Source organism: Notolepis coatsorum, assembly GCF_963971535.1.
Source record: "Notolepis coatsorum genome assembly, chromosome: 7".
Lineage (NCBI taxonomy): Eukaryota > Metazoa > Chordata > Actinopteri > Aulopiformes > Paralepididae > Notolepis > Notolepis coatsorum.
This window is the reverse complement of record NC_140171.1, coordinates 68992923-69137101: the sequence shown is the minus strand read 5'-3', so window position 1 is coordinate 69137101 and position 144179 is coordinate 68992923.

Here is a 144179-nt window from a genome sequence, read left to right as displayed (position 1 = left end):
CAGGCTAGACGTCTGGAGTGGGGCGCGTTGGCTTGGAGAACGCGCCGGTTCGGAGAGCGCATCTGGCGCGGGGTCTGGAGTGGTGCGCGTCTGCTTGGAGAACGCGCCGGTTCGGAGAGCGCATCTGGCGCGGGGTCTGGAGTGGTGCGCGTCTGCTTGGAGAACGCGCCGGTTGGGAGAGCGCATCTGGCGCGGGGTCTGGAGTGGTGCGCGTCTGCTTGGAGAACGCGCCGGTTCGGAGAGCGCATCTGGCGCGGGGTCTGGAGTGGAACACTGGAATACCTCCCGTAGAGAATTAGAGAGCGCAGTACTGTGTCCCACTCCAGGCAAACGGCGACAGGTGGCGAAGGCTTGCACCTCGTCTCACGCCGGAGATGGAACAGCATACAGACAGATAGGGAATCTCCCGTAGGAGCTTACCGATAGAGAATCTCCCGTAGGAGTTTGCAGAACGACCCAACGAGGACTGGGGGGGAGATCGAGGTATTTAAAGCCCACTGGAGCGCTAATTAGAACACACATCAGGTGCGTGATGGTAATTGATACTTGACTAGAAGTGTGTGTTCGGCACGGACCAATCAAACACATAATGACAGGTAGTCCAAGGGTGTGGGCTGCTGAAGAGCAGACGAGAGTAAACGAACGCGAGGGTGGGGGCTGGTGAGGTGAGGAGACAGGGGATTAAGGTCCAGGGAACAGGAATTAAAGGTCCAGGGAAGAGGCGAACCTCACAGTACTCCCCCCTCCACGGGAGCCACCGGGCGACCCAAAAATACAGACAGAGGGGCAGGGGACATGACAAGGCAACAAACAAAAAATTGGGCCATGCTAGCGGGGAAGCTAGAGCTAACAAAGGACAAACTCAACATACACTGTCTGTGCTGGCTGGGGTCGTCGACTGGTCGGGTCGTACTGTTATGGTTTGTAACCGACCCCAATCGCACAACACTAGACAGGTATGAGAGTAAGCCAAGAACTGGGCATTTATTGAATACAAACAAAAAAGCGGCACTGTCCCTTTAAGGGAGAACACAAAATATACTGGAACAGGGAAAAAGGGCAATGTGCCTTTAAGAGGCGAGCAAGCTAAGGGGCTAAGGCTAAAGGACAGGGCCAGGGCAATGGACAGGGCAGGAACAGGGGCACTGGAGAGGGGAACAGGAACAGAGGCCCGCGGGGGCAGGCTGGAGACAGGGACAGAGAAAACAGGGTTAAGGCCTTGGACAGGGCGAGGGACAGGGGCACTGGAGAGGGGAACCGGGAAGGGGCTAGCAGAGGGAAAGGGTAGCTGCCAGGGCACTGATAGCTACAGGGCCTATGCTAGCTGTACTGCTACATTAACATAGAGGCTGCGCTAGCTGCTGGAGCTGGGCTGGCAGACAGGGCTGGACCAGCATGAGAGAACAAGCTAGCTGGAAGGACAGTCCTAGCTGTGGGGAACTGACCTTGCTAGCTGAAGGGGCAGTCCTAGCAGTGGGGAAAACTGACCTTGCTAGCTGAAGGGGCAGTCCTAGCAGTGGGAGAAAACTGACCTTGCTAGCTGAAGGGGCAGTCCTAGCAGTGGGGAAACTGACCTTGCTAGCTGAAGGGGCAGTCCTAGCAGTGGGGAAAACTGACCTTGCTAGCTGAAGGGGCAGTCCTAGCAGTGGGAGAAAACTGACCTTGCTAGCTGAAGGGGCAGTCCTAGCAGTGGGAGAAAACTGACCTTGCTAGCTGAAGGGGCAGTCCTAGCAGTGGGAGAAAACTGACCTTGCTAGCTGAAGGGGCAGTCCTAGCAGTGGGAGAAAACTGACCTTGCTAGCTGAAGGGGCAGTCCTAGCAGTGGGGAAACTGACCTTGCTAGCTGAAGGGGCAGTCCTAGCAGTGGGAGAAAACTGACCTTGCTAGCTGAAGGGGCAGTCCTAGCAGTGGGAGAAAACTGACCTTGCTAGCTGAAGGGGCAGTCCTAGCAGTGGGAGAAAACTGACCTTGCTAGCTGAAGGGGCAGTCCTAGCAGTGGGGAAAACTACACAAAAAGTGGAGGCCATGCAGAGGGACCGGGTTAGCTGCCTGGGCATGGCTAGCTACAGGGCCTATGCTAGCTGCAAGGGCTGCATTAACATAGAGGCTGTGCTAGCAGCCGGGGCTAAGCTAGAAGACTGGGGCCATGCTGGTAGTAGAGGCCTAGCAAGCTGCAGGGGAGCTAACGAGGCTAACAGGGAAGCTAACAGGGGAGTCAACAGGCTAACAGGGGAGCTAACAGGGGAGCTAACAGGGGAGACTAACAGGCTAACAGGGGAGCTAACAGGGAAGCTAAACAGGGGAGTCAACAGGGGAAACAACAAAGGCTAACAGGGGAGCTAACAGGGGAGACTAACAGGCTAAACAGGGGAGCTAACAGGGAAGCTAACAGGGGAGCTAACAAAGAAGCCAACAGGGGAGACTAGGGCCAGAGCTGCTTACAGGGATGGAGTAGGAGGGCGCAGGCTAGACGTCTGGAGTGGGGCGCGTCGGCTTGGAGAACGCGCCGGTTCGGAGAGCGCATCTGGCGCGGGGTCTGGAGTGGTGCGCGTCTGCTTGGAGAACGCGCCGGTTCGGAGAGCGCATCTGGCGCGGGGTCTGGAGTGGTGCGCGTCTGCTTGGAGAACGCGCCGGTTCGGAGAGCGCATCTGGCGCGGGGTCTGGAGTGGTGCGCGTCTGCTTGGAGAACGCGCCGGTTCGGAGAGCGCATCTGGCGCCGGGTCTGGAGTGGTGCGCGTCTGCTTGGAGAACGCGCCGGTTCGGAGAGCGCATCTGGTGCGGGGTCTGGAGTGGTGCGCGTCTGCTTGGAGAACGCGCCGGTTCGGAGAGCGCATCTGGCGCGGGGTCTGGAGTGGTGCGCGTCTGCTTGGAGAACGCGCCGGTTCGGAGAGCGCATCTGGCGCGGGGTCTGGAGTGGTGCGCGTCTGCTTGGAGAACGCGCCGGTTTGGAGAGCGCATCTGGCGCGGGGTCTGGAGTGGTGCGCGTCTGCTTGGAGAACGCGCCGGTTCGGAGAGCGCATCTGGCGCGGGGTCTGGAGTGGTGCGCGTCTGCTTGGAGAACGCGCCGGTTCGGAGAGCGCATCTGGCGCGGGGTCTGGAGTGGAACACTGGAATACCTCCCGTAGAGAATTAGAGAGCGCAGTACTGTGTCCCACTCCAGGCAAACGGCGACAGGTGGCGAAGGCTTGCACCTCGTCTCACGCCGGAGATGGAACAGCATACAGACAGATAGGGAATCTCCCGTAGGAGCTTACCGATAGAGAATCTCCCGTAGGAGTTTGCAGAACGACCCGACGAGGACTGGGGGGGAGATCGAGGTATTTAAAGCCCACTGGAGCGCTAATTAGAACACACATCAGGTGCGTGATGGTAATTGATACTTGACTAGAAGTGTGTGTTCGGCACGGACCAATCAAACACATAATGACAGGTAGTCCAAGGGTGTGGGCTGCTGAAGAGCAGACGAGAGTAAGCGAACGCGAGGGTGGGGGCTGGTGAGGTGAGGAGACAGGGGATTAAGGTCCAGGGAACAGGAATTAAAGGTCCAGGGAAGAGGCGAACCTCACAGCACTTTTCAAATACAACGGTCATTATCAAATAATGCGGTCAAACACAATATACTTGCTAGCTGAAGGGGCAGTCCTAGCAGTGGGAGAAAACTGACCTTGCTAGCTGAAGGGGCAGTCCTAGCAGTGGGGAAAACTACACAAAAAGTGGAGGCCATGCAGAGGGACTGGGTTAGCTGCCTGGGCATGGCTAGCTACAGGGCCTATGCTAGCTGCAAGGGCTGCATTAACATAGAGGCTGTGCTAGCGGCCGGGGCTAAGCTAGAAGACTGGGGCCATGCTGGTAGTAGAGGCCTAGCAAGCTGCAGGGGAGCTAACGAGGCTAACAGGGAAGCTAACAGGGGAGTCAACAGGCTAACAGGGGAGCTAACAGGGGAGCTAACAGGGGAGACTAACAGGCTAACAGGGGAGCTAACAGGGAAGCTAAACAGGGGAGTCAACAGGGGAAACAACAAAGGCTAACAGGGGAGCTAACAGGGGAGACTAACAGGCTAAACAGGGGAGCTAACAGGGAAGCTAACAGGGGAGCTAACAAAGAAGCCAACAGGGGAGACTAGGGCCAGAGCTGCTTACAGGGATGGAGTAGGAGGGCGCAGGCTAGACGTCTGGAGTGGGGCGCGTTGGCTTGGAGAACGCGCCGGTTCGGAGAGCGCATCTGGCGCGGGGTCTGGAGTGGTGCGCGTCTGCTTGGAGAACGCGCCGGTTCGGAGAGCGCATCTGGCGCGGGGTCTGGAGTGGTGCGCGTCTGCTTGGAGAACGCACCGGTTCGGAGAGCGCATCTGGCGCGGGGTCTGGAGTGGTGCGCGTCTGCTTGGAGAACGCGCCGGTTCGGAGAGCGCATCTGGCACGGGGTCTGGAGTGGTGCGCGTCTGCTTGGAGAACGCGCCGGTTCGGAGAGCGCATCTGGCGCGGGGTCTGGAGTGGTGCGCGTCTGCTTGGAGAACGCGCCGGTTCGGAGAGCGCATCTGGCGCGGGGTCTGGAGTGGTGCGCGTCTGCTTGGAGAACGCGCCGGTTCGGAGAGCGCATCTGGCGCGGGGTCTGGAGTGGTGCGCGTCTGCTTGGAGAACGCGCCGGTTCGGAGAGCGCATCTGGCGCGGGGTCTGGAGTGGAACACTGGAATACCTCCCGTAGAGAATTAGAGAGCGCAGTACTGTGTCCCACTCCAGGCAAACGGCGACAGGTGGCGAAGGCTTGCACCTCGTCTCACGCCGGAGATGGAACAGCATACAGACAGATAGGGAATCTCCCGTAGGAGCTTACCGATAGAGAATCTCCCGTAGGAGTTTGCAGAACGACCCGACGAGGACTGGGGGGGAGATCGAGGTATTTAAAGCCCACTGGAGCGCTAATTAGAACACACATCAGGTGCGTGATGGTAATTGATACTTGACTAGAAGTGTGTGTTCGGCACGGACCAATCAAACACATAATGACAGGTAGTCCAAGGGTGTGGGCTGCTGAAGAGCAGACGAGAGTAAGCGAACGCGAGGGTGGGGGCTGGTGAGGTGAGGAGACAGGGGATTAAGGTCCAGGGAACAGGAATTAAAGGTCCAGGGAAGAGGCGAACCTCACAGCACTTTTCAAATACAACGGTCATTATCAAATAATGCGGTCAAACACAATATACTTGGTAGTTGTTACCAAAATAGACTATGCAATGGTAATTTCCTCATAACCCCTGTGCAGTATAGTGCTTGTGTCTTTATGAAAGACAAACCAAATATACAGTATGATTACAGTATTTGAAGTTTAATCATTACAGTAAAGAAAAATACATACAGTTATGCTCTGTACTGTACAGTAAAACAAAAACAGTTACAGTAAACAAACTATTATAAAGAACAGTAAAATGGTTACTTGGTGCTTTTTCAATGTTCACCCAATAGTCGTGAGGCTGATTGACTGGATATTTTCAAAGACTCCGTTATCAGCTATTACAGTAATACAGAATGCTATACTGCTAATTTTGGGTTCAAAATGTAATACAGCATGCAAAATTACCATAAAATACCAGTGTCAAATCAGAGAATAGATTATGCAAAAGTTTACAGTATCACAGCACCAGAACTGTGGATATGTGCATTGTTGAAGTTTACTTAACAGACCTTGACTACGCGGACGACATCAGCCTGCTCTCTGACCACGTGGAGCAGGCACAGGAACTCCTGTGCAGAGTGGAGACGGAGTGTGCCAAGGTTGGCCTTAGGCTAAATGCCAAGAAAACCGAGGTCATAATGTATAACATCCTCCCGGATCATCCACCTCTAAGGACAACAGGAGGCTCTGCTCTAAAGGAAGTCGGTGATTTCAAATACCTGGGCTCGTGGGTCAACTCGTCCGAGCAAGACCTTAAAGGGAGTGTAGCGACTATCCTGATGTCCTGGTAGACGCTCGGTTGGGTGCGGGGATTCCTCGTCTTTGACGCGCAATTAGAAAATACACAATGTCGAGTCTGTGTCACCTGCCGTTGGGTGAAGTTCCCATTTAATTCAAGTATTTAGCATAATACACGTGATGAGCCAAACAATAATTACTTCATAATGCTGTTAATAATACTTAAACCGAGCGAGGGTACGTGCGTGTGTTCATGCGGTAAAAACCATGAGATCTCTCCGTCACCCATACACACTAAAAACAGATGGGTCAATTCTATAACCCAATTTCTTGGTTAATCGTGTTGGGTTAAAATTATGGGTTAATTCTCAGAGCATAACCATTATTTGGGTTATTGAGATTTAATTTTGACCCAATTTTGACCAAAATGTGTGAGTTATAATAATTATGGGTCAATTTTCTGAGACATAACCCATGTGTTGGGTCAGAGAGCTGGGTGTTTCCGCCGGGATCTGCAAAGCTACACCCCTCCCCCACTGGGAACTATCGTACACCCCTTTTGTTCCAGTCAGTCAGACGGTCATGTTCACAGTCAACACGGTCCCACGTTCACAGTCAACACGGTCCAACAAACCCTCTTCACGATCACGGAAAAGACTTCACTGACTCAAGGTAAGATCTCGTTTCGTTAGCACAGTATTTATATCTCAACCCATCCATTGTACCTATTGCGTCGTGTTAACCATGCACTGTGAACGTTGTGGAACTAAATTAGCTAGCTCTTCACAGCTATCTGTCGCGTCATCAGCTAGCTAGCTAGCTAGCTATCCACCGCAAGTTGCAACTTAGCTACTCATTTCTATAATCGGTTCATCTCTAACCTTGTAAAAATATGTGGTAACCTCTATTAATAAATAAGCCACACGACACGACACATAAATCATTACCGTTCAAGCATGCTACCGAAAGTGACCAAGTCTATGAGTATTACAAAGGTTCTGGCTAGTAGCTAGGCCTAGTTAGCCAGTACTAGTAACGTTACTGTTATTGCTAATTTTACCGTGTTTTGGGTTGTAATGATACCAGATTAACTGGAGACTATCTATAGCTGTGTAACGTTATATGATTGATATCTTTATTAACCATGTGTGTGTAATAAAGCTGTTGTCCTCTCAATGCGGTGACATAGCTGGTTCGCTAGCTAGCTACATACTGAGATTTAGCACCATTTTGCACCATTTTGAGGTCTACATTTACATCATCTCTCTAATGTCCCGCGATTCGGGCATCAATTTACAACATCCTATACTAAATTAAGCAGTAGACTGCGGAAGCCAGACATGTGGTGAGGCTTTTTACACCTGAAATCAGTGCTAAATATTCTAGGCTGCTATGTCAGCAAGTATACTTGGCCTATCGTTCACACGTGGCTGAGTACTTGGGCATGAGGCATTAATTAATTGCAGATGTGTTCATTTCCACATTGCTTTCTCTTTTGTTTCAGGCCAGTCTTGATGGACAGCTTTGTCGCAGAAAAGCTTATTGAGTGGCAATTGCCAGAGCTCACAGACAGTTTTAAAGTTGAGCATTTTTACTTTCTTGACCATGAAAATGTTTCCATGACAAAGCAGTATTGTATAGGGTTTCAACACACATGCAGGCACACACACATTATTCTGTTCTTCATCTTGGTTCTCTGGTCCTGCCAGCCTGGTCCTGTGTTGGAGTTAGCTGCCACTGGATGGCACTGAAATTACTGTAAAAGTATTTTTGTTTTCTGTCTTTGTCTTTCAGATCAAGATATCGATGAGGAGGCGTTTCACCTTTTAGATGGCGAAACAATCCGGAACCTCATCCCCAAAATAGGCCCCAGGCTCAAGTTCTCAAAACTTTACAGAGAATTTGTAAGTGATCACTAAGTGTTCTAACATCAAGGCAGATGGCGTATACATGCTTTAAATGCAAAAGGCTAATTCCTGGTGATGCCAAGTCTCTCTTTTCACATTTATGAGTAGCACACAATATAAACGCTTCATCCACTTATTTCCAATGTTGTGAGGGAGTTTGTAGCAGAACATTTTCTTTCATTCGGTCTTACAGAAAGCACTTGCAAGGAGAACATAACGACAACCAGGCCCTGGCCCAGCCACCTAACGTACCAAATCAGGCTGCTAATACTTTCAATGCTGAAGAGCTAGTACGGCAAGTTGAGGGTGAACAAATGGCGGAAGATGAAGATAATGATGATGAATGGGACGAACTAGAGCAAGAGGGAATCACAGAGAGAGTAGCCCATTTTATAGCTCATCTTAGATCAAAATCTTCCCAGACCAATGTTGTGGTTCAGCAAACCTCAAGTTTAATTGGAGATTTAGTGAGCAGACTACAAACAAAGACCATGTTGCTTTTCAGTCAGTTTGGGCATGATCAAAACCCACAGGTAGAGGAGCTCAGGCAGGACTTTTTAGATGCAGCTAACCCTTTCGAGGGTCTGGAGACAGACTATAAACAGATTAGGTATTTTACTAACTCTGGGAACTTCATCCAGCCAATTGAGGAGTGTTTCTCCGATAACCAAACCTTTGTACAGCGGATAGACTCTGCCACTGGCACCGTTCGACAAGTTGCTCTGACTGATACCTTTCAGCGTATTCCACTAAAGCGTCTTCTGGTCAAGATACTGGAGCTTCCTGGTGTTTTACAGGCCATGATGGAATGGCAACAGAGAGAGAGTGATGCTCTTCAGGATATATTTGATGGAGATTTCTGTAAGAATCATCCACTCTTTTTGAAAGAGGTGTCAATCACATTGCTGTTATACAATGATGATTGTGAAACTGTGAACCCCCTCGGGTCAAAGACTGGGGTTCACAAGTTAGGATTTATATATTTTATCTTGAAGAGTTTGCCACCAGACATCCTATCCAATTTGCAGTCACACTTCTTGTTGGCAGTCTATAAATCAGATGATGCAAAAACCTATGGCATTGATGCAGTGTTGCCCCCTATTGTGGAAGAACTAAAGTGTCTTGAGAGGGATGGCATAACTGTTAACACGCCTAGCTTCCAAGGCGTTGTCAAATTCGCCGTTGTTCAGGTAGTGGGAGACAATTTAGGATTGAACGCAATACTTGGTTACATAGAGTTTTTCGGGGAACCATGTGTGCCGTTTATGCAAAATACACAGAGATGTCTTGAAAGTACAGACACAGGTAGACGATACGCTGTCCCGAGATGTGAATACTCACGCAGAGGATTTACGGACAGACAACCCCTCTCAGACAGGCCTTAAAAGAGACAGTGTCCTCAACAGTCTGTCTTTTTATCATGTTACGGACAATATGGCACTGGACATAATGCATGACATCCTCGAAGGGGTAGGGCCATACAAATTTAAACTTGTGTTAAATGCACTCATAGAACAAAAGCTTATCTCACTAGATAAGCTAAACTATCATATCACCAGCTTTGATTATGGATTTTGTGATGTGGGAAACAAGCCCTCTGTAATAAGTAAGAATGATTTAAAGAACCTTGGAAGCCCTCTGCATCAGTCTGCAGCTCAGATGTGGTGTCTACTAAGGTTACTTCCAGTAATGATCGGTGACCTTATCCCTACAGACAATAAGGAATGGGAACTTCTCCTACTCCTATTAATGTGCATGGAGATCATCTTCTCTCCATCTGTTACTCATGCAGCAACACAGTACCTGAGTAAAATCATTGAAGAGCATCACTCTCTTTTCCTGGATCTATTTGCTTTGCATTTGCGCCCAAAACACCATTTCATGCTTCATTATCCAAAAGCAATTCGAACACTTGGACCATTGATCCATTTGTGGGTAATGCGCTTTGAGGCAAGACATGGATTCTTCAAACTAGTCAGTCATGTCACTTGCAACTTCCGCAACATTAGCAAAACCATGGCTTATCGACATCAGATAATGCAATGCTACAGTTTCATGTGTGGGTCTGTGTTAAGCCACAACACAGAAATTGGTCCAGGGTATACTACCTTTCTGGCTCATTTTGAAGGCTATAATGAAATTCAAAGTGGTCTCACAGGAATCCCCCTTTTCGCTGAATTGTATGTACCGGCCAGGGTCACTGTTAAGGGTACAACATACAGACCAGGCATGACAGTGTTTATGTCCTATGACCAAGATGGAGTGCCTCAGTTTGGGCTTATTAAAGCCATTTTGGTTTTAGAGCCATCTGTAAAGCTAGTTGTTCAGAGGTGGGAGACAATGGGGTTTGAGAAGCATTTCTTTGCTTACAGTGTGATCCAAACCAAAGATTTGTTGGCTATCGATGTGAAAGAGCTGCTTGATCATCACCCACTACATGCAGTCCAGCCATACAGAGATGTTGACACTGTATTCATCTCTCTGCGCTATAGACGTTTTTAGACTGTGAATGGCCATCTGAATGGCCACTGCCACTTGTAAATAGTGAGGAAAAAAATCAGGAAAGAAACACTGCCTTGATTTACTAGAAACACAGTGATAGCCTACAGTATATATTCCGAACATATTTTGAATAGTTAGTCTTTAGTTTCATGCTGTGGACTGCCTTACTCTGCTACAACTCTTCGATGACTGAGATACATTGTTGGACTGTGCTTTATGTTATACCAGGACTGGTGAAATGTTTCGATCTATGTTTACAGGCCAACCATGGACATAAAAGAGGCCCTGGCAGAATCCTTGGTGCGGACATTCCCATCATTAAACGATGGATCAGACCATGGCTATGTAAGTTTTCTTCCTCCAGCCTAGTTCATAGAGAAATGGAACATTTGATGAGTAGTAATATTAGTAGAAAATAAGGAGTAATTTTTCTCTCGCATCACATACAGGACACCCAATGTTAACCCGTTGAGTAACAAGTTTTTCTACAACTCAAGTTCAGACCTATGTTGCTCTATTTCAGTAGCACTAAAAGTGAGTTTTCTTTATTGTATCAGAAACTTCAGAATGTAATCTTTCAAAAGAGACCAGGATCATGCATGTGCTATAAGTATAAAGTATAGTATTTTGTGTTGTGTTTGTAAATAGCTGTAAAAAATGTATGGCATTTTACAATACAAAACTTTCCATTCCTGCACGAAAATCAATCAGATCCAATTCGATTGTACTCCAGGTACAGGGTTGATGCATTTTATCCCCCCCCCCCTCCCTGCTCTTTGTTTCAGGTACAGGACTTTTTCCATAATTTAAAGTGGAGATGAAGCAGTGAGCAATGTGATCCTAGTTTGTTTGTTGTGTACCTTGTGTAAGACAGGGTTCTATAATCAAATGTGAAATCTATCTTATTTGTCTGAAAAATATAATATAATATCCCTGTTTTCAACATGGGCGCCGCCATTTTGTTGCTGACGTCATGGCTGACGTCATACCGGGGGTTGGGTGTATACACTCTGGTTAGCTGCCTATATTGAATGGGTCAGTCAGCAAATAAAATGTTGCCTACAAAACAACGGGACCGCGGTGGTTCTGTTTGTATTGCTCCTGGCTGTTCAAACTAATTTTACCATGTGAGAGAGAGGAAAGTTGGTTAATTTCCACAAACTACCAGTGAAAAAAACAGTGTTGTTGACATGTTGGCTCGGGCTGCCTGCACCCAGACGGCGCGACCAGCCTGTTGGACAGGGAAGGAGGATCTGCAGCGAACACTTCATTGCCTCGGATTATGTTGTTGGGGTGGGATGTTTGTCCAGAAGACCACTAATCAGCTGAAGCCGGACGCGGTTCCCTCGGTCTTCGACAGACAGACCGGCGTTAGCTCTCGGGAGCGATCGCTAGCTAGTTGGCACCAGCCGGGGCCCGGCGTTAGCTCTCGCTAGCTAGCGTTAGCAACCGGAGCGTCGCGGAGCATTCAGCCTGCTGGCTACCTAGACCCACTTCAACCAGCGTCGCGGAGCATTCAGCCTGCTGGCTACCTAGACCCACTTCAACCAGCGTCGCGGAGCATTCAGCCTGCCCATAATGCTAAATGCTTCAGAAATGTACACAACAAATCGTTTTTTCTTAGAAACTGCTTATTTTTATAACGTGACTTCTTAGCTTCGGGCCTTAGCTTCGTTCTCTCCGTTGTCCAGTTGAAAACCTCTGGATTTTCCAATCACTTGTCGTATAATCCTCACACGAATCTCAGAGGAACACAAATTTGCATCAATCTCGCCGTCTGTTCCGGTACGCCGTTGGTCCTCCATAAAACAAACACAATTAGTATCACAGAAGCCTATCATTTCTAACATCCTGGTGAATATTGTTATTCTGGTGTCAAAAATTGGTCTTTCCTTGATGATTTGTCATATAGATTTCATGTTACTTTGAATCTCATCAGCTTAATGACTAAATGTAGATGTAATCTTAACATTCTCTCCTTGTTAGTTTGCTTTCCAAATTCTACTATGGGAAAATCAAACATTTATTTATTCCTATATCACAATTAACATTTACATTTTAACATTTCATCACATGCTTCATACAACATTATATTTATGATTATCAATATCTATCATTCCCCCATTTGACACCAGATAGATCCCTGGTGTCACACATTCCTCCCACCATCCAACGAAGAGAAAACATTTTTAGCGGCTCATACCACTAAATCCCCGTTCTTAATGTAGTGTCCAGCTATCTGTGTTATAAACCACAGAAGCGAACACCACCCCTATCGAAATCCCTACAGACCCTTGATCTATCAAAAGGCCTGCCATCCACAGCCTAAAGCATCACCTCTCAGTAGCGACCTGAAAGAGGACCCCTAGGCTCCTCTTCACAAGGAATTCCAAGATTCACACAAACTGTCACTCATAACCGCATCCAAACAGGGCCGCACGTCTACGGTACCCATACTTACAATAACACACACATCTATTCATAGAAACACACACACCTAGCGAGACTACAGTCTCACCAACCCAAACAAAAACGACTACTACCGCCCAAAATACCAATACCCAAATTGACATGGCATCCCACATTACAGTATGATTGCATGCAACGGATGTAAATTAAATACTGAGCTGAAAATGAGAAGTGTGTTCACCCCGTATTCACACCCCTGCCAAATCAGTGACACACGCCCAACGGACAGTTTGCATGCATGGAGAGTGCACTGATATCCCTAAAGAGAGGTATTCTGCTGCCAAACCAACCATTTCCCACCTAACCTTAAACATATGACCCTCCTTAGCATGTCACCCAGACCAAACCCAGTGGCACAGCATGACTCCTGACACTGTATACTACCAATCAACCAGTGCACTCAAAGCTACAGCGCGACATCAACCCATCTTTAAGTCATATTTAAAGTAAACCACCATTGTCCCCTGTAGTAAGCAAGAGTGAGAGAGAGAGAGCGGGAAGAAGAGGGGGGGAGAGAGTGTGACAGCAACTGAAAGCACTTGTAGAGAGGGTAAGAGGGCATTTAAGGGAGAGAGTTGATGCAGAGGGAGGAGAGAAAGAGAGGAGAGAAAGGGGGAGGGAGAAAGGGAGGAAAGAAGAGAGGGAAGAAGGGAATGTGGGAATGAGAGAGAGGTAGGGAGAGATGATGGAGAGAGGGAGGAAAGGAGAGAGGGAGGAAAGGAACGAGGGAGGTAAGGAGCGAGGGAGGGAGAGAGGGAGGTAGGTAAGGAGAGAGGGATGAAGGGAACGAGGGAGGTAGGGAGAGAGGGAGGGAGAGAGGGAGGTAGGTAAGGAGAAAGGGATGAAGGGAACGAGGGAAGTAGGGGGAGAGGGAGGGAGAGAGGGAGGAAAGGAGAGAGGAAGGAAGGGAACGAGAGAGAGGTAGGGAGAGAGGGAGGGAGAGAGGGAGGAAAGGAGAGAGGGATGAAGGGAACGAGGGAGGTAGGGGGAGAGGGAGGGAGAGAGGGAGGAAAGGAGAGAGGAAGGAAGGGAACGAGGGAGGTAGGGGGAGAGGGAGGGAGAGAGGGAGGAAAGGAGAGAGGAAGGAAGGGAACGAGAGAGAGGTAGGGAGAGAGGGATGAAGGGAACGAGGGAGGTAGGGAGAGTGGGAGGGAGAGAGAAAGTCAGTAACACAGAAAGCATTTGAGCTAGCCTCTTAGCATAGAAAACAACTAAAAGGGGGGTGTGAGTAAGCTAGAGAGAGAGAGCAAGCATCGGAGCACAGCAAACAATTGAAGAAAAGTAAACATTATCTTGCATTGCAGGGAGGGAGATCGGGAGAAAGAGGGAGAGTGCATTTGCAGGGAGGGTGGAGTAGGTAAATAAGGGCATTGAAGGGAGGGAGATGACGGAAAGAGAAGTGAGAAAGTGAGGGCGGGAGACAGAGGGAGAGTGGGAGAGAGAGTAGCGGGAAGGAGGGAGAGTGAGACAGATACACGCAGGCAGGAATAACAGGCTGGGAGGAAGAGCGAGAGAGAGAGAAAGAAAGAGAGAGAGAGAGGAAGAGAGGGAGGGAGAGAAAGGGAGAGAGGGAGACAGAGGGAGAGGGACCATTGGAGGAAGGGAGAGAGAGAGAGGGAGAGTGGGAGGGGGCGAGGGAGATGCGAGAGGGGGGGAGAGAGAAAGAAAGGGAGAGAGAGGGACCATTGGAGGAAGGGAGAGAGAGAGGGGGAGAGTGGGAGGGGGCGAGGGAGATGCGAGAGGGGGAGAGAGAAAGAAAGGGAGAGACCTCCCAACCACACCCAAGAGTTGTCTCTCAGTTACTCAAACATCTTAGCAAACACTGCCCCCAGCGCATTTACTGATGACCACCCCTTGGCAACTTACTAAAACTACAATCCCCAAAACCGCCTCAACACGCAACAACACGAGGTGCGCATGCGCCAACCGGCACCTCCACTATCAACACTCGCTCATACTCTACCGGGGACACGCACACGTCAATAATTCCATCCGTACACACATAATAAACCATTCCTGTCATAATCACAGTACAGGCCTACTTCACTCCCCCTCCTTTTCCCCTCACGTCCTCCACACGCTCCTCTTCATCCCCCTCTCTATCCACTGCGCACTCCTCATCATCCTCTCTTTCTTCAGTCACCCCTTCCTTCACCCTCATTCACCCAGCTGTATTCCATCCCCCTAATTCACACACGGGCAAGCACCCCACTCTCCCCAGCTGCACCCTATCCTCCCCTGATGAGGGGACTATATCTACACCTCGACACTGACCAGAAGCTGTCGTGGTATTAATTACCACTGTCCAGGTACGACGTCTCTGCCGAAAGCTCTACTGCTAGACACCCTCCGTGTATTGGCTTACTCTAACCCGTTTCTCTCCTGTGCCCCAAAGGACCGCCGTCCCTGTCTGGACGTCACCTGTTCCCGAAGAGGAACACCTAATCTCCCGCTGCCACCCAGCAGCTCCAGCGTCCCTGTCTGGACGTCACCTGTTCCCGAAGAGGAACACCTAATCTCCCGCTGCCACCCAGCAGCTCCAGCGTCCCTGTCTGGACGTCACCTGTTCCCGAAGAGGAACACCTATTCACCCGCTGCCACCCAGCAGCTCCCCCGACAAGCACCAGGACCGCTTGCTCGCTCACTGCCGCCGTGGCAGCCACAGGACAGAACATTAACCCCGTTCTATTTCCCCCCAATTCCTGTGTTGCTCAATTTCCATTAAACACCCTTGAAATCGCTCCTTTCTCTTCTTGTGTATTCAGCAATTGGGCTGTGCTCCAGACTCCAGTTCTCACAGTATACCACGACCAAGATATCAGCACCAGCTGTACTCGAGACCGAGGAGGAGGATGCTCGGGTAGACCAACTCGCTCACTCGTTGGATGACATCATTGCTCAGCTTACCGCTCTCGCACACGGCTCTGCGGAGCGAGAAACACAATATCGCCGTATTGAGGCACACCTGGCACAGCAGGTCCTACCAGCCGCTTCCCCCGCTGCACCAAGCCCCCCGCATAGAGAACCCCCTGTCCCCGCACCAGAGCGTTACGATGGAAGCGTCTCCAAATGCCGTGCGTTTTTATTCCAGTGCTCGTTAGTGTTCGAACAACAACCCCACACGTTTCACAGCGATAGGTCTAAAGTAGCTTACCTGTCGGCGCTGCTCACAGGCGCGGCGTTGAGATGGGCCACCGCTCTCCACTTTAATAAGTCCTTCCTCTGTACTTCGTACTCCGAGTACGTCAACGACATGCGTAAAGTGTTTGACCACCCTCCAGATGGCTCAGAGGGGGCCTCCGGCCTGTTTTCGATCCGCCAGGGAAGCCGCAGCGTAAGCGAATACGCTATCGATTTCCACATCCTCGCCGCCGGCTCCGACTGGGGGGACACACCGTTGCGAGGCGCATTCCGCCAGGGCTTGAACGACGCTATTAAAGACGAGCTTGCGTCCAAAGAAAGACCCACCTCCCTGAGCGAGCTAATCCATTTGGCCAGGGAACTGGACCTGCGTCTTCGGGAACGTCGTCGAGAGAAGGCTAGCACCGCTCGTTCGCCTATACCCGATCCGCCTCGTCGCGCCGCCCGCGCTGAAGAAAATAGTTCCTCCGAGCCCATGGATCTCGACCGATCACGTCTTCCCCCCAGCGAGCGCCGACACAGGCTCGCCACAGGAGCATGCCTGTACTGCGGCCAAACAGGACACTCTATTGTCTCATGCCCGCTTCGCCCCAAACGACGGGGCTCGACAGTAGCGCTGGGCGTCTGTTCGAGTCTAGATGTCGCTCCCAGCTCTGGCCCAAACATGTTATTCCACGCCACGCTGTGTCTGAATAACCAAACACTCCCGTTATCTGCCCTGGTTGACTCAGGGGCCGATGAGAACCTCATCGACGCCGGAGTAGTCTCCCGTTACAACATCGCTACTGACGCCCTGCCGATACCCCGCGACGCCCGGGGGTTAAACGGGAAACTACTTACGCAGATTATTCGCCACACCGTACCCCTTCTGCTATCCGGGAATCACAGCGAGAGTATTCGGTTTCACGTTACCAACTCTCCCCACAATCACATTGTCCTTGGCATGCCTTGGCTCAAGTTACACAATCCCGTTATCAATTGGCCTACCGGCCTGGTGACCAGCTGGAGCGCCCACTGTCACGTCGCTTGTCTACAGTCGGCTCGGCCGCCACTAGAGGGCGCCGGTTCGTACCCCCCCAAAGAGAACATAGATCTGTCTGCTATTCCTCCGGCCTACCACGATGAAGGCAGTTTTCAGCAAACAACAGGCTCTCTCCCTGCCTCCCCATCGCCAATACGACTGCGCCATTGATTTACTCCCCGGGGCGCCACTCGAAGACACAAAACCGCAATAACCAAACAGGCATTAACCTGGAACCCACAAGGCAAGCGAGGCAGAGGAAGACCCAAAAACCCCTGGAGAAGAGACACTGAGCAGGAACTCAAGACAAGGGGACTGACGTGGAAACAGCTGGAGAGGATGGCGCAAGACAGACGGGGGTGGACACTTTTCATCAATGGCCTATGTTCCGAAAGGAATAAAAAGGCCTAAGTAAGTAAGTAATTCACACACGGGCAAGCACCCCACTCTCCCCAGCTGCACCCTATCCTCCCCTGATGAGGGGACTATATCTACACCTCGACGCTGACCAGAAGCTGTCGTGGTATTAATTACCACTGTCCAGGTACGACGTCTCTGCTGAAAGCTCTACTGCTAGACACCCTCCGTGTATTGGCTTACTCTAACCCGTTTCTCTCCTGTGCCCCAAAGGACCGCCGTCCCTGTCTGGACGTCACCTGTTCCCGAAGAGGAACACCTAATCTCCCGCTGCCACCCAGCAGCTCCAGCGTCCCTGTCTGGACGTCACCTGTTCCCGAAGAGGAACACCTAATCTCCCGCTGCCACCCAGCAGCTCCAGCGTCCCTGTCTGGACGTCACCTGTTCCCGAAGAGGAACACCTATTCACCCGCTGCCACCCAGCAGCTCCCCCGACAAGCACCAGGACCGCTTGCTCGCTCACTGCCGCCGTGGCAGCCACAGGACAGAACATTAACCCTGTTCTATTTCCCCCCAATTCCTGTGTTGCTCAATTTCCATTAAACACCCTTGAAACCGCTCCTTTCTCTTCTCGTGTATTCAGCAATTGGGCTGTGCTCCAGACTCCAGTTCTCACAATTCCACCAACACCATCCAATCATCCTTTCATCCACTCCTCACAATACAACACAAGTCCACGTTATATGTAGTACATAATAACATACCGCACGTTCTTACAATATAACAAATCCAAAATCCAAAATCTTAGCTTTCACCCGTCTACCCCGCCCCTCTGAATTACATGGCGCCTCTAATCCCCAACCTACGTCATCCGCCGGCGACTCCAGCTTCACAATAACACAATGGCTACTTAATTATCACCGCATTAAATTACAACCTTAATACGGCCATAATTACATCCGCGTATAGCTCGACTAGCTTCATAATATACACACCTCAGATCACCTATTGTCAAATCTTTTGCATCGCCGCCGTAACGTCCATAGATTAACGTGGCTACCTCCACAGCATACACGCTAACCAGAAGCTAACGGCTAACGTCAACGTCGCCTTGATTGATTGATTGATTGACAATTTTATGAACAGATCGCAGACTGGGTACTGTACAGTACAGCTCAATACACACAATTATTAAGGGGATGCAGACCAGAGGAATACTTTCGTCTTGTTTACATCAGGGTCCCCCACTTCCAATTCATCAGGAATAGCTAGATCCCATTTATAGACCAGTGCACCATATTAATTATTGTCCTCTAAACGCTTAAGCCGGCCGGACTCTCACGTTATCTACGTTATTCACATACAACAAACACGTACTGTACAACACTTAACATTGGGCGATTCCTTAACATTCAAGTTCATAGATACTACTTTAAACCGCTGCGTATTGGACCAACCGATGAGCACATAATTATGCTACTTTTGTTCGCCCCTGCCGTCTGTGGCAGGGCTGCCCAACAAAAGTCTCCTCAGTCAGCCCCGTATTCATCCTGAATTAAAACATCTATCTAATCACTTGTCGCACCCGACCTCCAGTATTTATAATATAGACTCCCAATATTCGCTCCCGTTTCCATTTCCCCTACCAACTATGTAGAGCTAAGCCAATGTAAGGGGTCTCCCGTTTCCATCGCCCCTACCAACTATGTAGAGCTAAGCCAATGTAAGGGGTCTCCCGTTTCCATCGCCCCTACCAACTATGTAGAGCTAAGCCAATGTAAGGGGTCTCCCGTTTCCATCGCCCCTACCAACTATGTAGAGCTAAGCCAATGTAAGGGGTCTCTATCTGCCCCCCACAATAACGTGACCAAGGTTCTAGCAGATTTATAAATCTCTCCTAAATTCGTAACATTAATTTGACCACAAAACGAACATCATATTCCAAATCCATATCCCTGTCCCTAACATCCAGCGTGGTTCGTAGCCCAGTCCCTACTCACTTACCCTAACAGCTCCTTTACTGGATTTGCAATGCGCACGGTCGGGCACTTTTTATTCAGCCTATATATTTGTAATTACGTTTCTCACCTGGCTCTACACATGACCAGAGCCGGAGTCTTCATTATATAAGACTGCGACTCAGGCCATTTTACAAGCCAGCCAAAAAACGCATTTCTAATCTACTATTCCACAACCCCTGAGACGTCCTGGTCGCCTTAACCGACTGCCCGTCACAATAATTTCTACTCACCTGAGAACGTCGTTGATGTCTATTCGTCTGAAGGTCGAGGGCCGTCGATGGGTAACGTCGTTGTTTGCAGCCTGTGCAGTCGGTTTCCAGCGAAGTCCAGCCAGGGTCACGGCACCAATTATGGTAACAGGAGTTCTGAGGCCCGTGAGGTATACTATAATTCTAGGAGAGTACTCTGTGTTATTTCTAAGTAATTACTCTTGGTGTGGACCCGGTAAAAAGACGGCGGTTGAATAATCTTCAGACGGACAAAAAGCTCAAATCAGAATATAGCGTTTATTACAAAACAACGCCTATTATACTAATGTTGGATTCTAAACCCGCTCCTAGGACAAAGTCGACTTCAGGATGATCCAAACTAATCAAAAAGATTATCAACAGATACTCGAATTATTTCTAGTCTGGATGCTCTTTTCTGGATTTGTCTCAGGATGCAGGGGTATGGTTTCTCTCGTTTCACCGTGGTCCATTCGTCTCTGGTCCGTTTCATCTGTTCTCCCGTCTCTCGGCGTGTTCGCTGTTTAAAAAACCTAAGCCCCACCTCTCGGATGACGCAGGGGCTAGAAGGCTTGGTTTGCTCTTGGCCAATAGAATTCTAGTCGGCGGCCATTTTGGGTCTCTGGTTTCAAGATAACACCACCTAGGGGTTGATTTGAATGTCCCAGAGGAGGGTTTCGTCCGTTGGAATTTAAGTCATATAAGTTTGACAGGATGCTTTAAATATGGTTTTGTCTATTTTTTGGTATCTTGAAATCTAGATATTACTCTCTAGTTTATCTAAACCTCTTAGGTCAGTCTTTACACAATGTTCCTAGTACGTTTTAAACATATTTTATCCTAATTGAGTCCTTAATTTAATATAAGAAGTATTTGAATATTCCAATCTATTGCTTACTTTATTTGTCCTTTTTCTAGGTATAGGCTAAACTACTTTTGCAGTCTGTTTTAAGTTCTAAACACACTATTTTGTTTAACTTGGTTTTCCCGCTAGTACTAGTCTTAAATATTAGTTCTAAATGAACTAGAATCTTATTTCTTTAACAATGATATGGTTCTCCTATTTTATTAATGTTTTTTAGTGGGTATGCCAGCGTTTGATCCAATATCCACCCTTTCTCTTTGTCTCCCACAAATGGAGGGAAAATCTACATCTACATGTGGCTTTTAGCAGCGAGTCTGTTTCTTGGATTCTCGTTTGAGGCTGGTCATAAACCCCTCTTCCAAGTAGTTCCTATGGCAACCTAACTTATCCATCACACTCTATCGAGGTCAAGCTGACAGAACCTGATTTAAAGTGGTTTCATAATCCGTTTTAGTATCTGCTCTAAGTTACCTTATCAGCTAAAGTGACCAGTGTTCCTGTCTAACTCAACTACAGTTTTGCTCCATTGGTCTCTTGTGCCCACTTCAGTATCCTCCAATATTATATTTTATTCTATTTGATATTATCTAGCATATCCATTTGTAATGATTAGTTACTTTTCCTAAGATAATCTGTTGAATATTTAGCATGCTTTTAACCTTTTGCAATATGTTTTTGGGGAGATATAAAAATACAACTAAAGGCTTCCTTTTTACCACTTACAGCAAACATCGTCCAGTAGTGTAGAATAGGGGAAAATCATGTTTTATTTTAGATAATATACCACACTCGCTTTTCCACTCTCAGTCTTTCCTTCTTTGGGTGGCACACCCAGTGATGAGGGCGATACCACACACTGCCATTTTTGTAGTTCGGCTGGACTTGAGGCACAATTTCTCCGTAGCCACTGTCAATCACATGAGTAAGAAAATCTGTGTACTCATTTTGGTAGCCCTTATTCCATTCAAACTTTATTTTCAGACTCTGAAGGTGCTGTTCCACAATGCACCTGTTGTTTGGCATGGTGATGTCATCCATTTTAAAAGGCAAGTCCATGCAATAATGTCCTTCCTGCATGCAAATAGACTTCTCCAAGATCTCCATAAAACTTGGGTCCTCTCTTGACATCTCCTGCTGCTCCTCCAGTGACTTCTCGTTTAACTCTTGGTTGTACTGAGAGACCAACAGCTCCTCCAGTTTGACAATGGATGTCCTATTGGCATATATGGTCGAGCAGCTTCTCTGACAACCATTATTACCCCTCAAAGGACCGTTGACGACCCACCCCAATAGGGTCTTCACGGCATAAGGTCCATCACCTTGGCTGTTGATAATTTCCCAGGGTTCCATGAGTTTTGATGCATTAGCTCCAATCAAAAGTTCAACATCAGCGTCCAATTCTGGGATCCTGATACCCTTCAGATAATCCCATTTTTCAATATCTTGCTGAGTAGGGATGTTACTCTTTGAAACAGGGATTGTTTCATGTGTGAACGTTTCTGGGAGCTCCATAAAGTGGTTATTATCCAACTTGGACACCTCCAGTCCTGTAAGGATTTGGCTTTCAATTACCTTTTCTTGACCCATAGTGCGCATAAGAATGTTGGTCTTTGTACCCTGTAGATTCAGCTTCTTCATAACATGGTTGGTACAGAAGGTTGCTGTACTTCCTGGGTCTAAGAAGGCGTAGGTCTGCAGCACTCCATTTCCTTTCTTCGATCTCAACTGTACTGGAACAATGGAAAGGGTACAGTCGTGGTATCCGGCCCCAGTACAACCACATGCCTGAAGAGACACAAGTGCACTACTGACTGGTGTTTCTTGTGACTTGGTCAATCTGTCGTTGTTGTGGACATGCAGAATAGTCGGGTGTTTAAGATTGCATTCATCACAGGTCAGACGACTTCTGCATTCCTTACTCATGTGACCAGCCTTTAAGCATCCAAAACAAATTCCTTTTCTTCTCAGAAAATCAATTTTCTCCCTTTGAGAAATCGTATTCAGTTTAAAACACTTAGAAAATGGATGTGACTCTTCACAATAGAGGCAGGCCTCTGAGGACAACTCCTTAGTTACGGTAGGCTGCTTTGGCATCATGTGCACTGTGGGCACAGTTTCAGCTTGGTTGGTTGTGATGGTTATTGCAAAACTGCTTCCTTTAATGCTGCTCCTGGGTAGCGGCGCGCTCTTATCTACAGGCTTTATTGTGATGCTTGGTCGTGCATCTGAAATGTCGCCAAAAATGGGATGAGACAAGATTTTGACTTGTTTCTCCAAAAAGTTTACCATCTCTGGGAAGGTGGCCATGTAGCCTTGCCGTTCTTGTATCTCACAAGCTGTAGACCTCCATCTTTCCCGCAGCTTGTATGGCCATTTCATCATAACATTCCTCATGTTTGACGGAACGTTCATCTCCTCCATGTACTGTATCTCTGTTATAGCGTTGCAGCACCCTCTTAGAAACAGTGTGACATCTGCAGCGCTTCTACATCCTCTGCTTTAATAACAGGCCAGCGAAAGGCTTTTTCCATGTAGGCTGTTGCTATCCTGTGCTCATTACCAAAGTGTTCTTTCAAAAGACCTTTTGCTCTTTGATATCCTTGTTGTGGTGGCATGTGTAAGCAGCTTCGCACCAGCTCTCTGGGCTTCCCCCTGGTGTACTGCTCCAGAAAATACAAACAGTCTTGATAACTGCATGTTACCTCTTCAACACAATGTTCAAATGTCCTAACAAAGGAAATGAAGTGCAATGGATCACCATCAAATACGGTTATATCTCTTTTTGGTAAAGTAGATAACATTTGCTGTTGAATGAGCAATGTGGTGAGTTCATTCTGCCTTTGCATGATTCCACAAATGGCATCCTGGTCCACTGTATTTTGCACTGCAGCGTTCTGTGTAGACTGTCGTTCCTGTGCAGCTACTGACCTACAAGGTGCAGCAGTGGAGGCCGTGAAAGCGTTTTGAGACTGATGCTTTAGAGTAGTGGTGAGAGACGTCCCAATGTTTGGTTGCCACTGTGGCATGAGAGTAGTATCCTTTGCTTGTGGAATTCCATGATGTTGTACTTTCTCCTGAAAGTGTGTGTGCATATTCACCTTTGGTCGCACATCATATGTGGAAAAGATAGGTGGCGCTCTCGAGCCTTGATCCGAAATCAGGGTGTTCTCCTTCGGCACAAATGCAGTTGCCTGTAGGTTGAATTGAGGTCTCAGCTCTTTCATAGATTTGCTCAGGTAGGAATTCATTCCATCTGAAGGGGCCTTTCCTCCAACAGCACTGTCTTCCAGCACAGAAAGTCTTGCAGTAACAACAGCCATTTGTGTATCAAGCTCCAGTTGCTCCTTAACTTTTCTGAGTTTCTCTTGTTCCTGTCTGAGTTTCTCCTCTTGTGCCTCTATTTCATGTTTCCTTTGCAGAGCAGCGGTTTGCTCCATTAAAGCTGCTTTCTCTGCCATGGCATTTAAGCGTGCAGATGCAGTACTAGAACCTGATGCTCTACTGGCATTGCTTCTTGACCTTTTACTAGACACATTAGACGCACTGTCTCCAGATTTAATTTCCTCATGCAAATCAGATTTCATTTTTTCCAATTCAGCATTATCATCATTGACCTGAAAAATCCCATTTTCGCTCAACCATGTTGACACTTCATTTACAAATGTATCATTTGTTTCCTTTGTTGCATAAAACCATTCGTCCTGCTTTCTCTGCGTATCCTCAGTTGTAGGATACTCAGTCATCAATGTATTATGTGCCTCAGAGGCAACTTGACATAGAGCTTTGAACTGTTTTAGATTTTGGTGCACAAGATTTACATTGTCGTTGGAAAACGATGATTTTCCTTTTCAATTTCCTTGCTTGTGTACAATATGCATTTCTGTCCGTTTGGAGCCTTTCAATCATAATTGATAATCCCTTTAAAGAAGGCTTTCTTATTCTTGGCTCACAAACATTTTGCCCTTCAATGGGCTCCACAATATCATGACGTGAATCCATTTTTGATAATACGTACTGTTCCTTTAAGAGACTGGCGCGACAGTTTCTTTCGTGAAAAAAAGTCAATACAATAATAACAAAACTTTCAATGCTGCTGCTCCATTAGCAAGCAACCCATACGGATACACTAACCAGTCCTCCTTTGGTGTGCTATCTCGGGATGATGATCCTTATCCAGAAGCAGCATTCCAAGCCAGGTCCATTGTCCAAGTAAGATCAGGTTTTTACTTGTGTAACGACTATCCTGATGTCCTGGTAGACGCTCGGTTGGGTGCGGGGATTCCTCGTCTTTGACGCGCAATTAGAAAATACACAATGTCGAGTCTGTGTCACCTGCCGTTGGGTGAAGTTCCCATTTAATTCAAGTATTTAGCATAATACATGTGATGAGCCAAACAATAATTACTTCATAATGCTGTTAATAATACTTAAACCGAGCGAGGGTACGTGCGTGTGTTCATGCGGTAAAAACCGTGAGATCTCTCCGTCACCAATACCTAGATACCTTGATTGAACATAAACAAGGAACAATAAAGTGGCAGTCAGGAGAATGAGGCTGGCAGGTCACTGCCAGAGACACCATGAGCTGCCAACCAGCAAACTTGTGCTGTGGGAACCAACACACGGGCATCGATCACGAGGACGTCCCACATTAACCTACGTGGACGTACTCAGGAGAGATGCGGGAACAAAATGCACCGGCGAGCTAGCCAGATGCATGGAGGATCGGGATGACTGGAAGCACCGATGGAGGGCCCGTCCGAGGATGAACTAGATAGATAGATATGGTGCATTTTCAAATACAATGGACATTATCAAATACAGTAATGCGGTCAAACACAGAATACTTGTTACCAAAAGAGACTATGCAATGGTAATTTCCTCATACAGTAACCCCTGTGATAGACTGCAGTATAGTGCTTGTGTTTTTATGAAAGATTATTTGATCATTTGAAGTTTAATCATTAAAGTAAAGAAAAATACATACAGTAAAGCTCTGTATTTTACATTAAAAACCAAAACAGTTACAGTAAACAAACTATTGTAAAAAAAGAAAAATCAGCATTTGGCCAAAGAATTTCATCGACGTCACATTCAAGTGCCCTCTCCTGCTGCACAGAGAGAAGACAGCCACGTCCTCCACTTGGTGGTGCTCGTTCAGTTCTAATGTACAGTAAAGATAACAATTACAAAAATAATTCACACCCACACCTTTAGTATTTATGAAATATACTGTAACAGACAACAATATCAATTTCACAATTACTGTAATTTCAATATACAGTTACTGTACAGTAAATTACACATATTGGGTCTCATTCCCGAATATTTTCCAAAGAGTTCTCTTGGAGGACTTATCTTGGAACCGACTGAGACAGAATCTACGACAAGTTCACTCTGAGTCCCCAACGTGTGTGGAAGATGTAACTGTCTCAGCTGAGATGCCGCAATGAGGAATTTCACCGCTCTCTAACCTGAATGCGAGTCCCCTCCGAAGCTCCTTATAAGGCAGCCAATAGGGAAGTGTGCAGATGAAATCGCAAAAAGTCAATAGTTAGACACACCTGTCCAGCTCATTAGAATGCAACTGACGATGCAGCCGTGTGAAAATGGTTGCCGATATGCGGAAGCGCTTTGCAACCGATCAAAATGAGATTAGGTTAATGTATTGTCATCATATAGTATAGCTCGTGGTGCACCTGCAGCAGCACGCGCGCGCACACACGCACACACACACACGCGCGCGCAGTACTGTATAGCCTACGCGCGTAATGAATGAACGCAGTATAGGCTTATATTATTCTAATCATGACTTGTTTTATTAGGAGAGCAGAACGTTAACTTGGTTAACTACCAAGTTAGTGACCATTGTCTTATTTTTTGCACAAGGAAGATCCCTAGAAATGTTTTTAAGTGTCATAACTCCATCAAGATCAGACCCCTCAAAAGATACTCCAAGGACATTTTTATAGATAATCTTAATGAAGCAGACTGGGCCACTGTTTTGCTATGTGCTGAGGTAGACAACACCTGGGGGCTTTTTAAAACCATGTTCTTGGAGTCTTTAAATAAACTGTCACCAGAGAAAATGGTCGGGATTAAACAAAGAACTGAACCACGGATTAATGATGTAATTTAAAATTCCATCAAGGAGAGAAATGCTAGTTTTAAGACTTTTAGGAAGACCAAGGAAGAGTGTAACCCAGGTTTCAGATTCATAACTATTTAGTCATAGGGACATAAATAGTTAATGCCATTAAATAAGAACATAAATAGTTAATGCTATTATGTAAGAACTAGAGGTGGGCATAGATAATTTTTTTTAATCTAGATTCATCTATCTGCAATCCTGGAGTTAATCTAGATTAAAATGGCTCATTTGAAGTCTGCCGAAGGCATTCAAAATATGTGTGTTCTACCTAGGGATGGGTATCGTTAGGATTTTATCGATACTGCTACTCTTATCAATACTGCTTAACGGTTCGGTACTTTATCGACATTGCTTTATTATTTATAACTTTATAAATAAATATTATTTCTTCAGCAACAGCAGCAGCAATGTTCTTTTATATAACTTTATAAATAAATATAATTTCTTCAGCAACAGCAGCAACAATGTTTTAAATGTGTCTGAATTATAGACTTTTTATAATAAACAACAAATGTAAGATAAAAAAAATATATATATATACACTGAATGATTAGTTGTTACCTAAAGCCCTTGGACTCCACTGTAGAGAAGGAGTGCAGGCCTTTGACAACAAACTGGGTCACAGCCCTGTGACACTAGCCTAGCTAACTCCGTATTATCTTGGCTTACCTGCAGTGGACGTGCATGGAGATGGAACACTGCGAGCAAAGCAGTCGAACGCGGCTAATTTCTGCAGACTAATGTTATGTTTTGACAACAGATGTTTTGACAAATTGCTTGTATTGCCACCCATACTTGCAAATGTTTTATTGCACTTGTGGCAACGTGCGTTGTCGGCATCGACTTTCGTAAAAGTGTACCCAGACTTTAGTTTTGTTCTCTCTGCCATGATAATAATAATAATAATGAGCGCAGAGCTCGGTCTGTGTCCTCAGCGCTTCAACACTGAGCCACAGATAGGCCCCGCCCTGAAGTACCCGTATGTGTATGTGTGAGTGAGCGGCTCGCTTCTCGTGCAGACAGACAGAGAGAGGAGACCCAAGTTTGAGAAATAGATTAACGGCGTCAATTGTATTATCGCGCGATAACAGTCCGGCATTAACGCAGCACGTTAACGCCGTTAACGGCCCAGCTCTAGTAAGAACATAAGTAGTTAATATTGTTGGGTCATATGTATATTCGCATAGTATAGTGCGTTTGACAGGGAACTCCTGGGCCTTTGGTTGGCGGTGCGACACTTCCGTTTCCTGCTGGATGGCCGGGAGTTTACAGCCTTCGTCGACCACAAACCCCTCACATTCTCTATGTCGAAAGTAGCGGAGCCGTGGTCTGCATGACAACAGCGCCAGCTTGCATACATTTCTGAGTACACTATGGACATACAGCACATCACCGAGAAGTCCAACGTGGTCGCAGACTGCCTCTCCAGGGTTGTCATCAGGGTCGTACAGCTAGGCCTTGACTACGTCAGTATGGGCTCAGAACAAGCCTCCGACCACGGGATCCAAGCCCTCAGGACTTCCGATTCCAGTTTACACCTGGAAGACGTCACGGTTGGTGGTTCTGGTGTGACGCTGCTGTGCGACCTCTCCACCGGACAGCCTCGACCGCTGGTCCCCGAAGGCTGGCGACGGCGCACTTTTGAGGCCTGTCCCACCCCGGCAGGAAACCTTGAAGCAGGTTGGTTTCCCCAGAAGTTCGTGTGGCAGGGGCTTAAGAAGGACGTGAGGGACTTCCGGTTTGCGATGTTCTGTTGAGCAGCCACATGAAAGAGCTCCCGGTCAATGAATATAAAAAAAAGGAAGTAAAATATTCAAAACGAAATAAAAAGTGAAGATTCTAGAACAAAAGAAAGAAGGAAGAATGAACACGAAGACAAATGAAAGAAAAGCAACCCCAGATGAAGTAAATACACTGATGGAAAAGACTCAACACGAGGCAATGATGCAACAGGTAGAACAAGCTAGCGGGACGCTGAATGTCAATGCAGAGAAGCTAGAGGCTAACATACAAACTAGCTTACAAGCTAACATAGAGGCTAACCAGGCCACCACGCAGATTGGATTAGGAGCAATGCGGAGCATACAATGTAACACTGAAAAATCCAACAGAGGTGGCAATGAAGCATCGGAGCTATGTAGAAATAAAGAAAATTCAGAAAAAGCGGCGCGGAGAGGATAGAAGGTGCCGGGAGGGGAAGGAGAGAGGCCTACGGCCTAGGCCTACGCTGACGCAGAGGATGGAGAGGGCGCGCAGGTGGACCAGAACCGAGAGACGAGGACGAGGAGAGGAGGATGGGAGGAGGAAAAGAAGGGACCTGAACCGATTCAAAGCAGATCAACTATGAAGAACGACAAAGGGACACGAGATAGGGGCATGAATTTCTATAGTTGCCGAATTTCTATCAGCATGTGACCTGTCCCACCAGAGGCGAGAACATATTAGACCATGTATACTCGCAATTTAAGAATGGGTACAAGTCACAGGCTCTTAGCCCATTCGGTAAGTCCGATCACGCCGCCATTTTTCTTTTGCCAAAGTATAAACAAAGTCTCAAGCGAACGCCGGTGGTCTCGCGAGAGGTTAAGCGTTGGACCGTGACGTCAGAGGAGACACTGCAAGCTGCACTTGAATGCACAGACTGGAGGGTATTCCGTGATAACACAGCCAATATTAACGAATACACTGAAACGGTGCTTGACTTTGTCTGTACTCTGGTAGAAGAAACAATCCCCTCTACCACAATTAGAATCTACCCAAATCAAAAGCCCTGGGTAGATAAATCCGTCCGTGAGGCTCTGAAAGTGCGCACATCAGCCTACAACTCCGGCCTGGTGACAGGCAACATGGAAGAACACAAGACGGCAAGATACAACGTCAGGAGAGCAGTAATAGAGGCAAAACGGCGTTACAGGGATAAAGTTGAACTTCAGTTTGAACAGGCTGACTCTAGAGGCATGTGGCAGGGCCTCAGAACAATGGCAGATTACAAAGGCACCTCCCTCAAGCTGAACAGTGACATATCCTTAGCAAATGATCTCAACTCCTTCTATGCGAGGTTTGAGGCTGTGAATAACAACACCAGCCTACAAACCACGGCAATGGGGGGGGGGGGGGGTCTGCTGATGGAGACTCAGTGTTCAGGGTAACAGAGCATGAGGTGAGACGGATCTTTAAAAAAGTGAATATCAGGAAGGCAGCAGGACCGGACGGCATCCCCGGCCGCGTCCTAAAAGTCTGTGCCGACCAACTGGCCCCGGTATTCACTGACATCTTCAACCTGTCCTTGGAACAGGCTGTCATCCCCACCTGTCTGAAGAAGTCCACCATCATCCCTGTACCCAAAAAATCTACGCCCGCTTGCCTCAACGACTACCGCCCTGTAGCCCTCACCTCCATAGCCATGAAGTGCTTTGAGAAGCTAGTGAAGGGCTACATCTGTTCCTCCCTCCCCATCAACCTGGACCCCCTGCAATTTTCATATCGCCCCAACAGGTCCACGGAGGACGCCATAGCCCGTGTGCTGCACACAGCAGCATCACACCTGGACAAGAGGCAGGGGAACTATGTGAGAATGCTGTTCATCGACTACAGCTCAGCATTCAATACCATAGTCCCCTCCAAACTCATAGCCAAGCTCAGGGACCTGGGCTTGAACTATGACCTCTGCCAGTGGGTCTTGGACTTCCTGACGGGCAGACCCCAGGTGGTAAGAGCAGGCAACTGCACCTCCTCATCCATCACGCTCAACATAGGGGCCCCCCAGGGCTGTGTTCTGAGCCCCCTCCTCTACTCCCTGTACACACATGACTGCGTGGCACAGCGGAACAACAACACAATCATCAAATTTGCTGATGACACAGTAGTGGTGGGCCTGATCTCTGCCAACGACGAGAGGGCCTACCTGGAAGAGGTAGAAAATCTGTCACAGTGGTGTCAGGAGAACTGCCTCTCCCTGAACGTCAGCAAAACAAAAGAGATGATTGTGGACTTCAGGAGGTCGGGGGTCAAGGACTACAGCCCCCTCAGCATCGACGGGGCACCGGTTGAGAGAGTGAACAGTTTCAAGTACCTCGGAGCCCACATATCCGAGGACTTGACATGGACCACACACATTGACAGTGTTGTGAAGAAGGCACGACAGCGCCTCTACTTCCTCAGGCGCCTAAGGAAGTTCCAAGTCAGTCAGAAGATCCTTAGGAACTTCTACTCATGTACAATAGAGAGCATCCTGACTGGCAACATCACCTCCTGGTTTGGGAATAGCACTGCACAAGACCGTAGCAGACTACAAAGAGTGACACGTTCAGCCGAACGCACAATTGGAGGGGGGCTTCCCACCCTCCAGAACATTTACAACAAGCGGTGCAGGGGGAAGGCTAAGAGAATTATTAAGGACTCGAGCCACCCGAACAACCTCTTTGAACTGCTGCGGTCAGGCAAGCGATACCGGAGTCTTAAGGCGAGCACAGAAAGACTCAGAAGAAGCTTCTATCCCCAGGCCATCAGGCTGCTAAACAAACAATAAACACTATGCAACAACCATCAAATGCACACAGCACACACACCCACACACACACACACACACTTAAACAAACAACACACTGCAGCACCCACTCTCCACACTTTAGATCACACAAACACACTTTATATTTATTGATAAATAAATAAATAAATGAAATGGTAGAAAATCTCAATGATGCAATGTCATCTATATTAAATTCTGTCGCCCCATTAAAAACGAAAAAGAAGAAAACTAGAGCCTCGCCCTGGTTAAACTATAATACGGTCAACGAAGAAAAAAGGAAATGTCGTGCAGCGGAGCGAAAATGGAGAAAAACAAAAACCACCATATGCTGTGATATATACAAAGATGCTTTAACTGCTTATAATAAAACCATCCGCTTAGCAAGGAAAGATTACTTCTCTAAAATCATTACAGAAAATGCTGGAAACTCCAGAATCCTCTTTTCCACTATTAATGTACTACTCAACACTGCCCCTACACCTCCTCAGTCATCAACGGTTAAGTGTGAAGAACTTGCACTATTCTTTAACAACAAAATAACCTTGATCAGGGCCAGCATTATTCATGATGGAAATAAAGTTGATTGCGGCAAACCGTGCAATGTAACCATGAGAAGTTTCACATGCATCACATTAGATGTACTCTGCAAAACTGTCTCAGAATGTAACTCCTCCACCTCAGACATTGACCCTATACCTACAGCTTTCTTCAAACGGGTATTTAATAGTGTTTCAAGCCCTGTGCTAGATATCATAAACACTTCCCTTAGGACTGGTATTTTCCCAGATGCCTTTAAAACAGCAGTTGTAAAGCCATTACTAAAAAAACCTAACTTGGATAGTAATGAAATGGCAAATTATCGTCCAATATCCAACCTACCATTCATTAGTAAAGTACTTGAAAAGATAGTTTCAGTTCAAATAAATTCCTTTCTTGAAGAAAACAACATCTTAGAAGAATTTCAGTCAGGATTCAGAAAATATCATAGCACTGAAACTGCCCTCACCAAAATAATCAGTGACCTCAGACTAAACTCTGACGAGAATAAGATCTCCATCCTTATCCTGTTAGATCTCAGTGCAGCATTTGATACAATCGATCACGATATTCTAATCGATCGTCTTGAAAACCATGTCGGTTTCTCAGACCATGTGCTAGGCTGGTTTAAAACATACATCAGAGGGAGGAAATTCTATGTTAAACTAGGAGATCACATGTCTGATATATACGACAACAACTATGGAGTTGCACAAGGGAGTTGCTTAGGTCCTTTACTCTTCTCCCTTTACATGTTACCGCTGGGTGATATCATCAGAGAACATAATGTAGATTTCCATAGCTATGCGGATGATACACAACTGTACATATCTGCTGAACCAAATGATACAGCGATTAGCTCCATTACAGACTGCTTACTGGCAATAAATAAATGGATGAGTAAGAACTTCCTGAAACTAAACGAGAACAAAACTGAAATTCTAATTATCGGCTCCAAAACTAAAAAAGAAACATTAATAAAGAACCTGGGGGGACTAACCCCTTGGATCAAATCTGAGGTCACTAGTCTTGGGGTTGTCATAGATTCAGAACTGAATTTCAATTCTCATATTAGCAAAGTGACGAAAACATCGTTCTTCCATCTCAGAAATATAGCAAAAGTACGACCATTTATTAATCAGAACGATGCTGAGAAGCTAATTCATGCATTCATATCTAGTCGGTTAGACTACTGTAATGCACTTTTCACAGGTCTCCCTAAGAAAACCACAGAGAGGCTTCAGCTAATCCAAAACTCTGCAGCCCGACTGCTAACTAGAACCAAAAGGAGAGAGCACATTAGTCCAGTCTTAGCCGCTTTACACTGGCTTCCTGTAACATTTAGAATTGACTTTAAGGTCCTTCTCCTTACATACAAAGCTCTAAATGGACAGGGACCTAGCTACATCGCCAACACTCTAATAAATTACACACCAGCAAGAACACTGCGATCATCAGCTGCTGGACTACTAGAGGCTCCCAGAAGCAGTCAAAAGAGGATCGGTAATGCAGCCTTTATCAACTATGCCCCAAAACTATGGAACAAACTACCCCAAAACATCAGGGAAGCCAACTCGCTAGACATCTTTAAAAGACAGCTTAAAACCTATCTCTTTGCTCAGGCATTTCACTGATAGATATCTGCTACCACCTAGTGGCAAGAGGAAACATCAGGGATATCCTGACACAACTTGTATTTATTCTTACCCTGCCTACTCTTTTACACTGCCTATCAAATTCATGTGTCGGTTATTGCACTTTTTACTTCTTACTGATGACTATTTTTAAACTGAATCATTTTAAACTATTCTTATTATTTGCTATGCTCGCTCATGCCTGTATTTTTTATGTCCGTCGGTTATTGCACTTTTTAATTACTGAATAGAGAGCCTATTAGGATGCTAGATCCTAATGTGAAACACTATGCTTATGGCAGATCAATCAGCATGGATTGTCTGTAAACTTTAATACATGGCAGTTTGGTTTGTTAGAACAGACTGTAATCTTATGCTTATGGCAGATCAATCAGCATGGATTGTCTGTAAACTTTAATACATGGCAGTTTGGTTTGTTAGAACAGACTGTAATCTTCACTTGCTTATGGCAGATCAATCAGCATGGATTGTCTGTAAACTTTCACTTGCTTATGGCAGATCAATCAGCATGGATTGTCTGTAAACTTTATGCATTGTTGTCACTTGCCATATCTTACTATGCTCGCTCATGCCTGTATTTTTTTATGTCCGTTCTATTTTATAATTTTAATTTTATTTTTATTTTACTATTTTTAAACTGAATCATTTTAAACTATTTTTACTATTTGTGTTACTGAAAACTGTAAGCGGAGAGCCTATTGGGATGCTAGATCCTAATGTGAAACACTGTGATTCTACCTGTCTATCTTTTTATGCTCGCTTATGCCTGTATTTTTTACTGTTGTGAAGCACTTTGAACTGCAACCTCTGTATGAAAAGTGCTATACAAATAAAGTTATTATTATTATAAAGGATTTGCACTACAACTCGTACACCTACTGTAAATTGTACCTAAATTGCACCTCATCCCATTTCTGCCTTGCACTATATAGTATTGTATATTAGTACACTGCATAGTATTGTATATTATATGGTAACTCAGTTACGTCTATTCTGCATCGAACATTGTACATATGTCTATACTGAACACTGTGACCTAATTTTTTTACTTCTAATTTACATACTATACTATGTTTTTATTTCATACTTATCTTATCTTGTCTTGCACAGTCTCTGGAGCGTAACAGTAAGAAGCATTTTATATAAAAGTATTCTGTACTTCTGTATGACAACTATTAAAGAAACTTGAACTTGAAACTTGAAGGGACACAGTGATCCAAGGAATGATACAAGACAAAATCAACGTGGAAGAGTACCCAATACAAACATACACACGGGGGACCTGGGGATGAGAATAGATACAACAGAGGAAAGATAATTGAACAGTTACCCCAAGTAGTATACAACTATAACACCAGAATTTAGAATAATTAACACTATGATTTACAATACACATGTCATAGACAAACTATTTGAATTTTTTTTTAAAAGGGACACGCTGATTAGGAAATATATTGGGGAAGAATACACGATGGACTGGTATGAAGGAACTACAGGATTACACGTGATACACAATACAAATTAACATGTGCAGAAGAAAGACAAATTCAGATCATTGTCCGGGAGCTCTGAGGCCGTCCACAGAACAAATGTTGGACTTATATAGTGTGCACTTCGCCACTAGGGGGAGCCCTCTCAATAGGAGAGCCACTACTCCTCACCCTTCCAACGGGGAACAGAGGGATACGACTAAGATCCTCTATAGGGCTGACCCCTATTAGTCGAATAGTCAACTAATCGATAGAAAGGAGCCGTAGTTGGGGAGCTCCCGTAGCTCACCGCATATCTCGGCGCTATTTCTGCGTCGGGGAAAACCGTGCTCGTCACAGATCTGGGGGACACGAGTTCGATTCCCGGACCCGCCGTCATTTCTCAGAATGTCTTCCCCTGCTCTACATCCCATTTCAACCTGTTTCTGTCGGTCATGCTTGACCAGAAAAGCGATAAACGCTAAAAAATATGGACTGCCAACCTCGAATACAAAAAAATATATATAATAATCATTTATAAAAAATAAAAGATTTAAATAAAAAAAAAATTTATCATTCTTTCCAAAAGAAAAGAGGCCTAGAAGCGTGGCTAACGCTAATGGCACGCATACCAGAGGCTAACTGCTTAAGAAAACAGGCACAGAGGCATGAAAAAAGGATTTCACCCATCTAATGAACACACTAGACTATACAAATATCAAGATGTGTCCATCAGTGGACCAATTGCATGCTTTTGCAGAGAACAAGAAGCTTTCCGTTGACTCCTTCAGACATTAAGCACCCCTCACAGCCCAAATGGAATGATAAAAAATATATAATAATAAATAAATAAATGTATTTCATAGTCGACTAATAGTCGACTATCGGCTCATTTCGGCCAATCATAGTCGACTATCCAAATCCTTAGTCGGGGACAGCCCTAAACCTCTAACACCATGGGAGCGCCAAATATTGTCTTTTTTCTTTGAGTTATGTTAGAATTTGAGTTGATAGAATAGCAGTTGCTTTAAAGGACGACTCCACTTTTTTTGGAAATTAGCTTATTTAACATCTTCCCTGGAGTTAGACAAGAAGATGCATACCTTTTTTGTCTCTGTGCGTGCATTTTAGCTTTGGGAATAGACGCTCCGTTAGCATAGCTTAGCTTCATCACTGGAAGTGAGGCAGGACAGTAGCCTTACAGTGCCTTACAGTGTATTGCAAGGTCTGACATTGACCAAACTTGATATGCATGACCTTGGTGGGCTCTAGGTCAACTCCTGAAAAGGGGGTCAATGTCAGACCTTGCAATCAAAAGTTAGGGGGCGCACTGAAATTATGGCAAGGGTTATTAGCCCCCTAACTTTGATTGCAAAGTCTGACATTGACCCCCTTTTCAGGAGTTGACCTAGAGCCCACCAAGGTCATGCATATCAAGTTTGGTCAATGTCAGACCTTGCAATACACTGTAAGGCACTGTAAGGCTACTGTCCTGCCTCACTTCCAGTGATGAAGCTAAGCTATGCTAACGGAGCGTCTATTCCCAAAGCTAAAATGCACGCACAGAGACAAAAAAGGTATGCATCTTCTTGTCTAACTCCAGGGAACATGTTAAATAAGCTAATTTCCAAAAAAAGTGGAGTCGTCCTTTAAATGTGCACATGGGCATTTGTCAAGGACAAGAATAAAAAAAATTTGGACATGAAGAGAGGCTTGGAGAATCTCCATTGGGGTGTATCTCCGTCACTAGGGGGGGGGGGGCTTCTCCAATAGGAGAGCTGATTCCCCTCCAAACCGCCAACGGGGACAAAAAGTGCTAGAGACACCGCCTCCGACTCCCATCTCTCCACATTAGCATTTAGCTCGGCCTAAATCTGTTAGATATAGGGCATGAAATTAGACATATAACTCAATTAGTATCGACGTGGCATCTGTTAGACCCATGTTTGATATTCTGGAAATTTGGGAATGCTTTCTGTTAATCTGGTAAACTGTTGGTTGTATTGGATTGGTGGAGCTAAATGCTAATGTGGCTAACGAACAGTAAACGTTTGCACATGAAATACAGCCCAAAAACCTTAAACGACCCAGCTGACAAACACACCTTACAAAGTTTGCTTATTAAATCATTTTTTTTAAAGTAATTCAAAAAGAAAAAAGTTACGATAAAGTTGTTTAATTGACGGGAGAAAAGTTGCTAAACTCAATGTGTTGTGATGGGACCGGAAGAAGTCTGCTGGGCTAGAGACGTAACCGGATATGACGTCCCCACATTGTGCAAGTGGTCAATAGCAGCTGGTTATGCGCAGACCCCACTTTGGGTCACGACCCGTAGTTTAAGAACCGCTGTTCTAGGTCCTCCCATTCTCAAGTCTCATTACATTTCTTAAGTAATAGATAAGCTAAATTCATTATCATCCACAGCAATTTAATAAGCCTACTTTGATATATTACAAATATATTTGATAAAACTAAATAATAAAAAAATATACCTTCAATGCCTTCATGTCATGATTCATGACATGAAGGTATATTTTTTATTATTTCGTTTTTGCCATCTGTTTCTGATGCATTATGACAATAATATATCAAAGTAGGCTTATTAAATTGCTGTGGATGATACTGAATTTTGCTTATCTATTACTTAATAAAGGACAATTAGGACAATTAGCCTAAATCTGCTTAGAATGAAAGCTAGAATAGTTTTGGTTCTTGATATTAAATTTTCTTCCCCACCAAAAATATTAGAATCAGAAAAGAGATTCGATAATAACTAGATTAAATAAGCAGAACCCGAATTGGAATTGATCAAATCCAAAACAATACCCAGCCATACTGAAAAAAGTATTGGTATGACATTTTTTCACTGTGCTCCTGAATTTTTGTGTGCTCCTAATTTCTTTAGTTTAGGAGCACATGTGCTCCTTGGGAAAAAGTAAACATCAAGCTTATCATAAACGAATATCATCAACGTTTCTTTCTAAACCACCTAACCTGTTTGACTTGAATTTGACATGAAACATGTAGTCTATAAATGAAGTGTGTGTGTTACGACCCTGGCTCAGAGGGAAGCAACATAAGGGGACACAGACACCAACGGTCTATGTTTAAACCAAAAGACTATACTTATTATGATATCCAGCGCAAACTAAAGATCAATGTGGTGGAAGGGAGGGAGACACTGTTCCAACAGTGTCTTCCAGTAACAGTCAGTGCATGTGTGGGTGGGGGAGGGCCTTTGAGCCCTGCCAGGCAGGTGTCCAATTAGCAGCAATCAGCTGCAACACAGGACACAGGATTAACCAAAAAGCATGGTACATAACACTTCCCCCACCAAAATGGTTGCCCAGGAGGCAACCACTACACATCAAACCACCAAACAGTGAGTCACTACCACAAAGCGGCAATGGGTCGGCCCCTGTCGAACACGACCATCAACGTTGTCGAATGCTCCCCACACAAAAACATTCAACAATGTTGTTTAATACAAACACTCCCGACTCTTGGGTAAATAGAGCCCCCCCCCCAAATGTATCCTGCTGGACCCAGATGGAGTGGATCTGGTGGGAACATCCGATCTGTCTTCACCACCACCTGTTCTACTGAGGCGCCAGGCCTAAAAGCCAATCCACCCATGAACAGATCATCCCAAAACAAAAACTTTATTTGACCAGGCCGCTCCACCGATACCGACCTGTCAAAAAGAGGCATCAAACTGGAAACAGCATGAGAACTAAGCTCACTGCTCCCCGGACAGAAAACAGGAAAACAAAGTAAACCACGGCTCCCTGGCACCGCCACCGAGTCCGTCTCCCCCACCCCTGGCATCACCTGTTCAGGAGATAGTAAGCCATGCCTCTCCAGGGTGGGATGCACCGCTTCAGGCATGTCAGCACCACCGCTGGAACACAGTAATACGTTATCCACAGAAACAGCCATGACATTCTCACGATTCAAAATGGCGGCACATAAACCAACGTCATGACTCAAAATGGTGGCACACACATCAACTACGTCACGATCAAAATGGTTGCCTCTCATTAGACTAGGTCGTGAAGGCTGCCCCTGCTGTACACAGGACACAGGTAACTAGGTTGACTAGCATACCTAGCATACCCAGTGCCTGGCAGAGAGTCAGTGGGGTCACGTGAATCAACATTAGAATCATCAACTGACATACTGGGATCATCCCTGTCTACACGTGAAACATCATGAACAGTAGAGCTACTGTGGGAAGGCTGGCAGCTTAAGTCAGGCCTTGTAGCCTCTTCAACCAGAACGGTGCATGAAACACCAGAAACACTAACAGAAACGGTGCCACCTGAATCAGCAACATTTCTCATAGCCTCCTTCCCACACTCATCCTCCAATTCGTCCGTGGCCTCAGCCACCGTACAGGCTGGGAAGACCTTGAGACCCTGCGCTGCCAGATCGTCTCCTGCCACATGCGTATCCGGCACGCATGTCACCTTCGGTTCCACCACCGGGCCCAACACTAGGGCACAAAGAAGAAAAGCACTATGCAGGTACATTCATAGTGTGCATTCCAAAACCTTCAACAACAACGCCTGCACCTGCATTACTTAAACTACGCCGCGCCATCTCACGGTTAAATGCGGCCACTTCAAAGAGGGACGACAAGGAGACATCTCTATTTTGCTCTAGCGCTAGCTCCTCATGAGACGGTATCACCTTCCCAAATCCCTCAACAGGGTCACTTTCCAATTCAACAAAGAACGTGTCACCAAGTGTAATGTCACAATTTGAGGTATCAACAACATCACTTTTGTCCTTTGACATTGCCCGTGTCACAGCACACACAGGGAACACTCCTGGATGTTTCTGTGCCAGCTCATCAGGGACCTCAGAAACCACAGGGATGTGAATTACAACTGGAGTAGCCAGCACTTTGTCACCAGCCAAATCATTCCCTAGAATGAAGGACACACCTCTTATGGGGATGTGAGAACATACCCCCACAACAACATTGCCTGATACTAAGGGAGAGTTGAGTGTGACCTCAGGCAAAGTTGCATCCACAAATCCACCTCCAAAGCCACGAACAACGGCACCGGAATGCAATGAAGACTTTTCTGAAAACGGCAAAATCCCCTCCAGAATGAGGGACTGAAAAGCTCCGGTATCTCTCCATATTGTTATAGCCTGCTTTGACTCTAGTGCATCAGTCAGGGACACAAATTCATCCATCATAAATGTTGAGGAGCCCTCAAGCTCTTTGTCCACACCTTTGATACCCCCCCATCACCCTCTAACGTCGGCATAGGTGTTCTGCATACGGTTTCTACCAGAGCCACAGTTTTGACATTTTTCTGTTCAAGCACAGGGCACCCAGCAACGATATGACCAGGCTCTTTACAGTAGAAACATACAACCCCCTCTGGGAATGCACTAGCAGAACCACCATGCCTAGGAGGTGAAGTAACCTGACCAGCAGACACAGGTTTTGGGAAACGGCCCCCCTGAAAAGGACGCCTACCCCTGGACTCAACACGGTATTCCTCTACAAAGACGGATTTGTGTGTCAACACAAACTCATCAGCTAAGACAGCAGCGTCGCCTATCTGCAATACCTTACGCTCGCTTAGATGAGTGGAAATGGTATCAGGAACATCGTTTTTAAATTCCTCTAGGAGAATCAACTGTCTAAGCTGCTCTTTCGACTCTGCTTTCTGAGAGGTGCACCATCTATCAAACAGGTTCTCCTTCTCTTTTCCAAATTCAACATACGTCTGTCCCTCCGACCTGCGATAGCCTCTAAAACGCTGACGATAGGCCTCTGGGACTAACTCATAAGCCCTCAATATGGAAGCTTTAACAAGCTCATAGTCAGCACTTTGTTCAAGGGACAGAGAAGTATACGCCTCTTGCGCCTTACAAACGAGGACACACTGCAGCAACAGCGTCCAGGCCGTACTAGGCCACTTCAACGTGGTTGCCATCCGTTCAAAATGGGGAAAGTACCTATCCACATCCTTCTCCAAAAAAGGAGGCACCATTCTAATATTTTTGCTGACATCAAAAGCGGAACGCGACTCTGAATGCAGAGCACCCGCCTGCAAGGCACCATGCTTAAATTCAAGCTCCTTCAGCGCACGTTCGTGCTCCAGCAACGAACGTTCGTGCTCCAGCAATTTAAGCTCACGCTCTTGTTGTAGCTGTTTTTCCTTAAATGCTAACTCTCTAAGCCTCCAATCACCTTCCGCCACCCCAGAGAGTAGCGGAGACACCTCAGAAAAAAGAGGCTCCACCACCTTCACCACAAGCACACGCTCCTCAATGAGTACAGCCCTCAAAGAATCTAAGGCAGTTGTTTTTAAACGTTTCTCACTGGCAGTTGTGGTGTTATGTTAATATGTGTGCGCTATACGAGAGTGTACAGGCCACCGTACCGGGGTCAGGGAGAGTTCGAGAGGAACCTAGAATGGACACCTGTGTAATGTAGCGACGCATAAGCTAATAAAGATACTAACAACCAAAGCAGAGGACTCACGTATTTGTTACCGTGTGAAGTAACACGACATGGTGTCAGAAGTCCTGCAAGAGTTGTGTATGAGTTCGGTCGGACGTTAAAGTGCCATTTGAGAGTCGTTGATGACGAAGAAAAGCAGAAGGAAGAAAAAAAAGATGCTGGCTAATCACGCTGTAGCCCCGGTAGCGGCAGCGGTTTCAAGTGCTACGTTTAGCATCCAGCCTCCCGAGTCCTTCGACTTTTCAAAGCCGCAAGAGTGGGCCAAGTGGATACGCAGGTTCGAAAGACTCCGTCTGGCAAGTAACCTAAATGCTAGCTCTGAAGATAATCAAGTCAACACGCTAATATATTGTATGGGCGATGAGGCGGACGATATTTTACGTGGATTAAATCTGGCTGTTGATCTATGACGTACGTACCAAGGAGTGCGGGATGGATTGCAAGGTTTCTTCGTGGTCAAGAAAAACGTGATCTATGAACGAGCCAAATTTAATATGCGCAAACAGGGAGAATGTGAAACAGTCGACTCCTTTGTGACGGCATTGTATGTGCTGGCGGAGCATTGTACATACGGAGTGTTACATGATGAACTTATACGTGACAGGCTTGTCGTCGGTCTGATGGATAAGCGGCTGTCAGAACGCATGCAGCTGGACCCAGACTTGACCCTGGAGAGGGCAATGAACATGGCGAGGCAGAGTGAGGAGGTGAAACGACAGCAATCCTCTCTGCGAGGGGACGCCAGGGCAGAGGCAAGTGACATTAAATCGGTGGACAGGGTGTTTAAGGGCAGTAGCAAGAATTATGCTAAGAACAGCCCCCAACAGGCTAACAGCTACCCAGCCAAATCACACAGTACCCAGTACTCGAGGGGGAGAAGTGTCCAGTGTCATAAATGTGGCAGTTCTCAGCTCCACCCACAGCGCGATTGCCCTGCTAATGAGGTGAAATGCCAATCATGTGGGAAGATGGGGCATTATAAACGTGTGTGTAAATCTTCCAAAAATGTACATGAGGTTGAAGAAGACTATTCCTGCTCCTGTGATGGGGAGGAGGAGCACATGTTCTTGGGCAGCATCACAACTGATGGTGAGCCATGGATGGTCGACATAGACTGTATTCAGAGAGATCTACAGACACAAGGATCCACCTACCCTACAGAAAGCAACAAAACCACTGATGGGACCTGGGAGGAGTCCACTAGATGTTGTGGGCGTCACCAAGCTGTTGCTGAGGAGAGGAGAGAGAGAGGTGTTGGAGGACGTGTACATCGCTCGACACCTGCACTCAGCGTTGCTGGGGAGACCTGCTATCAACAAGATGGAGCTTGTGGCACGTCTAGACAGTATCACGATGGAGACGCTCAAGACGACCTACCCGAAGATATGCAGTGGTCTCGGTGAGATGAAACAGCCGTATGCAATCAGGCTGAAACCGGGGGCTCAACCATTCTCACTGAAGACGCCCAGAAGGATTCCATTGCCACTGATGGACAAAGTCAAGCAAGAACTGTCCCGCATGGAAAGCCTCGGAGTGATCAGCCGGATCGAGGAGCCAACCGACTGGTGCGCTGGCATGGTAGTAGTCCCTAAGAAGAAGACAGGTGACGTACGCATATGTGTCGATCTCACAAACCTCAATGAGTCAGTGTGCCGGGAGAAATACACCCTGCCAACAGTCGAGGAAACACTGGGAATGCTGGCCGGAGCCAGGATATTCAGCAAGTTAGACGCAAACATGGGATTTTGGCAAATACCCCTGACTGAGGAGTCGTCAAAGTACACAACCTTCATCACGCCGTTTGGTCGTTACCACTTTAATCGCCTACCTTTCGGCATCGCATCCGCCCCAGAACACTTCCAAAACAGAATGGTGACTGAGGTCACAGAGGGGCTGGAGGGTGTCGTCTGCCACATGGATGATGTGCTGGTGTGGGGCCGATCACAAGAGGAGCATGACGCTCGTCTGCATGTCGTGCTGGGGAGGATCGAGAAAGCAGGAATCACCCTGAACACCGACAAGTGCGACCTGTCAAAAGAAGAGGTGACCTTTCTAGGCCATGTGATCTCCAGCAGTGGCATCAACCCTGACCCGAGTAAGACAGATGCCGTGAGGAGGATGGAGGAGCCGACAAATGTCAGTGAGCTGAGAAGCTTTCTTGGCATGGTAAACCAGCTGGGGAAGTTTATCCCGCAGCTGGCGGAGAGAGACAAGCCCCTGCGAGACCTTCTGTCAAAGAAGAACTGCTGGCTGTGGGGCATCGAGCAGGCCAGAGCCTTTCAAGATTTAAAAGATGCACTAATATCTCCACCAGTGTTGGCCATGTACGATAACCACAGGGAGTGCAAAGTCTCAGCGGATGCGTCGTCGTACGGCTTGGGGAGTGTGCTTCTCCAAGAATGGGATGGAGTGTGGAGACCAGTAGCCTATGTGTCGCGGTCTCTCACACAGACTGAGCAGAGATACGCACAGGTTGAGAAGGAGGCCCTGGGCTTGACCTGGGCTTGCGAGAGGTTTAGACATTTTCTCATCGGCAGACACTTCCAGCTGGAGACAGACCACAAGCCTCTCCTGAGTCTCCTGGGGTCTCAGGCGTTGGATGATCTCCCTCCACGTATTCTGCGCTTCCGGATGAGCCTGATGCGCTATTCCTATTCCATTGCACATGTGCCAGGGAAGAGCCTGTGGACTGCTGATACGCTCTCACGTGCTCCTGTGAAGAGGAGAGAGACACCAGAGGAGAAGGAGTTATTTGAGAATACAAATATCTATGTGGACATGGTAATGGAGAACCTGCCAGCGAGCACTGCCTACCTAGACGAGCTGAGAGAGCAGTTGGAGGGGGACAGTGTGTGCGCACAGGTGAAACAGCGGTGTGCAGAGGGATGGCCAGCACACAACAGTGAACCGGCTCTCAGGCTGTACTGGGCAGAACAGGCGTCACTCACAGTAGAGGATGGACTGTTGCTGAGGGGAAGCAGGCTTGTAATCCCTTCAACAATGAGAAACGACGTGCTTGCCAGGCTGCATGAAGGCCACCAGGGGGTGGTAAAGTGCAGGGAGCGCGCACGGCAGTCTGTATGGTGGCCCGGGCTCAGCCAGCAGCTGAATGAGCTGGTCCTCAACTGCCGAACATGCAGCAAAGAGAGAGAGAACCAAAGGGAGCCCCTGATGCCATCTCAATACCCGGGGCGACCGTGGCTGAAGTTGGGAGCAGACCTGTTCATGCTGGAGAGCAAGACTTACCTGCTGGTCGTGGATTATGCATCAAGGTACGTGGAGATCGCTCTGCTGACTCCCACAAAATCAACAGACGTCATCCACCACCTGAAGTCAATCTTTGCACCGCACGGTATCCCGGAGGAACTGGTGACGGATAATGGGCTGCAATTTTCCGGAATGGCCTTTGCAGCGTTTGCGTCATCATATGGGTTTCGCCATGTCACAAGCAGCCCGAGATATCCCCAGAGTAATGGGGAGGCAGAACGTGCTGTCAAGACGATAAAAGGCCTCCTGAAAAAGGCAGCCGACCCATACCGTGCTCTGCTGGCATACAGAGCCACCCCGTTGCATAACGGATACAGTCCAGCCCAGCTTCTTATGGGGAGGAGGCTCCGCACAACGGTACCAACGCTTCCTGCTCTACTGGTCCCTGCTCTTCCCGACAGTAAGGCGGTTGTTCTGAAGGAAGAGGAGAAGAGAATGAGAGATGCACAAAGCTACAACCGGCGTCATCGTGCACAAAGTCTCGACAGGCTCACTCCAGGAAAGGAAGTGTGGGTCACAGAAGTGCAACCGGAGTTGTGGTCAGCAGTCACCCCACTCCACGTTCGTACATCATAGATGGACCCCATGGAACATTAAGGCGAAACCGTCGCCATCTCGTCCCCATAGAGCCCTCACCGGAGCAGAGTGCAGCAGAACCTACGGAGCAGGAGGTCCTGGAACCACCAGCTACTCCCAGAACCAGGTCTGGGAGATGTGTGGTGAAACCAACTAGGTTGGACTTGTAAGAGACAGTAGAGAGAGAGTAAAGAAAAGTGACATTCCTGCAATAGAATGAAAGAGGTTTATGGTTAAGCTAAGACATGTGTTTCATGTTTATATATATATTCATTTAGATATAATGTTCGAAAGAAAACAATTGCTATGTTTAATATAGCCTATGGTTTATATGGCGTTAAAGAAAATGTTTAGATCAGTTCAGATCGGAACAGACCTTTTAGATATAGAGGCAGAATAATCCTCTAAGGTCTGGGGAATCAATGGCAGTCTACCCATTGATTCTAGAAAGGGAGATGTGGTGTTATGTTAATATGTGTGCGCTATACGAGAGTGTACAGGCCACCGTACCGGGGTCAGGGAGAGTTCGAGAGGAACCTAGAATGGACACCCGTGTAATGTAGCGACGCATAAGCTAATAAAGATACTAACAACCAAAGCAGAGGACTCACGTATTTGTTACCGTGTGAAGTAACACGACAGCAGTAAGCTCAATATTATAGTGCACAGCAAGCTTCAGAAGCTGCTCTTTGGTAAACCTCTCCAACAGGTCATCAGAAGGGTCATCAATAAAATCCTCTACGGTAGCCATCCTTACTGTACCAGTCACCACAAACTACTCACTTTACTTTACAGTCACGAAGAACCACTGACGAACCACGAAGAACCACTAAAGAACCACTAAAGAACCACTGAAGAACCACGAAGAACCACTGAAGAACCATGAAGAACCATAAATAACCATAAATAACCACTGAAGAACCACTGAAGAACCACTGAAGCACCGCTGAAGCACCACTGAAGCACCACTGAAGCACAGCTGAAGCACCGCTGAAGCACCGCTGAAGCACCCCTGAAGCACCCCTGAAGCACCCCTGAAGCACAGCAAATGGCACAACATACAAGAGAACCAACGCCCTTCAGTAACACAAACCAAGTGAGGCAAAAACCCCTGTGTTACACTCAAAAAAATAACAAACAAATTCAAACAGGTGCCCCTTATAATCTGATATGACTACCCATAGCTTCTACATCTACACTGCAGTTAATGAAGCACTGCCAGGCCCACCACATGTCTAACTATAAAAAAAAATTACATCAGGCCCTAACACACTACCTGTATTTTCTGGCACCCTAACCTACCTATACTGAAGCTAAAGCACTGTAGACCTAACCATCTTCAACCACACCTGTTACCAGCCAAAGATCATATTGACCACCAACCCGTCAAGTATATGGTATGGTACAAGACAAGTAGATGGTACTAATCCGTTCTATGACTGCCCCAGGGGTAAGTGGTACACAGGAAGCTACAAACAGCCAGAAAATACTGACACTACCTACCTGTGGTGTCCACTAAACTAAATATTTTAACAGCATACAAGTAGTCAAATCAAATCACAAAGTAAGGGCATACTCACCTGTTTGAAGACCGGCTCGAGCCCCCACATTATACAACACCTGATCACTACCCAAGCTACAGCACCAAGACACCCCATGTAAGATAAAAAAAATATCCTTTTCTCTTTTTTTTTTTTTTTTTACCAAAGGCAATTTGCCTAACCAAACAAATCTAGGGGTAATGTTTTCCAAATTCAATCCCGGACGAGCCCCCAATTTGTTACGACCCTGGCTCAGAGGGAAGCAACATAAGGGGACACAGACACCAACGGTCTATGTTTAAACCAAAAGACTATACTTATTATGATATCCAGCGCAAACTAAAGATCAATGTGGTGGAAGGGAGGGAGACACTGTTCTAACAGTGTCTTCCAGTAACAGAGTCAGTGCATGTGTGGGTGGGGGAGGGCCTTTGAGCCCTGCCAGGCAGGTGTCCAATTAGCAGCAATCAGCTGCAACACAGGACACAGGATTAACTAAAAAGCATGGTACATAACAGTGTTTGTGTGTGTGTGTGCGTGCGTGCGTGCGTGCGTGCGTGCGTGCGTGCGTGCGTGCGTGCGTGCGTGCGTGCGTGCGTGCGTGCGTGCGTGCGTGTGTGTGTGTGTGTGTGTGTGTGTGTGTCTTCTGCAGCTACATGGGTTGGAGGAGGTTTCATCCTAGGCGTGGCTGAGGCAGTGTATAACCCTAAAAATGGGGTTCATATGGGCTCTTATGCCTCTGCAGTATGCCATGTCCTTTGTAATACGTAAGACAAGCCTATATACTCTAGCATACATACAAACTCGATGGGAGACTGTATTAAATGATCATACCGGTGTTTTAGCCCTGATTACTAATCAACACACGTGTTTTACATTAGGCCTATGTCTGACCATTTTCCTGAGCATATATATGTAACGGTTGTGACAACCTCACCTCAAACTTCGATGCCCCGAGGGAGTTTCGAACACGGGTCTCCCACGCTGTGTGCAACAGCACAGACCGCTATACCAAGAAGTGAACTCACTGCTTTGTAACGTGTCTATGTGTCTTTTGAGGATGAGAGTGAGTTTAACCCATAGCACCGCTACTCACCCCAGCCCTTTGTAACTGCGCTTCACAATACCATCCGTTACATATATATATTTTATTACTTTTTTTCCCTTTGCTTTGCTTACCTTTTTTAAGAATACTAACATCATTACATTGTATTTGAATTATATGGAATAAACCTTCCCAAAATGATCTCTAGTAGTGCTAATAAATAGGTAGCTCCAATAGAAAACATCTCTCTTTCTCTCTCTTATTCTCTCTCTCTCTCTGCGCATGTACTTTCTTTTACATTCATGAATTCACCGCTTTCTGTATCACAATGCATGATTAAATTTATTTGACAAGAGACAAGAGCCAGCATGATAAGGATAGAAATTATGTAACTGAGGGGTTACAAAACCCTGACTGTATTAAAGATTGTGATAGATTAAACCACTGCTAGGTATGTACTTTAATTACTGGCCAGACAGTACATCGAATAGATATGGTGGACACTCATAATAACACGGCATTGACAAAGAAATAGTATTTGAGGGTATTTTATTATTATGCAACATTAGGTTACAGAATGAGAATTAGGGTCGCGCTTGTATGGCGAAGAATATGCATAAAGTCAGTCAGTAGCATAAGTCACTGGGAATAGCAGGATTCCTACGATGGGTACTAGGCTGACGCCACCTGGCGTATAATAGCAATTATAGAAGGCAACGCTGGTACCGCCTGGAGACACTGGGTTCCTTCCAGAGTTGTAAGGTCTGGAGGGTAGAGGAATGTTCGGATACTCAGTCTGATTCAATTGAAGAAGAAGGGGATTCACGTACAGAAGCCAGTCCTTGTAATCCAACGCTCAGCAACAAAAGCAATAACTGTAATCCAATGCTCGATAGCAAACGATGACAGCCAGCTAGCCTCGGTCCATGAGGCCAGCCCGAATGTAAATCCTCACGAGGTTAAATCCCAAACGACAGTGGGAATTAACGATGCTCTTCTCCGGGTAACACGTTCCACAATCAATATAATCCAACCAGTAATGGTTCTGCAATCGCCGCCGCCGGTTCTCCTGTGCACATGTCCAGCAGGTTCTCCGACTAGGCCTCCTCGTGTGCTGGTACTAAGGTATTAGTCCACACACACTGGCTAAGGTCCACTAGCTAACACGAACGAACCGTGGTTGGCACGATATACAATAAATGAACGACTATTTACTTCACATTAAACTAGGTCGAACTTGACGTTACTGCATTAAACTCTGACACTTTACTATTCAATTCGCACGTGGCTCTCAACGCTCTGTTAGACGCACGGTTGCTCACTTCACTGTTACCGATCACAGACAGACTTTAGACGAACTGCTGCTGTGCGCACCTGCGCCGTATATATACTTAAGTGGTTATCTAGTCCCAAACCTCAGTTCTTGTCTGGAATCAATACGCTGTCTCCGGGCATGTTACGACATGCCTGGGCTTGTCTTTGAACCTGACTTTGGGGGCTTGCGGGCTGGCGCCTAGGGCGCTATCCAATAAGGAGAGCGAATATTACTATGGTTCGAACGCAGGTTTAAAGGGATATACCGTGTATATATAAATAATATACAATGTATATAAAACAATAAATGTAGATTCTCAGCTTTAATCTGGCCCTTCACAACAGCCGCCTCCTAATTAGTCCGCACCTAATTAGTTAAGGGAGACAGATTAATAGTCCAGTCAACTGCTCAATATCTGTTGTGAGGAGTAGGGCAATCTACAAAGTCAGAGGGTCATGATCGTCATCAGGGGAGTCAAGGAGCTTCGGCAACTCTATCAGCCTTGCCACGGGTCGGGTGTAGGTCCGCCCTTGGACAATAACTTCTGCCGCTCTGACCTTCCCGTCGGCACCAGTGATCACTTTGCTTACGCGGCCGGCCGGCCACATAGCTCGGGGTAGTGACTGGTCTATGATCATAACGACTGTGTCCACTTGTAAGTTGTCTCTGTCCTTTACCCACTTCTGACGGGTTTGGAGGGACGGTAGGTAGTGGAGGAGGAAACTGTTCCAAAACTGGTCAGCCAATACTTGACTGTACCTCCACATTCTTCGGCCGTTCGCTTCTTCAGGTCTGTACACCGCCTGTGGAAGGGCAGGGTCCAGCCGCCCCATCAAGAGAGTGTTTGGGGTGACTGGGTCGACGTCTGCTACATCACTTGATACGTACCCGAGGGGCTTTGAGTTCAATACGCCCTCGATCTCCGTGAGGACTGTCGTGAGGACTTCTTCCGCCACGGTCTGGGCCCCAAGCACGGCGTACAGAGCTGTCTTTATGGAACGGACTTCTCTTTCCCAGGTTCCCCCGAAGTGAGGGGCGTTCGGTGGGTTAAACTGGAATTCGACCTGATAGGGAGCGAGGTGGGTCTTAAGTTCTGGGCCCATGGCCTGGAAGCTCTCTCTCAGTTCTCTTTCTCCGCCTTTCAAGTTTGTCCCTTGATCAGACAACAGCGCAGACGGTTTTCCTTTTCTTGATATAAATCTCCGGAAGGACATGAGGAATGAATCCGTACTCATGGTCTGAAGGAGTTCTATATGTACTGCTCGGGTGGTCATGCACTTGTATACAATGCCCCACCTCGTCTCTGTCCCTCTTCCTTTCTTAACGTAGAGCGGGCCGAAGCAGTCCACGCCCGTGGAGTGAAAAGGCTTCTCGCCGAGTCGGAGGCGGCAGGGAGGCAGGTCGGCCATCATGGGTATACTGGGCTGTGCTCGCCACTTGCGACATTCTAGACAGGTCCGCTGGAAACGACGTACTGCTTCTCTTCCTTGCAGTATCCAGTAACGACGTCGGATCTCAGCGAAGACTCTCTCTGCCCCAGCGTGGTGCACATCCTCGTCGTATTTCTTTATGATAAGCTCAGTGACCTTGTGTCGACTGTTGAGGACGATAGGATACTTGACGTCATCCGTTAAGTCCGGGGCCCATCTCAGACGACCACCCACCCTGATGAGGCCATGGGTGTCGCGCTCGAGGGCCAAGTGGAGCAGTCGGCTGTCTGAAGGGATTGGCTTTGTTCCCTGCAGGCAGTCTAGCTCATCTGGAAATGAGTCTCTTTGGGCTCGCTGTAGCAGAAGGAGTTCTGCCTCTGCGTAGTTCGATGCGTCAATGTCTGTAGTGGGGGGAACCTCAGGGTGGTGCCACAAGAATGTTTTTATCTGCGCACTCTCAAAGGTTAGGCAGTCGTCTATGTTAGGGTCAGTGGGGGCTGGGATGTGCGTCAGCCCACAGAACATAGATTTCTTGATCTCTGCCTCCTCTTGACTAGCCTCCCGTGGGGTGGGGGTAGGCCACTCCTCCTCCGGGAGCTTGAGGAACTCAGGACCGTCACTGTAGATATTGGGACGTGTGAGGTCATCTAGGGACATCCCCCGTGTGATGACATCGGCTGGGTTCTGTTTGGTGTCAACGTACCTCCAGCACGCTGATCCTACCAGGTCTTGAATCTCTGTGACTCTGACTCCCACGAAGACCTTGTATCTACAAGAATCGGACTGGATCCATGTGAGTACGGTCATGGAGTCTGACCACAAGATTGTTCTTTGCACCGTTATGGTGAGTTCACGTTGTATCAACGTGGCGAGTTGCGCGCCTACCAGAGCTGCACAGAGCTCTAGACGCGGGATCGATTGTTGCTTGCGGGGGGCTATTCTTGAGCGAGCCAGGATGAAAGCTGTGTGTACTTCTCCTCCCTCCTCTCGGGCTTGCAAGTAAGCCACCGAACCGTAGGCTACTTCCGAGGCGTCACTGAAGACGTGCAGGTCCATCTGGCACGTCTCCAGCCGCACTGTGGGTGGGAAGTAGCTCCGGCGTATGTTCACATTTTGGAGCGAGCTGAGTTCTCTCTCCCACTCTCTCCAGGTGGAAGCTAGGTGGTCGGGTATGGGGTCGTCCCAGCCCTGTTCCTTGTCCCACAGTTCTCGCACAAGCATCTTCGCCCGAGTGGTGTAAGGTAGGATACACCCCAGCGGGTCGTATTGGCTTGCGAGTGTTCTGTATACGCTCCGTCTAGTGGTCGGTAGAGGGGTCGACCTTCCCTGCTCCGGGGTCAGGGGTGTGTGCTTGTAATGGAGCGAGTCTGTTTTGAAGCGCCAGACTAGGCCCAATGTCATTTCCTGTGCTTCACCTGGGGTGGTCGCCATCCAGGTCTCGCTGCTTGCTGCCCTTGTCTCTGGGGAGAGGCTGCGAAGTACTTGAGGGTCACTGCTGGCCCACTGCCTAAGATCGATGCCGCCTTTGATCAGTGAGGCGCGGAGCTTAAGCAGGAGGCGCTCTCGTTCCGCTGCAGAGTGTTCGCGCTCACTAAGCGTCTGTGCTTGAAGACGGTCGCGCTCACCCTGGAGTCGGTCTCTTTCGGTTGAAGCTGTCAGCGTGGCGATCAAGGCTTGCGCCAGTCTCTGGTCCGCCTCGCTGGGGGATGACACTGACGGAGGTGATTGGGCGCTGACAGGGCTTGGTGGAGACCTGTTCTCTTGGCGCGCTCCGAGGTCTATCTCTTGAGCGCGGTACTCTTCTCTTGGTTGCGCACCGAGGTCTGTCTCGGGTACGCGCTCTTGGGTTGGTTGTGCGCCGGGGTCTATCCCTGGGGCGTTCTTTATCCTGGGGCGCTCCGGGGTCTATCCTGGTGGCGCTGTCTTGAGGTATAGTCACGTCATGTCCCGCTTGGTCCCCCCCGTGAGCTAAGTCAGTTTCGTTTGAACCCACTGGGGTCTCTACTGGAAGGGCCGACAAGTCAATAGGATTGGGCATGCTTAAACTATCCGTTTTATCCGTATTTAACATCTGTTTAGATAAGCTAGGGGGTAAAACGAAAGCGAAGTCCTCCCGATATGGAGGTGGCTGCCGTTTGCGCTGCGGGCGCTCTAGTTTGGGGGAGCCGTTTGGAGAGTGTCCACCGCTGGCCATATCAATATTAATATGATATTAAAAGATTACTGATACCCTCCGGCTCGAAGGACCAATTGTAACTGAGGGGTTACAAAACCCTGACTGTATTAAAGATTGTGATAGATTAAACCACTGCTAGGTATGTACTTTAATTACTGGCCAGACAGTACATCGAATAGATATGGTCGACACTCATAATAACACGGCATTGACAAAGAAATAGTATTTGAGGGTATTTTATTATTATGCAACATTAGGTTACAGAATGAGAATTAGGGTCGCGCTTGTATGGCGAAGAATATGCATAAAGTCAGTCAGTAGCATAAGTCACTGGGAATAGCAGGATTCCTACGATGGGTACTAGGCTGACGCCACCTGGCGTATAATAGCAATTATAGAAGGCAACGCTGGTACCGCCTGGAGACACTGGGTTCCTTCCAGAGTTGTAAGGTCTGGAGGGTAGAGGAATGTTCGGATACTCAGTCTGATTCAATTGAAGAAGAAGGGGATTCACGTACAGAAGCCAGTCCTTGTAATCCAACGCTCAGCAACAAAAGCAATAACTGTAATCCAATGCTCGATAGCAAACGATGACAGCCAGCTAGCCTCGGTCCATGAGGCCAGCCCGAATGTAAATCCTCACGAGGTTAAATCCCAAACGACAGTGGGAATTAACGATGCTCTTCTCCGGGTAACACGTTCCACAATCAATATAATCCAACCAGTAATGGTTCTGCAATCGCCGCCGCCGGTTCTCCTGTGCACATGTCCAGCAGGTTCTCCGACTAGGCCTCCTCGTGTGCTGGTACTAAGGTATTAGTCCACACACACTGGCTAAGGTCCACTAGCTAACACGAACGAACCGTGGTTGGCACGATATACAATAAATGAACGACTATTTACTTCACATTAAACTAGGTCGAACTTGACGTTACTGCATTAAACTCTGACACTTTACTATTCAATTCGCACGTGGCTCTCAACGCTCTGTTAGACGCACGGTTGCTCACTTCACTGTTACCGATCACAGACAGACTTTAGACGAACTGCTGCTGTGCGCACCTGCGCCGTATATATACTTAAGTGGTTATCTAGTCCCAAACCTCAGTTCTTGTCTGGAATCAATACGCTGTCTCCGGGCATGTTACGACATGCCTGGGCTTGTCTTTGAACCTGACTTTGGGGGCTTGCGGGCTGGCGCCTAGGGCGCTATCCAATAAGGAGAGCGAATATTACTATGGTTCGAACGCAGGTTTAAAGGGATATACCGTGTATATATAAATAATATACAATGTATATAAAACAATAAATGTAGATTCTCAGCTTTAATCTGGCCCTTCACAACAAATTACGTTAACATAATTCTATCACCATACCAGTATACAGTCCTTTATGTATAGCTGCCCCCATAGACCATATTCACACGGCGGCCATTGTGCTCTTATGTAATTTCTTTCCACCCAAATCCCAACCTGAGCATGACTTAAGAGCAAAATGGCCGCTGTGTCAATATGATCCATGTTTGAAAATTGTCTATCCCACAATACGAAGCATGTAGCATCCTCTTTGGCTGGTAGCTAGCATTACCGCCAACATTAGCTGCTATAATATCAGCTACCAAATGTTACAGCTAACGCTTGCTCCGACATAACAAATGTAAAGCTACCTACTGTTACCTGCTAGATTTGGTTGTTGACATTAGCCAAATTGATTGGTATCTACAGTATGTTTGTTAATTACAATACAAACAACTGTGTGTGTACTGTTACAGTCACTTTCGGTTCTAGTCACATCGATAGGTACCTAGTTGGCTGTCAGTCTGGGTAAGGCGGGCTTTTGGTAACGGGAGGGTTGAAAAAGAGACTCGCAGGTGAGCAAAGGAGGCTCATGTTACTCTTGACTGAGAGAGATTGGAGTGGTGGGAAAGCGTGCCATTAAAAAAAAAAAAGAAGATAGAGGTTATTGTTCTCTCCCTGTGATAAGTTTTTGCGTCGGTAATGCCTTGTGTATACTATGTTCGTCCGTAATTGTCTTTACAATAAATTGATCGCTTGAAGAACCAACCAAAAGAACATAGTGGGCTGGTCGCCTATATTCGAATACCAACCGTTTTGTGCGTTTTGCGAATCTGATTGGCCACTGACGTTTCTGGTCATGTGACATGTGCACCAATCGTGTGACGGTAAGTTCTTTCGCCGGTTAAGCTTAGGCACTCTTTCGAAGTTGGTTAAGGTTAGAGTTTGTCTTAGAGCATGGCGATAGAACGCCAGCCCTGATTCCAAACTCTAACCTTAACCAACTTCGAAAGAGTCGCCTAAGCTTAACCAGTGATAAACTAGGCGTTAGGTAGTTTGCTGCTGGTCGGGGCGGAAATGGGCGCGTCACGCGATTGGGCGCACATGTCACATGACCAGAAACGTCAGTGGCCAATCAGATTCGCAAAACGCACAAAATGGTTGGTATTCGAATAGACGCGGGCTGGTCGCCTACCGAGAGGCGGACCAAGGAGCAGGCCAGGCTCGCTGGACTAACCGGTTACCGGAGCTACAGGTAAGCCCGTAATCAAGCCAAGTCTGACAAGCCAAGCTAAAGTGTGCCTATCCAAACCAAATGATCAGAGGACAACTGGGTTATGGGTGTTCCCTAGACAACGAGAGAGAGAGAGAGAGAGAGAGAGAGAGAGAGAGAGAGAGAGAGAGAGAGAGAGAGAGAGAGAGAGAGAGAGAGAGAGAGAGAGAGATAATTCATTCAAGAGAGCACACATTTATCTTCATTACACTTGCACATTTATCTTCCATCTATTTTCTTTCTATTTTCATTTTATAAATGTATTATTTTGTTGTTGTTGACATTGTTGTTTTGTGTCTTGGGAGAATAATAAATTGAATGGTATTGGTATTGGGTGATATTCTGCATATTCCAAGAGGTATTTTCTTTGCCAAGCCGATGAGGGACAACAAATATATTACCATGATGGACCCATTCCAGCTGAAATATGGAAAGGTTCTGAGTGGTGCACTGGTGCTGCCTGCTCTGCTGGTAGATGTGTTGTGGATAGCCTGCACACTGGTCAGCTTAGGTAAAGGCACAGACACAGCCACACATACACACACACTGATCCAGGGCCCCCTCACCAATCTTTTACCTGGATCCTATCGTTCTGTTTTGAGGTTATGTGATAATTGGACATAAAACGTACCAACATGTTCTGTGTCTACGGAGTGTCTATGGTTCACTAGAGGTCTGCTCTCCAGCAGATGATACGTTTTTCTTGCCAATTATTGTATGGTAAATGTTATGTCCAATTATCACATATACTTCTCACAACAGAATAATAGGATTCAGGTTAAAAATGGGCAAAGTGGCCCTTTATTTGTGTATAATATGTCCTATCCTACTAATGTAATTGGAGAGCAGTTTGTGTTTGTCTGTTTGTTTGTTTGTTTGTTTGTTTGTTTGTTTGTTTGTTTGTTTGTTTGTTTGTTTGTTTGTTTGTTTGTTTGTTTGTTTGTCCGGAGTTGCACCATGCACCATTCCTCCGATCACTTCTGGCATTTGCAAAGGGTGCTTTTCAAGTTCAAGTTTTGTTTTATTTGTCACATATAATGTACATTACAGTGAAATGCTTGGTTCTGTATGAGCCCCCTGAGATTGTGCTTCATACAGTAGAAAGAATATAGGCCAAACAATATACAGAATATACAATATACAAATGAAAGTACAACTTAAAGTACAAAGTGAAGTATAAAATGCAAACAATAAAGTACAAATGCAAGCTTTTTAAAATGCATAAAATGCAAGAATGAGGTAGGGATGTTGTGCATATATTTTTGTAATAAATAGATACAAATATGGTGTCTTGTTGAAAGTGGTTAAAGGGGAACTATTTTGCTATTTCTTTCACTATTTGGGCAATTTTACACGATTCCTGTGAGTCTATGCCTGGAACACATCTGTAAGGTTTTTTTCAATAAAATTCTTAACATTATGTGAGTTAAAGGAACATGCCAACACAGGTGTGTGTGTGTGTGTGTGTGTGTGTGTGTGTGTGTGTGTGTGTGTGTGTGTGTGTGTGTGTGTGTGTGTGTGTGTGTGTGTGTGTGTGTGTGTGTGTGTGTGTGTGTGCGTGCGTGTGTGTGTATGGTCTGTGTTTCAGGGGCAACCATGAGTGTAATCCTATTTACCGTATTCCTACTCCATATGGATCTCTTCAGCAGTAGCCATCATCTACACCCTGCTAGGAGGGCTCTACTGTGGACTACACTGATGTCATCCAGCTGTCTCTAATATTCGTCTGGTGGGTCACATCCAGGGGCGGATTTAGGATTATAGGAGATCCGGGGCTTAGCCCAGATAGGTGCCCGCCTTTTTAATTTTTTTATTATTATTTTTTTTAATTTTTTTTTAACTTTTTTTTTTAATAAAAATTAACCTGTACGTGCAATTTCCTGCAATATAGAGCCTTCAATCTTGACCAATAAAGCTGCTCTTTTCACTATAAAACTCAGGTTAGATTTATATATTGGGGGGGGATATATCATATTTTTCATATGATCAAAAAGTGGTGGAGCAAGAGCATACCTTTGCTCCCCCAAGTTCAATAGTGGGAGAGCAGAGATGCTCCGAATGCTCTTATGGCCAGGCGTCTATGATTCACTGATACAAAGTAAAATAGTGCAGTGCAATAAAATAGTTAGTAAAATAGAATAAAATAATGCAATAGTGCATTGCAATAAAATAGTTATCATCGTATTTTTTCGGGAGGCCGGTAAGGAGTGCATTACAGTAGTCGAGTTGGCTTGAAATAAAGGCATGGATCTGGTTTTCAGCGTCCTTTTGATTTATAAATGGCCGTACTTTAGCTATGTTTCTAAGGTGGAAGAATTAAGTTTGTCAACTTGTTGATTGTGATTTAAAGCTTAGGTCTGAGTCTACCATGACACCAAGACTTAACTCACTCAAATACAGTTAACAGCTGGATAGACCACAGATGGAAATTAGCTTCTGCTAAATCTGGTGCAAACATATTTTCATGTAACAATGATGAATTGTCAAAAAAAAAAAAAAAAAAATTTAAATAGATTCGGGGCTTTTCAGAAAACATTCGGGGCTTGAGCCCAAGTAGCCACCCCCTAGCTCCGCCCCTGGTCACATCATGGCATTGTGTCACAATGTCCAGTGTGTAGTGTATAGTGTACATCTGTTTGCCAGTATGTAGTGTTGTGCAGTGTTGCTTTTCTGGTTTTCTACTCTGCAAAATGCAATTCTCAGCCAGGTTAGGAAAACATAGCCTACAGTTGTTGTGGTTTGTGTACCTTGATTAAAAATGTAAAGGATCATGCCAACATTATGGGAAATGTGCTTAACATCTTCTCCAGAGTCAGACAAGAAGATCGATACTGTAGGCTACCAATTTCCTTTCTGTGCGTTCAGTAGCCTAGCTTAGCACAAATTTATGGAAGCGGATAATGGACTACAAGTCTAGCTTAAAGGTCTGGGATAGGTGTTTTCAGCCAGCAGCTTGCAGCCGGATAGCTTTCTACTGAACGCAGAGAGATAAATTAGGTATCTATCTTCTTGTCTGACTCTGGAGAAGATGGTAAGCACATTTCCCATAATGTTGCCGTGATCCTTTCACTTTTTTGCTGTTCTGTGTCCTGTTCTGTGTCTGAGGCATTGTTTGCTATCATTCTTATCTCTGTACAGTGGCTGTGTGTCCCCTTCCTCCTGCTCAACCACACATCCCTAGACATAGCCCAGACAGCCTTTAACCACTCCTACCAGGCCCCCTGGATGGGCACTCTGGAGACAGATCAAGTCTGGAAGTGGATTGATGACTTCTTACTGCTGGTGAGCTGAAGAAATACGTTACTAATGATATTCGGTAACTGTTGTGAATGAAAGGATGTTAAATGAACACGCCAACATCATGGGGAAATTTGCTCACCATCTTCTCCAGAGACAAGAAGATAGACAGCAATTTCCTCTCTGTGTTCAGTAGAAAGCTATCCGGCTACAAACTAGCCTAGTAGTACAAATAAATGGAAGCAGATATGGATCAGCATGTTCAGAGCAAATATACGTACATAATGTATATGGATGACAAGTAAACAGACTGCTGTAGAATACTGAAGATAATAGCAAACTTACATTAAAAAAAAACGTTCTATTTCTAGATGTCATGTAAATAATTGACGGGATCAGTCTGAGAAGCACAGAATTTTTTTTCCAAACCTGTGGTCATGAAAATATTTAAAATTGGGAAATAATGAAGGGACATATACGGGATATGTAAATCCATGATTGAAAGATCATGTGCTATTAACACTTGTTATTCTATTAATGCTTGTTATCCTCTCGTATACCAAATCAAATGTTTGAATTATGCATGGTAAAGGTAATTATTTCCCTTGCCTCTCTCTTCCTCATCTCCACCTTTCTGTATCCTCTTCCATTGTTGAGTCTTGTCTTTAATCCACTGTTGTCCCCTTCACCTTTTTCATCAATTATCACTATAGTATATACATCCTTCTCTCTTCACCTCTTTTCTACCACTCCTTCATTCTGCCTCCTCTCTTCTTCGTCTTCCTCCTCTCTTTATCCTCTCCCTTATCCCAGGGTCTTGGCAGTATGGCTGAGATGCTTCCAGCTGCAGAACCCCAGAACCACCACAGTAGCGGCGCTTAGAGGCCCCGCACTTAGAGGCCCCGCGCTTAGAGACCCCTTGCTTCCATTGGCTGATTTGGGTCACGTGATTTTGGTCCCTCCCACCCAATGGCTGAGGTCCCCCGCGCTTAGAGACCCCTCGCTTCCATTGGCTGATTTGGGTCACGTGATTTGGGTCCCACCCAATGGCTGAGGTCCTCCGGCCGCTCGCTTCCATTGGCTGATTTGGGTCACGTGATTTGGGCTTGTTAAATATATTATTATTATGTGCGCCCTTGCTCATTTGTGTTAAACGCACTCCGTTTAACAGGGCTAACCAAAACACGGAAGTGGACACTAACAGATGTAAAGTTTGTAAACAAAATGGGGGCATCTTTGGACACCCCTGCGGCGTGTCCTTTGTGTAGCGATACATATCGGGACCCGATCACGTTGAAGTGCAAGCATCGTTTCTGCAAGCGCTGTATTGGAGACTTGTGGAGTGACTCCACGACCGGGCCGTATTATTGTCCCCTCGCCCTCGCTGCACCGCAGGTATGTCAGAGCTTCAATTGGTCATTCAAAACTAAATTAAAAGATAAACATGTTTACCACATGCCCCCCCCCCCAACCTCCTCCAATGTACAGTTTCCCCACCCCACCTACCCAACCTCCTCCAATGTACAGTTTCTTCCCCCTCAAATGTATACTCTCTTTTTGAGACCCTTTTTGTATCACAAACAGTACTGTATTTGTAGATCTGGTCATGGCCGCCTAGTTATAGTTGAAAGTGGGGGTGCAAGATTTTTTTTTTTTTTTTTTTTATTATTATTATTATTTTTTTGACAGGCAAGGTGTGGTCTGGAGGGGGTCCGGCACCCCTTTTTTTTTTTTTTTTATTTAATGAACCTGTACGTGCAATTTCCTGCAATATAGAGCCTTCAATCTTGACCAATAAAGCTGCTCTTTTCACTATAAAACTCAGTTTATATTGCAGTATGATAGCCAATTACTATAATAATAATATATTATACTGTATATACACTGTATATTGATTTTTCGCTCATTCATTTTTATTAAATCAATCTCCTTTCAAATAGGCCAAGTTTTTAATAAGAAAGAGAAAAAAGATATATTTCCATTACCTGTAAATCTTGTGTCTCTTTCTCTCCTTCTCTGCCTCCTCCCTGAGTCTGCAGTGCACAATCATGACATCGATCTCAAAATAAAAAAAATAAAAAATAAAAATAAAAAAAAATGGAGGCCCCTCGTCACTATAGGCCCACGGGCCGCGGCCGTCGTTAATCCGGCCCTGCTCGTCTGCCATATAGATAGCGTTAACGTTTGGAAATGAAGTCAACGTCATCCAGCTCACACCACATATCTAGATAACGTTAGCTAGCGGCTAGCACTAAAGCTAACGCCAACCAGAGAGGGAAACGTTATTATTATTTATTCGAGGAAACCGTATGACCAGATCGCAATTCGGGACCGTGAAACACTTTTATTGTATTGCGTGGTAGAACCGTAGAAGTTCTACTACCACTCAATAGTAACTTATGTCTAACATAATCCTTTTATTTGAACAACTTACTGGAAAAGCCTGCCTGCCTGCCACCAATATTATGACACACTCTGTGGGCTTTGATTTACACTCAGCCTACCTGCAGCCAGACTGCAGCGCTGTGCTCCAAGGTCTACGTGCTGGAGATGGGAGGAACTGGATCAAACCATAATGGGGCAGGGGGGGGGGGGTTCGCAATCTTTGGAAACTTAAAAACTTGTTATTAAGTGTCATTGCGTATTATTAATTTGATTGAAATTACGTAGTTATGGTTAGATTTATATATTGGGGGGGGGGTATATCATATTTTTCATATGATCAAAAAGTGGTGGGGCAAGATCATACCAAGTTCAATAGTGGGAGAGCAGCTGCTCCGCGTGCTCTTAAAGGATAACTCCACTTTTTTTTTAAATTAGCTTATTTAACATCTTCCCTGGAGTTAGACAAGAAGATGCATACCTTTTTTGTCTCTGTGCGTGCATTTTAGCTTTGGGAATAGACGCTCCGTTAGCATAGCTTAGCTTCATCACTGGAAGTGGGGGAGGACAGTAGCCTTACAGTGCCTTACAGTGTATTGCAAGGTCTGACATTGACCAAACTTGATATGCATGACCTTGGTGGGCTCTAGGTCAACTCCTGAAAAGGGGGTCAATGTCAGACCTTGCAATCAAAAGTTAGGGGCGCACTGAAATTATGGCAAGGGTTATTAGCCCCCTAACTTTTGATTGCAAAGTCTGACATTGACCCCCTTTTCAGGAGTTGACCTAGAGCCCACCAAGGTCATGCATATCAAGTTTGGTCAATGTCAGACCTTGCAATACACTGTAAGGCACTGTAAGGCTACTGTCCTCCCCCACTTCCAGTGATGAAGCTAAGCTATGCTAACGGAGCGTCTATTCCCAAAGCTAAAATGCACGCATAGAGACAAAAAAGGTATGCATCTTCTTGTCTAACTCCAGGGAAGATGTTAAATAAGCTAATTTAAAAAAAAAGTGGAGTTATCCTTTAAGGCCAGGCGCCTATGGATCTGGTATGTCATAAATGTATAGATGTAGCAGTACTGTCTATCTGTATGTCATGTATGTCATATGATTAATTGAAAATGGGGGACCCTGATGTAAACAAGACGAAAGTCTTTCTCTGGTCTGCATCCCCTTAACAATTGTGTATTGAGCTGTACTGTACTGTACCCATTGATTGATTGATTGAAAAGTTTATTAACAGATTGCAGAATGGGTACAGTACAGTACAGCTCAACAATACATACAATTGTTAAGGGGATGCAGACCAGAGAAAGACTTTCGACTTGTTTACATCAGGGTCCCCCATTTTCAATTCATCATAACATATATGACATACAGATAGACAGTACTGCTACATCTATACATTTATGACATACCAGATTTGCAAATACAGTACTGTTTGTGCTACAAAAAGGGTCCAGAAAAAGAGTGTATATACATACATACTTCCTTAACTGTCTCAGGTGGTAGAGGCGCTGCTTCACCTTCTTTAAGACTGAGTCTAATAATAATAATAATTTAGGACCTGCTCAAAGGTCATCAATCGGCACACATGCGATGCATGCATGCAATTCGTATCTGCGATTAACCCATCCCGTTGTCCTTCCCCCCCAAGGGCAGCCGGGAGCAGACAGGCGTCAACGTGAGCCGCGCCAGGGGAGCAATCCAAGTGCTCCTGTCCATCTTCGTCAAGGACGCCACAGCGTTAGCGATCTATTGTTGTGCATGTTTTTCCATTGGGTTTATCTTATCGGGGGGAAACCCTTGCGAGCACGGGGAGAACATGCAAACTCCACACAGAAAGGCCTGGGAGATACCCCACCTGGGTACCTGGCATCATGGAAACCTGGTCCCCAAGCGGGAATCGAACCCTGGACCTTCTTGCTGTGAGGCGACAATGTTAACCACTACACCACCATGCCACTATCGTCTATGTGTGTTGTCCATGTCAGGTCCTCTGAGATGTGGACCCCCAGGTACTTGAAGCTGCTCACCCTGTCCACGGTAGCCCCGTTTATAACATTACATCTCTATATATTTTATAACATTACATCTCTACCTACTGTAGTAGTTTAAGTAACAGGACATGTCTAACTCATCTCTGATCGCCTGTCTTCCTCTTGTATAGCTGGGCATATCTCCACTGTTGTTCCATGAGGTCTACCTGCCAAAGAAGGACGATGGGGTGAAGACCGTGTCCCGCCGCCTGGACGACCAGAAGGGACACAGAGGCAGAGAGGACGGGGTAAAGACCGTGTCCCACCGCCTGGACGACCAGAAGGGACACCGAGGCAGAGAGGACGGGGTAAAGACCGTGTCCCACCGCTTGGACGACCAGAACGGACACGGAGGCAGAGAGCACGTCATTCATTCATTCGGATGAGCCCGGGACATTCATTAGCCAGGTACTCCATACTATAGGGATGCACCGATCCGACTCTTTCAGTCCCGATACTGATACCGATATACCTGGGCTTTGGGTATCGGCCGATACCGAGTACCGATCCGATACCCATTGTTCAATTAATAAACTGTATGCCTCACTGTGTGGAAGAGACTGGGATCATTCTTTTGTGCAAGGCAACATCAGGCTTGACATAGATATAAATGTACTGAATTGTTATTTATTATTAAATTAAATATAAACATATAAAAAACAATAACAATATATATATTTAAAGTGTCTCCGATACCCGATCTAGCTATTTTCGGGGGCCGATATCCAATATCAATATCGGATCGGTGCATCCCTACTCTATACTGGATCTATAATGGATGCCTTTTATACCAAGAATGATCTAACGTCATAATGAATATATACATTAAATGGTAAATGGTGCATTTATATAGCAGCTTTTATCCAAAGCGCTTTACAATTTTTGTTCCTCACATTTCATTCACACATTCACACACCGACGGCAGAGGCGACCACGCAAGGTGCCAACCTGCTCATCGGGAGCAGTTAGGGGTTAAGCGTCTTGCTCTTGTTTTTTTATTTTAAACAATATTTGAATTGGGTTTTACAGTACACAAGTCAGGTTTTCATTGCCATCAATTATGTTTAGTTCCTTTTCTCCACAAGTGTACACAAGTATACCCCCCTCCCCTTATCTCTCTCTTAGCATCTTTAAGTCCACTTTTACTGTTATCATATAGAAATAATACATACATTCAATGGTACCTCCAGTAAGATAACTCGTACATAGATCAAAATAAGTAAAAAATCTACATAAAAACATCTTTACAACACCTTCAATGACATGCCTCTGCTCTCCCCAGGGGTTCACTGACCACGGGAGAATAAAGTGTATTATTATTATTATTATTATTATTATTATTATTATTATTATTATTATTATTATTATTATTATTATTATTATTATTATTATTATTATTATTATTATTATTATTATTATTATTATTATTATTATTATTATTATTATTATTATTATTATTATTATTATTATTATTATTATTATTATTATTATTATTATTATTATTATTATTATTATTATTATTATCATCATGAACAGCATAGTCTGGCGTCTCTGCACCTGGCGAGATACTCTGAGCAAAGCCAGTGAGAAGAAGCCTGAACTGTCGCCGTCGACACACTTCTTCAATCAATATGAGAATGAAATTAATTCAATGAAATGAGAAAGAATTTATAAATAAACACTAACCTTCTTACTGTCTTATACTATCATGCTCTCTTCCTACAATACTAATATGTCTTTACTACTATGCAAGGTTGTGGAAAAAAAGTCAGCACACCGTCTGCCGTGTTCCCAAGTTTAATTTACTATAACACAGCGTTTTGGCCTGTGGCCTTTGTCAAGTGTCCTTGACTTGACAAAGGCCACAGGCCAAAACGTTGTGTTATAGTGCAGACGAGGACTGAGACTTGTTAATTGATAAATACAGTTATTTATATTAAAAAAAGTATTGTAATAGGCCTTAATCATTTGCCATAAGATATTGATGGCTAGTGCATTTTGTTTGGCTATTGTGTCACAAAGTAAATAAACTCCCTTTGAAACGGTGACCGCTGTGTCATTTATGTTTAATGTAGACCTTTTTTTATTTGCATGTCAGCTCTTTGACTGCCAGAGTGGAGTGGACTCAACCTGGATGACTTGGACTCGGACTAGGGTAATGGGGACTCGACTCAAACTCGACTCTGGCTCTTCTTTGGTGACTCGGGACTTGGACTCGTGCTCGAACACTGGGGACTCTCGACTCGGACTCAAGATTTTGTGACTCGACTACAACACTGACATGTACATTACAGTGAAATGCTTGGTTCTGTATGAGTGGTTGGAGTTAACTGGTGGGGGGGGGGGGGGGGGTTCCCATTGCTGGCCTCACCTCAGGCTCTGCCAAGAGAGGTCTGGAGAAATTCACCTTGCAATAAGATACAGTAGAGGCAAGCGCTACCGGAGTCTCATGGCCAGTACAGAGAGACTCAGAAGGAGCTTCTATCCCCAGGCCATCAGGATGCTCAACGACAATGACACTATTTAACAACCCATCATGACTACACTCACAGCACACACATCCACATGCACACACTTTAAATAAACACTCACCTTGGGCACCCAAGTGGCGACCCATCTAACGCGCTGTGTCGCGAAGCGGCCGACCCGGGTTCGATTCCCGGACCCGGCATCCTTTGCCGAATGTCTTCCCCCCGCTCTGTCTCCCGTTCTTCCTCTATCTCTCCCTCTGCCGGACTGCCCGGTGGAACAAACAAATAAAAACCTACCAAAAACATAATTAAAAGAAAAATTAAATAAACACTCACCTTAACACCCACTTTAGACACTTTAATACAATTTAATTTATATTTATTAGCAAAGAGATTTGCACTACAATTCATACCTCATTGCACCTTACCCTAAGTTTTACCTCATCCCATTTCTGCATTGTACCTCACTGTTACTCTTTTTACTCTGTATTGTATATTGTATATGTGTATATTGACTGAACACTTTATTTCATGTACTTTTGACTTTTTCTATTTTATACTTTTTATCTATTTTTATCTAGCACACTCCCAGGGGCTCATACAGAAAAAAGCATTTCATGATAAAGTATTCTGTATTTTACTATGACAACTAATAAACAAACTTGAACTTGAAGAGGTCACTGTTTGGCGACGTTACAGATTCTACCTTCAAACTAAATGTTTTTTTTGTTTTCCTCTTTAAGGTTTCAGAGAGAACAGCTGATGTGTGATGGAATATCGGGGGATGATTACCAAGAAGGCCATCGCTGGACAGAGGAACACCAGGAATATGGCCTATACTACTAAACTGAATCAGTAGCACTGCAGGCCCTGTCCTCTACTCTACACGCACTCCGCTGCTTCTCCTGACGCAGGACTGAACCCCCTCCGTCCACATCGCACACCTTCCCTTCCTCTCTGGACCACGGCGACGGAGAACCGATCCGTCTCTCTTGACCTCTGCGACCTCCTGCTGCCCTCTTCGAGGGGAAAGTGCGATGTGAACGGAAGAGGATTACACGCCGCTTGGATTAAATTATTTATCTTAATTACTGTGTAATAATAATAGATGAAACTTTGTTTTGTTTTCAAAGAATAAACCCCATCGTGATTCATCGTATGCTGCAGCGATACTGGGGGGAGGGTAGGGGGGTGTACGCATTAAACCCATGTCGATTCGCCATATGATTGGTTTATTAAACTGTTCTTAGGCTTTTATGTAGCCTATTAGTAAGATTAAGAATACATCATGTGTTGTGTTTATTTTGACCTTTCCGTTTATAAAATAAAAGTTTTGCCATACAATTAGAAATTGGTCGTTCATGCCAAAGGTGGTGTTCTTTAACTCCCTGCTCCTACCCTTGACAAGCTCCTTCTGCTGGTGATGCTCAAAACGATCCACTATTGCCCGTGGTCTGTCCCCTGAGGGTTTTCCCATTCTGTGTACATAAACTCCCTTATGACTGTTTCACAGTCCTTGCTTTCCTTCTCTGCTATCCCTGTAAAAACCAGATTGTCTTGCATAGACCTACACTGTACATCCAGAAGAGATTCCTTCAACTTCCTGTTGTCTATCTCAATTATGTCTACTTTGTTTCCCATGTATTCCACCTTTCCTTTCAGCTCAGCATTATCCTTGACCAGCTCATCAATTTGTCTCTGACTGAACTCCAAGCTTTCTTTGAGGCTCTTAATTTCCTGCATCATCAAGTCCAACATATCCAGTTTATCAAGTCTCTTATTGATGGCCTGTAATGTTAGATTCATGTCAACCTCTCTTATTGTCAGCGCTTCCTCCAATGAAGCTTCCTCTGCATCTTCAATATCAGAACGTGATCTTTTACTCAGTTTGGGCTTAATACAGTCTGTAATCTTCTGTGACTTTGTCTGAATGTTAAGTTTCACAGGCGAAATTTCAGGGGAGCTCCCACAGACCGTAGTACAATATATACATACATGAACAACACCTATAACACTGTACATAACAGAATATTTTAAATAAAGTGCATGATGAGTGGTAACAGTGATTATCAAGTCCAGGTAAGTGCATGGTGCACGTGAGGGGACAGTCAATGAGCGTTTAACAGTCTGACTGCTTGGGGGAAAAAGCTGTTCTTAAATCTTGAACTCTTGGCATGTATGGACCGGTATCTCCTCCCTGGGGGAAGGAGCTGAAAGAGGTGATGTGCTGGGTGAGACTGGTCCTTGATGATACACTTGGAGCGGTGGAGGCAGCGGGAGGTGAAGACGGAGGTGATGTTTGATAGAGGAGTCCCGACAATCCTGCCTGCCGCCTTCACCACCCTCTGTAGAGCCTCTTGCTCTGCCTTTGTGCAGCTGGAGAACCACACAGACTTCACACAGACTGTCTGTACAATACTGCTGTAGGCCTATAATACTTATGTAAATAAGTAAGGCAATTGAAATATATCTGCAGTACAGCTCAATACACACAATTGTTAAGGGGATGCAGACCAGAGAAAGACTTCCGTCTTGTTTACATCAGGGTCCCCCATTTTCAATTCATCATAAATGTACAGTTCCCTCCCCCTTGTATATATTTACTGTATGTCACAAATGTAACAGTACTGCATGGTCTGCATCCCCTTAACAATTGTGTGTATTGAGCTGTACTGCATTCTGCAATCTGTTAATAAAGTTTTCAATCAATCAATCAATCAATCCGGGCCTGTGACGGTCACTGTATCACACCTCTCACACCGATCCCACCTATCACACCTATCACACCTATCACACCGATCCCACCGATCCCACCTATCACACCTATCACACCGATCCCACCTATCACACCTATCACACCGATCCCACCTATCACACCGATCCCACCTATCACACCTATCACACCTATCACACCTATCACACCAATCCCACCTATCACACCTATCACACCTATCACACCGATCCCACCTATCACACCTATCACACCGATCCCACCTATCACACCGATCCCACCGATCCCACCTATCACACCGATCACACCTATCACACCTATCACACCAATCCCACCTATCACACCGATCCCACCTATCACACCTATCACACCGATCCCACCTATCACACCTATCACACCTATCACACCGATCCCACCTATCCCACCTATCACACCGATCCCACCTATCACTCCTATCACACCTATCACACCTATCACACCGATCCCACCTATCACACCGATCCCACCTATCACGCCTATCACACCTATCACATCTATCACACCGATCCCACCTATCACACCTATCACACCTATCACACCAATCCCACCGATCCCACCTATCACACCTATCACACCTATCACACCTATCACACCGATCACACCAATCCCACCTATCACACCTATCACACCGATCCCACCTATCACACCTATCACACCTATCACACCGATCCCACCTATCACACCTATCACACCGATCCCACCTATCACACCTATCACACCTATCACACCAATCCCACCGATCCCACCTATCACACCTATCACACCGATCACACATATCACATCAATCCCACCTATCACACCGATCCCACCTATCACACCTATCACACCTATCACACCGATCCCACCTATCACACCAATCCCACCTATCACACCTATCACACCGATCCCACCTATCACACCTATCACACCTATCACACCGATCCCACCTATCACACCTATCACACCGATCCCACCTATCACACCTATCACACCTATCACACCTATCACACCTCTATACCCATTCGGCAATCTGTTAATAAAGTTTTCAATCAATCAATCAATCAATCAATCCGGGCCTGTGACGTCACTGTACCCATTCTGCAATCTGTTAATAAAGTTTTCAATCAATCAATCAATCAATCAATAAATCAATAAATCAATCAATCGGTCACTGTACCCATTCTACAATCTGTTAATAAAGTTTTCAAGCAATCAATTAATCAATCAATCAATCAATCGGTCACTGTACCCATTCTACAATCTGTTAATAAAGTTTTCAATCAATCAATCAATCAATCAATCGGTCACTGTACCCATTCTGCAATCTGTTAATAAAGTTTTCAATCAATCAATCAATCAATCAAACGGTCAGGTCACTGTACCCATTCTACAATCAGTTAATAAAGTTTTCAATCAATCAATCAGGGCCTGTGGCGGTCACGTGTACCCATTCTACAATCTGTTAATAAAGTTTTCAATCAATCAATCAATCAATCCGGGCCTGTGACGTCACTGTACCCATTCTGCAATCTGTTAATAAAGTTTTCAATCAATCAATCAATCAATCAATCAATCAATCAATAAATCAATCAATCGGTCACTGTACCCATTCTACAATCTGTTAATAAAGTTTTCAAGCAATCAATTAATCAACCAATCAATCAATCGGTCACTGTACCCATTCTACAATCTGTTAATAAAGTTTTCAATCAATCAATCAATCAATCAATCAATCGGTCACTGTACCCATTCTGCAATCTGTTAATAAAGTTTTCAATCAATCAATCAATCAATCAAACGGTCAGGTCACTGTACCCATTCTACAATCAGTTAATAAAGTTTTCAATCAATCAATCAGGGCCTGTGGCGGTCACGTGTACCCATTCTACAATCTGTTAATAAAGTTTTCAATCAATCAATCAATCAATCAATCAATCCCGCAGTGCAACCTGACCCAAATCAGCCAATGCCCGCAGTGCAACACTCCAATTCAGCCATTGGGTGGGACGGTCACGTGACCCAAATCAGCCAATGGAAGCGAGGGGTCTCTAAGCGCGGGGCCTCTAAGCGCGGCTCTAAGCGTGGTGGTTCTGGGGTTCTGCAGCTGCATACTATTGGTATGGCTTTCCAGTGCTTCCACCAGAGGACGCTGTCTGCCTCCTCCTCAGCCAAGGCCCAGCTGACCTGCTTCGCCGCCGCTGTCCTCATTATAATCCTGGGAATCCCTTCTGTGCTGGTGGGAGCTGTCGCTGCCTCCACAGGTAGGAAGCACCTCCACAAACCCATCTCAAACCCCACCTTTTTTCCTTGTCTGAGAAAGTCGCAGAGCAACAAAACCTGGTGGGTAGGTTTGAAATGCTACCCATTATAGGCAGGCTACAAGAGTTACAATGATTGGCCTCACAATAGTGGCAGTATTACATTTAGGTCAATAACTACTGATCCAATCTGCATAGAATCCTTGGAAATTCACAATACTGAGATGTATTGAAGAAATGTATTCCTTCTTCTACAACTATCATTCCATCCTCACCAAATTTGATATTTAAAGCACCTTTGGAAGTTGATTCAGCTGAACACTTTGCAATTGTCCTCTGACCAGCCTTGAATCACAAATGATCCACTCACCAGCACCCATGAGACCACAGACGCTTAATACTATGGTCTTATCCAGCCTGCCACCTGAAAACGATCCAATTCAGGTTGTGAAGCAGGGGTATTTCAACTCAGTTAATACTTCCAAATGCCAGAGTTTCGAGAGTGGACTCGAAACTGCTTTGCAACCAGTGCTGGCCTGGCAGCGTGTACCACTTCCGCAACGGATTTGATTTCCGGGGTTGGCCTGATTGGCCGCGACGGCCACGTGACACGCCGTGGCACGCCCCCGCGGCAGCCGCAGCGGCAAGCGCGCTGCCGTTGGCGAAAGCAGGATGAGAGAGCGTAGATTTCGCTGTGTATCATTTATCATTTAACATTTGAAAGGCATACATTGTTGTCATACAGAAGTACAGAATACTTTTATCTAAAATGCTCCTTACTGTTACTGTTAGAGACTGTGCTAGACAAATGAATGACTAATTCGGTCAGAAATAGCGTAACTAATAACGTTAGTAAGCACTGCTTATATGCTTATTATGTCTGCGGGGTACAGTAAACGTTTCTCCCGGTACATTCTGAAGAGCACACCGCTGTATGTTGGAGAACCAGCGGTCTTCCGCTCCTCCTCACTCGAGTGTGAGAGCAAAGCCGTGCGAGGGGGGCGGCACCTCGGCACAGCTCAGCCCTGTGTCGAGCAGGAAGGAGGAGATGGGAGTCCTTCCAATCGGAATATGTTGTTTCTTTACACATATGTTGGATTATGAATATGTCTTTATAGCTACAAATGAATGACTAATTCGGTCAGAAAGCAGTAACACAACAGTTGCACAACGGCGCGTCACGTGGCCGTCGCGGCCAATCAGGCCAACCCCGGAAATCAAATCCGTTTGCGGAAGTGGTACACGCGGCCTGGCAAGTGTATTACAGATGGTGAGCTGGGCTCAACCATATCACCAGTCAACAGGCACTAATATAACTGGTGGCCACTGGCTATTGGCCGGCACTTTGCACTCAGAATTTGTCCTCTGTCCAGCCTCAAACCACCAGCTCATCAGTATCATGTGACCATGGAAGTTTAATACCATGGTCTAATTCGGTCCCATTCAGGTTGTGAGACAGGGGTATTTCAATGTAGGAGTGGGTTTAAACCAAGGGGCTATCGCATGGGTGGTTTCAACTTGGTTCCATTTTCACGTGTGTGTGTTTTGCTCTCGTCTAGACTGGAACCTGACAGTGTATGGTGCTCCATCTCCACATGAGCGTGGTGAGAAGGGTTTAATCCTCCCACTGGTCCTGCAGCACCTCACCCCGCCCTACATCTCCATCATCGGTATCGGGCCAGTGGCTGCCGCCGTCATGTCATCATCGACGACTCTGCCCTGCTGTCAGCAACTTCCATTTTCTCTTCAAATATATACAAGAATGTCTTACGAGAACAGGTGAGTGTGTGTGAGAGAGAGAGAGAGAGAGAGAGAGAGAGAGAGAGAGAGAGAGAGAGAGAGAGAGAGAGAGAGAGAGAGAGAGAGAGAGAGAGAGAGAGAGAGAGAGGGTCTTCTCAGTTAAAGGGACATTTAGCAGATTTGTACCCTGAATCCCATTGTTCTGTTGTGAGGAGGACATGTGATAACCCCCCCCCCCCCTTGTAAAGTAAAGTGCTGCCACTATTTCCTCAACTATTTCAACTTCAATACTTGAAAGTAATTGAAATAGAGGAAATAGCATCTGCAGATAACTAGAGGTTTTTCTCTCCAGCGGGTGACTTAATCTGGCTGAGTTTATCGAGAGCCGAGCTCTCAACACACACAACACGATGGTAAGATTCATGTCCGGCCATCACATGTCCTCCTCACAACAGAAAGTGACTGAGCAAAGTGGCCCTTTAATTATTTATTTTTAAATAGCATATGAAAAAATTAGTGCTGTCAGGCGATTAAAAAAATGTATCTAATTAATTACAGGATTTGTAATTAATTAATCTGATTTTAATCGCATAACCATTTTATGCCTGATATTCTATATTCTATAATCATATTTCAAATGCATGTGTCCGGATGGCAGAATTCAGTACTGTATCTACAAAACCTTCTGTTTAATCATCTTCCATTTATTAATTTGCTTAGATTTTTCAGGTCTGGTCAATTTTAGCATGGTGTTATTCACAGTCAAAGATAAACAAAAATGTAATTGATATTCTCATTTGGTTCATTACAATTTACTCAAGCCTAGTAACAGATGTGGGCTAGATCCACAAAGAATGGATTGCACAGAACAAGTTGCACACTTAAATTCATTATGAATTAAAAATGGGGGACCCTGATGTAAACAAGACGAAAGTCTTTCTCTGGTCTGCATCCCCTTAACAATTGTGTGTATTGAGCCGTACTGTATTGTACCCATTCTGCAATCTGTTAATACAATTTTCATTCAATCAATCACCATGCAGATTGATTGATTGAATGAAAGTTTTATTAACAGATTGCAGAATGGGTACAATACAGTACGGCTCAATACACACAATTGTTAAGGGGATGCAGACCAGAGAAAGACTTTCGTCTTGTTTACATCAGGGTCCCCCATTTTCAATTCATAACGAATTGTAAGTAAGGGTGCTGTGAGGTTCGCCTTTCCCTGGACCTTTAATTCCCTGTTCTCCTCACTTCTCCAGCCCCCACCCTCGCGCTCGTTTAGCCTCGTCTGCTCTTCAGCAGCCCACACCCTTGGACTATCTGTCAGTATCTGTTTGATTGGTTCGTGCCGAACACACTCTTCTAGTTCAAGTATCAATTACCTTCACGCACCTGATGTGTATTCTAATTAGCGCCCCTGTGGGTTTTAAATACCTCGCTCTTCCCCTCAGTCCTGGTCGGGTCGTTCCGTATCATATCTCTATCAGCAAACTCCTACGGGAGGTTCTCAATCTGTAGGCTCCTACGGGAGTTTCTGTTTCTGTCTGTTATGCTGTTTCATCTCCGGCGTGAGATGCGCTCAAGCCTTCGCCACCTGTCGCCGTTTGCCTGGAGGGAGACACTGTACTGCGCTCTCTAATCCTCTACGGGAGGTATTCCAGTGTTCCACTCCAGACCTCCGAGCCAGACGCGCTCTTCACTCCAGACGCGCATCCAGACGCACTCCAGACGCGCATCCAGACTCCGCGCCAGACGCGCTCTTTACTCCAGACGCGCATCCAGACGCGCATCCAGACTCCGCGCCAGATGCGCTCTCCGTACCGGCGCGTACTCCAAGCAGACGCGCACCACTCAGACCTCCGCGGCAGATGCGCTCTCCGTACCGGCGCGTACTCCAAGCAGACGCGCACCACTCAGAACTCCGCGCCAGATGCGCTCTCCGTACCGGCGCATACTCCAAGCAGACGCGCACCACTCAGACCTCCGCGCCAGATGCGCTCTCCGTACCGGTGCGTACTCCAAGCAGACGCGCACCACTCAGACCTCCGCGCCAGATGCGCTCTCCGTACCGGCGCATACTCCAAGCAGACGCGCACCACTCAGACCTCCGCGCCAGATGCGCTCTCCGTACCGGCGCGTACTCCAAGCAGACGCGCACCACTCAGACCTCCGCGCCAGATGCGCTCTCCGTACCGGCGCGTACTCCAAGCAGACGCGCACCACTCAGACCTCCGCGCCAGATGCGCTCTCCGTACCGGCGCGTACTCCAAGCAGACGCGCACCACTCTGACCTCCACGCCAGATGCGCTCTCCGAGCCGGCGCGCTCTCCTCCAGACGTCTAGCCTGCGCCCTCCTACTCCTCCCTGTAAGCAGCTCCAGCCCTCGCCCTGTCCAAGGCCTTAACCCTGTTTCTCTCTGTCCCTGTCCAGTCCTCCTAGTCCTCCTAGTCATCCCTGTCCTGTCCTCCTAGTCCTCCCTGTCCCCAGCCCGCCTCCGCGGGCCTCTGTCCCTGTTTCCCCTCTCTAGTCCTCCTAGTCCTCCCTGTCCAGTCCTTCTAGTCCTCCTAGTCCTCCCTGTCCAGTCCTTCTAGTCCTCCTAGTCCTCCCGGTCCAGTCCTTCTAGTCCTCCTAGTCCTCCCTGTCCCCAGCCCGCCTCCGCGGGCCTCTGTCCCTGTTTCCCCTCTCTAGTCCTCCTAGTCCTCCCTGTCCAGTCCTTCTAGTCCTCCTAGTCCTCCTTGTCCAGTCCTCCTAGTCTTCCCTGTCCAGTCCTCCTAGTCCTCCCTGTTCCTGCCCTGTTCCCTTGCCCTGGCCCTGTCCGTTAGCCTTTCCCTTAGCCTTCCCCTTAGCCAGCTCGCCTCTTAAAGGCACTGTGCCTTTTTTCCCATTTCTTGTTTTCCTGTAATTTGTGTTCTCCCTTAAAGGGACAGTGCCGTTTTCTGTTGTTTTCAATAAATGCCCAGTTCTTGGCTTACTCTCATACCTGTCTTGTGTTGTGCGATTGGGGTCGGTTACAAACCATAACAGTACGACCCGACCAGTCGACGACCCCAGCCAGTACAGACAGTGTATGTTGAGTTTGCCTTTTTTTTTGTTCCCTCTAGTTCCCCTGTTAGTCTTTCCTGTTAGCTCCCCTGTTAGCTCCCCTGTTAGCTCCCCTGTTGACTCCCCTGTTAGCTTCCCTGTTAGCTCCCCTGTTAGCCTGTTAGTCTCCCCTGTTAGCCTTTGTTAGCTCCCCTGTTAGCTTGTTAGTTTCCCCTGTTAGTCTCCCCTGTTTACTCCCCTGTTTGCTTCCCTGTTAGCCTCGTTAGCTCCCCTGCAGCTTGTTAGGCCTCTACTACCAGCATGGCCCCAGTCTGCTAGCTTAGCCCCGGCTGCTAGCACAGCCTCTATGTTAATGCAGCCCTTGCTGCTAGCTTAGGCCCTGTAGCTAGCCATGCCCAGGCAGCTAACCCGGTCCCTCTGCATGGCCCCAGTCTGCTAGCTTAGCCCCGGCTGCTAGCACAGCCTCTATGTTAATGCAGCCCTTGCTGCTAGCATAGGCCCTGTAGCCAGGGGTGTAAAGTACTTGAGTAATTGTACCTCATTACAATACTTAAGTACTGTTTTGGGGGATTTGTACTTTACTCGAGTATTATTAGGTTTGTATACTTTGTACTTTTACTCCATTACATTTCAGAGAAAAAAAACATACTTTTTACTCCTTACATTTAAAATGCAGACCTACAAAGTACAAAGTACAAATCTCACAGGTCCAACCATTTTAATTAGTATATTGTTTATCTGGCCGAACTAACGTTAACGTTATTAATCCTGCGACCGCAGGTAAACAGCCAATCAAATCCCCATCAATGGGAAATTAACCCGCCCATACCCATGCTGATTGGTCCTTGTGCAAGACTAGAAAGCGGGGATCTTTGATTAAACACCTGCTATCAGAAGAATAGACAGTCAGATCCGCATTATGCTGTGGTTAATATTGTGATATTATTCAGGGTACTCCAGTATTCTGTCTTTAATATTGAGATATTATTCAGGGTACTCCAGTATTCTGCCTTTAATATTGTGATATTATTCAGGATAATCCAGTATGCTGTGGTTAATATTGTGATATTATTCAGGATACACCATTCTGTTTTTAATATTGTGATATTATTCATGCTGTGATGTGAATGCCGTCCATGTTAGTTTACCTTCAATGGAGAAGTGCATTAAATAATTAAAAAAAAAAAGTGTCCTCTGTTCTTTCATTTCAGCATTGTCTATCGCAGAACACATTCCATTGTGGGCAGAGTGTATGCTTGGTTTCATTCCAGCCTTGCCTAAACACCAGCTGATGATTTCACTAATTGGCTCACCTCTTCAACTAACTCACCTGGTGCAATGTATAGTTAAAATGAAAACTTGGCCCACGATGGAATGAGTTTGAGACCCCTGGTCTATCGCTTTCAAAAAAAAGATTAACTTTTACTTTTTAGTACTTAAGTACATTTAAAAGTAGGACTTTTTGACTTTTACTCAAGTGTGTTTTTAGCCAGATACTTTGACTTTTACTTGAGTCAGATTTTGAGACGGTACACATACTTTCACTTAAGTATCATTTCTGGGTACTTTTTACACCCCTAGCCATGCCCAGTCAGCTAACCCGGTCCCTCTGCATGGCCTCCACTTTTTGTGTAGCCTTCCCACTGCTAGGACTGCCCCTTCAGCTAGCAAGGTCAGTTTTCCCCACTGCTAAGACTGCCCTTTCAGCTAGCAAGGTCAGTTTTCTCCCACTGCTAGGACTGCCCCTTCAGCTAGCAAGGTCAGTTTTCCCCACTGCTAGGACTGCCCCTTCAGCTAGCAAGGTCAGTTTTTTCCCACTGCTAGGACTGCCCCTTCAGCTAGCAAGGTCAGTTTTCCCCACTGCTAGGACTGCCCTTTCAGCTAGCAAGGTCAGTTTTCCCCACTGCTAGGACTGCCCTTTCAGCTAGCAAGGTCAGTTTTCCCCACTGCTAGGACTGCCCCTTCAGCTAGCAAGGTCAGTTCCCCACAGCTAGGACTGTCCTTCCAGCTAGCTTGTTTCTCTCATGCTGTTCCAGCCCTGTCTGCTAGCCTAGCTCCGGCAGCTAGCGCAGCCTCTATGTTAATGTAGCAGTACAGCTAGCATAGGCCCTGTAGCTATCAGTGCCCTGGCTGCTACCCTTTCCCTCTGCTAGCCCCTTCCCTGTTCCCCTCTCCAGTGCCCCTGTTCCAGCCCTGTCTGCTAGCCTAGCTCCGGCAGCCAGCGCAGCCTCTATGTTAATGTAGCATTACAGCTAGCATAGGCCCTGTAGCTATCTGTGCCCTGGCTGTTACCCTTCAGCTACCTTAGTTACCCTTCAGCTCCCTAGTTACCCCTCGGCTACCCTGCCCCTTTGCTAGCCCCGCTTTTGGTGTAGCTTCCCCGCTAGCATGGCCCAATTTTTTGTTTTGTTGCCTTGTCATTTCCCCTGCCCCTCTGTCTGTATTTTTGGGTCGCCCGGTGGCTCCCGTGGAGGGGGGAGTACTGTGAGGTTCGCCTTTCCCTGGACCTTTAATTCCCTGTTCTCCTCACTTCTCCAGCCCCCACCCTCGCGCTCGTTTAGCCTCGTCTGCTCTTCAGCAGCCCACACCCTTGGACTATCTGTCAGTATCTGTTTGATTGGTTCGTGCCGAACACACTCTTCTAGTTCAAGTATCAATTACCTTCACGCACCTGATGTGTATTCTAATTAGCGCCCCTGTGGGTTTTAAATACCTCGCTCTTCCCCTCAGTCCTGGTCGGGTCGTTCCGTATCATATCTCTATCAGCAAACTCCTACGGGAGGTTCTCAATCTGTAGGCTCCTACGGGAGTTTCTGTTTCTGTCTGTTATGCTGTTTCATCTCCGGCGTGAGATGCGCTCAAGCCTTCGCCACCTGTCGCCGTTTGCCTGGAGGGAGACACTGTACTGCGCTCTCTAATCCTCTACGGGAGGTATTCCAGTGTTCCACTCCAGACCTCCGAGCCAGACGCGCTCTTCACTCCAGACGCGCATCCAGACGCGCATCCAGACGCGCATCCAGACGCACTCCAGACGCGCATCCAGACTCCGCGCCAGACGCGCTCTTCACTCCAGACGCGCATCCAGACGCGCATCCAGACTCTGCGCCAGATGCGCTCTCCGTACCGGCGCGTACTCCAAGCAGACGCGCACCACTCAGACCTCCGCGCCAGATGCGCTCTCCGTACCGGCGCGTACTCCAAGCAGACGCGCACCACTCAGACCTCCGCGCCAGATGCGCTCTCCGTACCGGCGCATACTCCAAGCAGACGCGCACCACTCAGACCTCCGTGCCAGATGCGCTCTCCGTACCGGCGCGTACTCCAAGCAGACGCGCACCACTCAGACCTCCGCGCCAGATGCGCTCTCCGTACCGGCGCGTACTCCAAGCAGACGCGCACCACGTAGACCTCCGCGCCAGATGCGCTCTCCGTACCGGCGCGTACTCCAAGCAGACGCGCACCACTCAGACCTCCGCGCCAGATGCGCTCTCCGTACCGGCGCGTACTCCAAGCAGACGCGCACCACTCAGACCTCCGCGCCAGATGCGCTCTCCGTACCGGCGCGTACTCCAAGCAGACGCGCACCACTCAGACCTCCGCGCCAGATGCGCTCTCCGTACCGGCGCGTACTCCAAGCAGACGCGCACCACTCAGACCTCCGCGCCAGATGCGCTCTCCGTACCGGTGCGTACTCCAAGCAGACGCGCACCACTCTGACCTCTGCGCCAGATGCGCTCTCCGAGCCGGCGCGCTCTCCTCCAGACGTCTAGCCTGCGCCCTCCTACTCCTCCCTGTAAGCAGCTCCAGCCCTCGCCCTGTCCAAGGCCTTAACCCTGTTTCTCTCTGTCCCTGTCCAGTCCTCCTAGTCCTCCTAGTCATCCCTGTCCTGTCCTCCTAGTCCTCCCTGTCCCCAGCCCGCCTCCGCGGGCCTCTGTCCCTGTTTCCCCTCTCTAGTCCTCCTAGTCCTCCCTGTTTCCCCTCTCTAGTCCTCCTAGTCCTCCCTGTCCAGTCCTTCTAGTCCTCCTAGTCCTCCTTGTCCAGTCCTCCTAGTCTTCCCTGTCCAGTCCTCCTAGTCCTCCCTGTTCCTGCCCTGTTCCCTTGCCCTGGCCCTGTCCGTTAGCCTTTCCCTTAGCCTTCCCCTTAGCCAGCTCGCCTCTTAAAGGCACTGTGCCTTTTTTCCCATTTCTTGTTTTCCTGTAATTTGTGTTCTCCCTTAAAGGGACAGTGCCGTTTTCTGTTGTTTTCAATAAATGCCCAGTTCTTGGCTTACTCTCATACCTGTCTTGTGTTGTGCGATTGGGGTCGGTTACAAACCATAACAGGTGCAACTTGCTCCGTGCAATCCATTCTTTGTGGATCTAGCCCACAGTATTTCTGACACTGGGAATACATTCCCTGAGATCCATAGATGTCCCTAGAATCAGATACCAAGAACATGCAAATGGACCATATTAAAAAAGAAGTCTGTAAATGTGTATTATATGTTCTTATGGAATGAATGAGATTAAAAGAAAATTTGATAAAAAAAAAAAATATATATATATATATATATATATATTTTGTAATAAATGTTGAGTTAATTTTCATAACGCGATAATTTGCTGTGTAATTAATTAATCTAATTAACGCGATAAACTGACAGCCCTAGAACAAATCAAACCTCTGTATCTTTGTCTCTCTTTTTCTCCTCTTATCTACCTGCCTCTTAGGCGTCAGACTATGAGATGCAGTGGGTGATCCGTATCTGTGTGGTGGTGGTGGGTCTCACTAGCACTGCACTCACTCTCTGCTTCAACAGTGTCCTGGTGTTCTTGATCCTAGGAGCGGACATTGCCTACACCCTCATCTTTCCCCAGCTGGTCTGCATCCTCTTCTTCAAGGTGTCAAACGGTTACGGGGCCACGGTGGGCTACCTTTTAGGGGTGACAATTAGAATTTTGGCCGGAGAGAAGGTTCTAGGTCTTCCTGTTGTCATTCCTATTCCTGGTTGCACCCTGGAGGATGGGGCTTATGTCCAGCGGTCTCCTGTCAGGACGATCTGCATGCTCACCACCTTAGCAGACATCTTGGCTTTCTCCTTCCTGGCTGCATTCATGTTTGACCGTGGTCTTTTACCTGAGAGCTGGGATGTGTTTCAGGTCAAGCGTAATACTTCCACATCATAGCTCTAGTATCTTTCTTTAAAGCAGTGGTTCTCAACATGAGAGTCGGGACCCCCACGTGGCTCTCTAGACGATGTTGGGGGGGTCACAAAAATATTTAGAAATACACATTTGTAATTTTTGTAGGTTGAGAACCTACTGCTTTTAACACTATCAGTGCCGACCTTGTTTACATTTTTACCCCGTTGAATGCCATCATCCACTTCAATGTTAGCGTTAAAAACGCCTAATCTATGTTTTAAATTATGGCTATGTGTCTAATCTGCCCTTCGCTTATCAATGACTTGTTTGCAGTCAACATTGTCGAAACGGATTGTTTTTTAATCGGTTCATATCCTTTGTATAGCATTTCGAAAATCGTTCTCTCGAAAATTTTCTGAAAATTTAAAGATTCCCCCATAAACGGCATTTATTGGAATATTCTCGAATACACTACACACGTTGTCGGCCTATTTATGAATCGTTTTCAAATAAACGCTAGATTATAGATAGTATATGTGTACTTATGCACACTATAGACGCGGGCTGAAAAATCTATTCTCTCGTTTCCTCAAGATCACACACACACACACACACACACACATAGGGACACGCTGTTATCTCAGTGAATACAGCTCCGATTACCCCAAGACTGGTAACATAGACTCCTTACCTTAGATCAGATTTTCTCCAAAAAGATTATTCCAATTCCTGATCGCCATTCCAAATATCGATCGCGTTTATTGATTGATTATTGGCTGCTGTAAATATATATTCCAGGCTGCTTTCCGTCTCGCGATCAGATCCCTCTTGATCAGACGGCTCGCCAGCACAATGGAGCCAGTTGGCTCCACCTCTACAGATCTACAGATCCCAGGTCAGTCTAATCGACTGACCTGCAGTTACACAGGGATAGATGATAGGGGGCGCTTTTTTCCCATCTGAGCTCCTGGAGGGGCTGCTGTACCAACGGGAGACTCGGTTGATGAAATATGAATTCAGATCGCTAATAAAAAAATCAAATGACAATTGTCGTGGCTGGCACTCAAAGTGTTACAATACCAGTGTTTTTTTATATGTGGGTTCCAAATCATTCTTGCCTTGATACAAAAATTAAGTATGTGCTGTGGAGCGTTTAGATTAGAACAACACTCATCCCTGCTTTATTGGTGGAAATGGGAGAGTATCCTCTGAGGATAAGGCGTAGAAAGTTAGGGTTACATTATTGGATGAGGCGAAATGGATCCAACCTGAGTCCCTCAGCTATGTGTCTTCTCAAAGAAAATTGAGAGTTTATTGAAGGTAAAGGGGCTATGCATTAAAGAGCTGGTTGGAAGAATATGAGTTGGTTAGGAGGACGTGATTGATGCATGTTGGTTTCTCCATGTGCCTAATGTTGACATATTAGACAGGATGCACCAGGAAGGCATCAGCAGTTCAGATCTTGAAGTTGAGGATTATATAAAACAGACATGGGAGGCATATGTACAGATTTCTACTGATGGGTCAAAGGGTCCAAAAAACTGGAGAACGCAGGGTGTGGAGTATACTGTATGTAATCCAGCAAGGTTTAAGATAATCAAATAGGGTATCACATCCTGCCACGGGCAGACCCCAGGTGGTAAGAGCAGGCAACTGCACCTCCTCATCCATCACGCTCAACATAGGGGCCCCCCAGGGCTGTGTTCTGAGCCCCCTCCTCTACTCCCTGTACACACATGACTGCGTAGCACAGCGGAACAATAACACCATCATCAAATTTGCTGATGACACAGTAGTGGTGGGCCTGATCTCTGCCAACGACGAAAGGGCCTACCTGGAAGAGGTAGAGAACCTGTCACAGTGGTGTCAGGAGAACTGCCTCTCCCTGAACGTCAGCAAAACAAAAGAGATGATTGTGGACTTCAGGAGGTCGGGGGTCAAGGACTACAGCCCCCTCAGCATCGACGGGGCACCGGTTGAGAGAGTGAACAGTTTCAAGTACCTCGGAGCCCACATATCCGAGGATTTGACATGGACCACACACATTGACAGTGTTGTGAAGAAGGCACGACAACGCCTCTACTTCCTCAGGCGCCTAAGGATGTTCCAAGTCAGTCAGAAGATCCTTAGGAACTTCTACTCATGTACAATAGAGAGCATCCTGACTGGCAACATCACCTCCTGGTTTGGGAATAGCACTGCACAAGACCGTAGCAGACTACAAAGAGTGACACGTTCAGCCGAACGCACAATTGGAGGGGGGCTTCCCACCCTCCAGAACATTTACAACAAGCGGTGCAAGGGGAAGGCTAAGAGAATTATTAAGGACTCGAGCCACCCGAACAACTGCCTCTTTGAACTGCTGCGGTCAGGCAAGCGATACCGGAGTCTTAAGGCGAGCACAGAAAGACTCAGAAGAAGCTTCTATCCCCAGGCCATCAGGCTGCTAAACGAACAATAAACACTATGCAACAACCATCAAATGCTCACAGCACACACACCCACACGCACACACTCACTTAAACAAACAAACACACTGCAGCACCCACTCTCCACACTTTAGATCACACAAACACACTTTATATTTATTGATAAAGGATTTGCACTACAACTCGTACACCTACTGTAAATTGTACCTAAATTGCACCTCATCCTATTTCTGCCTTGCACTATATAGTATTGTATATTAGTACACTACACAGTATTGTATATTATATGGTAACTCAGTTACGTCTACTCTGCATCGAACATTGTACATATGTCTATATTGAACACTGTGACCTAATTTTTTTACTTCTAATTTACATGCTATACTATGTTATTTTATTTCATACTTATCTTGTCTTGCACAGTCTCTGGAGCGTAACAGTAAGAAGCATTTTGTATAAAAGTATTCTGTACTTCTGTATGACAACTATTAAAGAAACTTGAATTATTGACAATTATATGGGCCTTATGGTGAGTAGAATCAAACAAAGCTGAATGAATGAATGAATGAAAACTTTATTTAACAGATTGCAGAATGGGTACAATACAGTACGGCTCAATACTGTTATCTGTTCTGATTCAGCTGCTGCCTTGGTGACATTGAGGAGTGTCACGTCTAGAGCTCAGAATGATCTTGTTAATGAAACTCTGCTATGCTTATACAAGGTTGAGAAAATGGGCTGTGAGGTTTAACTCATCCATAAAGAACCACTGCTTTAAAGAGAGATACTATAGCTATAATCCACTTTAAAGATTTGATTGAGGTTTGGGCGTTGTGGGCTGTCTAGTTGACTGAGCTTTGGGCGTTGTGGGCTGTCTAGTTGACTGAGCTTTGGGCATTGTGGGCTGTCTAGTTCAGTGGTTCCCAAAGTCGGGGTCGCGACCCAAAGGTGGGCCGCGAACAGCCACGGGTGGGCCGCGAGATGATTTAAAAAAAAATAAAAAAAATGTTTTTTTTTTTTTTTTTTGTCAGGCCACTGAATTTAGAAGCAGGCCAGGACAGTGTTTCTAGTTGTATTCTAAAATTCTATTCTATTGTATTCTAAAATGTGACTATATGGTTTTATATTAACTTAATAAATAAATAAACAAAAACGAAAAATCTACTTATTTCAACGAACATTTCAAACTAAATAACAGATTATGCACATAAAACACTGAAAACAACCGAAGCAACAATAGTATTTTAATGAGGCTATTATTATTATCATTATTATTTTGCAACAAGTTAGCCCTCTCATAAATAGCACATATAAATGAATAACTAACTTGAACTAACTTAATAGGATTGAAGTGATATTTGGCTTAAAAAATCGGTCGCCTGGCAAAAAAAAAAAAAGGAAAAGCCCGACGATGTGCATTGGGCCGCGGCTCTCTGACGCCTTATTTTCTGGGCCCTGGCCTGAAAAGTTTGGGAACCCCTGGTCTAGTTGACTGAGCTTTGGGCGTTGTGGGCTGTCTCTAGTTGACTGAGCTTTGGGCGTTGTGGGCTGTCTAGTTGACTGAGCTTTGGGCATTGTGGGCTGTCTAGTTGACTGAGCTTTTGGCGTTGTGGGTTGACTGAGAGTTGGGCGTTGTGGGCTGTCTAGTTGACTGAGCTTTGGGCGTTGTGGGCTGTCTAGTTGACTGAGCTTTGGGCATTGTGGGCTGTCTAGTTGACTTAGGTTTGGGCGTTGTGGGCTGTCTAGTTGACTGAGCTTTGAGCGTTGTGGGCTGTAGGGCCTATAGTTGACTGAGGTTTGGGCTTTGTGGGCTGTCTAGTTGACTGAGGTTTGGGCTTTGTGGGCTGTCTAGTTGACTGAGGTTTGGGCTTTGTGGGCTGTCTTTTTTTTTTATAAATTTCTTTATTACAGGAAAAGTAAGTTGTACATTTACAATTGGCAACAACATCATTCATTTTCCATCTTTTTCTCTTTTCTTCCCCTTTCATTTCCCCTTCCCCTCCCTCATACCCACCCCATCCCCCCCACACCGGAGTTGTTGAAAACACATCTGCAAAACATCCAAACATACAGCATAGATGCTACTGGGAAAGAAAAACAAAAAAAACAATAATAATATCAATCAGACCCATCTATATTATGCACAAACATTTAGATAAAAATGAGTAAAGAAGGAACTAAAAACACAGAAAGAAAACTCTCCAGCACGGCTGTGGCTGTGGAAGAAAGTCATCCATGAGATTATTTCGCTCTTTCCCTCACCCCTGTCTATAGTATTGTGGTAATTCTTGGGTAGTTTGACCTTCTGCAGCTGCGTCTCCCGTTCCCCTCTCCCTCCCCCAGTTACCCACCCAGCCCCTGGGGGTCTCATTCACACCCATACATACCAGGACAGGGAAGGGGGGGGGGGGGGGGGGGGAATTAGAAAATAGGAATAAAATAATAATAAAAAATAAGGAAGTGCAGTTAAAGGTGTAAAGCTCTATCCTTTCTAAGTCTCTTCATTGATAGTCAGGGTATCGATGTGTTGCAGAAATGGTTGCCAGGTCACATGGAATGTTTCAAGGGAGCCCTTTAGGGAGAATCTAATTCGCTCAAGCTTAACGCAATGTAGTATCTCCTGTATCCATCTGTTGTGAGTAGGTGGGGAAGGGTGTATCCATTTAAAGAGAATAAGTCTCCTAGCGAGGAGGGTAGTGAACGCCACAACTCGTTTTGCAGCCCTAGATGCGATCGTAGGGGTATTCGGGATACCGAAAAAGGCAGTGAGTGGATCAGGGTCTAACGTCAAGCCCAGGACCCTACTTAGTGTATCAAATATTGCAGTCCAAAACTCTGTGAGTTTGGGGCACGTCCAAAACATGTGCATATAATCGTCTGGAGATTGTTTACATCTATTACACGCATCCGTTCTATCCGGGTATATCTTTGCTAACCTCGCATTGGTGTAGTGAACCCTATGCAGGATCCTACACTGCAGCAAACTGTGTCTTGCACATATAGAGGAAGTGTGTACAAGGTCTAATATATGATCCCATTGTTCATCTGTAATGATAATTCCCAGATCTTCGTCCCATTTGGCTTTTAGGGAGTCTAAGCAAGTTGGGTTCATCCAAAATATTTTATCATATAAAATTGAGACAAGCCCTTTCCGCCCGGTACCGAGCGAAAGGAGAGAGTCAGTCCTAGAGTCTGGAGGACGGCCAGGGAATTGTGGGAATTGGTTTTGAACAAAATGCCTGATCTGAAAAAAACGGAAAAGGTGAGAATTTGGGAGACCAAATTTTTTTGATAGTTCTGCAAACGACGAGAACACACCTCCGGAGTAGAGGTCATTAATGGTTGGCAAACCTTTGTTCGCCCAGCTTCTGAATACAGGAATACAGCTTTGTGGGCTGTCTAGTTGACTGAGGTTTGGGCTTTCTGGGCTGTCTAGTTGACTGAGGTTTGGGCTTTGTGGGCTGTATAGCTGGATGAGAATAGTCGGTAAACATCCAGATGGTTTATGTGGGTGTGGCAGACAGTCCAGAGACTGTTAAGCATTTTATGCTTACTTTGAAACATACAAAGTAGAGAACAATCGTTCAAAGAATTAACTGATATGGGGATTTCTTCTTTTGATTTAAAATCTTTGTTTTGTCTGGGCAAGAACTGTCAAGCTTTTGACACAATAGTTTTGTCTTATCTTCATAATACTGTACCCTCAGATATAGGACTATACTGAACTGACTTTTTTATTGAACTGTGGGGGGCAGTAACAGAGACGGGATGGAACAGACTCGCTAGCTATTTCTGTAAGCTCTGGGAAAATAAGCAGACAAGGGACTCTACGTCTATGAAATGAATGGAATGAATCATACAATTGCTTATACCAGTAATAGTAGAGGAAGCTTACAGTATTTGATTGAGCAACATATTTGCCATGTTTAGTGTCTTAGAGTAATTTTAAACTCGGAATGTCGAGTTTATGTTGACGAAGGGACATTTATGCACATGTACTGGGACTGCCCACCAGTTAAGATATTTTGGAAAGAAGTGACCCAGCAATTAGCAAATCTCTTAACTCTGGATATACCTGTACACCCCTCTGTATTACTGCTGAATGATGTCTTTGAGCATGCAGTACCTCCACAGCTAAAGAGATTGGTTTTATCCGGTATCACAGTGGCTAAAAAGCTGATAGCATCACGATGGTTTCAACCGGAAAAAATTTGCCGGAAGGTCTGGACTCTTACATATCTCGATGTGATTTATCAAGAAATATCTACAGCAAGAATTTTGTGTCTCAATGAATCCAAAATGACATTGTGGTTAGAAGTGGTGGAGAGAATAAAAGCTAGCATATAATGGTAGTGTCTGGTTAGGAACAAGTTATAATGGTTGGATTATCCAATGGGGGGTCCGGGAGGGGGGGGGGGGTTCGAGCTGGAGCATATGTGTGTAGGTTTTTAGATAACAGGTATTAGGGGTATATCCTGTATAAGACATTTGACTAAATGGTAATTTCATTGGATATGCACTGTTAATTAATGCTTGTATATCTTATCGTGTGTTGTCATGTTTGTTTATATGTCTGTTTAAAAAATAATAAAAAAATAAAATACAAAAAAAAACTTGGAATGTCATTCAGTGGATCTTTTTTTAAAGGGATTTTGTTGTGTTTTGGGTGCAAACTGATGACGTATTTCACATTTTATGACGATTTACAAAAAAAGGCGAAACTATTAGGCTAGTTTTGACATCAAATTGAGAAAATATTTTATTTACAATATTGAAATTGACATTCCTGATATTCAAGCAGTTGATTGCTATAGCACAAGTCAGTTTCTTAATTAAGTTAATGATGTGAATGACGTGAGGACATGGCCTCCTATTAATTTTCCCGCCTGTCTTCCCTCTTCCTATATCCATCCTCTTTGGCAGTAATATGCCTTTAGCGTCCAGACTGATGGAAATCTATTAGAAGAAGAGGTCTCTTTTCTTTTTGTTTAGCTGAGCAGCCAGGAGTTCCACATGGCTTTTTACTTTTGATTTGTTTTTATTAAATGTTTACACCCCACACTCCACACACACCTCATATATACAGGCCCCTAATATTTACATATTTCATTATGAGTTGGTAGATTTAGTTTAATAAATACTTTTTCATCTTTCATTAGTGTGTGGACTCTCTCATTTGTTGCAAGTCCTGAGTTTGTAACAAATGGGGGCTTGTCAAAGGAGATCAAAGGATATCTTGTATAGTACAGTATAGTATGTGATAGTTGCTAGTGCTTAGTATACAGCTAGGGGTTTATGTAAATCCTCAGGGATCGTCTACTATGGTGAGTAGGAAGATAGTTATATCTTTGTAGCTGTAGCCCAAAGCAAGCATTATTATTTAGGATAGTCCCACACATGGTTAAACGTTGGTGTAAGTGTTTTCAGTTTAGTGTGGTTTGAGGTTCAGGCTCTTAGTTTTGGTCATAAGTAGGTTGTTTGCTACCTGCCTGAGATACTATTTTGTTAGAATTTCTTTTTGTGTTTGCCTCTGACCTGGTGTGATTTAGTAGTGGAACTACTTTTCAGTTAGGTATTAGAAACAACATCCATTCCTGGACTCGTTTGTTGTTTTTGTGCAATAGTATGGTCAGAGCATTTAGCTGAGGGTACACCTCCATGACTGTCTAGGTAGGTCGCCAGCTTGCTGGTTGCCTGAACAAATCATTGGGCTATTGTGTTTAAATCACCCACTGCAGCATTGCATGAAGACTAGGGTTGAATCAGTCAGCTAGTTTTCTGGATTAGGTAGATGGCTAAGGGGAAAGTCTGTTCCACATGCTGGCTGTCATACTGGGTTTTGGGGGTAAACTTTTGTATTCAGTGTCTACTGGGCAGGTTGGCTTTTAGTGTTTTGCATTGTAGCCTTGGGTTTTCATGGCCGGTAAAATGTTTGAGTGTAGTGCATTGTAAGTATTGGGTTAACGGTCAGTGTGGTTTGTCTACTGGTATTGGTATGACCATGTCTGCTGTAGAGGAATTTGTGCAGAATCCAAATGAGGGTTTATTGGATGCCTACACGAAGGATCAGTTGCTAAAAATTTCAGGACATTTCAGGTGAGTAAAGACTGCATTTTGGGTGTACTAAAGGAAACATTGGTTCAGTTGGGGGGGGGGGGGGGGGTTATCCCTCAAGTTGCAGACGACTCAACCCTGCTGGTCTCTGACAAGAACAATTACAGGTTGAAAAAAACCTCAGCTCGGAACTAGGCAAAATCTGCATATGGCTCGCTGATAACAAACTATCATTACACATGGGCAAAACAGAGTCCATTCTCTTCGGTTCAAATAACAAACTCAGCAAGACCGACGGCTTCTCAGTTACAGTGGGTGACAATATTGTCACAAGGAAAGATGAAATTACCTACCTGGGCTCCATCCTAGAGGCTAATCTTTCCTGTGACAAAATGGCATCCAATGTAATAAAAAAAGTCAACCAACAAACTCGATTCTTGTACCGGATCTCCTCTCTGGTAAACAAGAACACCCTGAAGACTCTGGCAGGAGCACTCATACAAGGGTACTACGACTATGCTTGCACCTCATGGTACCAAAGCACCTCAAAGGCGCTAAAAACAAAATTACAAACATCTCAAAACAAACTGGTCAGACTACTGCTTGACCTTACTCCTAGAACCCACCTCACCCCTGCCCACTTTGACAACCTAGGATGGCTTAGAGTAGACGACAGAGTACAGCAACTTGCAATGGGCCTGGTCTACAAGATACACTACACAACCAAGGTACCCATGTACATGTCAAAATACTTCCCAAAGGTCAGTGAATACCACGATCACAACACCAGAGGGAGCTCCACAAATCATGTTAAACCCAGATTCGGCTCAAACAAGGGACTAAACACGTTTTGCAATTATGCCACATCAATGTGGAACGCCCTACCCAAAGCTGTAAAGGAATGTGAATCACTACCCACTTTCAAAAACACTCTCAAAGAACACCTACGGGAGACTGCAATTCGAAACTGGCCCATGTAAATGTCCTAACCCAACCCCCTCCAATGTACAGTAAATTACCAAGTATGGTTGTCAATATTCCAATGTACAGTTTTGCTTGTACAGTTGTACAGTGATACCCCCCCACCCCTCCTGCCCAACCCACCCCCCCCCCCCCACCCCACCCACCAAACCACCTCCAATGTACAGCTCCCCCCACCCACCCCACCTACCCAACCTCCCCCAATGTACAGTTTTTACGTCAAATGTATACTCTTTTCTGGACTCTTTTTGTATCACAAACAGTACTGTATTTGCAAATCTGGTATGTCTTAAATGTATAGATGTAGCAGTACTGTATATCTGTATGTCATGTATGTCATATATGTCCTGATGAATTGAAAATGGGGGACCCTGATGTAAACAAGATGAAAGTCTTTCTCTGGTCTGCATCCCCTTAACAATTGTGTGTATTGAACTGTACTGTATTGTACCCATTCTGCAATCTGTTAATAAAGTTTTCAATCAATCAATCAATTCCTCCAGAAGAAGAACGAAAGGTTATGTATATAACCTAGTTATATGAGTACTGGCTGAGCGTCCCGCTCTTAAGCCTATCGAGATATACCTCATCTCATGTACCTACTGTACTCCACTAACGAAAAACAAATACGCCCACACCTGCCGGGTCCCGCCCCTAAGGAGGCGTAGCCTATAAGACACTAGGCATGGTCACCAAACACTCTTCCTCGCCAAAAAACACGTTTCCAGGAAACGATTCCTCAAAAGGGGACTCAGGGCCGTTAAGAGCGGGACGCTCAGCCAGTACTCATATAACTAGGTTATATACATAACCTTTCGTTATATTATCGTACTTGGCCATCGCATCCCGCTCTTAAGCCTATCGAGATATGGGGTAGAGCGGACGCGAGGCCCGACAAATGTACCCCCTGAGGACCCGTAAGCCCACATCAAGGGGTTGGGGAGTCCCGTCACCCCATCCTTCCTAATGAAGGGGGGGCGCAGTCAACTCCACCCGAGTGCGAGCAAGAGGGAACTAGAACCCCTTGAACACACAGCACAGGCGGAACCACGTGTGACCTAACACACTGTGGCCCATACCCACACACTCCTGCTACCCTACCAAAGGACGGGAAGCAGGAAAGGCCACAGACCCCAGAACCGCCTGGGAGACAGAACCCCCGGTCATGTCCATGAGGTAAAACCTTACAAAGGGGCCCGGGGAGGACCATGAAGCTGCAGCACAGATGTCCTCCACCGAGGCCCCACCCAGCAGAGCGGCAGAGGCTGCCACCCCACGAGTGGAGTGCGCCCTGACGCCCCCAGGGGGATCCAGCCCGGCCAACGTGTAGCAGAGGGCAACACCCTCGCACAACCAATGGGACAGGCATTGTTCGATAGTGCCTTACCGGCATGAGAACCACCGTGACAGACAAAAAGCTGATCGGTGACCCAGAGGTCCTGAGTACGGCTGAGGTAAATTCCCAAGCACAGACCGGATATGACAGGTGAAGGCCCGCATCTAACTCACTAGCGTGAGGAGGCGGATGAAACGCCTGAACCACAATATCCCTGGAGGGGAAGAACTCCAGATATTTTTAGGCACGAAGGCAGGATTAGGCCGCAGAGTGGCACCGCAATCGGAACGAAAGACAGGCACTCTGGTCGTACCGAGAGAGCACAAAGCACACCCACGCGTTCAGCAGAGGTGACGGCCAGCAAGAACGCGGTCTTGAACGACAGCTGTTCCAACAGCGCTTGCTCACAAGGCTCAAACGGGGCCAAGGACAACCGACCGAGGACCAATTGAAGATCCCAACTCGGAGCCAAAGAGCGTTGCACCGGCTTAACGCGTCGAGCGCCAAGCAGGAAACGCTTCACAAGAGGGTGGCTGAACAAGACATCCCCCTCAAATCCCTCATGATAGGAGGATATAGCTGCTGCATATACCCTCACCGTCGAAGCCGACAGTCTATCAAGGAGAGACTGGAGGTAACTAAGGACAGCATCCAGGGGGCAGGAGACTGGGTCCCGGCCCCCCGCCTTACACCACACTTGGAACATACGCCATCTGCCCGCGTAAAGCGCGACAGTGGAGGGAGCATGCGCATTCCGGATGGTATCAACCACAGAAGGGTCCATCCTCTCCAGACTACCAGTAGCTGAATCAGGACCGGGAACCACACAGCTGCGCCCCGGTCCGGCACCATCAGGATCAAGAACCTGCGCCCCTCAACGTACCCGTCCCAACAACTGACCTAACAGATGTACTGTATGGGGAAGAATCTCAGGCAGCACGGCATCGGTCGCCGCCTGGTGCAGACGGGGGGAGCGTACTCCTCCCTGTCTGTCGATATACGACACTGACGTCGTATTGTCCGTCCTGATCAACACCGTTTGAGGACCAGAAGTACCGCTTTCAATACCAACACATTGAAAGTAGCGCAGACCGGGCAGCATGGTTTGCCAGCTGCCCCCTACTGCGTTGGCCCGACGCGTCACCAGCGAGGGAGGCGTCGGTAAAAAACGTGACGTGAGACAGCGCCGTAACCGTCCTAGGACGGAACCTCCCGAGCGTGTCGACAACACGCTCTGAGAGGGATGCCCATAGCACTCCAACCATTGACTGGGAAGAGGAGTACTCTACTTCCAGTCTACAGCAAACCCCAGGCTGGTAGGGACCTGCCTGGTACGAGACCCGACGATCCACCTTGACCGCGAAGGACCAGAACGTCGTCAGGGCAGAATACACTTCGTAACCCCTGACGACGCAGAGGCCCCAATGCGGCCTCCACGCACTTGGTGAAGATGCGGGGAGCCAGAGAAAACCGAACGGCAGCCTCTGGTACTCATACGCTAACCCTGCAAAGGAAGCGTAGGTAAGCCCTAGGATGGAAGATCGGAGATGCGAATACGCATCCTACAGGTCTATGGAGGAGAACCAGACCCCCACCTGACAGTGTTCAACAGGTAGGAGATGATCCAAAAAATGCTGAACCTTCCCATGGGACAGGTCCAGCATGGGTCTGACACCCCCCCCCCTCCCGATTTCTCAGGCACCAGAGAACACCGGGAGGAGAACGCCACGACGATGGCTTGCTTCATCCACAGAGATTGGATCTCGTTGACCAGAGCTGTCACTGCAGGTGACCCTGACAATAGGGTCTGTACCAAACCTGAAAACGGGTGGGGTTGTGTAAACACAAGTCTCCGCCTCAGCGTTCTCTCCATCCACCTTGACATATGGTACTGCCGTAGTCATATGTGATGACACTCCCAACGCACCCGCCGCCATGTGGCGCAGGTCCGCCAGGAACTGTAGATAGTCTGCCCGGTCCCACCCGCTGTGCGTAGCCAACCCTGGACCCTTGCGAGCAGAGCGTTCCGTGGAGTCGGGTCGGAACCTGACACTACCCACGAGGCAATCGCACCCAAGGGGGGGACCCCGACAGAAAGGGCCGGTTTGATACGGGGAAGCTGACATCAATCTAGGTGACAAAAGCCCCCCCACTGAACACCCCTCCAGAACATGCTGAGGAGTTGTTCTGCAGCCGGACATGCAAGGCGTGAGGACCCCATGGGTTCCTACACACCGTAGCCCTGCAGTGATATTACTACCACCCAAATCACGCGTGCCTGCGAGACCACTGCCAATCTTTCAGGAGTGGGAGGCACCAACATGATACCTGGCCTGGCGAAGGCGAGGCCGGGGAAGCCCGCACTGTGTGCCTCAAAAGGTTTCGAGCCCCCCTGCTGACAACACTTATAGTTGACAGACATAACACCAGGCTCAACCAACACAGGTTATGGTGTGGGAGCCGCTTGACAGCACAACATTCTCACGGACAGACCCAGGCTCAGCCATCAACTGGGTGTCAGCCCCTGTCCCCATGAGAAGCGAAAAGTGGGGCCGCCCGCGCTTCAACGAAGGCACGCGGCCCGCAGCCAAAGGAAACAATCAGAGCCCCCTTTTTCCGCTGGTGTTGGGGGAGGGAGTGATCGGAGAGCGGGCTGCTCGCGGCAGGACGTCGACGGCTTGTTGTTCAAGCCGAGCCCATCCAACATGGCCGATCCCTCGGCCGCAAAGGCTGTCGGCCTTGTGGACACCTGTCGATTCAACGCCCAGGATACCTCTGGCGGGGGAAAACATGGCCGCCTGTCGAGGGCCTCATCATCGCCGCTGACGAGGCCGTGCTCTCTCTTCTTCTGGCTGCGCGGTGTGAGGCGGTGCGGGGCCTAGGACAATACCGCCCGCGCTCCAGCAGAAGACCAAAATCCCCTGCGGAGAGGGGAACCCTGAGCGGTTATAGCTTGCGGCTAGGTCAAAGCTAATAACGTCAACAACCTTGCGCGATGTGTCGACGTCGGCTGGCCCTCAAGAAAAAACAGCAATTCGCTGCCAATTCCATACCGTGGCGGTACAGGCTTTAGCAGCCCACCAGCCACTCGCCAGGCCGACCCACCTCATGGCGTCGGCCGGGCGGGGCACTGTTTCAATATGTCAAAAGCAAAGGACTGATGTTAACACGGAGCACCATTGGTGGTTGCAAACAGCAACCTCCACTGTGGTGTGCACCATGAAGGGGTTAAATGAATAAAATAACTAACACCACAAAATACTGTAGAATGAGCAAGCCCATGTACACAACGTTAAGGGGAGGCGGACCAGAGAGAACCAGTCCCGCATTCATTCATAATATTCACAACAGCACACCAGCCCTAGCTTAGCCCATTTACCCAAAAGGTAAACAAAGCCCCCCCCCCCCCCCCCCCGCACTACTCCCCCAATAGACACCGATTGACCGTCAGCATGAATGGTTGAGAGGAGAGAAAGCTGTAGCATAGACAGACATTCTCGTAGCGGAGAGACAGAACAAAACAGTAGCCCACTACACTACTATAGCATAGCGTTCAACGCTACTATGGACAGAAAACAGTCAGCTGAGCCACAACACGGGCCGCCGCTAAGTCCCATCCTGCAGTAGTATAGCTCTACTGCCACCCGCCGAGCCTCAAGCATCGGCTTCCGGGTGGAAACACCGTTCAAAACCCCGCCGGGGCACAGGATTAACGCTACCTGGCTAGGCCTACCTAGTCATGGCACACCCTGTTGTCAACCCATTTACCCCGTAAAAAGGGTAAAATAGGACTCAGCAAAACCCCCACATTAGCTACCGACTGACCTTCATTGATGAACCGGGCAAGAGGAGGGAAAAGCAGCAAAATCCCACGGCGGAGACATTAGAACAGCGTAGCAGTAGTGTTAGCATATAGCATTAGCATTAGCATGTAGTGTTAGCATTAGTTGTTTAGTAGCACGCTTCCAGGATCGTTTGGAACCCGTCCACTGCAGTGAACCGTTCACCAAACCATCCCGCTCCTGGCGCCGACACACAACATGGTTGTGTAACAAAACAAACCAGCATTACTAACACTAACATCAATGCCTGATGACACAGGGCTCACCTGTGTGCGAGCCGGCTCGATAGCCAACCTCGCACGCTGCTCCCTGATCTGCTGTCACCAGACGAGGAAACATCAGAATAGGCCCGACGTGTCGCTGAAACATGCCCCGAAGATTCCAGGGGTAAGCAAACCTCCGGTAACTTTCAACATTACGCAATTTCTCTAATCTTTTCATAACAACTAGTTACATAAGGCGCACTGCGACCGTTATGATGGAAACGAAATAGAGGAAGAGTGTTTGGTGACCATGCCTAGTGTCTTATAGGCTACGCCTCCATAGGGGCGGGACCCGGCAGGTGTGGGCGTATTTGTTTTTTGTTAGTGGAGTACAGTAGGTACATGAGATGAGGTATATCTCGATAGGCTTAAGAGCGGGACGCGATGGCCAAGTACGATAATATAACATCAGGCTATTCATGCAAATGAACAAGCTGTTGAAATTGAGAGGCTAAAATACAATGTGCAGCTACGTGAGGCTGAGCTACAGCAAGAGCAGAAACGTCAGCGTTTGGAGCGTTATAAGCTGGATCTGATCAAGGAGGGTATGATTTTTGATCCCCAGATACATTTATCTTGTTGTTGGCTTGAGGTTGGCTAAAAACAGGAAGTGGAGCGATGCGGAGCTGACCCTGCTGCTACAGTGTGTGTTGACTGGGAGGCTCAGGAAGCTTGCTGCTTTGCCTATAACAGACAGTGAAAACTATCTCCAAGGTAAAAACCATAGTTTTAAAAGTATATGAACTAGTACCCCAGGCTTACTGGGTGCAACTAAATATGAGAAACGGACCTAAGTAGAGTTGGCACGTGAGATGTCCACTTATTTTGGTCGATGGTGGCTGGCCTCTGAGGTTCACACTCTTGAAGCCAGTGTTGTAGTACTCAAGTCCAGTACTCGGACTCGAGTCCTCGACTCATTTTCAGGACTCGACTTGGACTCGAGCATTGACTGCATTCGGACTCAGAAGGTGCAGACTCAGACTCTGACTTGTTAATTGATAAATACAGTTATTTCTTTAAAAAATCTATTGTAATAGGCCCTAATCATTTGCCATAAGATATTGATGGCTATATTAATGTCAACGTTTCGCAATTATGCCACATCAATGTGGAACGCCCTACCCACAGCTGTAAAGGAATGTGAATCACTACCCACTTTTAAAACCACTCTCAAGGAGCACCTACGGGAGACTGCAATTCGAAACTGGCCCCTGTAAATGTCCAAACCCAACCCCCTCCAATGTACAGTAAATGTCCTAACCCAATAATACACGAGACCCTCTTCTTGGAACCAAGTAAGGTTTCGTCGATAATCCAATGTACTACAGTTACCCCACCCCGCCTACCCCCCCCCACCCACCCAACCACCTCCTATGTACAGTTGCCCCCCACCCCAACTCATCCAATGTACAGTTTCTTCGTCAAATGTATATACTCTCTTTTTTAAACTCTTTTTGTATCACAAACAGTACTGTATTTGTAAATCTGGTATGTCATAAATGTATAGATGTAGCAGTACTGTCTCTGTATGTCATATATGTTATGATGATTGAAAATGGGGGACCCTGATGTAAACAAGACGAAAGTCTTTCTCTGGTCTGCATCCCCTTAACAATTGTGTGTATTGAGCTGTACTGTATTGTACCTAGGGCTGACCCCTATTAATCGATTAGTCGACTAATCGGTCGAAAGGAGCCGTAGTCGACTGGCCAACCTCTTAGTCGAATATAATAAAAAAATTTATAAAAATAAATATTAATATTATTATTTTTTATTTATTTTTTATCATTCCTTCCAAAAAAAATAGGCCTAGAAGCGTGGCTAACGCTAATGGCACGCATACCAGAGGCTAACTGCCTACGAAAACAGGCACAGAGGCACTGAAAGAGGATTTCACCCATCTAATCAATGAACACACTATATTAGACAAATATCAAGATGCATCCATCAGTGGACCAATTGCATGCTTTTGCAGAGGACAAGAAGCCTTCAGTCGACTCCTTCAGACATTAAGCACCCCCCACAGCCCAAATGGAATGATAAAAAATAAAAAAAAGTTTAAAAATATTATTTTATTTAATTTTTTAAGTCGACCAATAGTCGACTAACGGCAAATTTTGGCCAATCCTAGTCGACCATCCAAATCCTTAGTCGGGGACAGCCCTAATTGTACCTATTCTGCAATCTGTTAATACAATTTTCAATCAATCAATCAATCAATCAAAGTAAATAAACTCCCTTTGAAATGATGACCGCTGTGTCATTTATGTTTAATGTAGACCTTTTTTTATTTGTATGTCACCTCTTTGACTGGCAGAGTGGAGTGGACTCAACCTTGATGACTTGGACTCGGACTTGGACTTGGACTAGGGTAATGGGTAGCCTACTCAACTCGGACTCTTCTTTGGTGACTCGGACTTGGACTTGGACTCGAACACTGGGGACTCAAGACTCGACTCGACTACAACACTGCTTGAAGCATTGTGTGAGCTATACTTATTGGAGCAGTTTAAAGAATCCTGAGTGCATGGCTACCTATTTGAGTGAGAGAAATGCTAAGATATCGACTGAAGCAGCTGTCATAGCAGATGAATGTGCCTTGACTCATAAAGTATGGTGTGATTATGGATGCCAAGATAGTGCTGTTGGTGGTCATCAGAAAGGTGCAGGAAGTGAGTTTCCTCCTTTCAAGTCAGATAACAGCAGTGATGCCACAGATTACTTGTAAAAGTAATCTGATTACTGATTACTGATTACTCCTTTAAAAAGTAATCTAAGTTACTTTACTGATTACTTGATTATCAGAGTAACTTAGTTACTTTGAAAGTAACTAGGTTACGAAGTCGTCGTCGTTCCCCCAACAGTTTTTTTAAACGGTTTATTGAAAGTGCATAAATTGTTTTTAACTTGTTTCTCTGCACATAACGTAAATTGTTAAACTAGTGCTTCAGCTTCTGTACCATCAAGTATGGTAAAGCAACAGTCTATGATGCTCACAGCATTAGAGCAGCCAGCCAGTGGTTTTACAAAACCAGTGTATCACATCTAACAAATGCAGGCTGAACTATTCAATTATATCAACTGTAACTATTAAATTGTTTTTATAAATGTCTCTCTATAAACATACAATCAGTCTCTCTTTAACATGTAAATTAACTGTAAATCTGGCAATTAAGAGCTTTTGCTCTGCCACCATCAACCCTCCTGTACCTAGTCGAAGCGTCGGCTAGTGTTGTGATTCCAGATGCTTTCAATGCAATTGGATGTGCTGTTTTTAGCGGTAGACAGTATTTTGTTTCCTCCGCCGTGAAGTAGTGACTGAGGCTACGTTTAGACGAGCGTTTTGGGGTGGAATTCTGAACAGAAACCGCAAAAGTCATCTTGCGGTTTCACTTTTAATTTTGCCAAGCGTTTTGGGGTAATATTCTCCGACGACGGAGCCCTGCTGTCACACGATTGGCGCATATGTCACATGACGTGCTGTGAAGACCCGCCCTACTCTGCCTCTGATTCGCAGACTGTGGATGGGGAATGTGATTGGACCAAAGCAGAGTCACTCACAGACAGAGGGACCAGTCACGCCGCGGGACACATTCTTGTATTTAACCCTTTCACTGCCACACCACGTCACTCCCAAAAGAAAAACAGCTCAAAATGTATTTTTGACTGTCGAAAACGAAATAAAATACTGCATTCCGCCTGCATTATGAATTTATGATGAGATAGTAACGAAATAGTAATGCACAGCCACTTGGACAAGTAACTGCAATCAGATTACTGGCTTTAAAAGATTAACGCGTTAGATTACTATTTTCGGGGAAAAGTAATCAGATTACAATAACGCGTTACTTAGTAACGCGTTACTGGCATCACTGGATAACAGTGGTGGCAAGTTGGATTCAGGTCAGACTATTGCCTCAGAAAAGGTCATTGGAAAGCTGAGTGTCCAATACTAAAATCAAAGCATGTCACTCCCCACCAGGCAACCACCCTGTAAAAGTGGTGTCCCTTTCTGCTCCTGCATGGTTGAATGAGAAGGCTGGGGCTATTGCTGCAGTTCAATAGCACACAAAGTAAACTGCAGTAGCTGCTCATGCATCCTTGTATGCCAAGCCTAGGCCTGGTGAATCTCTTGTGCTCTCCCCTGGAGACTCATTCCAGGCCGACATGACCAAATAAGTTGATCCAGGTTACAAACAATACTGTATATGTCACCAGTGGGTTTGTATCCTTACCAGGGAGTGATAGGAAAAAAAAGATTCTCATTCTCATCTGACACTGGAGAGTTTCTATTGGTATGGGTCTGACTGTGTTAACTGTTCCCTTGCACAAGATTGTTTTGTCTTCAGATCTGGTTAAAGGGGAGGTGGCTCTGGGAGTGTGGCCTGCTCTACCGGTTGAAGGAGTCTAGGTAATTCTGGGTAATGATCTAGCTCCTGATGGCCGATTCACTCCCTTCTCCCGTGGTCACCTACTCTCCTTCTGTGGATAAGGATGAGGTGGAGGAAAAAGACCATCCACAGGTTTTTCCCACATGTGTTGTCACTAGGGTTCAGACTAGTTTGGACTAAAAATAAGCTGATGAGAAAAGGACGAAATGCTCTAAATGTGTTATTGCCTTTGCCTGCCTTTCCCTTCTATGCCTCAGCAACAGAAGTCTTAACAGAGCTGTTGTAGGTGCGTCCAGTGGAAGAGATGGAGAGTATTGCACATGGAAACTTCCTTGAGGAGGGCATGTTGGTGAGAAAATGGTTGCCTCAAGGTGACAAGTTTGTTGGTGATTAGACTAAATTTAGAGCTGGGGTTTTGAGGACTGCTCATGATATGGTGGCAGGGCATTTGGAGGTTATAAACACATGACAAGATTGTCCATTGCTTTTATTGGCCTACATCAAAACCAGGAAAACCAAATCGGCCCATTAAACCTGCTCCCTTGCCAGCAGATGGTAAACCTTTTGAGAATTGAATTGACTGTTGGCTCATTGCCCAAGTCCAAATCTGATAGGGTGTATCTTTTCACTGTGAGTTGTCAAGCTACCAGATACCCAGCTATGTACCCCTTGCGCAACATAACCACCAAGTCTTATCATTAAAGCTTTGACCAAGTTAATTTCCATCAAACTATTATGTTGCTTTAGTGCTCTTATTGTACTGAGCTGGGTCGTGACTGGGAGAAAGGTTTGCCCTGGATAATGCTAGCTGCTTGTGAGGCGAAGAGAGCACTGGTTCTATTTCATACTGGCTGCCGCTCAGCGTCATCTGCACGCACTTCACTTCGTGCACGAGCACTGAATAAAAAATTCCACAATGTACCTTTACATCCCAACATTCGTCTGGCCACACCCCTATCCGCTTACCTTCATAAGCAGGTGTGTGGTCACCTACTCGCCTCTTTCTTCACTTTCACCACAAGGAAGTGCCTTCGGTAGATCCCACACTTGACGAGGTTGTTAGCTGAAGAAAGTTGAGACGTGTTTACATTTTTTCTTGCTTTTTTCTTCTCTCATATATTTCGAAATAAAAAAGCTAAGTCATAATGTCTACTTCGGAGGGTCGCGCTCGCAACGCTACTCTTCACCAGCGGTTCTCCATCGCCGCCTCTGTCGTGCGTCTTGGAGCGGGGTTGAGGCCTCTCTCGTGGTCGGCGGCCACGCCGGGTAGGCGTCCGATGGGTAGTTTGCCTCTCCAAGGAGCTGGTGCACCAGTGCCGTCTCCTGTGCGATGGCCTGGTTCCGGCTCTGGTTCCTCTGCTTCCGGGGAGTCGTCCGCTGTTGGGCGGCCGGCTCCTTTGGTTGCGGGGGATTTGAGACGCAAACTTTTTGCATCAGCTCGCTCCCGTCGCAAGATGGTGGCTTGCAGACGCGAACGGCCTGGTTTTGGTGAGTTGCTGGAGCCAGATGAGGATGCGTCGGTCTCTACATGCCCGATGGAGACAGAGGACTACATGATAGAGGCGGACGGGTTCTTGTTTGAAGGCCCGGTGGAGACATGTCCCCTGCCTGTCCAGGTAACACTGGAGGGGGGTGAGATGTCTCCTTGGGGTTCCTCGTCCGCAGATGTTGGGTTAGAACCTCCGACTCGGCGGCGGGATGCCCTGCTATCAGCCACATCAGAATGTGGCTCCTTAACCAGTAGTCTGCTGTATGTGAGGGACGCGGGCTCGGAGGAGGAAAGTATGCAGGGGGAACTGCATGCTTTGTTCCCCGAGCTCATGGCGGCGGCGGCAGTCGCAAACGGCGTGCCGCAGCCACTGCCTGTTCCTGTCCCTGACGATCTCATAGGTCATCTATGGCAACGTCGCCCGGTGAGAGGGGTGGACGTTGTCTACCCATTTTTCCCCTCAATGGCGGCCTACGTCCGTCAGGGCCAGGTGGTCTCCCACATCATGGGCCTTACTCCCGCCTACGTGCAAGTCACGCGGGTGGCGGGTTTGGTAGACGGCATGAAGGAAGGCGTGCCACGGCTTGATAGGCTGATGGCGGCGCTCCTTTGTCCTGAGGTGGTGTGGGAGCCGTTACGGAAGCCGGTTCCCCAAGGGAAATCGGCGAGGCGGTTGGCATTTTGGAGCGACCAGTCATTTATCTCCGGAACACAATCTCTAGCTGCCACTTTTAACATCGCGCAGCTGGCGAGATTCATGTCCGGGATATTGACGGGCGGCACGGAGCTGACTGATTTACAGCATGATCAGCTCGCCCAGTCGGCAGGAGCCATCCTGCATCTGATTCAGCCGCAGGCTATAGCCGCTGGGAAAGTGCGTGCCCTGGCCACTCTGATCCAGCGCCACCTTTGGCTGGAGCAGGCGCGTGTGCCGGAGAAGAAGAGGACTCCCCTTCTGACGGCACCCCTCTCCGAGGCTGGACTATTCGGGTCGGCACTGCAGCTGATGACCTCAACCTGCAGGGAGATGCAGGAGGAGCGCTCCGTGCTCCAGCCTCATTTCCCCCCGCCCGATGTTGCCGGTGGAGTCAGACGGCCGCCGCGTCGTCGAGGTTCCTCCGCCGTGGCCGCCGCTGCTACCACCGCCACTGCTGGACCTTCGGCGAAGAAGGCCAGGAGGAGAGAGGGCGCCTCCGCCACTGCAGCCGGCCCATCTACGCCCGGAGGTGAAGGTAGGGATCGTCGAGACCAGCCGCCGATCGTTTACCTTCCCTCCGGGGCTCCACGGGGTGGAAAGCCCCGAGCGGCTCGTGGCAGGCGTCGCTAAATTCATTGACTTTTTCCCTCTGTGGTCCTCCCCTGTTCCCTTCCCGGCCCCTCTATGATTTTTGTTCGAAAATAAAGAGTCCCTCCTAAAGGGGGACTGTATTTTTTGTTAACAAACTGTGTGTTTATTCACCAAACATATGATGGGGATGCAACGTGTGAATCTTTCACTAGTATGGGTTTGATAGGAGGGCTAGACGTTACTTTCATGTTAGAGCTTAAGCAAGGCCTGCAGCCTACACTCGGTTGAAAAAGGGGTTTTTCTGCCTCGGCCTGAATCTTCACATAAAGGTAGAGGTTAGTTATGTGCTCTGTTGCTTAAACAGTGATATTGAGCTGCAACACTATTGTGTTGGTTTGCAGTAATGCTCGTATGAAAACGTACCGCGGCTCAGCCGCTCTCTCTCTCTATCAGATTTTCTGTGTCTTACAACATAGATACGGGTGTCGGGAAGCCATAACTCTGCGGGCCCACTACAAGGTTGTAGTAAACCAGCTATATGAGAAAGGTCTCCACCCCATCCTACGGTACCCTGCGAATCTTTCCATAGTTGAGGGAGAAGGAAAGAGATTCATGCTACGTTCGCTTAAGGCGGCAGAAGAATACATGAAGAATGTAAAAAGTGGATGACAAGATTCATCTTTCACGGATAACTCTACAATTGCATGGACATCAAAAAACGGCAACATACAAACTTTTGACAACATTGAGAAATAAGTAATTTGATATAAAACGCTAAACACCATATAAATATAGATTCACGGTAATATGCAGATCTTGATTTGATACCGACCATTTTGGAACATTCTAGATTTTTATACTCTATTTTTCTTACTTGAAGGCTATGAGTCATAACGGAATATTCTGGAATACACTGGATGGTTATTGTTTTAGGGCACGAGGAATGTTCTGGAACATTAAAGCATCAAACTGCAAGTAACGAGCGGCTGACAGCACTATGGAATACAATACCTTTTTCAATGATGGCCCCCGTGAAATAACAATGATATCCCAGATAGCAAAAGACATTAATTAAATGTTGGATTTTGGTCAGATTGGTTATTTTTGGTTGAGGTTGAAAAAGCTATGTTTATTCAATATCTAAATTACAGACACCATTTCAACATTTGAAAAACTGTTGTTGAATCGATTTAGTATAGATGCTTGTTTTTCAATGTTGAAATGCCCAACAATGAAATTACATGGTTACAACGTAGTGCTGATAATCCCCCCTCCCCTCCCCCCTCCCCTTCGAGGGGGTAGGTCGTAAGCAACTCGCGAGGCCAGCTAGAAGATCTCACGGGACTTGAGGCATTAAAAGAAAAACTTGGCGCCATGGTGTCTTCATTCAGCGTGACTAGTCAAGTGCGCACACGTCTTTGGTAAGTCCTTGACAATATAATGTATTATGCTATTCACATTAGGCATGTGCCGGTAACCGGTTTCACGGTTTGAAAATGTCAAAACCCCCGGCCTGGAAAGTAGCGTTAACTTATAACAGCGCGAGCTAACGTACGTCAGCTATACGTCAGCTCAACCATGCGAGTCTGCTAGCTTAGCCAGCTAACGTCAGCTCGACCATGCGAGTCTGCTAGCTTTAGCCAGCTACACAGACCATGCGAATCTGATAGCTTAGCAAGCTAACGTCAGCTCGACCATGCGAGTCTGCTAGCTTTAGCCAGCTACACAGACCATGCGAATCTGATAGCTTAGCAAGCTAACGTCAGCTCGACCATGCGAGTCTGCTAGCTTTAGCCAGCTACACAGACCATGCGAATCTGATAGCTTAGCAAGCTAACGTCAGCTACACTCTGACGTCACGAGAACGGCGCCATCTTTGTATGGGGGAAACAAATGGATTTCTACTGATCAAATGTCTGCGTTGAGCTCTGTTTTTATTACATATTTTACCACATTCTTGTTGATTTCATAACCTTTTCATATAATTTGTTTTGAAAATATTGAGGCCAACATGGCATTTCACTATTTCGAAAGCCTTTTTTGGTGATTCTAAAGTGTATGTTTCCCCCCCAAGCCATAGACATGCACTTAGACAGAAAGTTAAACAGAAAGGAAGTTGACTTCGAGAATGACTCCAATAACTGCTATTATTCGAGATCATTCTACCACAAAAGGTAACGTTTATGACAAATATTGAAACATAGTTAGTTTATCTTCCCTATTGTTAGCATTCAGCAACAATTAGATTTGAAAAGTTTCAAAATGGTGCCACCTTGATCAAATAAAAAAGCTACTGTACATTACAGTAGATTTCATTATCTGTTCTCATGCACGCTGGTGATACTAAATCCAAATTGAACTCGGGCATTTGAAAGATAATATATGTATATATATAAATGTGCGAATTGGCTATAATAAGGTAATTTATGAGCCTGCTATTGTATATTCTATGATAATATTTCAAATTACATTGGTCCGGATGGGAGAATTCAGTACAGTATCTACAGAACCTTCTGTTTAATAATCTTCCCTTTATTTATTTTACACTCAAGAAGGTATTGAACAAGATCAGTGGCAGTTTTTAATGTTTGGTCATTATTAGCATGGTGTTATTCACTGTCAAAGATGCAAAGAAAAATCATAATTAATATTCTCCTTTGTTTCATCACAATTTAAGCAAGCCTAGTAATAGACACAATATTTCTGACACTGTGAATATACATTAGATAGATAGATGACGCTATACAAGAATATGCAAATGGCCCTTGTAGAAGTGGAGCAATATTCCATTTACCTAGGTATATATTTTAGGCGGATTTTCAGAAAATAGGCTCCGGGTGGAAGAGGTTAAATATTTTAAAATATGTTGGAAGGACCTGATAAATTAATAATTTGGCTGATATATATATTTGTTTTATGCATATATTATTTTAATAATTTTTTCCCCTCTATTTTCAGGGTTGTGCTACAAGAGAAGAGGACTGGAGGATTCACTGCAAAAAAAAGGCCAAGTAATAACAAAAAAATTATAATCAGCACCACCTCTTTTCTATTTAGACCTGTTGTAACCTATACGTTATTATATACCTTTCAATCCGGGAGTTAATGGGTTAAGATGGCTTCTTATGAATCGTATTGGGCTAAAAGACGTAGAGTCATTCGAACTGTAAGGGGCATAGAGAAAGATATCCTTAAGGAATATGAGGAATCTCTGCATAATCAAAGAGAAAATATTTACCCCTGTGTGAATAGGGAACCTGCCTTCACAAGCTCACACTTTTCCCAACTAGATGCACTACCAGCTTCACATGTAGACATAGAAAATGGTCATATAGATGGCAGTGTAGCTGGCAATGATGAAGTTGAGTCCGATGTGCAAATGAAAAATGATCATTCTGATGGTAGTGCAGTAGCTCGAAATGAAGTTGATCATATGCAAATGGAAAATGATGATATAGACGATGAAGCTGGCAATGATGAAGATGAATCAGATTCTCACTATGAGAGCGATGAGGAGCAGCCGCCTAGTCAGGATCTGCTTATAAGGAGCCTAAGATATTGGGCAACATCCTACTCCATTAGTCTTGTTGCTTTGTCTGCTCTGCTGTCCATCTTAAAGCTATTTCACCCTAAGCTCCCTAAAGATGGAAGGACTCTGCTTGGAACACAATCTCATGTTGCAACCACTCAAATGCAAGGTGGCGAGTACTATCATTTTGGATTGGTGCGAGGAATACTTTCACGATTAAAATGTTTAAGTTTACCAGTGAACCTCACAACTCTTACTTTACAGTTCAATATAGATGGTCTCCCCCTCTTTAGGAGTTCAAGACTTCAATTCTGGCCTATACTTGCAATCCTGAATTGTGATTACACTAAGTCCCCATTTATTGTCGGTATATTTAGTGGTTTAAGCAAGCCAAAGTGTGTTGTTGAGTATCTGCAGAAATTTGTTAGCGACCTTAAAAATGTGCTGGCTAATGGCATTGTTCATAATGGTAAGAAATTGAATGTACAGGTTTCCTCATTTGTGTGTGATGCTCCTGCTAGGGCCTACGTTAAGAATATTAAGTCACATAATGGTTATTCAGGGTGTGACAAGTGTGACCAAGAGGGTGTGTGGAGGAACAAAATGACGTATCCAGAAACAAATGTCAGGCTCAGGACGGATTCGAGTTATTGTGATATGATTGATGAGGAACACCACTTGAAACAGAAACTCAGTCCTTTAACAGGGATAGTAAAGATGGTTTCTTCATTCCCAATAGATTATATGCACCTCTGTTGTCTTGGGTTGATGAGAAAACTGTTGCATATGTGGTTAAAGGGCAATCTAGCCACTAGGCTTCCTTCACAAACAGTTGAATGAATGAATGAATGAATGAATGAATGAATGAAAACTTTATTTAACAGATTGCAGAATGGGTACAATACAGTACGGCTCAATACATACAATTGTTAAGGGGATGCAGACCTGAGAAAGACGTTTGTCTTGTTTCCATCAGGGTCCCCCATTTTCAATTCATATAGACATTTATGACATACACAACATACATGACATTTATGGCATAGGGACATATAGGTATTTAGTACTGATACATTTGTGACATAGGCGGTATTCAAATATACAGTACTGTTACCCCTAGATCCTGACAGAGTATATACATATGATGGGGAGGGGACTGTACATTAGGAGGGGGTGGGTGGGTGGGAGGGAAATATACATGCGGCGGGGAGGGAATATATACATGCGGTGGGGAGGAGACTGTCTATTAGGAGGTGGTGGGGGTTTTGGGCATTTACGGTGGCCAGTTTCGAATTGCAGCCTCCCTAACAGTATATCAAGCAAACTGCTGGTGTTACATTCCCACACCCCTGTTGAATTCAATCGCAAGCCAAGAGGTTTGAATGAGCTTGATCGTTGGAAAGCTACTGAGCTCCGATCCTTCATGTTATACTGGGGTCCTGTAGTTCTGAAGGATTGCCTTCCCAGTGAGTTTTATGACAACTTCATGTTGTTTTCAGTGGCCATGTATTTGTTTTTGTCTCCTGGAACTTCTGGCCAAATGGTTGAATTTGCACATAGATTAATGATATCCTTTGTGGGCCACTTTGGACAGTTGTATGGTACGGGTGAGATTGTGTTCAGTGTCCACCAGCTTATACATTTAGCAGATGAATACAAACAATTTGGACCTTTAGATAATGTTTCAGGGTTCCCTTTTGAGAATTATCTTGGCCAAATAAAGCATCTTTTACGCAAGCCACACCAACCTCTACAACAGGTAGTCAAAAGGCTGTCAGAAATGCCACATGTTGAGGTTCCATTAGCAACAGATCAACCAGTTTTAAAGCACATTCATACTGATGGTCCACTTCCTCAACATTTCAGTGTTGCTCTACAGTACACAAAGGTCTCCAGTTGTCGTTTTACCTTGTCTACAAAGCAGGGGGATAATTGTATTCAGGTGGGAGATACAATTGCAGTAGTGCAGAATATAGTCCAGGAAGAAGGTGAGGTCTATGTGATCTACAGAAAGTTCAGACACCAAGAATTATATTACACTTATCCCTGCGAGTCCTCCCTCATAGGTACATACAAGGTTAGAGAGTTGTGTGATGAGATCGGGGTTGGTAAAATTAGCTTTATTAAACGTAAATGTGTTCTGTATCCAGAGGGAAATAGCCTCATAGCTATTCCAATAGCTCATCTGCAGTAGACATCTTATGATTCATGTTTTTGTCATTATAATTTTTTTATCATTAATATTCTAATTTAATTTATTGTACACAGAATGGAAAGTGAGGTGGTGCTCTGGGGCGTTGTACTGTTTCCAAATGGCGGAACTGCAACAGTTCTTTCCAGCTGGTTCAATCCAACGGAAGGTACATTATTATGGCCCCCAAAAAACACAAATTATTCAAAGGCCCTTAAAGAAAACATGATGCCCTGTGAAGGATGGACCACATATGACAAAATTCGGCTCTTAATTACTTGTGGTAAGTATAGTCACTGCTATTGTCTGATGTGAATTGTTCCTCATACTTCTTATTAATGTCATGCTGTATTTTCTGCTTGTTCTTTTACAGACTCATTTGTAAAGGCCAAGCAACATGAAGACAAGTACGTGACTACTGGATGTCTAACCACTGATTTGGAATCTGAAGAGGAAGCAGATGTACGTCGGAAAAGAAGAGCAAGGTACAGTTGAATTCCTCGTGATAGTTTTTGGTTAAACAGAAATGGGCCATGGGCTGGCTCCTGAACAGTGTCTCAAGGATTGCTAAATTAATTGAATTATCCTGGGAGCCTGGGAATGTTAAATGTTTTTTTTTTAGGACAAATCATATGCACGCAGTGGAGTCAGATGAAGAGCCAGACAGCAGGGTGACGCGAAGATATGCCAAGCCACCTGATGTTCATTTCCCAGGTATAGTGGTGACACTTGTCAGTTATGACACTAACTGCTACACCTACTTTAAGTATTGCCATGTATAATTCCATTTATTTATTAATACAGTGCAGCCAGAATCCAGCCAGTACCCCTCGGTGCCAACATCAAATGCAAGCAGTGGTATGTCATTATTTACTAACATAGCAGAACAAAATGTAGTTGCATGAGAGCTTTACAAGCATTTAGTTCCTCTGTCAATACATCCAAACATATCAGTCAGGTTATGTGTTCAAAAGTTACAGTGTCCACTATTCATGTCTTGTGTTCCCTTCTTTTAGTCTCTGGAGGAAGCTGCTCGGTCTCTGGAGGAAGCTGCTCGGAGAATAACCAGCCTAATAATGGTAAGTGAATCACTTCACACTACTAAGTCAGGGTGGAGCCGGTGGACAGATTGTAAATGTGCTTTTGATAGCATTCATTGTTCATGTTTTGTTGTGTTCTCTCATTTTAGGCTTTGGTGGAAGCTTCTTGGCACAGTTGGAGTCAATGGACCACTGCAAGTAGATTAAGTAGATTAATAAACTAGATATAGCTATGTGATTCTCTCAGCCACTCTTGTGTCTCCAGTCTGTTTCAATAGGTGGCGGTTGGATTACTAGTCCTGCCTTACTGGATACCTTACTGACTGGAAATGTTAGTTAAATGGGTGGAAATGTAAAGTTGAGTGCATATATGAGTAGCTTATTCAGTGTCTCACTATTTTGCAATGAGCTGTTAATGTTGGCATGATATTATATGAGAACTTGTATTTTACAGTGACTAATTACGGTTATTTTAATCCATTTCAGGAGGGAACCACACTGGACAAGTAAGGAATGGTATGTCTTTTGCTTGCTACTGTATATGGTGCTCATTGATACTTTAATGGTGCTTACCTTATTTTGTTAATTCTGTCGCTCTTTCTCTAGGAAAGCCAATGTATAACTCCAGACCCTACCACACTGTGCCATCAGAGCGAGCAAGGAATGGTATGCATTTCTCATCTTAAATGTTGTTTTTTTGGGTAAAATTCCATAATTCGTGTTCAATGTAAACAATGATGTGTGTCCTTTATTCTCTTTCTATTAGACTTCAATGCCAACTATAGCCGTGGCTCCAGATCAGCTGACTTCAACTCACATCGCCTGGGTAAAGATGCCTATATTCCACTTTACCCCCCGCCTCCCCCATACACAATTACCTAATGTGCAATGCTGATGCCATGTTGATTTCTTCAGCTTCAGCTCCTGAAACGCCACGGGGAAGATTCCATGGAGAGCCCAGTCAAATGTTACAAGGCAAGTATCATTTTCTGATGCATTGAGAAACATATGTCCCTTGTGACTTTACAGTCTTTGTCACTTTTTTTTTTCATGTAATTTGTCATGGTGTTTATAGGCTTAATATTTAAGCACTTAATGGTTACTATAAGTTAGGGGTGCAAAGACTTAAGCGTCACATTTAAATGTAAATAGTAACGTTGTTGTCATGTGATGATCCCTTTAATTAGACGTGATTTGAATGTGCTGAAGGCCCTTATTGCTTAGTGTCATTCTAAATGATTGAAATGGTGAATCTATCCTTGAAATTTAATGTAAAACCAATTGTTTTTCTTCAAGACCTTGCTGCCAACAAAAACACCAGGATGCTTGCAGAGCTACTCGTGGAGGTGAAGCAAATTTCACATGACGTTCAGTTTCTGAAGACTGAAATGGCTAAATCCACCTTTAACGATCACGGAGCTGGACCTGAATCACAGAGAGAAGAGAACTTCCCCATCGTGCTGCCACTCACCAATGAGGAGCAGTTTGATGAGGCTGAAGCTGCACTGAAGGACGAAACAGTCCGTCGAAAGATGGTGAAATTTTTTGTATTTTGTTAAAAATGTATTGTTTGAAATCTAAGTGTTTATAATGTCTGAATTGTAGGAGTGGAGGCATTTATTTAGTTTTTTGCTTGGATGTGTGCTTGGCATAGAAATATTGTGAAAATAGCCTTGCAATGATATGCGGGATGATATTTATTTCTTAGTCAATATTTGACAATTCATTTAGCTAATTTGTTTGATGGTATTGTTTGTTGAGTTTTGACACAGTAATGGTCTTTCTTTAGAGTTAATAAAAAAAAGTCTTAAAATGTGTACTTGAAACATCATATTCTGTCCATTTGACATAGTACAATGTACACTTTAGCACACTCACTTTTTTTCCTCTCCAATCTGTTAAGACAACCCGCCTGGCATTAATCGGAGGGACCAACTCAGAAAATATGATCCGGCGAATGCTATCCGCTACCATGACAAACTGTCTAGCATGCATCTTCAACTGGGCGGGAAAGGGACCGAAGAGGGCCTTCAAGGACACACTGATGCAGGACTGCATGTTTGGTGAGTCAATCTGCACCTCAAAATACTAGGTTTACTACAGTGGATTTAGCTATTTTGATGATGGATATTTCATTTAATTAAGTATTTTCACTTTTATCTCAAGTAAATACGAATGGATGCATTTTTATCACCATGGAATGAGCCTGATGGAACATGCAACCACTCTTAAAGAAACACCTCACCCATTTCCAACCTTAACGTCATATAAGTGGTCCTCTGTAATGCTCACAATAAGATTTTTTACGAGCATTAATGTGGATCAATTATATGACTATGGGGTTGAAAATGCACCTAAGGCCACCTGAAAATCTAGTACACTAAAAAGGACACTGTTCACTTTGGAATGGAACGTGTCCACTGCAGCTTTCTTGTTTATCTTTAAGTATTCTTTTTTTCTTTTTTCCCAGCGGCTGCTCGTCAATTTGACCGCAAGTTGACTGACTTGATATACAGAGATGCACTGCAGAAGTGGCTGCGTTATGCACCTGAGAGGAATGGCGGGATACGAAGAAAGACAAAGACTTAAAAGGACAAATGGTTTGGAGGACAGTGGGTTTCATGGGAGTTGGATCATTGGAAGCTGATCCAGGGGCAACATTTATCTCCAGCATCTCTGGTTGCAGCTGTCGCGTGCATGCGTGCGTGCATATGTTTAGCCCCTAGTTTAGCCTCCAGGACCACCCCCTAATTTAGCCTCCAGGACCACCCCCTAGTTGAGACTCAGCCCCCCTCAGGACCACCCCCTAGTTGAGACTCAGCCCCCCTCAGGACCACCCCCTAGTTTAGACTCAGCCCCCCTCAGGACCACCCCCTAGTTGAGACTCAGCCCCCCTCAGGACCACCCCCTAGTTTAGACTCAGCCCCCCTCAGGACCACCCCCTAGTTTAGACTCAGCCCCCCTCCAGACCACCCCTAGTTTAGACTCAGCCCCCCTTAGGACCACCCCCTAGTTGAGACTCAGCCCCCCTCAGGACCACCCCTAGTTGAGCCTCAGCCCCCCTCAGGACCACCCCCTAGTTTAGACTCAGCCCCCCTCAGGACCACCCCCTAGTTTAGACTCAGCCCCCCTCAGGACCACCCCCTAGTTGAGACTCAGCCCCCCTCAGGACCACCCCCTAGTTTAGACTCAGCCCCCCTCAGGACCACCCCCTAGTTTAGACTCAGCCCCCCTCAGGACCACCCCCTAGTTTAGACTCAGCCCCCCTCAGGACCACCCCCTAGTTTAGACTCAGCCCCCCTCAGGACCACCCCCTAGTTTAGACTCAACCCCCCTCAGGACCACCCCCTAGTTTAGACTCAGCCCCCCTCAGGACCACCCCCTAGTTGAGACTCAGCCCCCCTCAGGACCACCCCTAGTTTAGACTCAGCCCCCCTCCAGACCACCCCCTAGTTTAGACTCAGCCCCCCTCCAGACCACCCCTAGTTGAGACTCAGCCCCCCTCAGGACCACCCCCTAGTTTAGACTCAGCCCCCCTCCAGACCACCCCTAGTTGAGACTCAGCCCCCCTCCAGACCACCCCCTAGTTTAGACTCAGCCCCCCTCCAGACCACCCCTAGTTTAGACTCAGCCCCCCTCAGGACCACCCCCTAGTTTAGACTCAGCCCCCCTCAGGACCACCCCCTAGTTTAGACTCAGCCCCCCTCAGGACCACCCCCTAGTTTAGACTCAGCCCCCCTCCAGACCACCCCTAGTTGAGACTCAGCCCCCCTCAGGACCACCCCCTAGTTTAGACTCAGCCCCCCTCAGGACCACCCCCTAGTTGAGACTCAGCCCCCCTCAGGACCACCCCCTAGTTTAGACTCAGCCCCCCTCAGGACCACCCCCTAGTTTAGACTCAGCCCCCCTCAGGACCACCCCTAGTTTAGACTCAGCCCCCCTTAGGACCACCCCCTAGTTGAGACTCAGCCCCCCTCAGGACCACCCCTAGTTGAGACTCAGCCCCCCTCAGGACCACCCCCTAGTTTAGACTCAGCCCCCCTCAGGACCACCCCCTAGTTTAGACTCAACCCCCCTCAGGACCACCCCCTAGTTTAGACTCAGCCCCCCTCCAGACCTTAGTGTGACGATGTACCTTGGCACGCTGGCACGCCACACAGGAGGCCGCCCATACTTTGACGTCCTTCCTAAGGCCCGGCCAGACGAACTTGGCCCCTACCAACTTGACCGACGCCTTTACCCCAGGGTGTGAAAGGGCATGAATGGTGTCAAATACCCGGCGGCGCCAGTCAGTTGGAACCATGGGGCGGGGCTGGCCAGTGGAGACGTCACAGAGGAGCGTGGCGCCGCTGTCGTGAAACACCACATCCTCAAGTCGAAGTCCTGTCACAGCCGTCCTGAACGCCTGAAGGTCTGAGTCGGTGAGCTGGTCAGCAGCCATGGCAGCATAGTCGATGCCCGGGTGCACAGGGCTGACGTGCGCCCGGGAGAGGCAGTCTGCCACCTGAAATGCTAATTGTTGGTTTTGCATGCTTATTCAAGTTCAGAAGGTTGTCAGTAGTCGGTAGTCTGAATGGAGTGATGATTAATGATGGATTAATGGATGCTATTTATAGTGTGGATGTGAATATATTATATAGATGTACATCTCTAATGTGTCTCTATAATACTCTGAAGTATTATACTTAGTTTAGCAATAGGTAAAAGTGTTTTTAGATAGATTTAACTTTTAGATTTGATTCTGCGTTGGAATTTTGGAAAACAACACTTCCTGGAAGATTCTATAGGGGTTCAAGGTTCAGAGTTCTGTATGAATATTTTCAATAACTGTTATTATTCGGTCATTTTTGTATGGGAGAGTCAGCTGAATGTCAGCTGATCTGGAGCCACGTGCGTAGTTGGCATCAAAGTCTAATAGAAAGAGAAGGGACACGCATCATTAAATAGTTTCAATGGTGCCACCCTGATAAAATAAAAAAGCTACTGTACATTACAGTAGATTTCATTATCTGTTCTCATGCACGCCTGGTGATACTAAATCCAAATTGAACTCAGGCATTTCAAAGAGAATATGTATGTGCGAAGGTTCAGAGTTCTGTATGAATATTTTCAATAACTGTTATTATTCGGTCATTTTTGTATGGGAGAGTCAGCTGAATGTCAGCTGATCTGGAGCCACGTGCGTAGTTGGCATCGAAGTCTAATAGAAAGAGAAGGGACACGCATCATTAAATAGTTTCAATGGTGCCACCCTGATAAAATAAAAAAGCTACTGTACATTACAGTAGATTTCATTATCTGTTCTCATGCACGCCTGGTGATACTAAATCCAAATTGAACTCAGGCATTTCAAAGAGAATATGTATGTGCGAAGGTTCAGAGTTCTGTATGAATATTTTCAATAACTGTTATTATTCTGTCATTTTTGTATGGGAGAGTCAGCTGAATGTCAGCTGATCTGGAGCCACGTGCGTAGTTGGCATCGAAGTCTAATAGAAAGAGAAGGGACACGCATCATTAAATAGTTTCAATGGTGCCACCCTGATAAAATAAAAAAGCTACTGTACATTACAGTAGATTTCATTATCTGTTCTCATGCACGCCTGGTGATACTAAATCCAAATTGAACTCAGGCATTTCAAAGAGAATATGTATGTGCGAAGGTTCAGAGTTCTGTATGAATATTTTCAATAACTTATTATTCTGTCATTTTTGTATGGGAGAGTCAGCTGAATGTCAGCTGATCTGGAGCCACGTGCATAGTTGGCATCGAAGTCTAATAGAAAGAGAGGCATTTCAAAGAATATGTATGTGCGAATTAATTGGCTTTAATAAATGGTTAAAGCAATACATTGTCTGTTTCTTTGTTCATAGAGCATGTCGTAAAGCAGCTGTTCTCAACCTTGGTTTCTTGAAGAAGAAAAAAATTCGAAATAGCCGATCTACAAGCTTGCAACATATTTTCGAATATTCACCTAGAATGGCATAATTATAATCAAGTTTGGAGTCCCCAAATATTTTTCCTGTGAGGTCTTTGTATAAAAAGGTTGAGAACCACTGCAGTAAAGCATATGGACCATTTCAGCATGTTTCAACCTTCCTCTGTATGTTTTTAATATGTCTCATTTAAGCCAAAAATAATCACTTTACTCTATTTGGTGTTTTAAAGTTCTGCAGGGGTTGCTCCAAGCCTGTCTATCAGTGACATCACTGCCATTCAGGCATATGGCAGTAATGTCACTAGTAGACACCTTTTAGCATGCTCCCGGTGGAACTACAACTAATAATATAATTTAGATGTAAAGTGATTATTTTTCTTTATTAATGAGGCATATTAAAAACATACAGAGGAAGGTTGAAAAAGTGCTGAAATGGTCATTCAATAATATCATTATTTCAATGTATAATGCAATATATATATATTTGAATCAATGTTGATGCAATGCTACATTATTTCAATGTTGCTCATATCATAGTTGAATCAACGTTGATTCATTGTCGGCTTTCAAATTGAAATTTCAAAATTTTGGTTGAAAATCCAATGTTCTTTCCATGTTGATCATAGCGAGCACTTTCAATGCCATTTTCTATGTCTGATATCAATGTTGATTCCAATCTTCAGCCTGACAAAAACACAATGTTGATTCAACGATTTTTTGCTATCTGGGATGAGTCTTGGTCATGAAATAGACGTGAAGAACAACGACCACCATAACAGATTAATGATCACGCATGACGGTGGACGATCTGCATACAAGTATTTAAAATCGCCTTGTTGTTTAGATGTGTAAACATACAAAGGTATTTAAAAAATGTAAGTAGATATTCCCGGATTAGATGGGTTTTCGATATCTAATTCAAAACATCACTATTTCTTATTCTTTATTTCGTTATTCTGAAATGTTCTAACCAATAAATGTTAATAGAAGGTTTAAAAAGAAAAAAAATAGGTTTAAATGAGTATACCAATCGAGATATAATTTTCATTCTGTTATAATTACATTAAGGGGAGAGAGGCTTGGTCACAGGTGACATTCTATTAAATTAGAATTAAAGCATAGATCCTATGGTATACATAGGAAAGATTAGGATAAATTGCTCATTCTGGGCAGACCGGAGGTGCAGGAAAGGAAGAGGTTGTACGCGAAGGAGGTATCAAATAGGTACCTTGTACGACTCTGTAAGGGAGGGGGGTTCAGGTTTTTTTTTGTATGTATGTTTTTATGCTCGGCTCTCAACAGGACCTCAACAGTGGGATATAAATCCATTGTGAATTCGCACTCCAGAAATATTACCAACAAATACAAATCAATATGTATAGATTATGGCTAGTTTGAATATAATGATCTGGAACACTGGGGGAATAAATAATCAACATAAACGCAAAAGCGTGCTCACATTGATGAAAAACAAACAGGTTGATGTGGCTCTCTTAAGCGAAACGCACATTTTAGTGGGAGACAAAGCTACGTTAGCGGACAACACATACCATAACATTAGTCACTCTTCCTTTGGAACGAGAACCTGTGGAGTTGCTATAGTCGTGAAATGGAAATTGAATATTGAATTGAAGGGAGTATGGTCTGATGCAGATGGTCGGATAACCATAGCTAAGATTATACACAAGAATAGGAAAATAGCGTTGGTAGCGGTATATGCCCCAAATCTATACGAAAATAATTTCTACACTGCACTCACTAGGGAAATGTTAAACCTTCCAGAATACTCATTTATAATTGGTGCAGATTTTAATGCCATTTGGGACCGTGGGTTGGATAAATCTTATCCCAACTTTTCCAACGAACAAAAAAAGTCATCTAATGCGTTAAAGGATTGGGCAAAGAATACAGGTGTAAATGATCTATGGCGATCACTCAACCCCACGACCCGGAAGTACTCTTGTCGATCAGCAAGACATAAAACACTCTCCAGAATAGATTATGTTTTCGCAACACCGAGACTATTTGATAACTATGAAGTGGAGATGGTACCCAATGCATTATCAGATCACTGTTATTTACTCCTAAAAGGATCATTTGGTGTACTATCATCCCGAGCCCCAAGATGGCGCTTTAACACAACACTGCTGAATAACAAGGAATTCATTACACAACTCAAAGAAGCTCTTTCAGTATTCCTACCAGAGAATGTGAACTCGGTGCCGGACCCTAGAATATTATGGATGTCGGTAAAGGGAATGATCAAGGATTTCACGGATAGCTTTTCATCCAAAATACGCAAGAATCGATGCTCAAAACTGGCGGAATTAGAAACGCTCTACTCTACATTATTTACTTCTTTACAATATAACGACTCGGCTCGACTAGAATCTCAAGTTAATTTACTAAAAATAGAGATTAACGCCATTTACAGACAACAATCTGAAGTACAAATACGTAGCACAAGACAACAGCATTACTCTCAAGGTTCCAAACCAAGTCACCTACTAGCTACGCGATTAAGAGTTAACGCAAAATTTGCAGATATAACCTCCATTAAAGCACAACAAGGACTTGTAACAGACACCAAAGAAATAAACACGACATTCAAAGAATTCTACTCCAACTTGTATAAATCAGAAACGACCTTCGATCAAAACAAAATGGACACATATCTTAACACTTTAACTGCCACACACGAGATATCTCGGGTTTATTTTTATGTGGTTGAAAGCCACTCACGAGATTTCTCGGAATTATTATTATTTTTCAGCAATCTGAAATCATATTGCATCACGCGAGCCTACCCGAGTATACACAAGCTCCGCCGGAGAGCATATGTGGAAAAAAGCGCCCCCTATCGTCTTTCAGATGACATAAGGGATTTTGGAATGGACTCAATGAAAATGGATGGGGAAAAAAATCCGGTACTCCATATTTTACAGTTCACTGATCCAGCCGGGGTTACCACAGTTCATTCTGGAGACTCTGAGACCCGCTGATCATGGAGTTCTACTGTATCGCGTTGGATCCATACACTTATCGACTTATACACTTATCTTTTCGAATGGTGATCAGGAATTGGAATATACCAGTTGGATACCATCTGATGTCAGGTAAGGACTCTATGTTATCAGTGTTAGGATAATCAGACTAATTTTGATGAAGTTATAAGCTGTTTTGTGAAATGGGCTGTTTCGGTTTCACTGTAAAAGTCAGAGAGGAAATCAACGCGGCGATTATCCGTGCGCGGCCCGAATGTGCTTGCGTGCACGTATAATATTGATCATCTAGCGTTTATTTGAAAACGATTCATAAAAAGGCCGACGAATATCAACGTTGTGGAATATTCCAGTAAAAGACGATTTGGGCTGTTTTTTATCTCTCAACGGGTGCTTTTCTAAATGCTCTGAAACGGAAATGACGCGATAAAAAACCAATCTGCCTCGACAGCACTGACTGGAAAATAGTCTTTGATAATGCGATGGGCAGATTAGACACAGCCATAATTTAAAACATAGATTAGGCGATATTAACGTTAACATTGGCGCCGATGGTGGCATTCAGGGGGTAAAAAGGAAAACCCGGCGTGGCACTCAAAGTGTTAATCAAATTAACCTCCCCAAACTTTCAGAGGATGATGCTAAACAGTTAGAAACACCAATCACATTAGAGGAACTCAGGAAGGCCATATCCGAAATGCAAAGTGGTAGGGCTCCTGGAAGAGACGGTATCCCACCAGAAATGTACCTCTCATGTTGGGACATAATTGGACCCCTATTACTTAATATGATTTTATACTCAGTCAAGGAGGGGAACTTTCATAAGAACGACAATATTGCACTCATAACAGTCCTCCTTAAAAAAGACAAAGACCCCACCGAGTGCGGTAGTTATAGACCCGTAAGCCTCCTCGGAACCGATATCAAACTGTTCTCTAAGGTATTAGCCATCAGACTTCGTCTTTAGTTCATCCGGATCAAACTGGCTTCATAAGAAACCGTTTGATCACTGACAACATAAGACGATTACTATACGTACTAGATGCCAGCAAGGACGACACCACACCCAAGGCGATGCTGTCCCTGGATGCAATGAAAGCTTTTGATAGGCTGGAATGGTCGTATCTATGGGCAGTATTAGAAAGGATGGGGTTAGGAAAATGATTCATTGATATGATTAAAGTATTATACAAAGACCCATCGGCCATGATTACAACAGGTATAATCACCTCCGGAATATTTCCGGTATCACGCTCTTCTAGACAGGGTTGCCCTCTTAGTCCCGGACTATTCCATTTATCACTAGAACCTTTAGCACAATATATAAGACAATCCCAACTCATAGAACCAATCGTAATCAAGGGCACACAACACAAAATTAGTCTATATGCGGACAACGTAATACTGTTCATGTAAAACCCTAACACCGCAATGCCTCATCTTCTCAAGTTGATTAATGACTTTGGCGACCTATCGGGATTTAAAATAAACTGGCCAAAGTCGGCTTTCCTTCCACTGAACGCCCCTGCAAAGATTACAAGTCTTCCAGAAGAAATACCAATGGTTAAACACTTTAGATGCTTGGGAGTTGAAGTATTCCCTACCATAAGCCAAACGGTGAAACACAATTACATAGAAATCCAAAATAAAATCAAATACGACCTTGACAGGTGGTCAAAACTTCAAAACTCAGTACAGGCACGGGTTTCAATAGTTAAGATGGATGTCTTACCTAGAATCAACTTCATCAGCTCAATGCTTCCGTTACCCCCTCCAGATGGTTACTGGAAAAAATTACACTCTTCCGCATATAAATTTATTTGGAATAACAAACCACCACATAGAAACAAAGCTGACGGAAGGATGGCAAACCCACATTTTTTCCACTATTTTAAGGCATACACTTTAAGACCACTGACAACCTGGTTTGAACCCCAAGCATCAGTAACCTGGAGAAATTTAGAAGTAAATATAGTAGCACCACAGAGACTGCAGGACATAGTATACACCAAAATATCAATTAAGCAATGCGAACTGAAATTTGGCCCCATAATTACACATGCGATCCGGATATGGCGTGAAACACAAAAAAAATATTCTAATCCACATAAATGGCATAATCATACTCCCTTATTCAATAACAATGCACTCCTGATTAGAAAAACGACCTATAAGATTCCCTAGATGGGAAAAGCAAGGCATACATACATTAGGAGATGTTTTCAACAAACAGGGTATTTGTAGCTATGATGAAATAGGAAAAAAAATGTATCTCACCGGTTCCACATATCTTTTTTACGCACAATTATTGTTATGTTTGAAGACTCACGGTGTTCCATTAAGGATACCAATTGCACACCACAGATACCACAATTTTTTCTATGAAAGAGAGACATCGAGAGGTTTTGTATCAGATTTTTATTATCAATTACTAACGGCTTCGTATGAAACCCTCCACCTAGACTCTGTTTGGAGGAGGGATATACCAGACCTAGAAAAAGATTTTGATTGGCAAGAAGCCTGGGCAAATGTTCAACTTGCATCAAGGAACCCGGACCATCAACAAATCATCTTAACTATATTCATAGGACATACTTGACTCCTATAAGACTGAACAGAATGGGTCTTAAACAAGACTCCAAATGCTCCTTATGTACAAATGGGGACGAGGGGACATTTATGCACATGTATTGGGACTGCCCACCAGTTAATATATTCTGGGAAGAAGTGACCCAGCAATTATCAAATCTCTTAATTCTGAATATACCTGTACACCCCTCTATATTACTGCTGAATGATGTTTTTGAATATGCAGTACCTATACAGCAAAAGAGATTGGTTTTATCTGGTATTACAGTGGCTAAAAAACTGATAGCACCACGATGGTTTCAACCGGAAAAAAATTGCCGAAAGGTCTGGATTCTTACATATCTCGATGTGATTTATCTAGAAATATCTACAGCAAGAATTTTGGGTCTCAATGAATCCAAATTGACAATGTGGTTAGAAGTGGTGGAGAGAATAAAAGCTAGCATTTAATGGTAGTGTCTGGTTAGGAGCGAAGGATAATGGATGGATTATCCATTGGGGGGTCCAGGGCGGGGGGTGCGAGCAAAAGCATATGTGTGTAGGGGAATAGATAGCAGGTATTAGGGGTATATCTTGTATTAGGGGTATATCTTTTATAAGACATTTATCCAAACGGTGAGTTAACTGATGTACACTGTTTTACAATGCTTGTATATCTAATCGTGTGTTGTCATGTTTGTTTATGTGTTTGTTTAAAAGATAATAAAAAAATTAAATACAAAAAAAATATACAGTGTCGGGTTCACACAAATTGGCCTTGCTATAAACCCTGTTCACAGATATGTCTGTGGCTAGCGTGCATTGGATTAGCTTGCGCTATTCATTGGCATTGCTACTGAAGGTATCATATGGCTGTTGTTGTTGTCATATGCAAGGGTTGGGCTTGCGAGGGGGTACCGGATAAACCCCTCCTTCCCTCTTCTGATTGGTCAGGGGGTTTCTGGGACTCTCTTTTCATTCTGTCAGTGTCAAGCTGTTAGGCAGGGGGGGGGGGGGGGGGAGGGTTTCCCAGACTCCGCACTGTGGGATATTCGGGGATATCCTGAAGAAGAATGTTCTCAGTCAACCGAGGTTCAGTTAATAACCGGCTCGAAGGACCATTTCTATTTCATTCATTATCTGATAACCGATGGATTACATCGGTCCCATTCTTTTACCATATCTATTCACGTTTCAATATTTTACCTGTTCCAAATAATCCTGGTATAATATATATTAATCTCACCCACATTATGAAGAGAAAAGTGAGTAACTGTGGAATAATATATTGATTCCCCAACTCTCTCATGTAAAGACATCCCCCAATAATAAAAGTGAGTAACTGTGGAATAATATAATGCCCTCATGTAAAGACATTCCCCGCCCCTGTGTCCCCTTACCTGTGTGCCCCTCCCCCACCCAATTGACCTATCAAATGGGACCACATCCCCCCCCTTTTAACTATATAGGGCTCCTCCCGACCACAATCAAGTCTTTACCTGGGTCATTTCAGCTGATCACCTGGGGCGAGAGCCTCAGCCATTCTCTCTATGTACTATGTATATTTCTATCTGTTTGGTTAATAAACCTTTGTTATTAACTGAACCTCGGTTGACTGAGAACATTCTTCTTCAGGATATCCCCGAATATCCCACAGCACCTATCACAGGCGATTGAGTCTTGGGTTTCCCCCCGTCATAGCAAACGTCACTAGGCACGTTTCTATTTGACGACGGCTTCCGTGAGTTTAGACCCGTATGTAGGGTCTGTTGTTGTCAAGTTGTCGGGGCAGAGCGTAGGAACTTACTGTTCTACTACGCTCGATATACGTGTAACTTGAGTCGGTTGGTCACATGACTCAATGTTACCGTGACTTTTCAATCTATGGCTCACGTGGGAAGTCTCTCTGGGGAGTTCCGTCTCTCCTCTGTGGTGAGGGTGGCGGGATGTAAAAATGTAAAAAAAAATTACCCTCGGCTGCATCACGTGGGATTCATGTCAGTCGGTGTTTCTTTCTTTTTTAATAAAAAGAGTGGAGAATATGAAGCACAACAACCTTCTTGTCATTCTCCCAGGCGCCTTGAAGGATCAATGTGGGGTCTGGTTAGACTGTCCATTGATATGTTTTGGGTCCAGACGCATAGTGCTGGCTCGGGGTGTTTCTGTTAAGAATCATGCAGGAGGCTAGTACGCCTTGGTTGCTTGTTATTAAAACAGCGTTTTTATAGGGCAACTGGGATGGGGGATTTTTTCCTCTTCCGAGAGCCTGTTACTGGGTCTCGACGGATTCTCGTTCATATCTGGGGGATGTTAACGGAATAGATCAGAACATAGGTAGAGGGGTCTCACGCCCTTGGGGGTGGGCCACTGAGCGCGGTATGAATAGGACCGTCTGGGTGGCGCCCTCTTTTCATGTTTTAGATCAACACGCATTCCTGCCCCCTCTCCTGGAGTGGGCATGTCGGCGTGGTTAGGGCACAGGACTGGTTCTGGTCACGCTGGTCCAGGTCAGTTAACCCGTTGTCCGCCGGGGATGCAGATCTGCTGTTCTGGTACCCTGAGGGACTTGCGCTTTTTTCAGGGGGGAAAAATGCCGGGTTGGCCCGGGTGTCACAGGGAGCAGAGTCAACTCCCGGGTTACCCGGTTGAGTGTGCCCCTGCACGTTCATGACGTCTGCCAATCGTGTCAGCCTTCTCTGCCTCGACCCCTCTGGGTGGGTTTTTTTTGATGGAGGCTTTGTCATGGTGCTCAACAACGCCAGCATACGCCCCTTCCGCCGGGGGGGGCTGTTTTCAGTTGACCCCTTTGGCGCCTGTCTCGTCCGCAGTGCTCCAGGCTAAGGTCTACAGCCTGCTGCCTGGTTTCCCCGGTGCGCTGCCTGCTTCCGTTGGTTAACCTTTTAGTGCTTTACGGCCATGCTGACTGCCTGTGTTGCAGGGTCAGTGTGCCAGGCGGTGTACTATTGGGGGGAAAGGGCCCGCTCTTGGAGGGGCCCTATCCGAATACGCTGGCGATGTGGGGGGCGGTGTCACTAAGTGACCGCCTGGTGGGGTCTTGATGCCTGGCGTCATTGACCTCTCCGGGCCCCCCTTCTTCCGGGGGATCCAGTCCCTTCAGTGGGTCTGGGTCTTCCTTCGCACTCCGCTGCTACGGCCTTGCCACGGGGTTGAGTTGCTCTTGACTCCGTGATTTTGGGGGCAGTAACGAGGGTTGTTCCTTCCCTTCGTTCCCTGGTGGCATGCGGGTTGTGCGTGTGCGTAGTCGTGGGGTCAAGCCACGATCTGCTCACCCTGTGCGTTGAGTTGCTTGAGTTCCTCTTCGCACGGTCGGATCCGTCTCCCTCCCGTCCTCCAATAGGGAGGGTATCCTCCATTAGGGAGGGTCGGGGGGCTCGGTCCTCCCCGGTCTGATGGTTGTGGGGGGCCTCAATGGGGTACATTTGTCGAGCTTCAGGCTCACGCTCAGCTCCTGTAGTGCAGATGACGCTGAGCGGCAGCCAGTATGAAATAGAACGTAAGGTTATGTATATAACCAAGTTCTATGAATACTGGTGACGCTCAGCGTCAGGACACCACTGCGGCCCTTGATCTCGCCTTGTGGTGAAAGTTTGGGAAGGAGGCGAGTAGGTGACCACACACCTGCTTATGAAGGTAAGCGGATAGGGGTGTGGCCAGACGAATGTTGGGATGTAAAGGTACATTGTGGAATTTTTTATTCAGTGCTCGTGCACGAAGTGAAGTGCGTGCAGATGACGCTGAGCGTCACCAGTATTCATAGAACTTGGTTATATACATAACCTTACGTTTTAGCGCCAACAACCTTGTGTTTGGTCATACTGTTCGTGGTCAATTAGCTGTGTTACTGGTAGACAAGCTTGAGAATAATATTACGTTTGACATGAAACGGTAATAGAAAACTAGAGTAGTAGTGCTGATATCGAACAGGTCAGTGAGGCAAAACTGCTGGGTGTTGTAATAGATGAAACACTTTCTTGGTAGAAACACATTAGCAATATGGTGGCTAAGATGGGCTGTGGTACTTCAATGATCAGAAGGTGTAGAAATCTGTTGACTAATGGACTGGTACAGCAAAGCTTGTACTACAATCTTTGGTTTTATCCCGCCTGGACTACTGTCCTACTATATAATCTAACGCCTCTAGGCTTGATCTGAACAAACTCCAGCTCGCTCAGAACAGGGCGGCACGCCTCGCTTTGCGCTGCTCTGTGAGGAGTGGTGTTGGAGGGATGCATGCCGCACTGACCTGGATGACAGTGAAACAGAGGATGGCATGTAGCCTGGTAACTTTTTTGTTTAATATCTGTAATACTGGGAAACCGGAGGGTTTGCACTCACAACTGTACCCAACTAATATGAGACATGGATATAGCACAAGGCAGGCTGTGAGAACTGGGGTCTGGAGCACAGCCCAATTGCTGAATACACGAGAAGAGATAGGAGCGGTTTCAAGGGTGTTTAATGTCAATTGAGCAACACAGGAATTGTTCTGTCTTGTGGCTGCCGCGGCGGCAGTGAGCGAGCAAGCGGTCCTGGTGCTTGTCTTGGGAGCTGCTGGGTTGCAGCGGGAGAACAAGTGTTCCTCTTCGGGAACAGGTGACGTCCAGGCAGGGACGGCGGTCCTTTGGGGCACAGGAGAGAAACAGGTTAGAGTAAGGCAAATACACGGTTGGTATCTAGCAGAGCTTTCGGCAGAGACGTCGTACCTGGGCAGTGGTAATTAATACCACGACAGCTTCTGGTCAGCGTCGAGGTGTAGAAGTAGTCCCCCCATCAGGGAAGGATTGAGTGCAGCTGTGGAGAGTGGGGTGCTTGACCGCGTGCAAATTAGGGGGATGAAATACAGCTGGGCGTATAAGGGTAAAGGAAGGGGTGACTGGAGAAAGAGAGGATGAGGAGGAGTGTGTAGTGGATGGAGAGGGGGATGAAGAGGAGCGTGTGGAGGATGTGAGGGGAAAAGGAGGGGGAGTGAAGTAGGCCCGTGCTGTGATTATGACACAGGCATTAGATTCATGCTTTACTTTACCTCTACCAAAAACAAATGCTCTGAAAAAGATGGTAATGTATAGAGCAGTTGCTTATTGGAATAAAATACCCAGAAATATAACTATGGTAAGGAACAAATTTATGTTTAAAAAAATTTAAAATTGCGCTCATGAATAATTAGTTACATTTTGGTCATTGACTTATTATGGAAATTAGTATGGAATTATAAAGGTGATCGGTGACTTGAGAAAAGTCATCATATAAATGATTTTGAACTGTTTTATTCTTATCGACTGACTATGTAATTTGTATTTTATGGTTGGAGAATATTGAATATTAACTTATGAATATTGAGTGAGCTTTTATTCACTGTTTTGTTCGTTGTGATGTTTTCTTGTGAGTACTTCAATGTTTGTGGTTTTATATTTTATTTAAACTTTTTTTGTGTGTGTTTGTATTTTTTATGTTTGGACCCCAGGAATAGTCTCACTTTGGTGTAGACTAATGGGGATCCACAATAAAAACAAAACAAAACAAAAAAACGTATGTTCGTAGGTAAGTGTCAAGATTTAAAATAGATGTATGTATGTATGTATGTATGTATGTATGTATGTATGTATGTATGTATGTATGTATGTATGTATGTATGTATGTATGTATGTATGTATGTATGTATGTATGTATGTATGTATGTATGTATGTATGTATTTGTGTATGTATGCATACATGTATGTATGGATATGTGTATCTATGTATATGTGTGTGTATGTGTGTACATATACTACACCTAAATGTAGAGTGACTTCATTGACACAATAAAGTATAAAAAAATATATATATATTACGTTTTGAAGGACCTTGCTGCTCTCTCTAATAGGACTCATAAACACTTTCAAAATGGTCTCCCTCCCAAGGTTTTTATATTTATTTCAAAATGTACCCATTACACTGCAGCATTCTTCAAGTTAATAGATTCAATAATTCTGCCATTTATTTGGGGTTGGGCAGGAGGGGTACAATATGAATTTCAAAGGTACCCAGCGTACAATTAGGGGTTCACACACAGCCGCGCCGGGGTCTGAAAGCTTGGAGTTGCTAATAAACATTTTAAATCATTTTTATAAAACAAGTGGTACTCACAGAGCGAGACGTGTATTTCCGTATTTGGCTGCCTGGTGCGCCTGCGCTGTGATCACAGCGCATGCGCATCATGCACCCAACGCCGGAAATAATGCCGTGTTGACCAGTTTATAAAAATGATTTAAAATGTTTATTAGGACCTCCAAGCTTTCAGACCCCGGCGCGGCTGTGTGTGAACCCCTAATTGTATGCTGGGTACCTTTTTGAAATTCATATCTGATATATTTCGGACCCACCCAAGCTTATAAGCAGTGCTTGGTGGTCAAAATTAGCCTGGCTGCTATAGAGCTGCGAGTGACTGCGGATTCAAAAGCCCCTGGCTTGCACATCGCAGTCACGGAAGGGGCTACTTGGGAGGCAGACCTCAGACTACACATTTCAGAGGAGACATGGAAGGAGGGGCTAAGGAAGTGGCTTCATACAACTTGAGAATGCAACTGATTCCATTTAAGATCATGCATAGACTGCAGTACTCGAAAGCCAAACCTTAAAGGAACACGCCAACTTTTGGGGAAATTCGAAATTATTTGCCATCTATCCTGGAGTTAGACAAGCAGATACCCTTTTATTCTCTGTGCATGCATTAGGCTTAGGGAACAGCCGCACCATTAGCTTAGCTTAACGTCATTCACTGGAAGTAGGTGCGCCAGTGTAGCCTAGTTCCCAACAGTCACTCCAAATACAACTCCAAAACTTTCCTGTAAACATGTTGTGACCTGTGTATTTACCAAGTGGAGAAAAAAAAATGTATTAGACATTTTTGTTTTCTTAAAAGCAAAAGTTTTTATTGGTGAAGCAAGTTTGTACAATTACAAAGTCAGAATTATTCATTCACCCTTTTTTTCCCCCTTTTTTTGTATAATCTACCCCACCCATCCCACCCCCAAACCCACCCCCAAACCCACCCCATGGATCAACAGGTAGGGTTACGTACATAACATACAACCAGAGAAAAGGTTAGATTACAGACAGTAATAACAATTGCTACTTACAATGATACAATTAAATTAAATTAAATACAAAATACAAAAATAATAACAAAAAATAAATAATAATAATAATATAATAAAAAAAATAATAATAATAGTAAACAAAAGGAAAATAGTCTGAGTCAGATATGGTACATTAATCAATTATAGAGTATCTACATAGTTATCTGGTGGTATTACATAGTACTGTTGGGCCTGGTTAGATGGGAGGATCACTCAAAGAAGGAAGACACTCAGTCAGGAGGGAGAACAGATAGGCTGTTAAAGTAGGAAATGAACGGCTGCCACTTTTTAAAGAATTTTTCGTTAACTCCTCTAAGTGCATACTTAATCTTCTCTAGTTTTAGAAACGATACCATATCTTTTAGCCAGGCGGAGAAGGGGGGAGGTGTAGACAGTTTCCAGGCTAGGAGTATTCTCCGTCTGGCCAAGAGTGTGGCAAAAGCCAACATGTCAGTATCGTTTGGCTTAATAGGGAGAGGTTCAGCTGGTACGCCGAAAATGGCCAACAGTGGACAGGGCTGTATTGTGGTATCTAGTACTATCGAGAGCACATTAAATATCGAGGACCATAATGGTCTAAGACCCGGGCAGGACCAAAACATATGAGAGAGATCAGCTTGTGGGCTATTACAGCGGTCACAATTGGGATTGGAGTCTGGGTAGATTTCAGCTAGTCTTGCTTTGCTGTAGTGTACTCTGTGTACCACCTTTAGTTGTATTAGGCTGAGTCTGGCACAAGTGGAGGAGGAATTCACCCTATCCAGTGCTCCCCCCACCACCCCTCTGTCAGTTCCACCCCCAGCTCCTCCTCCCACCTGGATCTCGTCTTAGCGCTTTTGTCTTTGATCAAGCACATAGTATTTTGATACATTTCAGATATAAGCCCTTTTTGGTTTGGTGATAGACCCAAGAGTCTCTCCCAATTTGATCGTTGAGGGGGGCTAGGAAATGAGTCAAATTGTGAACGTACAAAATGACGTATCTGAAGATAACAAAATAAATCGGAGCGTGGAAGACCAAATTGGAGACACAAGGAGCTAAAACTAGAGAAAGTGTCACCGTCATATAGATCCTTGAAACTATTTATTCCAAGTCTGTTCCAGCGTGTAAAAGACGAGTCCAAAGTGGAGGGAACAAACAGGTGGTTATTACTAATAGGCCCCAAGACTGATGCTGCACAGAGTTTGAAGTGACGACGAAACTGTATCCAAATCTTTAGAGTGGACAGAACAACAGGGTTTGAGGAGTGCCGGGAAGGAGAGAGAGGGAAAGAAGAGTAGACCAGAGCTGCCAGGGAGGATGAACGGCACGATTGCGCTTCTAAGCTACACCAGTCAGTTTCTGGGGTTTTCAACCAAAGAATAATTTTATGGATGTTGACAGACCAGTAGTAGTGCATGAAATTAGGGAGCGCAAGTCCACCTGACCTCCTAGGTCCTTGTAGGATGGCTTTGCCTATTCTAGGGATCTTTCCCCCCCAGATAAAGGCAGATATTGCTTGGTCTATTGTGAGAAAAAAGGATTTGGGTAGAAATAGAGGGAGACATTGAAAGACATACAGGAATTTGGGCAGGATATTCATTTTAACACATTGTACTTTACCGGAGAGTGAGAGGGGCAGGCTGCTCCAACGTTGAAAGTCAGCTTTCATGTTAGTGATTAATGGGGGGAAGTTAGCTTCAAAAATAGAGTTTAAGGTGTGGGTGATCTTTATGCCCAGATATTTAAAGCCTGTCTGTGACAGACGAAAGGGAATTGAAGATTGTGTAATTTGTAAGGCTGAGTTGTTAATGGGGAAACATTCACTTTTATGAAAATTTAGCTTATAGCCTGAGAAAGAGCCAAACTGTCTTAACATAGATTTTATGTGAGGGATGGAGGTAATAGGATGCGTCATATAGAGCAGAAGGTCATCAGCGTAAAAGGGAGACCCTGTGTTCGACTCCGTGACAGGTGATACCACGGAAGTGGGGCGAGGACTTGAGTGCAATGGATAGAGGTTCAGCGGCGACGGCAAACAATAACGGAGACAAAGGACAACCCTGGCGTGTCCCTCTGGAAAGTGGGAAATAAGGGGAGTTTATAGAGTTGGTAGTGACACAGGCCAAGGGGGCGGAGTAGAGTAGCCGGACCCATGAGATAAATGTGTCCCCAAACCCAAATTTCTGCAGAGTCGTGAACAAGTATTCCCACTCCACGCGGTCAAAGGCCTTCTCCGCATCCAGAGATATAATTACCTCAGGAGGGAGAGAAGGACCTGAAGTGTGTATAATATTCAAGAGTCTGCGAATGTTAGAAAAGGAGTGGCGACCCTTAATGAAGCCAGTCTGGTCCTCAGAAATAATCAGAGGTAAGATGTTCTCCAGACGCCTAGCCATCACCTTGGCAATGACCTTTCCATCGTTGTTAATCAGCGAAATTGGGCGATACGATCCACAGTCTGTAGGGTCTTTGTCCTTTTTAAGTAGGAGGGAAATGGTTGCTTGGGTGAGTGTATGTGGCAGTGTCCCATTTTTCAGGGACTCGTTAAACATTTCCATCAGAAGCGGGGCGAGTTTGTCACAAAACTTTTTATAAAAACCTGCCTCATAGCCATCTGGACCCGGTGCCTTGCCACTCTGCATAGCATTGATAGCCTCCTTGATCTCCTCAATGTTCAATGGTCTGTCTAAATCCTTAGCCAGCTCCGGGTCTATAGACGGGAATTCTAGGTAATTTAAAAAAGTATCCATAGATATTCTGTCGGGAGGGGGTTCGGATGTGTAGAGAGTGGAGTAAAACACTTCAAAGGCCTTGTTAATGTCTTGGGGTTTCGAGACTATGTTATTAGAGCGATCCCTTATCTGTGAGATCAGCCTGGAGGCTGCTCTGCGCTTGAGCTGATGTGCAAGCAGCCGACTGTTCTTGTCTCCATATTCATACGACAGGCCGCGGGAGTGGAGCAGCAGACCTTCAGCTTTCTTTGTGGATAATAGATCGAATTCAGACTGTAAATCCAGCTTCTTTTTATACAATTCAGGTGAAGGGTCTGCGGCGTACTCACCATCAAGCTGGAGAATAGAATCTGTAAGGTCCTGCAGCCGCTTTCTCTGGGTTTTGTTCGCATGGGCTACATGGGAAATAATTTCACCACGCAGAACCACTTTTAGAGTCTCCCACAACAGTGAGTGAGATATTGAATCCGATCTATTGGTGAGTAAGAAGTCATCAATTGACTTTGAAATTTTGTCGCAAAACCCCTTGTCGGAAAGTAGCAAGGTATCGAATCTCCAGGGAGGGCGATCTTTTTTATTCAGAGTAAGGGAGATGTCCATTTGTATAGGCGCATGGTCTGAAATTACAATGGCTAAATAGTCAACTGAGCGGACAGAGTTTAACAGGGTTTTATCAATAAAAAAATAATCTATCCTGGTATAGGAGTGGTGTACATGTGAAAAAAAAGAGAATGCCTTTAATAGTGGATTAGCAGATCTCCATGGGTCCACACATCCATTTTCCCTCATAAAGGCTGATAAGGACCTGGACATTTTAGAGAGTGTTGAGGGTCTTAGAGAAGAGCGATCCAAAACCGGGTCCACAACACAGTTCAAATCGCCCCCCAAAATAAGTTGGTGTGTGTTTAAGTTTGGGAGGGAGGAGAGGATCTTGTTCATAAAACCAACATCATCCCAGTTGGGAGCGTAAATATTGACTAAGAGCACTGGGGTTTGGAATAGAGTGCCCGTTACTATTATATATCTGCCATCCGGGTCAGAGATAACGTTAGAGGATGTGAATTGAACTTTTTTGTTCACCAGTATCGCAACACCTCTTGCCCGAATATTAAAATTGGAGTGAAATACCTGGCTGATCCAAGGCTTGTGTAGTCTAATTTGATCTGCTTTCAATAAGTGAGTTTCTTGCAATAACATGATATCTGCCTTCAAGTTTCTTAGGTGAGTAAAAACCCTTGAACGTTTGACTGGCCCGTTCATAGATTTGACATTCCATGTGATCAGTCTAACAGAGTTGTCCCTCCTATTATTAGATGAAGTCATGATTCAGTTCAAGATTTGAGTGATCTGATTGTCCCATATACAGGCCCCCTGTACAGGGGTATTGTAGACTCCACAAAGTAATAAAGTGATAAAAAAGAAAAAAACAAATAACAAATAAGTAACTATAAACATATGTATGTGTAACCACAACATCTGCAACAACAACAATAACAACAGAAAATACAGACCTTTCCCGGACCGCATTCGGTGTAAGTAACCCCCAAAATACTCCCCTCCCCATTCCCATCCTAGGTTCCCTTCTCTTCTTCCCACATCTAGAGAACCGCAGGTAATCGCTACTAAACTTCCGGTGCATCTACAGATCTTAACCTAACCTAGAACCTAACCTAGAAGCTAAAAACCTAACCTAACCTAGAAGCTAAAACCTAACCTAGAAGCTAACCTAACCTAGAAGCTAGAACCTAGCCTAACCTAGAACCTAGCCCCTAGCCTAGAACCTAACCTAACCTAGAACGTGAGCGTGAGCTCCCAATTTAAGAGTGTAGAGAAAAAGAAAAAAAAAAGTATATATCACAGAGCAATTTCGCTGTGACAAGCAACACATTATAGAAATAACTGAAAGATACTGAACTTGAATAACAACTCAAGATTTGTCGAGCAAAGAAAATAGTAGGGGGAGCACCAACCAACCAGTAGGCTGGTGTGTTAACGTCATTCAGTCCAAGCCAGCTGTTGTAGAATTACATTATAGAAATGGAAATAACTGAAAGATACTGAACTTGAAAATAACAACTCGAGATTTGTTGGGCAAAGAAAATAATAGGGGGAGCACCAACCAGTAGGCTGGTGTGTTAACGTCATTCAGTCCAAGCCAGCTGTTGTAGAATTACATTATAGAAATAGAAATAACTGAAAGATACTGAACTTGAAAATAACAACTCGAGATTTGTCAAGCAAAGAAAATAGTAGGGGGAGCACCAACCAGTAGGCTGGTGTGTTAACGTCATTCAGTCCAAGCCAGCTGTTGTAGAATTACATTATAGAAATAGAAATAACTGAAAGATACTGAACTTGAAAATAACAACTTGAGATTTGTTGAGCAAAGAAAAAAGAGTAGGGGGAGCACCAACCAACCAGTAGGCTGGTGTGTTAACGTCATTCAGTCCAAGCCAGCTGTTGTAGAATTACATTATAGAAATAGAAATAACTGAAAGATACTGAACTTGAAAATAACAACTCGAGATTTGTCGAGCAAAGAAAAAGAGTAGGGGGAGCACCAACCAACCAGTAGGCTGGTGTGTTAACGTCATTCAGTCCAAGCCAGCTGTTGTAGAATTACATTATAGAAATAGAAATAACTGAAAGATACTGAACTTGAATAACAGCTCGAGATTTGTCGAGCAATGAAAAGAAAAGAGTAGGGGAAGCACCAACCAGTAGGCTGGTGTGTTAACGTCATTCAGTCCAAGCCAGCTGTTAGCCAGCCTACGTTAAATCTGGTGTGTAAACAAACCCCGATCGTTGTGTAGTTACCTCAGTCATGCCAATGAGCGTTGTAGAATGTCTGAGCAGCTGCGGGAGAGTCAAAGTACAACGTTTGGTCTTCGAAGTCCACGCGGAGGCGAGCTGGGTACAGCATTCCAAAGCGAATGTCTTTCTTGTACAGTCGGGCTTTCACGTCGTTGTAAGCCGCGCGCTTGCGGGACAGTTCGACGCTGAAGTCAGGGTAGAGTGAGATCTTGTGGCCACGGTATCGCAGATCCTCTCTTCTCTTCCCAAAAACACGCTCCTTGTCCTGGTAGTTGTGGAAAAGTACAATGAACGCTCTCGGTCTGGGGTTGTTTCCTCCGGCTTTATTCTCTTTCCCCAGCCTGTGGGCGCGAGACAGTATGAGCGGCGTGGGGAAAAAATTAGCCCCACAAATATCTGAGAACAATTCGGTCATGAATTGGATTGGATCCGAGCCTTCCATTTTTTCAGGGATGCCGATCACTCTCAAGTTGGCTCTGCGCGAGCGGTTTTCAAGATCATCCAACTTGTCGGCCAGCCGAGTGTTCTCCGTTTTGAGTTGAGCATATGCGCCTTCCATCTCGACGACTCTGTCGCTGTAGTCAGACAAGCCCGATTCGACAGAGGTGATCCGTTGTCCGTGTATATCCAGCGTGGATTTTATTGCCTCCAGGGTCCTATTCACCGGTGTGAGAGCTGCGTTTAGCAGCGAGGTGACCACTGCCGTCGTGTCGGTAAGTATGGCAGTACGGAGGTTCTCCAAGTCGTTGGGCAAGGCTGGCGTCGCTTTGGCTGGGGAATCAGGCATGTCTTTAGCTCTACTAGCAAGTTCAATAGCTTCGAGGCTAGCAGCAGTTGCCTTCGATATTTCTCTTTTATCAATTCTCTTTGTTCTTCCCGTCATGTTGTGAAACGTAGTGCAGTATTCGTCTTTTAGTCTTAAAGTTTAGATGGTGCATTGTAGCATGTCGCTTGTCAAATAAATAGATAGTTTGCAAGTTGTGCGGGAGCCACTCTAAACACGTCTATCCCGTCGCCATGCTAAACCGGAAGTCCACTGACATTTTTGTTTTCTAAGCAGATATATACTCTAATTTTTTTTCCCCGAACCACTGCTGCCTGGGCACAGTGATTTCACGCATCACCTGAAAAGCCCTGTTTGATATCCACTTCACTCAATGAAAGCACGTTTCCTGGTTGCGTGTATCACTTCCGCAACGGATTTAGTCGGATTTCGGTTTCCGGGTTCGCCTGATTGGCCGCGACGGCCACGTGACATGCTGTGGCACGCCCCCGCGGCAGTGGCAGACTCAGCAGGCTTGCCGCTGCGCCCTGCTGTGGCGAGACGCTGGAGTTCACTTCCCCTTTCACATCGCGCCGCGCTTATGCTGTCTAGCACAGTCTCTAACAGTAACAGTAGTCTGACCAGTTTGTTTTGTGATGTTTGTAATCTTGTTTTTAGCACCTTTGAGGTGCTTTGGTACCATGAAATTAGCCATTTAGAACTCTTATTTCATTTTATAAATAATAAAAAAAAAAATATTAGAAACACGGGTCTCTTGTCCATTGATGGATATATAATGGATATATTTTGTCTGGCACAGTGGTGTAATGGTTAGTGCTCATTCCTGTCAAGCGGAGGCCAGCCGTGTATAGGTGTAACAGACTGACAGCCAATGAAATGGGTGCATTTGTCACGCTGTCCAAGGAGCTGAACTGCTCTCGTGCAGCCGTGTTCGAATCCCGGTCGGGGCAAAAGCCTGTCATACATTATCAAAGATAAACAGCTATGTTGAATCAATAAACATGAATATCACTAAATAAACATGAATATTGCACAGATTTAGATTATAATAGTAAAGCTATTATAATAGTTCAATGGTTGTGATGGCAAAGTTTGCGTCAGGTTCCTTACTATATATTTGCATATCGTATGTCACAAATGTAACAGTACTATATACCTGTATGTCATGTATGTCCCTGTCATAAATGTCATGTATGTCATAAATGTCACTATGAATTGAAAATGGCAGACCCTGATGTAAACAAGACAAATGTCTTTCTCTGCTCTGCATCCCCTTAAACATTTTGTGTATTGAGCCGTACTGTATTATACCCATTCTGCAATCTGTTAAATAAAGTTTTCATTCATTAATTCTGTCCCCGTCTCTCCTTGTTGCACATATTTAGATTATCATTAGATTGTAGCGGCAGAGGTTTTTGTCAACTTAAATCATGTTTCTTAATTTATGCACAGGACTGTGTGTGGATGACCACAGGCCTGTGGTCCCCAACACCTCTGGGGTCAAACACCATCTCCTCAGTCTTCTTAACATTTAAAACCAGAGTTATTGTCGCACCAGTTTACAAACCACTGGATTTCCAAATAATAGTCAGCTAGGTCACTGTCATTCTTAATTAGAGCTAAAATGGCAGCGTCATCAGGAAATGTTCATATCATATCTGGTGAATTACCTAGCTCATGGAAGTCGGCCATGGTTCTCCCCTTGTTAAAGGGCGGAGACCCCTCTGACCTAAATAATTATCGCCCTATTTCCAGATTGTCTGTAATGGCCAAAGTCTTTGAATCTCTTGTAAACAAACTGAAAGAGTTTCTAGCTGACCATAATATTCTTAACAAGTCTCAGTCAGGCTTCAGATCCATAGTACTTCAGCGACTATGCTAGTCTCAAATGACATAATTGAAGCACTAGACAAGAAAAAACACTGTGCAGCATTGTTTGTTGATCTGTCTAAAGCGTTTGACTCTGTGGATCACGCATTACTGCAGAGGCTTGGCTGCATATAGGTCTTGGTAAAACGGCTTTGAGCTGGTTTAAAAACTATCTATCTGAAAGAACTGTGTCTCAGTAATAATAATAATAATAATAACTTTATTTGTATAGCACTTTTCATACAGGGGATTGCAGTTCAAAGTGCTTTACATCAGTAAGAAATAAAACATAAAATCAGTGTAAAACAAGCAGCAAGAGCAAAGCATAAAGTGGGATAAAATAATGCAGATATATTAATCAATTCATATCAGAACCTCACGTTCCAATATGCTTCTGTAATCTGTTACAAAACATGATAAGGTTATAGTATGCACCCAGCAGATAGTGGGGCGTAAAGATAAAAGTAGAAATAAGTCAAATGAGCAGACATATAAAATCACAGTTTTTCACATTAGGATCTAACATCCTTTAGGGCCACCTTGTTTATGGTTTGATTCAGTTTTAGTAGAATGTAAAATACATGAATGATGAAATGAGCACATAAAGTGCAGACATACTATAAAATCCTCTGATATATAAAATAAAGGAGAATAAAGACATCCCTCCAGGCCTCCAACTCCCTCTGAAAAAACTCTGTCTCAACAAAGTCCTGGAATGGCATCCTGGGATTGGTGAGTCCTTCTGCTGCATAGGTCTGGAAGACCTTAGTGGAGCAGTAGAAGTACAGTATCTCACCGCTCCAGTCTGATAAAAAAAAAGAGTGGATGGTGGAGCCATCTCTGAGGAACCGGGACTTTGGCTGACCACAGGAGAGGCAGTTGTGTGTCCTCTTGGGGAGCCGCTGTTGTTGTTGCTACTGCTTCTCCAGCATCTCACTGAATGAATGAATGAAAACTTTATTTAACAGATTGCAGAATGGGTACAATACAGTACGGCTCAATACACACAATTGTTAAGGGGATGCAGACCAGAGAAAGACGTTTGTCTTGTTTACATCAGGGTCCCCTATTTTCAATTCATAGTGACATTTATGACACACACAACATACATGACATCATGACATTTATGACATAGATGACATACAGGTATATAGTACTGTTACATTTGTGACATATACGATATGCAAATATACAGTACTGTTACCCATAGATCCTAACTATTATAATAGTTCAATGGTTGTGATGGCAAAGTTTGCGTCAGGTTCCTTACTGTATATTTGCATATCGTATGTCACAAATGTAACAGTACTATTGTTTCTGGCTTAAAGGCCAACCTTCATGTTGTATTTTTGTTCAATAAACAATGTGGACTAAACCTTCAACAATACACAGAAGGTTAACCCTTTCACTGCCACACGACAGCCGGTTAACCCTGTAAACCTTCTAGTCCCAAAACATTCTGTGACTAATTCAGTGCAGATTGTAATGTATTGTCATCATGCAGCACAAGTACAGTACAACTAAAAGAGGTTTGGCATCCAACCAGAGTGACTATGTAGCAGTAACGTGAAATAGTAATATACACTGTACAGGTGGTTAAACTGGGTATAACATATATAAATTAGTACTATGAGTACTACATGTATGTACAGAGTTGTAGTATTAATATGTACAGTGATACAGGTATAAAGACACTATGGTATAAGTCATACTGGCCAGCAGTGTAACTAAGAGTAGGTAAGAGATATGTACAGATTTAGATATAGTATTAATATGTACAGTGATACAGGTATAAAGACACTATGGTAGTAAGTCATACTGGCCAGCAGTGTAACTAGTAAGAGTAGGTAAGAGATATGTACAGATATAGATATAGTATTAATATGTACTGTAACTGAGGGGTACAATTCCCTGACTGTATTGATAAGTATGGTATCATTAAACCACTACCGCTTTATGTACTTTAATTACTGGCCATACAGTACACGATATCTAAGTATGATGAACACTTTCCCACATATGAAATCAGGTCCACACAAAGGTAATAGTCAAATATTTAATATATAGCAAAAGGTACATATAATAATTACTTATTACATTTATGATTTGAATTGAATGCTCTTGTAAGGCAAATGAGTACTCGTATGCAAATCAACACTGAATGTCCAATCTCTGGTTACACAGGAAGCAAGTATACAACCTGGCTCTTAGGGGATTATAGCGATGGTCACTTAATGATTATAGCTGGATAATATACTGAAGGGGTCCCGCCGGTTGTAAGCCAGTAGGGGGGGTAGGAGAGCCGTCGGCTGTATCCCGTCTGGTCAACGATTTCCAGGGAGAATTCAGGTACAGAAAACAGTGCCTGTGGAACCTTGATCCACAGATGAATACACTTGGGCTCTCTTGTAGACGATAGCTGTAGCTGTCGCTGTCGGTCCACAACGAAGAAGAAGCGAGGCGACCTCAGTCTGGTCTGAGCGCCGTCTCACCTTGGCTCCTCTCGGGGTAAATCCAACACTCACCGGTGTTGGCGATTATCCGCTCCACAAATCAAAGCACCAAAGCAAATAGATATTCCATGCCGTATAGGGCTCAGCAGTCATCGGGGTAGGTAATCCAATGTGCAGGTCCACTCGTCCTCGCCCAGAACTCCTCGGATGAAAGCACCACGCGTGGTCTGCCCAGCCTGGTTAAGACTCTAGATAACGCGAGGAAACGATGGGGGTGCTGCTCACTTTAGAACTCTAACCGAACGATGCACCATACATAATAGACTATTATTACTTAATAGAAATACGGTGCCAAACTCTGGCAATTCAGCTATTAATTCGCACGAGGTCTCACTGCTATTCTAAGGCCAAACAGGCCGTACTACACCGCACGTGGTATCGTGGGGTGAGGCTTCACGTCTTGTTACTTAGTTGGGTAGAAGGGTAAAGGACTAAGAGGAATTCTACATTTCTTGCGCCATATTTATATGCACAGTGGACAAGTAGTGCCGCTCTGCTTTCGGTAGCCGTATTCCTGCGCGGAGCTGAGGCTAGTAAAGGCATGTCTCGTCGGTACCTTTGAACTTGAACGCCAGGGGCTTGTCCCTGGCGCCTGGTCCTTTTGTCCAATAAGAGAATGAACTATTATGGGCTGTAGTAGAATAAAGGGATATTCCGTATATATGTACAAGGAATATACAAGGGATATCAAACGATATACAAATACTATTAAATATATATCCATAAATAAATATATATATTCGGTTTAATCTGATCCTTCACAGCCGCCCCCTAATTAGTCCCACCTAATTAGCTGAGCAGAGACAGATTAACCGCACTGTCCACTACTCAATGTCCGCTGTAAGGGTCAGTCAACTCACAAAGTCATAGGGTCATGGTCGTCATCAATAGTATCAGGGAGCCTTGGCAGTTCTATTAGCCTCGCCACGGGTCGGGTGTAAGTCCGTCCTTGGACGAGCACTTCAGCTGCTCGGACCTTTCCATCGGCACCGGTGATCACTTTGCTTACGCGGCCAGCCGGCCACATAGCTCTGGGTAGTGACTGGTCGATGATCATGACGACTGTTCCTTCTGTCAAATTGTCTCTCTCTTTTACCCACTTCTGGCGGGTCTGTAGAGACGGTAGGTAGTGGAGTAGGAAGCTGTTCCAAAACTTATCAGCCAGTACTTGACTGTACCTCCACATTCTTTGGCCGTTCGCTTCTTCAGGCCTGTACATTGTCTGTGGTAGCGCGGGGTCCAGCCGCACCATCAAGAGGGTGTTGGGGGTGACTGGGTCGACATCTGCTACATCACTTGAGACGTAACCGAGGGGCTTTGAGTTCAATACTCCCTCGATCTCCGTGAGGACTGTCATTAGGACTTCTTCCGCCACAGTCTGGGCCCCAAGCACGGCGTACAGGGCTGTCTTTATGGAACGTACTTCTCGTTCCCAGGTTCCACCGAAGTGAGGTGCGTTCGGGGGATTAAACTGGAAGTCAATCTGGGATGGAGCGAGGTGGGTCTTAAGTTCTGGGCCCATAGCTTGGAAGCTCTCTCTCAGCTCTCTTTCTCCGCCTTTGAAGTTTGTCCCGTGATCGGACAACAATGTAGACGGTTTTCCTTTCCGTGATGTGAATCTTCGGAAGGCCATAAGGAATGAGTCTGTGCTCATGGTTGGAAGGAGTTCGATATGTATCGCTCTGGTGGTCATGCATTTGAATACAATACCCCACCGCTTCTCGGTTCCTCTTCCTCTCTTTATATACAGCGGGCCAAAACAGTCCATACCGGTGGAGTGGAAGGGCTTGTCGCCGAGTCGGAGGCGACAGGGAGGTAGGTCAGCCATCCGGGGTATACTGGGCTGCGCGCGCCACTTACGGCAGTCTAGACAGGTTCGCTGGAAGCGCCGCACTGCTTCTCTCCCTTGCAGTATCCAATAACGACGTCTGATCTCCGCGAAGACTCTCTCTGCCCCTGCGTGGTGCACATCCTCGTCGTATTTCTTTATGATCAGCTCTGTAACCTTGTGTCGGCTGTTCAAGACTATCGGGTACTTAACGTCATCCGGTAGGTCTGGGGCTCTCCGCAGACGACCACCCACTCTGATGAGATTATGGGCGTCGCTCTCGGGGGCCAGGTGAAGCAGTCTGCTGTCTGATGGGACGGGCTTTGCTCCCTGTAGACAGGCTAGCTCATCGGGGAACAAGTCTCTCTGGGCTCGTTGTAGTAGAAGGAGTTCTGCTTCTTCGTAGTCAGCTGCTGAAATGTCAGTTGTGGGCTGAACCTCTGGGTGGTGCCACAGAAATGTCTTTAGCTGCGCACTCTCTAGGGTGAGGCAATCATCTAGAACCGGGTCTGTGGGGACGAGTGTGTGTGTCAACCCACAGAACAGGTTTCTTGTTCTCTGCCTCCTCTTTGCTCGCCTCCCGTGGGGTGGGTGTAGGCCACTCTTCTTCGGGGAGCTTGAGGAACTCTGGCCCGTCACTATAGAGGTTGGGACGGGTGAGGTCATCCAGGGACATTCCCCGGGTGATGACGTCAGCTGGGTTGTGTTTGGTGTCCACATACCGCCAGCTGGTTACTTCTGTTAACTCTTGAATCTCGGTGACTCTGACTCCCACGAAGACCTTGTATCTGCACGAATCAGACCGGATCCATGTGAGTACGGTCGTGGAGTCTGACCACAAGATTGTTCTTTGCACCGGAATGGTGAGTTCACGTTGGATTAACGTGGCGAGCTGCGCTCCTGCTAGGGCTGCGCAGAGCTCTAGGCGCGGGATCGATTGTTGCTTGCGTGGGGCTATTCTTGAGCGAGCCAGGATGAAAGCAGTATGTATTTCTCCTCCCTCCTCTTGGGCACGCAAGTAAGCCACCGAACCGTAGGCTACTTCGGAGGCGTCGCTGAATACGTGCAGGTCGATCTTGCATGTCTCTGGCCTCACTGTGGGTGGGAAGTAGCTGCGGCGTATATTAACACCGGGGAGTGAGCGGAGTTCCGTCTCCCACTCTCTCCATGTGGATGCAAGGTGTTCGGGTATGGGATCGTCCCAGCCCTGGTCTTTGTCCCATAGCGCTCTTACAATCATCTTTGCCCTGGTGGTGTAAGGTAGAATACATCCCAACGGGTCATATTGTCTGGCGAGTGTTCTGTATACACTCCGTCTGGTGGTCGGTATTGCCGTCGACCTTCCCTGCTCCTTGATCAGGGGTTTGTGTCTATAATGGAGCGAGTCTGTTTTGAAGCGCCAGACTAGTCCTAGTGTCATTTCTTGGGCTTCTCCTGGGATGGTCGCCATCCAGGTCTCGCTGCTTGCTGGCTTCTCCTCTGGGGAGAGGCTGCGCAATACTGGGGGGTCGCTGCTGGCCCGCTGCCGGAGATCAAAGCCGTCTTTGATCAGGGAGGCGCGGAGCAGCGCACGACGTCGCCAGTCAATTTTCTTTATGTGTCCCGCTGTGATTAATTTGTTAATCTCAGCGCGGTACACAGCTTCTTGAGCGGGGTCTTTGGCTAGGCGCCGCTCTGTGTTCAATAGATACCACTCCGTCGCCTCTTTTGTAGCACGAAAGGTGGGCATTCCCTCTCGCCTCAGGAGTGGAGTTGCGTATCTCATCACTCCGCTGACGTTGACTCTCTTTGTCCCGTGCTTGAGGAGGGCTATAGCGTAGATATCTTCCTTAGAACGAATGTCTTTCTTTTCGTTCTTAAAGGGCATTGTCTCTAGTGTCCATAGCCTCTCGACATGCTGCAGGAGTGTGGTGTCTCCTTCTGTCGCTCTGGAGTGGAGGCAGCCAGTGGCTGCTGTTCGGTTAAGAGACTTGGCGAGGGGGCCTTGTAACGTCCATCCTAGGCGGGTCTCGACTGCTGCAGGACAACATCTGGGTCCTGTATGGACCCGGTCTATCGGGACTATGAGGTCTGCATGGTCGGAGCCTATCAGCAGGGTCGGGGTGGCGCCGTCTATGAGCGGGATAGGAAGTTGACGCAGGTGCACATATTTCTCCATCAGCTTGGCGATGGGGTAGGTGTACTGCGATAGTCCTATTTCTTTCCTATTTATTTCCTTGGTCAGTTACATTAGAACCCACTAGGGCCTCTGTGGTCGGGGTATCCTGGTTGATAGGGTTGTTGGACATAATTTTACTTTCTACTTTTACTGCGTTTACTGTTTGTAGAAGGCTAGGTAGTTTACTGACAGCGTAATCCTCTAAGTACTGAGGTGGCTGTCGTCTACGTTGCGGGCGTTCTACTTTAGGAGGACCGTTTCGTGGAGTGTTCATCATAGGCCATTTCAATATTAATACCACTATATTAATATTACACTGATTACCCTCCGGCTCGAAGGACCAATTGTAACTGAGGGGTAAGTATGGTATCATTAAACCACTACCGCTTTATGTACTTTAATTACTGGCCATACAGTACACGATATCTAAGTATGATGAACACTTTCCCACATATGAAATCAGGTCCACACAAAGGTAATAGTCAAATATTTAATATATAGCAAAAGGTACATAATAATTACTTATTACATTTATGATTTGAATTGAATGCTCTTGTAAGGCAAATGAGTACTCGTATGCAAATCAACACTGAATGTCCAATCTCTGGTTACACAGGAAGCAAGTATACAACCTGGCTCTTAGGGGATTATAGCGATGGTCACTTAATGATTATAGCTGGATAATATACTGAAGGGGTCCCGCCGGTTGTAAGCCAGTAGGGGGGGTAGGAGAGCCGTCGGCTGTATCCCGTCTGGTCAACGATTTCCAGGGAGAATTCAGGTACAGAAAACAGTGCCCGTGGAACCTTGATCCACAGATGAATACACTTGGGCTCTCTTGTAGACGATAGCTGTAGCTGTCGCTGTCGGTCCACAACGAAGAAGAAGCGAGGCGACCTCAGTCTGGTCTGAGCGCCGTCTCACCTTGGCTCCTCTCGGGGTAAATCCAACACTCACCGGTGTTGGCGATTATCCGCTCCACAAATCAAAGCACCAAAGCAAATAGATATTCCATGCCGTATAGGGCTCAGCAGTCGTCGGGGTAGGTAATCCAATGTGCAGGTCCACTCGTCCTCGCCCAGAACTCCTCGGATGAAAGCACCACGCGTGGTCTGCCCAGCCTGGTTAAGACTCTAGATAACGCGAGGAAACGATGGGGGTGCTGCTCACTTTAGAACTCTAACCGAACGATGCACCATACATAATAGACTATTATTACTTAATAGAAATACGGTGCCAAACTCTGGTAATTCAGCTATTAATTCGCACGAGGTCTCACTGCTATTCTAAGGCCAAACAGGCCGTACTACACCGCACGTGGTATCGTGGGGTGAGGCTTCACGTCTTGTTACTTAGTTGGGTAGAAGGGTAAAGGACTAAGAGGAATTCTACATTTCTTGCGCCATATTTATATGCACAGTGGACAAGTAGTGCCGCTCTGCTTTCGGTAGCCGTATTCCTGCGCGGAGCTGAGGCTAGTAAAGGCATGTCTCGTCGGTACCTTTGAACTTGAACGCCAGGGGCTTGTCCCTGGCGCCTGGTCCTTTTGTCCAATAAGAGAATTAACTATTATGGGCTGTAGTAGAATAAAGGGATATTCCGTATATATGTACAAGGAATATACAAGGGATATCAAACGATATACAAATACTATTAAATATATATCCATAAATAAATATATATATTCGGTTTAATCTGATCCTTCACAACATGTACAGTGATACAGGTATAAAGACACTATGGTAGTAAGTCATACTGGCCAGCAGTGTAACTAGTAAGAGTAGGTAAGAGATATGTACAGATTTAGATATAGTA